Source organism: Lampris incognitus, chromosome 11, assembly GCF_029633865.1.
Source record: "Lampris incognitus isolate fLamInc1 chromosome 11, fLamInc1.hap2, whole genome shotgun sequence".
Lineage (NCBI taxonomy): Eukaryota > Metazoa > Chordata > Actinopteri > Lampriformes > Lampridae > Lampris > Lampris incognitus.
Genome location: NC_079221.1, coordinates 16346924 through 16489297, shown reverse-complemented (window position 1 = coordinate 16489297; position 142374 = coordinate 16346924). Strand labels below are relative to the sequence as shown.

Genomic DNA, 142374 nt, shown 5'->3' with positions numbered 1-142374 from the left:
ATGTCTTTAATCCATCTGGAAAAATTAGGCGATGCTTGTTGCTTCCAGGAGAGAACAATAAGATGTCTAGCAAGCAAGGAGGTAAATGCTATAATTACACGTGCTTACCTTTAAGGGTTCGAGTTTCAGAGCAACACCAAATAGGGCACTTACGGGGTTAAGGAGGAATGTCTTTTTGAAACATCTTGCTATAGGCATTAAAAATACTGGTCCAAACTGTGTTAAGGTTAGGGCATGGCCAGAACATATGTGTGTGATCTGCTGGTTGACTCTCACAGCAAGGACAGGAAGGGTCTGCATTAGGAACAATTTTGGCCAGTCTAGCATTGGTCAAATGTGCTCTCAAAACAACCTTTAGTTGCATTAAGCTGTGTCTTGCACATAGCGAGGAGGTACACTACCGTTCAAAAGTTTGGGATCACCCAAACAATTTCGTGTTTTCCATGAAAAGTCACACTTATTCACCACCATATGTTGTGAAATGAATAGAAAATAGAGTCAAGACATTGACAAGGTTAGAAATAATGATTTGTATTTGAAATAAGATTTTTTTTACATCAAACTTTGCTTTCGTCAAAGAATCCTCCATTTGCAGCAATTACAGCATTGCAGACCTTTGGCATTCTAGCTGTTAATTTGTTGAGGTAATCTGGAGAAATTGCACCCCACACTTCCAGAAGCAGCTCCCACAAGTTGGATTGGTTGGATGGGCACTTCTTTGAGCAGATTGAGTTTCTGGAGCATCACATTTGTGGGGTCAATTAAACGCTCAAAATGGCCAGAAAAAGAGAACTTTCATCTGAAACTCGACAGTCTATTCTTGTTCTTAGAAATGAAGGCTATTCCATGCGAGAAATTGCTAAGAAATTGAAGATTTCCTACACCGGTGTGTACTACTCCCTTCAGAGGACAGCACAAACAGGCTCTAACAGGTACTATTTAATGAAGATGCCAGTTGGGGACCTGTGAGGCGTCTGTTTCTCAAACTAGAGACTCTAATGTACTTATCTTCTTGCTCAGTTGTGCAACGCGGCCTCCCACTTCTTTTTCTACTCTGGTTAGAGCCTGTTTGTGCTGTCCTCTGAAGGGAGTAGTACACACCGGTGTAGGAAATCTTCAATTTCTTAGCAATTTCTCGCATGGAATAGCCTTCATTTCTAAGAACAAGAATAGACTGTCGAGTTTCAGATGAAAGTTCTCTTTTTCTGGCCATTTTGAGCGTTTAATTGACCCCACAAATGTGATGCTCCAGAAACTCAATCTGCTCAAAGAAGTGCCCATCCAACCAATCCAACTTGTGGGAGCTGCTTCTGGAAGCGTGGGGTGCAATTTCTCCAGATTACCTCAACAAATTAACAGCTAGAATGCCAAAGGTCTGCAATGCTGTAATTGCTGCAAATGGAGGATTCTTTGACGAAAGCAAAGTTTGATGTAAAAAAAATCTTATTTCAAATACAAATCATTATTTCTAACCTTGTCAATGTCTTGACTCTATTTTCTATTCATTTCACAACATATGGTGGTGAATAAGTGTGACTTTTCATGGAAAACACAAAATTGTTTGGGTGATCCCAAACTTTTGAACGGTAGTGTATGTATTAGGCCAAGTGCAGCCTCCCAGTCATCATCCATCATTTCCCCTCCAAAGTCCTCTTCCCAAAGTCTCCTAACAACTTGCAATGAATGAGGGGAGATATTACTTATTGTCATAAAGAATTGATATTAAGCCTTTGCAGTGTGGGGATAAAGAAAGAATGTGATCGATTGTATTGTTTGTTGGCAAATTTGGAAAAGAAGTAATGCTTTTCTGGGCAAAGTGTCAGATTTGGAGATATCTGTGAAAGTGAGATTTTGTCAGATCGTACATTTGGGAAAGTTCTGTAAATGAACCGAATTTTCCATCGACGTATAAATTAGAAAGTGACTTGATTCCCTTTGAGAACCAAACTCCAAAGGTAGAATCAGAGAGACAAGGTGGGAAGTTGTAATTATTTTGTATAGGGGTAAGTACTGATGTCGTATGTGTAAAGAGGTGAATGAATAATGGAGATGGAGACAGTATCGTCGGCGAACACTCGAATAACGAGCCCTATTCCTAAAACACCTTGTAACATGTAACTAGTGCACCCTACCGGGACTTCCAAAGATAATGCTAGCCAGCTATCACCACAGTATGCAACTTAAAATGTCTCTTAAAATGTGACCAAATTCTAACTGAATGGCACACTATTGAGTTGGAAGAAAATTGGCTTTGAGAAGAGGGGGAGGAGGCACAAATTAAGGAGCGTAAATTAAATGGGCTGGAAGCGTATTCCGTTTGTACCCAGGCCTCACAGCTGTCGTCCACACACTATCCCATCCAGGATATTTTCTTGATATTACAAGCCCAATAATAATAAATTATTGTAGAGCAAGGCCAACAAGCTTTTTAGGTCTCTGCAGCGCACTTCTTTTAATTCTATGTGGTTTACCGTTCCAAATAAATCAAGTTATACTCTTCTCTAATGAATTTTAAAAAATAATTCTTGACCAGAAAGGGGATATTTTGGAATAGGTAAGTGAATTTTGGTAATATAATAATTTAATAAGACTGACTTGTCCAACTATGGACAGGGGGAACTTCATCCATCCAACCATAATTTGTTTACATTTTTCAAATAAAATACCAAAAGTCTTCGTGAAAAGAGCTGAGAAAGTGGGTATGATTTCAACCCCAAGGTAGTTAAAGCCATTTTTGACTATCTTCAATGGGAAATGTGAGATAGAAATTAGGGTATCTGCCTGATTAAGGGGGAACATTTCACTTTTCTGAAAATTAAATTTTATCCTGAAACTTTTCCAAACTTAGTCAAAATATCAATAATGGGAGGGATGGAAGTTAAGGGGTTCGAAATATACAACAGAAGATCATCTGCATACAAAGACAGTTTATAAATTATGCCCGCATGTTCCACACCCAAAAACTTCCTAGACTGTCTAAGAATGATGGCTGAGGGCTCAATGGTAATAGCGAAAAGAAGGGGCGACAAGGGGCAGCTTTTATGAATACCCCTGCTGAGTGAGAAATATCTAGATTGTTGTCCATTGTTGTCCAAACACTCCATCATGCTCAATGGAGACCGACAAATAAAATGAGCTGGTATGATTTTTTTCTGTGATACAGCCACAGGAGACTTACACAAAGCTGAGACAATAGTTCCCGCTATTTTTGAAATGGTTCCTGCTATGGTTCCCACTATTTTTGGACAATGGTTCCTGCTATTTTTGAAATGGACAATGGTTCCCGCTATTTTTGAAACCAGCATACTCAAAACCCCCATGTACCCATTTTCATGCTTTTATCCAGATGTGCATGCTTTGAGTAAAAAATGCTACATATCCGCTCTGCTAATAAGGAAATCAGACAGTATGAGGCACACTGAATTGGGTCTTTATCCTTTTTGGTAGAAGTGCTTTCAATGCTAGTCATAGGGTTTGTGGAAGGCACCCCACTGGCAGAGATTCATTAAACATGGCTTGAAGCAGAGGGGACACGTTGGAAAGAATTTTTTTGTAAAATTCAGAGGTGACGCCATCTGGTCCAGGTGTCTTATTATTTTGTAAGGATTTTATAGCTTCTAGAATTTCTGTCTCAGAAATCTCACCACCCAGTGAGCAGTTTTGTAGGACCGAGACTGAGGGGAAGGTTAGGTTCTCCAGGAAGGAGTCAAGTTGTGGATGATTTCCATCACATTCAGAACCATATAACGTACTGTAATATTGCTTAAATATTTTGTTAATTTCTATCTGGTCCATTACCATTTCCCCTGTTTGACTGCAAATCTTAGTGATTAAGCGAGAAGAAGCAGCTTGACGTGTTTGCTGGGCTAGCAGATTGCCGGCCTTGTCACCCGATTCATAACTGTTGTACCGAGCTTTTGTGAGTAGATATACCGCCTGTCTGTAGAAAGTAAGTCATATTCTGTCTGCAGATGCAGTCTTTCTTTGAAAAGGGTTGGCGTAGGGGAGGAGAAGTAATTTCTATCAATGTCAGCGATGGATCTAGAGATATTATCGAGTCTCGAAGCTCTTGCTTTATTTACCTTAGAAGAGTATTCAATCATCTGCCCATGAAGATAGGCCTTGAGGGCCTCACATAAGGTTGAATGGGATGTTTCTGAGGAAACATTAGTTGCAAGAAAAAAACTAATTTGAGAAGAGACAAAGTGTATGCATTGTTCATCAGCTAATAAGAGAGGGTTGAGTCTCCAGCAAGAGAGGGCGTGAGGCAGTTAGGTAGAGCTAAACAAAATTAAATGGTGCCATGATCTGAAATAATACTGTGATATGAGTATCTTTTACGAGGGTATTAACTATTCATCCCACAAAGCATCGCAAATGTCATTGAATCCCTTTTCTCTCTCCTTCAAGTTTGCAATTGCAAACACTGTCTTGTATTATACTTCAGTGTTTTGTGACTTCTCCTCCCTAAAAAAAGGACATTATGCCTGACAGAGAAAACATGGCAGAGCAGGTTGTTAGCCGATGTAAACCATGTTACTTCACTACATTCTAGCTTTGAACCACGCCACTTTGGAGCAGTTGACATTTCCATGGTGTGGCAGAGTGGGGTGTGTCACTCAGCTGTCCTGAGTTAATCTAATTAACCCAGAAAGATAAATTGGACAGATAAGTTGGTTCCACGCCTCAAATGAAGAGACACCAGAGCCAGGGAGAGAGCTGAGGCTGTGGGGGATGCAGACCCACAGTGCTTTCTCCCCACCAAAATGAGTGTTTGAATGAGAGTTTGTTTTTAGTCTTTTAAATGGGTTTAACTGTGGTATTTTTAAAGTCTTGGTTTTAATAAATGGGCTGTTCTGCCCTCATCAACCATCTGTGTTCATTTTTCTGTGCCAGGGAGCCCTGGTTGTGACACAGATTTTCCACACATGATAACAGCAACATCACTGTTTGTAGGAACTTGTTTTAGGATTGTGGGTAGTATAGTACTTGTTAATTTGAGAGTAAAACACAATTTCTTAAAAACAACTCTGAAATCAGACTGACCTATGGCTTCTACTGCAGCATATAATATCGTTTTACAATCTGATGGTAAGTCTACCTTGTACAGTTAATACATTACGGCAATCAAATTCCTTATGGTGACTATGCATGGCATTTTTATTTCCAAAACACAACATTTCAGCTGTGTTTAGACTAGGCTGAGAAACGGTCACCAGCCACCTGACAAAAGCAAAAAATACTTGGTTGTGGCTGGTAAGTTTGTCCTGATTTCCAAAACATCAGGACCATCTCCTGTCTCACTGAAACGGACAGACCAGGTGACATTAGGAGATACCCCCTCCCCCCATATCACTTGTTAAGTCCAGTTGAAAATAAAAGAGGAGACAGCTTAAACAGGGAGTTTTAAACAATGAGACATTTGGGAAAGTTGTGTAAAGGGGGTGGGACTGAGCGAAAGGAGGCTGCTGTTGATGGTTTTGTGCTCCTTTTTTTCTCCTGTCAACCTTCCCGTGTTTTATACACCTCATTGTCTCATTTTGCCTAATCCCCCCTCTTTTCCTCTGTTCTCACCTGCCCTCCTCTCTTCCTCCTCTTCTCTCATCCTCCAGAGACGCTCCAGCTGTCTCCTCTTCTCCTCCTGCCTCCTTCTCTCTCTGTCTCTCTCCACCTGCTCCCGTCTCACCACCTCCATCTCCTCCTCCTCATGCCTCCTCCTCTCCTCCTCCTCTGCCAGCCTCTTCAGTCTGGAGGGAAAATTGAGTGATTCATTAAGTTAATTAAAAAGAAAAAAAATGGTCTTCTGACATAGCGATCAATGGAGTAGGACACGACTTTCAGGGCTCCTGCAATAATCTTCGAAAAAATCCTACCCAAGGCACATGTATTGTACTTTTTTGGTGTAAGTTTTACCCAGTACTTTAACTTAGACCTCTTACTGATCAAATGCTTCAAAAAGTCAAAACTAGGGACACATTGACTGTGCAACCACTGCGGCGAGCTCCACAAACCGCACCCCCGCCTCATAGTAACCCCTCTTCCTGCCCGGGCAGCGCGGCCACATCAACAGATGTTACTGCCCCCTCTGATTTCAAGGCCGAGCTGCTCTCTTCCCTTCGCAATGAGATAGTGGTTCTTTTCAAGACCTAGCTCAAAGTGGCCTTGAGCAAGAACTTATCCATCAAGACAGAGCTACAGGCAGTAAAATCAGAATTATTTGCCAGCATTACGAACATCCAGTCCAATACGAGCGCTCTGAAGGATACCGTAGGTGAAATGGAAACCTCACTTTCCACGCCCACCAACGACATCACCACGCTCCAGGTTAAGGTGAAACAACTCTCAGCCGAACTGGTAAGAATGGAAAATAAACGCAAGGATCTTGAGGTGAGATCACGGCACAACCATAAGGATAGTGAGTATTCCTGAGGACTCAACCAACTCCTCCACTGCAGCGGCTATCTCCACTCTGCTAAAGGAGGCTTTTAAGCTTGAGAAAGAGCTGCTCTTGGACCGCGTTCATTGCACTCTCCAGCCTAAGCCAAAATCTGTTGAGTGCCCTCACCCAATAATCGCTCAACTACATTATAATGGGCTGTGTTGATATTCTGCGGCGAGCCAGAGCCCAACAACGGATCAAGATTCGAGACATGGTCAGCTCTGTTTTTCCTGACTACACTACGAAGACAGCCCGCACCTGAGCCGCCTTCAATGACAAAGCGTCAGCTCCGTGAGATACCGGTGGTTTGCCATACCTGGCGCGCCTCCGTGTTACGTACAACGGTGCCGAGAAGGAGTTTAAATCACCAGAAGACACCAGGGCATTGATTAAAACACTGGGCATTTTGGGCAAGTAAGAGAACTGAGGAAAGTCATATAATGTTCATGATGTACCTCTCAATTAGTATGGACAATTACTAATTCTTTATTCCACACACCAAGTTAGTATATGATGTTGCAGTGAATTTGTTTATTTGTACTTGTTATTTATCATGACGTTTGCAAGAGCCCAAACCAAAGTCTAACTGCTACTATTAGGTCAAAAGCTTCAAGCTTGTCCGTTAAGAATTTGTCTCCTTGTGGAGTTAGCACTGGGTTCTCCATGGTTTGGGGATGGGGTCGATGTACAGTTAAGGTCAAAATTATTAGCCCCCTTCATGAAATCAAACAAAACCCTTAACTTTTCCATGGAAATGACCATAACCAAAAGTGTTTATAATTTGCTTACAAAAGAACAAAGACAAAATCTCCACTAATCTTAAGATATTTTACTGATGCGCTGAATTGAAACAAGAAAAAACAAAAATGACAAGGCCAAAATTATTAGCCCTCTGACAATTAATAGTCAATAGTGTAACCTTTTTGACTCACAACCGATAACAACCTCTTATGGTGGTTCCTAACTAGGTTGGCACAGTCTCTTAAGGGATCTGAGCTCATTCTTCCATGGCAAATTTTTCCAGCTCATCCAAATTGTGTGGTTTTTGAGCATAGACATTAACCATGAGCTCTTGCCACAGATTCTCAATAGGACTGAGATCTGGGCTCTGAGAGGGCCACTCCCGGACCTTGATTTTGGTGTCCTTCAAAAAGTTTTGGACCAACTTGGATGTATGCTTCGGGTCACTGTCTTGCTGGAAGACCCAGCAGTGAGCTAAACTAGACTGGCAGCAGATTTCTTTACATTATCCTTCAAAATGTCAACATAATCTTCTTTCTTCATGATCCCATGCACCCGAACAAGGTTCCGTGCCTGAAGCAGCAAAAACAGCCCCACAGCATTATGCTCCCACCATCATGTTTAACTGTGGCAACTGTGTTTTTAGGGTTGAAGGCCTCTCCCTTCCTTCGCCAAACAAAAGCAACATCCATGTGCCCAAACAGCTCAAGGTTTAGTCTCATCAGACCAAAGGACAGACTTCCAAAACTCATGCCCATGTTTCAGATGTTCACGGGATAACTTCAGTCTGGCTTTGATGTACCGCTGTGTGAACAATGGAGTTTTTCTTGGAGGATGACCTCGAAGCCCACCATGATGAAGAGCCCTCACAACACTCTTTCTTGAAACATCAAGTCCAGAAGAGGTCAGTTCAGCAACAATCATCTTGGCAGAGATCCGGGGACTGTTGTTGACATCTCTATTTTCTTCTCCAAAGTTTTTGAAATTTTGCACTTTCGACCACGCCTAGGTTTGTTTCTAACAGAATTTGTCTCCTTGTGCTTTGCAATGATGCAACATACACCTGTTCTAGACACTGTGAAATGCTTGGAAATGGCAGTATAGCCTTCCCCCTTAAGATGAGCATTCACTACCTCTTTCTGAGTTCCAGACTGATTTCTTTACTTCTTGGCATGATGGAATTACTTCTTACCAAGAATTTAAGAGTAGTCCCTCTCAATCAAGAGTTCAAGTGCCACTAGCTCTGTTCATTGGAGTCCCTTAAGTAAAGTTTAATTGCTGATTGATTGCTCAGGTGTGGTTTGAAAGCTGATTGATTGCTCAGGTGTGTTCTGAAAGCAAAAAAATCACATGGGGGGCTAATAATTTTGACCACCTCAATTTTCACTACATTTGGTATAAAGCAAACCTGAAGATTTATTTTACATTCCAAAATGTACCAAATAGGGGCCTTAACATTGATGGATGTTTTACCATGTAAACTTTTATGAATGATGCAAATGTAAGGGGGCACTTGATAGATATATTATAAACTGCAAGTGTTTGTTTAAGGTACTTTTCAAAGAGGAGTAGAGGAATGAAAACACCAAAACACCTATTATGTTTTACTCAAACAGCCGGCATTTATTTTACTGTAACATCAAACATAATATGATCCTGTTGTCTTTTTTTTGTGTTGCACTGTCCTTTTTAGTTGTAAAATAAATGTTTTCTCTTTTTAGTCTTTAAACAACATGAGTTGAGGAAAAAATAGAAAATGAAAATGCCTTTCAGAGCTCTGATGAAATAACCCCCCCCCCCCAAAAAAGTAAACAACGTTCATCTACCCGGGTAGTATGTTTTTGTATTAAGTGTGGACTGTCTGCAACGTTCAATGACATCAAACTAAACATGACCAGATCTGGCACTAATATCACTCAAAAACCCATATCCATGAACATATAGCAGCTTACAATTGGTATACATTCGATTCCCTCAATCGGCGCACATGTGAAACGTACTTCTAATTATACTTTCGTTAGTTTAACTTGAGATTAATTCCGATTTTTTTGTTGTTGCTTATGTTGGTACATCTCACCTACTTGTGAAACAAATTCAGTGCTATGTTTGTGTAAACTACTAATAACACACGTTAGCCCCTAGCTAACAGGTCTGACCCTTTAGCCGAGCGGTTAGTGATGTCGCCTTGTGGCACAGTACACCTCGTATAGAATCCCGCACCGGGCAAGAAAATAACCGGTTACATTTGCTAGCAACGTACATGGCGAACACTTAGTAGAGATACTCACCGGAGAAAAGAATACAATTGTCGAAAATCCCCGTCAGAATATCTCTGTTTGTTACTTGCTCGGAGGGGGATTCTGTGGAGAAAACCCTTTAAGCATTTCTTTAATTCCGTTTTTCTCCCCTTTACGCTCGCGTTTCAACTTCAAGTTACTACACTTCGCTGTTTTCGACTTCGCTCTTCCTCGCTCTCTGAGAAACGTTGCAGCAGGTTTCCCTATCTGCAGCAACACTACTGCCCTCTGCTGGGCTAAAATAATATGCAGGTGAAACATATATTAAAATATACCTAGAAATGAGAAATTAGACTGTAAATAACCTAACCCTGCTTGTAGGTTATTTTTGAGTGGGTTGCATTCTCCCCCCTTAATCTTCATGCATCCTTGCATGCTGCACCCTACACTACCTCAGATGTTAAAGGTGTTAAATGACATATGTAAGGTACAGAATCAAAGGGAAGGGTTTGGGAGAAAGCTTGGTCTAACCCAGTTAAAACTGAATGCATAACAGTGACTAATGGGTTCCCTACAGTTGGGTCCGTCAGCTTTTTGGGAGCCGTTTTATCCCTGGATGATCTTCTTAATGGCACCTCAACCTCAGTTTTCTCTGACTCTATTCGTTCTTTTACATTTCCCATTTCCTCTGTCATCTCCATGACTCAATTTTTGGGGCTACAATGCTCACTTAGGTCTGTGGCAGGAACATTAGGAAGGCTTTTCTCTGCTCTTAGAATGTCAGGTACCGATGAGTGTTGAACTTGACTTGCCTTGCTGTTTCCATCATGTCCAATATTCTCAGGTTGGAACACTGGAGCTTCAGGGTATAGTGTAGACACGTCAAAGCTCATGTTGGCTCCCTGACTCTCAGGGACAAACTCATTTTCCATCTGAGCATCCTTGCCATCTAAACCTTCAGTGTGAAACTTTTCCTCAAGTCTGGTTCCCTCTTGTAAAATTCCATTGTACTGTTCAGCATCAATTTGGGTGATTTCTGTTTCAGTCAAAGGCTGGTCATAAAGGGAGTATACTCAACGTCATCCTCCAATTCAGATACATCCCCTTTATCTTCAACTCCATCCGCACCAGTAAGTGGTGAGTTATTAGGTTCCCGTCTGGACTTTAACTTTTGAGTATATACTTCTGTGATGGTGGATGGGAGAAATCCACATGGCAAAAGCAGGTCTCTGTGTAAGACTCTTCCAAGTCCACTTGTGTGTTCTGGCACAATGACATAGACAGGGGAGTTTTGGATCTGTTTAACAACTGTGATTATGGTTTCACTCCATCGATCAGCGATTTTCTAAGAATGGTTGCATTGATCCGTTGAGATTCTATAACCCCAACATCAAGGAATATCTCTTTTTTCGCATGCATTAGTCTTCCTCTCGGATTGATTATTATTTCATTGATGCCAAACTAATTGTCCAATGTGTTGACCGTTAAATACCTTCCTATTGTTATCTCTGACCATGCCCCTCTTTCTTTGGATATTCAGTTTTCCACACAACACCAGTACTCAGCATTATGAGGGGGGGTCAATACTTTGCTTTTGTCAGATAATAAATTCAATAAATATGTTGCAGCCCCACTTGATGATTTTATTGCTATAGAGCAGAATGAGATGGAACATGTCTCTTTCTCACTGCTGTGGGAATCACTGAAACCATACCTACTGGGTCAAATTATCTACTACTCTGTGCATTTGAATAAAACCCATGAAGCCAAACTGCAAGCGCTCTCTATTAACATTAGTAAATTGAACAAACAACTTGCTACTTGCCCCTCTCCCAGTTTACTCAAACGTCTTGTTGATTTACAGACTGAATTTGATCTCATCACAACCACTGATGCAGAGCGCCTTCTTTTGCATTCACGCTCCACATAATACAAGCATGGCGAAAAGGCAAGCTGGCTTCTGGTTCACCAACTATGTTGCCAAGCAGCTTGTCGTATGACCCCTCAGATAAAAGATTCATCAAGCATATTGCATATTGACCCTCCCACCACCAACTCTGTCTCTGGCTCATTTATTCTTCTTTATATAAGTCTGAATCTCCATCTGACACCAGCGAAATGAATTCTTTCTTAGATAGTCTTAATTTCCCTGTTATAAAACACGAGGTTGCTAAAGAACTCGATTCACCATAACTGTGTAGAGGAAATAACACTCGCTATGAAGATGGCCCCGATGGATTTCCAGTTGAAATTTTTTAAAAAGATTTCGGGCTAATCTGGCCCCAATTTTACATTCTGTATATAAGGAATCACTGCAACAATGCTATCTCCTTCCTACTTAAAGGCAAGCCTCCATAAGTCTGCTTCTAAAAAAAGACAAAGACCCAAATCTCTGCAGCTCTTATAGACCTCTCTCCTTAATAAATGTGAATACTAACATTCTACCTAGCTAAGGCTCTGGCCCATTGCTTGGAAAATGTCCTCCCAACTATTGTTTCAGATGAACAAACCGGATTTATAAAGGGGTGCCAGCTGTTCTATAATGTCCATACCCTCTTTAATATTATTTACTCTACAACTACCACAATGACCCCTGAAGTAGTGATCTCAGTTGATGCTAAAAAAGCATTCGACAGGGTTGAATGGGATTAATTGTTTAATGTACTAATTAAATTCGGGCTGGGAAATGTATTTATTTTTTGGATACACCTACTCTGTATATCTCCACAAGCTAGTATCTCCACCAATGACATTCAATCCATTTTTTTCACTTTATCTTGTAGCACCTGTCTGGGTTGTCCTTTATCTCCCCTATTGTTTGCGCTAGCAATAGAACTCTTGTCAATTTTTCAAAGGTCCTTTCCCACTGTTACTGGGATATTACGATCGGTCATGGAATTCGGGCTATCACTTTACGCTGATGATTTACTGTTGTATGTCTCAGATCCAAACCATTTTATACCAGCTATTCGAGCCATACTTCAGAGATTTGGCTCATTCTCAGGCTACATCTCCAAGACTGAATGCTTTCCTATCAATGCTCCAGCATTACAACATAAACAGTCTGATATCCCTTTTAAATTAAGCCCCTCTGTCATTAAATACAATGTCACTAGACATTAACCTCTATCTTTTCTGCCAATTTCTCCCCTTTAGTGTCAAAAATGAATTCTTCAAATATGGGGAAGTTAGGGTTAGTGTTAGGGTTTAAATTCTCTTAACAAAATTCACACGAGCTCAACTTGTGTTCGTATCACACTCATACAGTTCAAGGTACTGTTTAGGATTCATTTTTCCAAAGCTAGATTGTCACAAATTTATCCAAATATTGCTGACAGTTGTGACAAATGTCACGCTTCATTCTGGAATCTGACCCATATGTTCTATTCTTGTCCATTATTATCTTATTTTTGGGAGAACTACTTTGATACTATGTCAAAAATACTTTCAATCTCTATAAATGTCTCTCCCCATATTGCCATATTTGGGCTCGCAGAAGACTACAATTGATACACCTCCAAGCAATTAGATATTCTAGCTTTACTCCATTATTGGCAAGATGCCATCTTCTTCTTCACTGGAAGTCAACCAAAGCTCCCTGCAGAAATCAGTGGCTCTGTAATATCATGTCCTTTCTAAAGCTGGAGATTACATATTCTGTGAGAGCTAATTCTGACAAGTTCTATAAGTGGCAATCTTTTTTGACGTTCTTCAATGCTCTTCAATTTCTGTCCTCTGATTGACAGACACCCCCACCACCACCACCTCCTTTCCTTTCTTCTCCCCCTCTGGTTTGTTTCTGTCTCAATTAATTAATTAATTAATTAATTCACTTATTAGTTTACTTACTTATTCAGTTTCTCTAGTTTACTTTGTTTTGTTTTATTCTGTATAACATTAAAACACCTTTAAAAGGCAGAAAATGTGACTTTTTTTATCAACAGAGATGCACAGTACGTTGATTATATTACTACTATTATGTTGCTACTATGCCTTGCAAAAGTATTAAACCCCCTTGACGGTCACCACTAATTTCTGGATAATGAAAGATACTCACACATCTGTTCCTGAACAATATTATTATTATTATTCTTATTATTGTTATACAAGTTTCCTTTAACTTCATGCCATAATACAACATAATAACTGGGCCCATTCCTTGGGCCTAGGGTTAGAATGAGGTAGACGTCTATTTGATGGATAGTGCCTTTCTTAGGATATGAGATGTTCCAAGTAGTGCAATCTTCTGTAGTTCTTGTATTCTGATGTTACCCGGGATCCATTGGGTGTATTTCTCCATTCCTTTTTTTACAAGTCCCAGGGCTCCTATCTGGTATTGTTGTGGTTTTCATTCCCCACATTCGTTCAATCTCAATTTCAAGGTCTTTATAGTTCGACAGTTTTTCAGTTACTTTTACTGAGGTGTTCCTTTCAGTCGGGATGGACATGTCGATGAGTAGGCAGCTTTTTTCTTTTTTGTTCTTGATGATGATGTCTGGTCTGTTGGCCTTTATCTCACGATCTGTCTGTATTGGCATGTCCCATAAGATTGTGATGTCATCTTTTTCTGTTACTGTTTGGGGCTCGTGCTTGTACCATTTTTCTTTTGTGTTGATGTTGAATTCTTTACAGATGTTCCAGTGCAGGTATGTGGTGGCCTTGTTGTGCCTTTGTAGGTATTCAGTTTTGGCCAGCTCAGGGCACTCTGCCATGAATTGGTCAATGGTTTCCTGGAATTGACCACATATCCTGTACGCTAGGTCTGTGCCATCTTTGAGGATTTTGCTCTGGTAGTAATTGGTCTTGATGGCCTGGTCTTGGGCAGCAATAATAAAGCCCTCCGTTTCAGGTTTCAGCCCAGCTGTTTTGAGCCATTGGTTGGTCATATGTTGGTCTACATCTTTCTCACCTACTCTTTTTGGGTATTGCCCGTGCATTTGTTTCGCTTCCCATTTTTGTTTCATTTGTTCTTGGGCGCGACACTTTGCTTTTTTTTTTTTTTTACTTTTCGGGCGTGGATGGTTGAAACTTCATTTTCAGGTTGCGGTGTTTCAGGGAGGTTGAGCTCTCTTCTGAACATTGCGGCTTGGTTAGCTACGGAGTACTTTTTGTTTTGTTTTTCATGCTCTCCAGCAATCATGAGAAGGGGTTCATTTTTGGTGTTAAGGTAAGTATCTAGGCCTATTGTTGTTGTTTTGTAGGCAGTTTCCAGTTGGATTAGACCCCTGCCACCCTCGTTTCTGGGGAGGTACAATCTATCCACATCTGATTTTGGGTGGTGCATCCTCTCTAAGGTGAGTATTTTTCTTGTTTTTCTATCTAGTTTCCTGATCTCTTCTAGTTTCCAGTTGATGATGTTGAAGCTGTAAGTTACGACTAGTGTAGACAGGGTGTTGATGGCTTCCATTCGGTTGGATGCATTGGGTTCGGATTTTGTTACCATTCGTATTCTTTGGTAGTACTCCTTTCTGATCTTTTCTTTCATTTTGGCATGTTGTATCCCGTCCCCTTCACTCACTTCCAGGTATTTGTATGTGTCTTCTTGTTCTAGGTCTTGGATGGTGGTGTCTAGGTCAATTTGGATTATTATTATTATTATTATTATTTTCCCCATTTTTCAGACACGGCCAATTGTGTCTGTAGGGGTGCTCGACCTAGCCGGAGGTAAGACAGGGATTCAAACCGGCAATTCCTGTGTTGGTAGGCAACGGAATAAACCGCTACGCCACCCAGACACCCTGAACAATATTATGTTTGTGAACCCATAAGCTCCAACAGAATGTTCCCAAGCCAAAATAAGTCATGTTTCGCTGACTTTTTGTAAATAAATTAAAAACTAAAATATAGTGCTTGCATAAGTATTCAACCCCCATATATCAATACTTTGTAGAGTACCCTTTTTGCTGCAATAACAGCCTTGATTCTCTTGGGGTGAGTACGTACCAGTTTTGCACATTCTTTTGGAGTAATTTTTGCCCATTCTTCTTAGTAAAATTTGTACAGGTTGGTGGGATGGTGCCTCTGGACTGTGATTTTCAGTCTGTGCCACATATTTTCAATGGGGTTGAGGTCCGGATTTTGACTTGGCCACTCCAAAACGTTCACCTTTTTGCTGAGCCATGTCATTGTTGCTCTAGCCTTGTGCTTAGGATCATTGTCCTGCTGGAAGGTAAACCTTCTCCCAAGCTTCAGTTTTATGGTAGACTGCAACAGGTTTTCTTCCAATATTTCCCTGTATTTAGCTCCATCCATTCTTCCCTCAATTTGAATAAGGTTCCCAGTGCCTGCAGATGAAAAGCAATCCCATAGCATTATGATGCCGCCGCCATACTTTACTGTAGGGGGGTGTTTTTTTTAGGGTATGAGCACTGTTAGGTTTGCACCACAGACTGAGCCGGAAGGCAAAGCTCTCAATTTACCAGTCAATCTTCGTTCCAATCCTCACCTATGGTCATGAGCTTTGGGTAGTGACCGAAAGGGTGAGATCGCGGATACAAGCGGCTGAAATGAGTTTCCTCCGTAGGGTGTCTGTCCTTAGAGATAGGGTGAGGAGCTTGGATATCCAGAGAGAGCTTGGAATAGAGCCGCTGCTCCTTCGCATCAAAAGGAGCCAGTTGAGATGATTCGGGCATCTGATTAGGATGCCTCCTGGGCGCCTTCCTTTGGAGGTTTACTGGGCATGGCCAACTGGGAGGAGACCCCGGGGTACACCCAGAGCTTGCTGGAGGGACTACATGTCCAATCTGGCCTGGGAATGCCTTGGGATCCCCCAGGAGGAGCTGGAGGGCATTGCTGGGGAGAGGGACGTCTGGAGTGCCCTACTTAGCTTGCTGCCACTGCAACCCGACCCCGGAAAAGCGGCTGAAGATGAGATGAGATGATGAGATGATAACACTTGGAGTTTTGGCCAAAAAGTTCAACTTTTGTCTAATCTGACCAAAAAACCTTTACCCACATCCTAACTGGGTCTCTCTCATGCTTGGTATCAAACTCTGAGTGTGCTTTTATATGCATAGTTTTGAGCAACAGCCTCTTTCTTGCCACCCTACCATACAGGACAGATTTATGGAGAGCCAGTGATATGGTTGACTCATGCACATTTACTCCAGTTTCAGCCGCTAACCTCTGGAGCTCCTTCAAAGTGATTACAGGATCATCTGTGGCTTTCCTCACCACGTCTTGCTCGGACACTCAGCTTTGAGGGAATGGCCTGTCCTACAAAGCATCTCGATGTGATACAGCTTCCACTTTCTGACAACAGATTCAACGGTGTTCCGTCGGACATCAAAACACTTGGATATTGTTTTGCATCCTTTCCTGCCTTCTGCATTTTAATCACTTTGTCTCTTTCCTCCTATGTCTTCATTTTCTGATGGAGTTCCCATCCAGCTAATTAACTTTACACAGAGTGCTTCTTATATCCATAAATAAGACCATTACTTTAATATCTTACAGGTGCACACTAATCAGAATCAAAATACTTTATTCAACCCCAAGGCGAAATTGGTCCTATTACAAACACTCACTCTCTAGTAAAGAAAAGCTAACAAGATACAAGAGAAAGAGAAAATAGAAATAAATAAAAATAAGAAAATAGAAATAAGAAAAAAAAATAGAAGATAAAATAAGAAATAGAAATAAGAATAAAATATGTAAACATAGTATGCGCACCATGCTCCAGCATATAATACCCAATCTATACTGTATTACTGCAGCATGAAACAAACAGCACAACCAAACACCTGACAGTTTAAAATAAGTCGAAGGGCCAGACTAATGGCTATTGACTCAGAGTGTCTAACACTCTGAGGGAGGAGTTGCAAGTTTGTTGGCCACAGGCAGGAATGACCTCCTGTGGTGCTCTGTAGTGCCTTTCAGCAGAATGAGTCTATCACTAAAAGTACTCCTGTGCCCGACCAGCACATCATGGAGTGGGGGGGAGACATTGTCCAAGATGGCACGTAACTTCAACAGCATCCTCCTCTCAGGAACCGCCACTAGAGAGTCCAGCTCTACCTCCACAATGTCACCAGCCTTGTGGATCAGTTTATTGACCCTGTTTGCATCCACTACCTCAACCTGCTGCCCCAACACATAACAGCAAACAGGAGAGCACCGGCCACCACAGACTCATACCACATCCTAAGCATTGTCTGGCAGATGCTGAAGGACCTCAGCCTCCTCCAAAAGTAGAGACGGCTCTGTCCCTTCTTGTACAGGGCATCAATGTTCTTAGCCACGTCAAGTTTATTGTCTTTAAACACCTCCGGGTACTTGTAATATTCCACAGTGTCCACACTGACCCCCTTTATTATAATTATGTCCAACTGTGTTTATCTGAGTTTGTTTTAGGAATAATTTGTCATTTGAGTAAACTTGGAGGTTTCAGACCACAAGGGGTTGAATCCTTATGTAAGCACTATATTTTAGTTTTTCATTTATTCATAAAAGTCAGTGAAACGTGGGTTCACAACAATAACATTGTTCAGGAACAGATGTGTGAGGATATTTTATAATCCAGAAGTTAGTGATGACTGTCAAGGGGGTTGAATACTTTTGTGAGGCACTGTATGTTTAACTGTGACTCTTACTGTTAAGCTGATATTGTTTTGTCGTCTCATGTTCTCATGCGCCACATTTTTTAAAATAAAAATATTAAACAAAACAAAACAAAAAAGAAACGAAAGAAATACTCATGGAGAGGCAACAGTGACTGACTGGATGTAACAGCTGGTCATGGAACATGGATTCTGAGGAGTAATAGTGTGAAACTATTATTAGAAATAATACTAATAATAATATAATACTTTTAGGGGGGAAATACTACTTATTCTCTTGCTCCCTGGCTACAGAGAAATGAAAGGGTTGATAAAAGAAAACAGTATCCATGAAGCTGTTCATTGGATTCATTTGTGTTGGACATGGTACTTCTGGCACATGCTTGCAAACATAGGGACTTTCATGTGGGTGCTCACTATATGACCCTGCTGCCCCAATTCATGAACAAAAACATTTATAATATTTATAGACTGTAAAGTACTTGTAAATTACACTTTTTTATGAGCTGGAATGACAAAAATCCGATTAACTCCTGCTCTTTAAACATTAAAAAAAAATCCAACCTTAAGATGTTCAGTCAAATCTGGGTCATATCGAGAAAGCCCCTAACCTCAGCGCCCCAGCTCTCTGTCTCCTCTCCTCCTCCAGTTCCATTCTCATCCTCTCCTCCCTCTCCTCCTTCTCCTGCTTTCTCCTCTCCTCCTCCTCCCGCTCCCTCCTTCTCCTCTCTACTTCCTGTCTGCGTTTCTCAGCACGTTGGGCCAGTGCCTCCCTCTGCTGGTTGTGATGCGCCGCTGCAGCCTCTTCCGCCAGACTCCTCCGGGACTTAGAGGGCTGATAGACACAGAAACATATCCCCACAAAAACATGTAGGCAAATTCCTATGTACACATGTATCTGTAAATACACATGCACAAGCAAACAGAAAAGCAAGCATGCACAAACACACACAGACACATGCGGATACAAGTGTACACACACCTAGACAAATAGGCCCCCATGTGTTCAATAACACACTTGCACATACAGTGCATCCGGAAAGTATTCACACACCTTCACTTTCCCCACATTTTGTTATGTTACAGCCTTATTCCAAAATTGATTAAATTCCTTTTTTTCTCATCAATCTACATACAATACCCCATAATGACAAAGCGAAAAAGGTTTTGTAGAATTTTTTGCAAATTTATTAAAAATAAAAAACTGAAATATTGCATGTACATAAGTATTCACACCCTTTACTCAGTACTTGGTTGAGGCACCCTTGGCAGCGATTACAGCCTCAAGTCTTCTTGGGTATGAAGCTACAAGCTTGGCACACTTATATTTGGGGTATTTCTCCCATTGTTCTCTGCAGATCCTCTCGAGCTCTGTAAGGTTAGATGGGGAGCGTCGCTGCACAGCTATTTTCAGGTCTTTCCAGAGATGTTCAATGGGGTTCAAGTCTAGGCTCTGGCTGGGCCACTCAAGGACATTCACAGACTTGTCCTAAAGCCACTCCTTCGTTGTCTTGGCTGTGTGCTTAGGGTCGTTGTCGTGTTGAAAGGTAAACCTTCGCCCCAGTCTGAGTTCCTGAGCCCTTTGGAGCAGGTTTTCATCAAGGGTCTCTCTGTACTTTGCTCCATTCATCTTTCCCTTGATCCTGACTAGTCTCCCAGTTCCTGCCGCTGAAAAACATCCCCACAGCATGATGCTGCCACCACCATGCTTCACTGTAGGGATGGTATTAGCAAGGTGATGAGAGGTGCCTGGTTTCCTCCAGACGTGACGTTTGGCATTCAGGCCAAAGAGTTCAATCTTGGTTTCATCAGACCAGAGAATCTTGTTTCTCATGGTCTGAGAGTCCTTTAGGTGCTTTCTGGCAAACTCCAAGCAGGCTGTCATGTGCCTTTTACTGAGCAGAGGCTTCCATCTGGCCACTCTACCATAAAGGCCTGATTGGTGGAGTGCTGCAGAGATGGTTGTCCTTCTGGAAGGTTCTCCCATCTCCACAGAGGAACACTGGAACTCTGTCAGAGTGACCATCGGGTTCTTGGTCACCTCCCTGACCAAGGCCCTTCTCCCCCGATTGCTCAGTTTGGCTGGGCGGCCAGCTCTAGGAAGAGTCCTAGTGGATCCAAACTTCTTCCATTTACGAATGATGGAGACCACTGTGCTCTTCGGGACCTTCAAAGCTGTAGAAATTTTTTTGTACCCTTCCCCAGATCTGTGCCTCGATACAATCCTGTCTTGGAGGTCCACAGACAATTCCTTTGACTTCATGGCTTGGTTTCGCTCTGACATGCACTGTCAACAGTGGGACCTTATATAGACAGGTGTGTGCCTTTCCAAATCATGTCCAATCAATTGAATTTACTACAGGGGGACTCCAATCAAAATGCAGAAAAATTTCAAAGATGATCAGTGGAAACAGGATGAACCTGAGCTCAATTTTGAGTGTCATAGCAAAGGGTGTGAATACTTATGTACATGCAATATTTCAGTTTTTTATTTTTGATAAATTTGCAAAATATTCTACAAAACCTTTTTCACTTTGTCATTATGGGGTATTGTGTGTAGATTGATGAGAAAAAAAAGGAATTTAATCAATTTTGGAATAAAGCTGTAATATAACAAAATGTGGGGAAAGTGAAGGGGTGTGAATACTTTCCGGATGCACTGTACATGTACACACATAGACTTCGAACTGCTCACACTACAATGCCTATACACATTCACACAGATGTGTAGTATGTACAGATAAAGCACACAATAAGACAGATAATAGTGCAGACATGTATGGGTAGACTTCATTTGTGATATTGGAGTATACAAATAAAATTGATTTGATTTGATTTTTGAGCAGGCATACTCCTGTCTGTGCCAGACTGGCACACTGATGCAAATCTGAGTCAAATACTGCATAAAGCTTTTAATAATTCTCAATTATTGTCTTACTGATTTCATTTTTATTGACTGCATTTGGATTTTAATTCAAGACTCTATTTTATGTGGTTCTATTTTCTCTTGTTTCTTTGATCGATGTGAAGCACTTTGTAACTTATATTTTGAAAAGTGCTATATAAACAATGTCATTATTTTTTTGAGGGGGGGGGGATTTTGCCTTTATTTGACAGGAAAGACAAGGTAGAGAGAAGGAAAAAAACATGGGACAATGGCCCCATGGAGGACCAGGACAGAGTGTTCTGAGATGAGTCTAAATGGTACACATCCCATTGGTTGAGCCACCAGAGAGCTTCGGGAAATAATACTTTCCTCTTTTTTTTTTACACCGTGGTCAAACAGATAGATGGTTAGGGTTTAGCAAATCAGAATAACTTAAAAGGTGCCACGAACATAGCCAAGAATAGAAATGTGGAGTAAATAGCCTTACAGTAAACACACAAAAGTATAAACAAAAAAAATGTTTTTCAGGATAAATGTACTCTGTGTGTAAGGGAAATTCCTACTGACGTCTGGATTTACTAGGCTTATCATCAGTTGTTCTTCAGTTACCATGACAGCTGAGCAGGATGAAGACAGGTGGTCCTTTGTTGATGAGGGTCCTGTGCTATGGGCTGATCCCACCCCCTCGCAGGAGGCAATGGACCTGTGTGAGATCCTCTGATTGGAGGATGGGGTGTCACTGGACCTGTGTGAGCCTGGTGATTGGACACTGACATATTTGTCTTCAGCAGTGGAAAGGAGATCACTGGTGCAGTGCTGTTGTCTGTTTCTGTCGATCTCTGTGTCTCTCTGTCGGTTTGTCTTTGTCTCTGTGTCTCGGTCTGCTTCTCCTTGATCTTCTTCAAAGCTTGGTGGGAGAAGAGGAGAATCACCTTTTTGCATTTTCTCATTTATTCCTACTCTCTCCACTGGCAGAGGCCTCCTGGGTTTATCTGGGGGGGGAGCAGAGAGATGAAATAAGAGAAGAGCAAATAAGAGGAGAGCAAATGATAGAGAAGGACAGAAGAAGGAGGTAAATAGAGAAGTGAAAAAAGGAGGAGAGGAGAATAATCAACGGTTATGAAAAAGAGGTGTTCTAAAGACGATCCAAAAAATACCCTAAGATTGTATAAGTCTCAATGGTGTAAGTTTATAAGAATACTTATCCAGCTATTCATACTGCAGCCACCTCATTTATGAAAAAGAAGGGCAATCAAGTAATAAATTATGTGCATCTTTTTATGTGCATGGTGTTTTTTTCCACCATGTTGTGTGCCTTTATTAAGATTGTATTATCTAACCCAGTTGTTCACCCATTTCTTAGCGGTTTATAAGTTTATCGGCTTACTTTTTTCCTGTCTTTTGACTGTTTTGAGCTGTGATGTATTTAGTTCCTATGCTGATGTCAATATTTATGACTTGTACAATTTAATCTCACTGTTTACCACGTGTTCTTTTCCCCAAACCCGCAGAGTCCTCTTCCTCTGTAACAGATCTTGTATGCTTCTCCTCCACTCGCTCTCCCTTGAATTTCATGCTCTTCTTTTTCTGAAAGACAGTGATAACAACAGTTAACTGACAGAGGACCATTTGTGAGCTGGGATCAGTCTCACTGCAGGTGAAAATACTTTTGCATGTGGACTCCATACATTCTTTACTTAGAGGTTTCCCAAAGCATGTTAAATATTTGTCATAACAGGGTACTACTCTGACTCCTTTAATGTGATTTTGGGCATTCTATTTAATTCTGGAGTAATGTACAATTTTCGCTTTTGGAGGTAAGGTCTCAAAGACTGTCACATTGTTCATGGACTCTGTCTGAGGGCTTTTATCTGGACCCTCCGATTAAAAGTCCCTTTCTCTACTTACTGTGCCACATTGCTGTTCTCATTGCTGAATAAATATAGCATATCTGTTGGGCGAAAGCCTTGTATCTACAAGTTTGGTGATTGTAATACACAAAACAAAGTAGGTACCTATTTAAGGCTTGTCAATGTCTCAATGTTCCTAGAAAATAAAATGTGTTTTACAAATCCTGTGAAAATGTATCGTTTGATTACAAAATATGAAATAATGACGATTTCACTTACTGTAATGATAGCACTTTTGTAGATATGTGGTTTATGCTAGACAGCGACAACATTTGAAACATTTGTAAACTCTGGAGTAAAACAAAAATACAAAAAGCTAATTTTCAATTCATATCAACTTATTGAACAGTTTCAGTGGTCAGTAGTTTGTATTTTCAACCATTACCCACATAAATCAAACAGCAAGTAACAATCAATTAATCAATCAAGTAATGAACCGATCAATGCTCACTATAGCTGGGCCAGCAGGAGCATCCTGAGACTTTGCTTGCCCACTGGTCGCTTCATGCTTCTGGCTCTTGATTGGTTGATAATCACTTCCTGCTTCTTGTCCGTTCCCTTTTGCACCCATTTTCCTCTTCTTCTGTTCATCTGTGCTTGTTCTCTTCATTACATCTTTCCTAATAAATACAGGCAAAAGAGAGCCAATGATTGTTTTAAGACTAGCCATGTCTGCATATACATAAATGCCCACATTTGTTTGTGCATGTGCCCAGCCGCCTGTATGTAGACTTATATCAACATGCTGCCTTAATGGAATACACTTTCTGATCTTTCATCAGTTAACTACTGTGTGATGAGGAGTTTAGCAAGAATTTGACCAGCGAGCTTAACGTCCTCTCACACGCATTGTAGCACAATAAATAGAGTGAACGGAGATAAAAGTCATAGTAGTTCGCTTGTTACAAAATGGATGAAAAGAGCTAAAAGTAATTTGACTTAGTGTTTGTCAAAATGTGAGTATACCATGTGTATATTTAAGTGCCTGTTCTGTCATATGTGTTCATGTGCATCCTAAAATCACCCTCTCCTTCGAGGAATTCCCTGTTTCTTTCCTTGCCCTCCTCTCATTCACAACGCCCTCAGCTGGTACCATGGTGTTGTTGTTCTGCTGGCTGGATGACAGACCAACTTCACTCTGGATCTCCTCTCTAGACTGCCAGCATAGAAGTACTTAGAATCCATATGTTGGGGTTCAGTTTCACGTTTTAAGAGACAAATTCATCACTAACCCAACTTCAATCAGTCACTGTTTCAAAAGGCACAAGAAATTCAGTCCTGAAAGTCATAGTTGTTTTGTCAAAGCTCTTGAGATTACTTATCACAGGTAATTTGGACCCATGGAATCGTAGGTGCGTCTCACAAATCTTCGACGTGTCCGTGACAGGGTCCCCCATGGGTTCAGTTCACCGAGTCATTTCATGACATCGTCCCTTTTCATGTGACGTGCATGTTTGCGTTTGCGGTTCTGGTTGCCAGTTGCGGTTTGTTTGTTTGTAGCGCTACCTACTTTTTCACTCTTCACAATTTTTCAAGACTCCGTGGATTATTTTAACTGACTTTATGGTTCGCCTATTGTATGGATTTTTACCCGATCCTCGATTACTGTACTGACTCCAGGCACACCTGGTGAGAACTGTGAGGACTCAACCTTCAGTCGATGGTGCTCATGAATAATTGGAGCAAATTTTCTTTTCTGTGATCATCTATCAACCAGTTTAATATTACTATGCCTTGCAAGGACTGTCTAAAAACAACAAATGACATTACTAACCTAAAGGCTGATACCGACAGCTCTCAGATGAACTGCGACAAAAAGGACTCTCTTTTGTCCGACTTTATTGACATCGCAGCCTCACATTCCAAAACGATCTCAGTCTCCGACACCATCCTCTGTGACCCATCATCTCGTTGCCAGCCCTCTTATTGCTTCACTCCCAGCTCACATGCTTCAGAGCTGGTAGTCAGACGTGGCAAGACTGAAAGTCCCTGAGCTGCCTCGCCTCCACCCATATACCTCTCACGTCGTTTCACCATGCTACTGGTTGATGCCATGTTGCATCAACCAGATGATTACTCGCAGTCATTTTGACCGCTCATGGTCATTTTAGGTAGATCTTATCATCACTGGGTTTTTGTGTGCATTTGATCTAAAACTAATTTTAATGCAAATATATGGAGTTTTAGGAGCATTTAGGACGTGGCAGGTCTGTATCCTTTTTTTTTTTGTTGCACAAAGTTATTAAACTTCGAAAATCCAAAATGGTCAACATGACCGCCATGGTCGTTCTAGTAGTTTTTAGAGTTCCGGTCGTTGTTTGGGACTGTTTAAATGGTTATTTTCAGTTTTTTTTTTTACATTTCATATTTTATAGGCCTTGTTACGTTTGCTTTATTAGCAACGTGGGTTTTCTGTTTTGTTTTTGAGGTAATATTTTCACTTTTTCAGTTTTGCTATGCAAGTTTGACCATATCTCTGAAGTTTAAATTGTTTAAAAATAGTATTATAGTTGTTAAAATGTAAATTTTTGTGTCAGTCGTTTCCTAACAGACATACTAACATACTATGCAATGCATATGTTATTTACCTTGACAGAATATAGAGTTTAAAAACCGGTCATCAATTTGACTGCCCATGGTCGTTTTAGGTAGGAGTGAAATCACTATTCATAGCTTTCTCTAGAATAGTTGGAGTAAGAGTTAACTGACACCAACCTTGGGTGAAGTGTGTTATCTCTCTGTGCAGTCAGCCAACTGGCCAGTCTTCTGTTGGATGGCAGACCTGAGATCTCTACATCTCCAACCCCTGCTGCCTCCTTCCCTCCTATCTCCCTCTGGTGATGCCTCCTAGCACTTTTTCTACCATTATTCTTTAGTTCTTTCCTGGTTCCACTCACTGGCTTTGGACTTGGTTCCACCTTTCCTGCACCTGCTGGACATACAAATGAAAAGATGTGTTTCAAAGTCAACAAATCTATCATTTCATAAAAAAAAATTATTTGAAGTAGCCAATTGAAATAAACAACAGTATTTGTAGGACAAGAAACAGCCTTAGTCTTTGTTCACACAAATACAGACACTTTAATTGACTAAAGGTAAATTTTAGTTCATCAATCCATTTGTTACAATGGAAATTTGTTGTTTTGCTGCCAGCATTGCCCAGACTTGGAGCGATGCTCTCCAATTCACCCAACATGCATGTCTTTGCACTGTGGGAGGAAACTCATGTGAACACCTAAACTCCTTACAGAAAGGTTGGAATCAAACCCAGGATCTTCTTGCTGTGAGGTAACAGTGCCAAATAGCTCCTCTATATTTTCACTATAGTTAAAGACATTAAACTATAGGTGCTTTTTTCTCATTAAGAATTTTGGAACACAGGTCTTCAAACGAGGAGGTAAATTTGGAGCTCAATCTTGTCTAAACCTCACTGATATCTGATCAAATATTTAAAATAATAGGAGGTTTATAGGATGATGTTTTTGGCAATTTTTGTTTTGTTGGATAGGACGATAAAAGAGTGAAAGGTAGGACAGGGTGGGGCTGACAAGCAACACAGGTCACATGGAGGTTGTATGTGAACCAGGATGTCATGTCTTAACCTACATGATATACATCCCAGATGGCTGAGCAACCAGCATGCACCCTGGAGGGATGAAATATGATAAGAAAGAAATAACGTACAGAGGAAACCAGACCCTTCTGGGACCCTTTGTTTTCATTTCTGGATCAGAATAGGAGAACCATGAAGCTGTAATAAAGTGTGAATAAAAGCATACAAAAATATATAAACAGTTTAAATTTGGTCAGTTAATTGTAGGGAAATGCAGTGGCTAAAACCTAGGTTTGACAGGTTTTGTCATAGGCATAGATTTAGGTAGGACTGGTAGGGATGTGTCCCTACAAACTTTCAGGAAAGCTGAAATGTCTCTTGCAACATTTAGACCTGTAATCACAGCTAAAACAGGGAGACATTTTTTTTTTATTCATTCCATTGGGCGTTGTCACACGCTTCATACTCAGCCAGAGATGGTTAATGATCCTTACAATCTGGCTCAGCACACTCTGTAGGAAAGGCTTACTGTGCATGAACAGAGTCGCTCAACACCATCTCACTTAATTCTTGTTTTAATGCACTTTTTGTTTTTAATATTTATTGTGTGTTACTGTGTGTTTTTATGTGTTATGTGTTTTAGACTAAGAGGACAAAAGAAGCAATATAAAGATAACACCAAGGCCCACGTGAAAATGTTTGGTATCGACCTTAACACCTGGGAACAAGCAGCAAAAAAACAGGGAGGCCTGGGGACTGGCTGTCTGTGAGGGTGCTGGGCGCTACAACCACGACCTGCACTGTGCTGCTGAAAATGAGCACACACTCAGAAAGGAGCGAGTTACAAGAAAGGCCTAAACTACATCCTCAATCACTTCTTCACACCCTTGCCCACATTGCCCTAAAATACGTGGCCTCAGGATCGGCCTCTATGCCCACCTTAAGACCCACAAGGAACTAGATGGAGGACAGTCATATTCGACCCCGAGTGACAGCCGATGATGATGATTCACCAATCAGGGTGGATCAGCCTGCCTAACCATGCTGCTACCCTGTTTAAAATGTTTCAGTTACAATGTGTTTCAGTCAGAGTTTTTATGTCTTGCGGTCTAAATGCTGATTTAGAGAATTTGATTACAACTGCTCTGAATAGAGAGGTATAGCCTCCACAAGGTCTAAATGCTCTTTACAAATGTTAATGTTTTGAAGGTCTTTAATGTTTTCTTACCTTTGGGTGGGTACTGTATCTACTCTCCAACATAGACATTCTCTGCTACACACACGCACACAGACACAGACACACACACACACAGATCTACACCTATCCTAAACGACCTCGCATGTCATTGAAAAGAGAGCAGAGCCATTGTTTGACATTTACATTTGTGGCAGTCAGTACAAAACAAGAACCTATACTCAACTTTGTTTACACTGCGGACATCTAGACTGGTAGAAAGCATTGCATTGCTTTCCTCTTTGTTGTCCTGTTTTTGTACAGCTCGACAAAAAATAGGCTACAGAGTAGCGATCATGTGGGGTTGTAACAAGAACTTCACTGATTAAATTTTCCTAGGTGAGATAAATGAATGAAAACTGTTCACCCTTCCCTCCTTGATTACTATTTGAGGTGTACAACATCAAACTGGTGACACAGTGGTGCCTCACAGCAAGAAGTTCCTGAGTTCAAGCCCTAGGGTAGACCAACCTTGGGGGTCATCCTCTGTGTGGAGTTTGCATGCTTTGTGTGTCTGCGTGGGTTTCCTCTGGGTGCTCCGGTTTCCTCGCACAGTCCAAAGACATGTAGGTCAGGTGACTCGGCCATACTAAATTGTCCCTAGGTGTGAATGTGTGTGAATGTGTCGGCCCTGTGATGGTCTGGCGGCCTGTCCAAGGTGTCGCATCGCCTGCCGCCCAATGACTGCTGGGTTAAGCTCCAGTATCCCCGCGACCCTGAGAGCAGGATAAGTGGTTTGGATAATGGATGAATGGAATAGATGGAACATCAAACTGTCCAAGTGGAAATGCTCAGTATCTAAAACAGTTGACAGTGATTGTCTGGGCAGTTACCAATTGCCAACAATAGAGGACAGTAGTGGTACTGGGTAGCTCCTGATGGTCAACAGTAGATTGCATTTGCTGGACTGTGCTGTGCAATTCCTGGGTGGGAATGTGTGGATGTATGACCTGTTGATTATCATGTATGGATGTGTACGTTTCTGTTTTATTTTTACATAATCTTTTTATTCTTTATTGTTTTTATAGTGTAGCTTGTTTGTTAAGGCGGCACATCACGGGTGTCCTGGGTGCTCAAACTGTTGAGCATGTACCATGTGAGCTTAAATTTGGCTGGAAATTTGTTCATTTATTTTCAAAGCTGGTTAAAGCTGCACACCAATTGCCCTTTGTGATTAGGATGTAGTTTGAGTCTAGCTAAATTTAAGATGTTTAACAGTATTACAGTGATTATAATCAATGTAACTTTCTCGTACATGTATAATCTATATAGCTATCATTCAGATAATTTTTGCAGCACTTAAATGCAGCTATATCTATAGAATCTTGTAATAAAGATATAGAATCCTATTATGTGAGAGTTAGAGAAGTATAAAATATCTTGAGTAGATGAAGGCACAGACAGGATGGAAACATCCTCATTATATGTTGTACGAAGGGAACTACTCTGTCTTACTGTATAATTCCAGCATTGCTACAGAACTGAACAGGATGTTGTTGAAAGGGTTAAATCTTTAATCCTGTATTCAGGATGTATGTCAGGTAAGGTGACACCATAGCTTCCTGGCTAGCATCTATTAGTTCCAAGGCTTGTTTTTATTTAGAGAGAGAGCATGAAAACAAAGGAAAGGTCATGTTTTGGACCCCTAGGCGCAGAAAAAAGGTTCCCACCATCAGAGAGATCGAAAACAGACAGAGAAAAGGAGAGACGGTGAAAGATGATAGGGGCACACTATATGATGAGACAGGAGGTATCATATGGAGGTGAGAAAATGCCTGCAGGGGCCAGCCAGTCTAACAAAGAAACCATTACAGCAAACACTCCTCTCAATTCTCTCTCTCTCTCTCCTCCCCTCCTCTCTCTCTCTGTCTCTCTCTCTCCCCCCTCACATTAATTTTGAAGAAAAATTACTAATGTGATATTATGAGAAACACAATATCCCTTATTTCTCTCCCCTCCAAAACATGCTTCCACCATAAAGGACAGCAGTGACCCAAGGGTTAAGGAAGAATGTCTGTCATTGGGAGGTTTACTAATTTCAATCCCCTTACTGTCAAAGAAAAGATGGTGAAAGAATGTAAATGAAAAAAAAAACGATCAATCTTTTCTTAGCAATTCCTGTCTGGGTGCCTTTGAGCATGGCCCCTAGTCTGTAAACGGTTTCATTAGAGCTGCTCAACAGCCAATAGCAGTGCTGGCCATATCTCAGTGGTCAACAGCAGCATACTATGCTTTGGTTGTATTGGCTTCTCCCTCCTGTGTTACTGCGTGAATGTAAAGACATGTAACACTTTTCTCTTACATGACCATTCTGGGGTCATTGGAGCAAGTGGAGCATGATTAGGGTACATGACTCTTGACAACAGATTTAATAGTGGTTGCTTGGCTGCCTCTACCAAATAAAAATCTGGATGTCATCAAATCTACTCAAACTAAATACCAATAAGACTGAGCTCATGGTTGTGCCTTCCAAGGTGCTGCTCCGGAAGGTTGGAGATCTCCTCGAAATGGATGGCTGCGCCATCTGCCTTTACCCAGAAGTCCACAACCTTGGTGTCATTCTGGACTCCACCCTCTCATTCCAGTCACACATAAAATCTGTCACCAAATCTGCTTTCCTTCACCTCAAAAACATCTCCAGACTCTGGCCATTACTCTCAGACTCCGTGGCAGAGACCCTTATCCATGCCTTCATCACCTCCCATCTGGATTATTGTGATGGAGTCCTGTCTGGGGTACAAAGCCCTATACAGGCTTCAGTATGTGCAAAATTTAGCTGCCAGGGTGCTCACCCGCACCAAGCCTGGCAACACATCACTCCCACCCTTGTCCAACTTCACTGGCTCCTGGTCAAATCCAACATTTCTTATAAAATCCTCCTCCTCACCTATAAATCCCTCTATGCCCATACCCCTCAGTACCTATCAGACCTCCTCAAACCCTATATTCCATCCCATAATCTGTGGTCCGCAGACACGGGCCTGCTTTCCATCCCCCACACCAACCTGCAGACTTTGGGGATAGAGCCTTTAGTGTGTCAGCCCCCACCCTTTGGAACTCGATTTCAGCAGAGATCCGTAACGTTGCTTCTTTGGATAATTTTAAAAGACTACTGAAAACCTACCTTTTTACTAAGCCCTATGGTCTGTAGTCTTTTGATCTTTGTTTTAATCTTCTTCTTTTTTTCTTATCTAGTGTAAAGCATCCTTGGGTTCCTTGAAAGGCACTATACAAAACTAAGTTGTTGTTGTTATTGTTGTTGCTTGTAATGGCGATCTGATAACCGAAGCCCATTCTACTTTTGTACTGAATGTAATTTTCCCTGCATAAGAGTATTAGCTACTTTTTCTTTTAACATTTATTTTTCCCAGGGAGGTTGATATCACTGTCTTGTTTTTCAGCACTGCCTAAGCTCACATTCATACAGTCCACACATTCACACCTGTGAGGCCCAGCACAACAACAATCTTCTTCTTTCTAGGCACTGGGAATTGCCCTGTATAACTACAGTCTTCTACTGTTGTTTGCTGGGAGCAACCCAATATTACCACAGTTCACTACTGTTCAGTACTGAGCAGCTCCAGTGAAACAGGTGGAGGTTAAGTGCTATACTCAAGAGCATCTCAACATTTGTAGTTGTGGAAGCGAAAGCCGTTCAGTTTCCGCAACGAATGCTCCCTTGTGGAATTAAGAATTCTAAATACAGCCTCAAGGCAGTGCCCAACCCCCATATTTATAAAATGTCTAAAATGTTTAAGCACTTATGGCTTGCCAACAGAGGCATACTGGTGCTGTTTAACAAACAAAGACCAATAGGCATGGATATCCAATCCACTCATCCTCTCATGTTCTCACATTCATTCAACTTGAATAGAAACAAGCTCTCATGGTTTCACATTCAGTGTAACTATGATGACTGTAATGAAAAACAAGGCTACACCCTCTGACACTCAATGACATTGTATTGAGGCAAGCCCTATCCATCTCACACCCTTTCAATTCACAAACTCCCATGGCCTCCCAATGCATTCATTTTGTAGTGAAACACGCTCCTAGACTTTCATATTCAGCTTGCATTTTAACAGGTGTCCACCCTCTGGCATCCACTATATACTCCTGTGCCGTGGCATTCAGTCACATTTTATAGAAAACAATCTGCTCTTATTCGACGTCAATGACTCTCTATCCTCAAGCCCTCAGGTTCAATGAGTTTTTATGAAAACAATAGGAGGTGAAATGCACCTCCAAACAAACAAAGATTTCCAGTGCACTGAGAGATGTCAGCATATATGGGTTAATAAACTAATTGGGCTGGGACAGAGCTTAAACTGAGATTGGAACTTGATCGGAGTCAAACAATAACAAGTAGCAGGTTTGTAAGTGAGCCCACATGTGTAAGCAGCCTCAAAGCTTTGGTATAAATGTAGACAAGTAGCATTTACTTTTGGCATTCAGGGCAATGGCGTAAGATGTATAGTACAGGGCAAAGAAGCTGGCAAGAAGTGACAACAAATAAAGACAAACAATGGTAATTTGAAAAGAAGTATTGCGAAGGCTTTATGACATGAAAGATAAAACACTGCACCTGCTCAAGTACATTAATATTGTGAGGGAGTAATAATAATAATAATAATAATAACTATTTATTTATACAGCACTTTTCAAAACAGTTACAAAGCTTTACAAGACAAAGGAAAAAAAAAGGTAGACTACTGAAACTGCAGGAAAGTAGAGATGGACAATCTCTCTCGTTGACTATACAAACGTGTGTGTCATTTATTTTTCCATACAAAACAACAGCGAGAGCAACATGGCACTGCTCCAACAATCACAGCCGTAGCTCCACCCCGTAAACCTAGAAACACTTTCTTAAAGCGACCGTGTCTACAGAATATCAAAACCGATTATGGTGAATTATGTCCGTAGAGTCTGCTACATATGTCCCCCCAGAATTCACCATTATAGAAAAAGTCACTGTGGAGGGGGGTGGATGGCCCAGCTGCAACAGCTTCACCAAATAGTTGCGGAGGCCGGGCCACAGGAAGGGTCTTAGGGACCCTGCGGCAGTGTGGGAGTAGGGTGGGGGGTGGAGGAACCTTAGGGGCCTTGTTGGGGGGTGTGGGCAGGGTAGGAGTGCGTCCCCGCTGTGGGGGCTGGGCAAGTTCAACAGGTCGGTCCAAGTCCAGGTGCACCGGTTTGAGGCGATCCACTGAAATGTTTTCTGGCTTGTTGCCGAATTCTATGACAAAGTGCTTGTTTCCGGTCTCCTGGACGTGTAATGGCCCATCGTAAGGAGACTGCAGGGGTCCACGGTGGGCGTCGTCGCAGATGACAACGTAATCTGTCGACTAAAGACTTGCGGGGATGTGAGACTGTGGGAGGCCGTGTTGCGAAGTGGGGACTGATGCGAAAGCTCTGGCATTACCCAGGACCATTGATGGGCTGCAGACCAGGGAGCCGCGGTGGCTGTCCATAAACCATTTCAGCGGATGAGGACTGTAGGTCCTCCTTAGGGGTGGTCCTGAGGCCCAGTATGACCCATGGGAGCCTGTCGACCCAGCTGCTATCCTTGAGGCTGGCTCGAAGAGCGACCTGCATAGAGCTATGAAACCGCTCACACAACCCATTGGCCTGCGGGTGGTACGCGGTGGAGCTTCACCCCTATGCTCTCTGCGACTGCGTTCCAGAGCTCAGATGCAAACTGTGAACCTGGTCCGAGGAGAGGTCAGATGGGGTGCTGAATCGGGTGACCCAGGTCCCGATGAACGCCTGGGCTACATCGGTGGATGTCATCGATGACAGCGGGACGGCCTCTGGCTATTGAGTGGTTCTGTCCACCATGGTGAGCAGCTAAGTAAAACCATGAGAGGGGGGCAGGGGGCCCACTAGGTCCATGTTTACGTGGTCGAACCTCCTTTCGGGCACCGTGAACTGTGCCAGGGGGGCTCTGGTGTGGCAGCGCACTTTAGAACGCTGACACTCCACACAGGTGTCAGCCCAGTCTCTCACGTCTTTTTGAGCTCGTGCCAGACGAACTTGGCTGATGCCTTTTTGCCAGGGTGGGAGAGGCCATGGACAGCGTTGAAAACACACCACCTCTAGCCAGTGGGAATGATGGGCTGGGGCTGATCTGTGGAGACGTCACACAGGAGCATGGTGCCAACGTTGCCAAAAGCCACGTCCTGTAACTGCAGCCCTGTGACAGCCATCCTGAAAGCCTGCATGTCTGGGTCGGTGGCCTGGTCAGCTGCCATGCAGACATAGTCAAGACCCACGTGGATGGCCCCTGCAATGGCCTGGGAGAGGCAGCCAGTGGCGAGGTTGGTTTTGCCAGCAACATGCTGTACGTTCGTTGTGAACTCTGAGATGTAGGACAGCTGTCATTGCTGGCGGGTGGAACACGGCTCAGCCACCTTGGCCATGGCAAACGTCAGTGGTTTGGTGTCCAGAAACACCGTGAACTGACGGGTCTCCAGCAGGGAACGGAAGTGTCGAATGGCAAGGTAGAGAGTGAGGAGCTCCCGATCGAAGGTGCTATACTTCCGTTTGCTGGGGCGAGTGGCTGCCAAGCGCTGTTCATCCACTGCTCGTGCAGTGCCCCGACTGCGTAGTCCGAAGCGTCTGCGGTAATGGCGATCGGAGCCTTGGGTGATGGGTGCAACAGCATTGCTGCATCAGCCAGAGCAGTCTTAGCGTCCACAAATGCCTTGTCCCTTTCCGTGGACCAGTCCACAGTGTTCGGTGGCCTTACCTTTCAGGGCCTCATACAGGGGTCGCATGAGTTGAGCTGCTCAGGGATAAAGCGGTGGTAAAAGTTCACTATGCCGAGGAACTCCTGTAGGGACTTAACTGTGAGCAGTCGCGAGAAGTTCAATATGGCGTCCACCTTTGACAGGAGGGGTAGTGCCCTGTCTTTGGTGACTTGGTGTCCAAGGAAGTTGATGATTGTCAGCCTGAACTGGCACTTGGCTGAATTGGCTATCAGCCCGTGCTGGCTGAGCTGCTTGAAGAGTCCGGAGGTGGGACAAATGTTCCACTTTGGAGGTGCTGGCGACATCTCTTAGCACCGAATCCATGAGGTGCTGGAACATCTGTGCAGTGTTCTTGAGGCCAAATGGCATGTGCAGGAACTTGAACAGTGCAAATGGGGAGATCACCACTGTTCTGGGGACATCCAGTGGGTGGACGGGCACTTGATGGTATCCACAGACGAGGTCCACTTTGGAAAAGATGACTTTTCTATCCAGGTGGGCAGAAAAATCCTGGATGTGTGAGACTGGGTAGCAGTCTGGTATCGTTGTATCACCGCACGGGCGCCACCCGCCATCAGGCTTCAGGACGATGTGGATGGGTGAAGCCCATGGGCTGTTGGAGCAGCAAATGATGCTGAGATGCTCCATATTCTCGAACTCCTCCCTGGTGGCGGTGAGCTTGGCCGGGTCAAGGCGCCGAGCCCGAGCATAGACTGGTGGGCCAGTGGTGGCGATGTGGTAGTCCACTCCATGCTTGGCGGTGGAAGACGAGAAGGTGGGCTGCGTGACCACCAGGAACTCAGCGAGAAGCCGGAGAAAATCGTCTGTGGTGGAGAACATGCTAGACAGTCTGATGGACTCCACTCCGCTGAGAGTACACACATACAAGCAGAAAGTGAAAGCGTCGACCAAGCGGCGGTTTTTGACATCCACCAACAGCCCATAGGCACATAGGAAATCTGCTCCAAGGAGGGGGATGGCCACTTCTGCCATGACAAAGTCCCAACTGAACCGCTGTCCTCCGAAACACAGCTCCATACCTAGTGCCATAAGTGTGGATGGAGCTGCCGTTAGCGGCTTCCATCCCAGATAGCAAAATTGCTGTGGCCCAGACCTGTCCCACACCGACACTTTCATCTGGCCCACATACTGCGTGGAATGATGGCACTTGGGCAGTCCGTTCCTGTTTGCTAGATCCAGGTCAGTGCTGCATCATTGCCTGAAGTGGCCCACACCCGTATGCTATCTGGGATGGAGGGGGGGGCATATCCACAAGACAGGATGTCTACTCTCGATGCGGGCAGGATGCTCCTCTGCGTGCTCTTGTCGCACAGGGACTGCCGTCCAGAAATGGTGTCTTGGATGAAGTACAGCCTGCCAGTTCAGCCGACGCAAATGGCTACTACTGAGCGTTGGCCCCGGTGTTTCCCACCGCACTGAAACTGCATGGAGATTGGCACCGCTTGGCCTTGGGTCAAAACTTTGTGCTAAAATCTTGAGCGGTGGTTCTGCCGTCGTTGAGGAGCTGCTGCGGCGGTGGTGACTGTTTTGTATCCAGGCAGTGGAGAAAATGTTTGGACAGGAAAAAAACGCAGCCACGCAGTGCTGTTGACCATCCAGGAAAAAATTATCAGTCTCCTCGGCCAGCACACGACAGTCAGTGATGGCGGTGTTGGCTAAAGCAGCCCGTACCTGAGAAGGCAGCTGTCGCAGAAACAATTGGATGAAGAGGAAGTCGGGCTTGTGCTCCCCCAGGAGATCCAGCATCCTGTCCATAAGTTCAGACGTCTTACTGTCACTGAGGCTTTGTAGAGAGAAAAGCCGGCTGGCCCGCTCGGCATCAGAAAGTTCAAAAGTTTTCAACAGGTGAGCCTTGAGTGTCTCGTATTTATCCTGCTGTAGAGGATTTTTGAGGAGGCTCTCACCACTCTGGTTGCTGTTGAACTGCTAAGAGCCGCCACCACATAACAGTATTTTGTGGCGTCCACAGTGATTTCCTGCAATGTGAACTGCACTTCTGTCTGGGCGAACCAAGCCGAGGCTGATGATTCCCAGAACTCCGGCAGCTTGAGAGAAACTGCGTTAGTCGTCATGTTCATAAAGAGTTGTCTCTGGAAACGTCCAGCAGACAAATGCTGGGGTCACCAATATAAAAATAGCAGGAAAATAGAGATGGCCAATTTCTCTCAGTGACTACCCGAACGCGAGTGTCATTTATTTTTCGTACAAAACAACTGCGAGAGCAACATGGCGCTGCTCCAACAATCATAGTCGTAGCTCCACCCTGTCAACCCGGAAACACTTTCTTAAAGCGACCGTGTCTACCTAACACAGAACATCAAAACTGATTATGGTGAATTATGTCCATAGAGTCCTCTACAAACCAAACAATGATAGCCAGAAAACCAGCAGGTGAGTGTCATCACTATAAACTGCAATGGCTTCTTAATGGCAAGGTGAATGGAGTATAGAATTTCAACAGAAACTGAATATGGCATGTGGACAAAAAAAAAAAAATTCAATGTAACTAACCTGTGTGCTCAGGTATCACGGGTTTCAGCAAAATATCCCAGGGTAGCTTCTCCTTTCCCTCTGTGGACAATACCTGTAGGGCTGACACACACACACACAAACACACACACACACAGAATGAGTATATGAGTGTATATATATATATATATATATATATAAGCAAGAGAGAGAGAGAGAGAAAGAGAGAGAGAGAATGTTATTCAATATAAAATCTACAACAAAAATTTTAATAGTAGCCCTAACAGATAATTGCAAGTGTTACTTACAGGGAATCAGAGTACCTTGCTCCTGTGTGACATCAAGACAAGTCATAACTTGGTTTTCCTCTGCCGAGTCATCAAAAAGAGACAACTGAATAATCTCCCCATCAGGGCCCATGATTATGCTCCCCAATGATCTGCCTTTCTGAAATTCTGAAAACATTCACGTCTGACTATTGAAAATTGAGGAATCAAAGAATTGCAATGATAATGATTTAGAAAAAAATTGCAATTTCACATAAAAATAAATGAAATGAAATGAACAAAAATGTAATTACATTTTTTTTAATAATGCCATAAGACAAGCTGTAGAGAAACTACTGTAAAGGAATTACACTTGCATACCCTGGCCTGCTGTGGATGTTGTTGTCCCTACAATTTCAGCCTAACACATGTTGTGCTATTGTCATTACAGAAGGTGACAATATCTTTAACACTTAACTGAGCCCCAGTCATGTCCTCTTTATAATATTTTTTGCAAGACATTATTGACATTTCTTCATGAGCTACTCCTGTACTGTGATATGTTGAGACGCAGCAAGCCTGCAACAGATCTCAACAGTTGAGAGGAGGAAAGAGGCAGAGCTTCTGTGCAATCTTGGTTGATTAACTAGTGACTACTTTCCTAGGTCTGGTGTGAGAGGAAGTCAGGATGATATCATGGACATGATCAGAGTAAATTCGAGATGTTTACTTTGACATTCCCAAGTCATGCAAGTGAGCGTGTTACTATATGTGCGAATAACCCTTACCTCTGATTGCCAGTGGCAGAGCTCCTCGGATCACGCCTCTATTGGTGTTAATGGAGCCCAAGAGGTCCTGGAGATCATGTGATCTGTGTTGTAAGAAGGCAAGAGAACTCTGTCCCCTGGTTCCTCTTTTCCTCCCAACACATGGCAGCGCTCCTACTGGAGAGGCCTCTGGCAGAGAGGAAAGGTGTTCAGAGGGGAGATTAAAGAGGAACATAAATAAATGATGCAGAAACCTGATGGTATCCTCCTTTAGTGCCTCCACAGTACCACCCACCTTACTGGCTCATCCCAGAATTGGTTTCAGGCCTAGCTGTCTGGCAGAGCTGACTATGTCTCATTGGGATGTAAGAAGTCCTGGAACTATGCTGTCATGTGCAGTGTCACTCAGGGTCAGTTCTTAGCCCTGACCTGTTCATGCTTTATTTGCTCAACTTGGCCATATCATCTGCTGGTATGGACTTTCATTCCACTGCTATGCTGATAACACAAAACTACATACAAAAACCAATCTCTCTACAGCTTTATTATGACCATCAACCTGTCTTAAAGAAAAAAGGGTTTGCTTGAAACATAATATCCTACAGCACAACAGCATCAAAACTATTAGTTGGCAGCCAACACCAGGTCCAGCCTTCCCCCATAACTCACCTCACTATTTCTGGGTGATCATTACTGTCTCCTCATCAGTTTCCAACCTGGGTGATAGGGTGATTGGTTCGACTGGCACTAAGTCTGCCACGCCCATATAGAAACCCATTGGAGTTCAGCTCTGCAGAACCTCCTGCATTATTAAAAGAATATCTCCCAACACCATCCCACTCTAAACCTGTTGGAGTCATCTTTGCATTTATCTCCTAAAGGTTGGTATAACATGGCTACCGTCTAGAATAAAATGAAACAGGCCTTGCAAGAAATACAAAAGTTTGTTAGAAATGTGGGGCTTTTGATAACAAAAAGGGTCTTTTATATGGTTCTCTACTTTGTTTGAACATGCATGAGAGAACGAGAGGAGACAAAAGCAAACGGGAAACACAGCTATGGTTGAGTGGTTAAGGTGAATGACTTGAAATCCACTCGAGTTTCATTCAAATGACACTACATGTGTAGTTTCATTTAAAATCAATCAATCAGACTTTATTTGTAGAGCACTTTTCATACAAACAAATGTAACACAAAGTGCTTCACACAATAAACAATAAAATCCCCCTCCCCTCACAAAAAAATCCAAACAAACAAAAAAAAACACCGGTCAGTTTCGGTCAAGTCGGGAGTTGCAGAGAAGTATGTAGGAGTGGTGCAGGATACGTATGCGGGAAGTGTCACAGTAGTGAGGTGTGCGGTATGGGATTATATCAAGGATCGGCTCAGCCCTTTCTTGTTTGCAATGGTGATTGACAGGTTGACGGACGAGATCAGGCAGGAGTCTCCGTGGACTATGATGTTTGCAGCTGACATTGTGATCTGTAGTGAGAGTAGAGTGCAGGTTGAGGAGAGCCTGGAGAAGTGGAGGTATGCACTGGAGAGAAGAGGAATGAAAGTCAGTACGAGCAAGATGGAATACCTATGCATGAATGAGAGGGAGGACAGTGGAATGGTGAGGATGCAAGGAGTAGAGGTGACGAAGGCGTATGAGTTTAAATACTTGGGCTCAACTGTTCAAAGTAACGGGGAGTGAAGGAGAGAGTGCAGGCAGGATGGAGTGGGTGGAGAAGAGTGTCAGGAGTGATTTATGACAGAAGGGTACCAGCAAGAGTTAAAGGGAAGGTTTACAAGATGGTAGTGAGACCAGCTATGTTATATGGTTTGGAGACAGTGGCACTGTAAAGTTTTTAATGTGCTTCACTGCTTTGTTTAAACATATTTGAGAGAGAGAAAACATACCAGTAACCTGCTGTGGCCAAAAAAATCTATGGAAATTGCGTTTTCCTACAAATTACACCAGTTTAAAAACAACAGTTGGGGATGTAGCTCAGTGGTAGAGCCCATGTTGAGGTCCTGGGATCAATATCCACTTCCTTATGGCTTTGCCCCAAATGTACTTTCAATTCATACAAGGCCAAAAAGGTCCCTCAGCTAGAACTAAATTCTGAACATTTCAAGGATAATTGGGAGGGCTGTCCTTTAACAGAAATCCCTGGCCTACTTTCCCATCCCAATTAATATCCAAGAAATATGTCCAAGAAAGTCCAAAGAAAGGTATATGTCTCTTAATAAAACTCCGGCTTTCATTCATGTAAAGGCTTCATCTGTAAAGGTGTTCATTCATGAAGACATGGTTTGCCAAGTTTTGAGTGGAAGAACTTGACTGGCCTGTACACAGCCCTGACCCCAACTCCATCAAACAACTTCAGGATCAATTGGAATGCCAACTGCGAGCCAAACATTCTCAGCCAACATCCATGCCCACCCTCACTAATGCGCTTGTGGCTGAATGGGAGCAAATCCCCGCAGCAACATTCCAAAATCTATGGAAAGCTTTCCCAGAACAGTGGAGGCTGTTATAGCAGCAAAGAGGGGATCAACTATACATCTTAATACCCATGGTTTTGGAATGAGCTGTTCAACAAGCACATATGGGCGTGATGTTCAGGTGTCCACATACTTTTGGCCATGTAGTGTATATTCACCCTTTACAAGGCCAAATGGGTCCCTCTTTGGTAAATAAATGAGATGGGTTGTCTCAAAGATGATTGGGTTGGTCTACCCTCTAACAGAAATCTTTTGGCTATCATCCCATGAAGAAATCTACATATGTCTTGGTAAAGGTAGGGCATTCATTCGTGTAAAGACTCATTTGAATCTTTTGCTCGTTTGTTTGTAGATAGTTGAGAAAGAAAGAGAAAATCTGAAAAAAAAATACACCATGCATACAGTTGTCGTGGCCGAGTGGTTAAGGCGATGGACTCGAAATCCGTTGGGGTTTCCCCGCGCAGGTTCGAATCCTGCCGACAACGGCAGCTTGTGAGTTTCATCTAACAATAGATCGCTGGAAACTTGGGGATATTATTTGCTCCGCAGATGGGGATTTTCATGATATTAAGAGTCTTTTATGTGCTTTGCTGATTTGGTTGAATATATCCATCCATTATCTGAACTGCTTATCCTGCTTTCAGGGTCACGGGATGCTGCAGCCTATCCCAGTAGCCACTGCGCGGCAGGCGGGGAGACACCCTGGACAGGCCGCCAGGCCACCACACAGGGCCGACATACACAAACACATTCATACCTAGGGGCAATTTAGTACGGCTGATTCACCTGACGTACATGTCTTTGGACTGTGGGAGGAAACTGGAGCAATGGAGAAAACCCATGCAGACACAAGGAGAACATGCAAACTCCACAAAGAGGATGACCCAACCCAAATTTGGACTACTCCAGGGATCAAACCCAGGACCTTCTTGCTGTGAGGCAACCACGCTAACCACTGTGTCACCGTGCCACCTGTTTGAATATATGTGATAGAGGTGGAAAAAAAACCCCAAACATATTAGACACTTCTTGTGGCTGAAAAATGTGTTGTACATAAATTGTGTTTTCTGACACATTAAATCACTTTAAAAGCAGCAGTTTGGGATGTAGCTCAGTGGTGGAATGCATGCTTTATGTGTATGAGGTCCTCAGATGCAGCTCCTCTTCATTATGGTTTTAGCCCGAATGTACCTTCAATTCTTACAAACCAAACATCAGTGCCTGATGTCAGTGACACTGTTGTGGCTGGATCTCGAAATCCATTAGGGGCTACTCGCACAGGTTCGAATCCTGCCGACAACGAAACTTTGAGTTTAGTCTGAAAGCTATGACATGTTATCAACCCCTCACATGGAGATGCTACCTCTCAAACAAGGTGCCCGACCTCCCTCTTCTTAGCCAAGCGTAATTCAGGCTTTCGATAGATTAGAACAACTGTAGGTTGCTGGCAGATCACCAGAGTTTGAAGACTAGTGTGTTCATATATCCCCTCTCCTTAATCTTACACAGAGAAGTTTTACAAAACTTAATTCTGTCCTTCAATAAGCAATTCAAATTGTGACTTGGCTAGGGCTGCAAGAAAATGAAAAAGGCTCATAAAAACAACTCGAAGGTGTTTTGGAGAAAGTGGGACTTTTCACAGTGTGAATGCTCTTTTATGTGCTTCGCTGCTGCTTTTTCACATACTTAAGTGAGATAAAAAACATACGAGAGACTTGTACCCGAAAAACATCAAACGTAACATGACTATGGACTACAAAACAATGAAAAAGGTACAAATAAAAAACCCAAAGGTGGTTTGGAGAAAGTGGGGATTTTGCTAATGTGCATGTTCCTGTCTGCTTTGTTTCAAAGAGTTTGACATAGAGAGAAAAAAATTACCAGAATACAGTTATGGACAAAAATGTATTGTATGGAAATTGGGTTTTCTGACAAATTACATCAGGTTTGAAACAGCTGTTTGGGATGCAGCTCAGTGGTGGAGTGCATGCTTTGCATGTACGGGGTCCATGATTCAATCCCCAAAATTTCCAATTCCTAATGGCCTTTCTCAGGATGTACCTTCAGTTCTTACAAAGCTGAACAGCTCCCACAGGTTGGAAAATTTTTTAAACATTTCAAGGGTAATTGATAGAGCTGTCCTGTAACAGAAATGTCTGGACTACCGTTCCATCAAGACATGTTTGGATCTCTTGATAAACCTCCGGTGACCATTCAAAGAAAGACTTCATTCGTAAAGGAATTCAGTGTGTAAAAACTTGACTGGCCTGCACCTAGACCTGACGTCAACAGCATTGAACATCTTCAGGTTCAACTGTAATGTTGACTGCGAGACAAGCCATCCCGGCCAACATCAGTGTCCAACCTCACAAGTGCACTTGTGGCTGAATGGGAGCAAATCCCCACAGCCTTGTTTCAAAATCTAGTAGACAGCCTTCACAAAAAAGCGGGAGCAGTTATAGCAGCAATGGTTGGACCAAATCCATATTAACATCCATGGTTTTGGAAGGAGCTGTTCAACTACCTAATATAGGTGTAATGTTCAAGTGTTCACATACTTTTAGCCATAGAGTGTATCTTCAATACTTACAAGGCCAAATGGGTCCCTGAATTGGAAAATAAATGGGATGGGTAGTCTCTAGGATGAATGAGTTTGTCTATCTTCTAACAGAAATCCTTTGGCTTTCTTCCCACAAAGGAATCTCCAAAGAAATATCTTGGTAAAGGTAGGGCGTTCATTCAACTAAAGGCTCTTTCAAACCTTTCTCTCCTTTTTGGGTAGATAATTGAGAACTAAATAGAGAAAGCCAAACCAAAGCAGTTGTCGTGGCCGAGTGGTTAAGGCGATGGAGTAGAAATCCATTGGGGTTTCCCCGCGCAGGTTCGAATCCTGCCGACAACGAAACTTTGAGTTTAGTCTGAAAGCTATGACATGTTATCAACCCCCCACATGGATATGCTACCTCTCACACAAGGTGCCCAACCTCCCTCTACTTAGCCAAGTGAAATTCAGGCTTTCGATAGATTAGAACAACTGTAGGATGCTGGCAGATCACCAGAGTTTGAAGACTAGTGTGTTCATATATCCCCTCTCCTTAATGTTACACTGAGATGTTTTACAAAACTTAATTCTGTCCTTCACTAAGCAATTCAAATTGTGACTTGGCTAGGGCTGCAAGAAAATGAAAAAGGCTCATAAAAACAACTCGAAGGTGTTTTGGCGAAAGTTGGACTTTTCACAGTGTGAAGGCTCTTTTATGTGCTTCGCTGCTGCTTTTTCACATACTTAAGTGAGAAAAAAAAACATACGAGAGACTTGTACCCGAAAAACATCTTGCATGGAAATTGGGTTTGTCGACAAATTACACTAAATTAAGGCCAGTAGTTAGGGGATGTACCACAGTGATAGAGCGTGTGCTTCGCATGTATGAGGTCCAGGGATCAATCCCCAGCATCTCCATTTATTTACTGTTTTGTCTAGAATGTATCTTCTATCCTTAAAATTCAAACTCTCCCTCAGCTTAAAATAAACGCTGAAAACAATGGTTTTTCAGTTTCTTCTGACAATAGATAGCTGAAAGTAGGAGATGTTATCAATCCGCACATGGTGACAACAACCCTTACAAAGGAAGCCACACAATCATTTCCTCAGCAGAACATAAAATTCAAGCTGTTGCTTGATAAGAACGAGTGTAGGTTCCTGACAGATCACTAAGTTTGGAAGGTAAGCAGTGGAGAAATAGTTTGGTAATAAATCCCCCCTGTCCTATGTTATTCTAAAATGATTTATAAAGCAAAACAGTGTCCGTCACTTAAAAATTCGAAACGTAACATGACTATGGACTACAAAACAATGAAAAAGGTACAAATAAAAAACCCAAAGGTGGTTTGGAGAAAGTGGGGATTTTGCTAATGTGTATGTGCTTCTCTGCTTTCTTTCAAAGAGTTTGACATAGAGAGAAAAAAATTACCAGAATACAGTTATGGACAAAAAAGTATTGTATGGAAATTGCGTTTTCTGACAAATTACATCAGGTTTGAAACAGCTGTTTGGGATGCAGCTCAGTGGTGGAGTGCATGCTTTGCATGTACGGGGTCCATGATTCAATCCCAAACATGTCCAATTCCTAATGGCCTTTCTCAGGATGTACCTTCAGTTCTTACAAAGCTGAACAGCTCCCACAGGTTGAAATATTTTTTAAACATGTCAAGGGTACTTGATAGAGCTGTCCTGTATCAGAAATCCCTGGACTACCGTCCCATCAAGACATGTTTTGATCTCTTGATAAACCTCCGGTGACCATTCAAAGAAAGCCTTAATTCGTAAAGGAATTCAGTGTGTAAAAACTTGACTGGCCTGCACCTAGACCTGACGTCAACAGCATTGAACATCTTCAGGTTGAACTGTAATGTTGACTGCGAGACAAGCCATCCTGGCCAACATCAGTGTCCAACCTCACAAGTGCACTTGTGGCTGAATGGGAGCAAATCCCCACAGCCGTGTTTCAAAATCTAGTGGACAGCCTTCAAAAAAAACCGGGGCAGTTATAGCAGCAATGGTTGGACCAAATCCATATTAACATCCATGGTTTTGGAAGGAGCTGTTCAACTACCTAATATAGGTGTAATATTCAGGTGTTCACATACTTTTAGCCATAGAGTGTATCTTCAATACTTACGAGGCCAAATGGGTCCCTGAATTGGAAAATAAATGGGATGGGTAGTCTCTAGGATGAATGGGTTTGTCTATCTTCTAACAGAAATCCTTTGGCTTTCTTCCCACAAAGGAGTCTCCAAAGAAATATCTTGGTAAAGGTAGGGCGTTCATTCAAGTAAAGGCTCTTTCAAACCTTTCTCTCCTTTTTGGGTAGATAACTGAGAACTAAATAGAGAAAGCCAAACTGAAGCAGTTGTCGTGGCCGAGTGGTTAAGGCGATGGAGTAGAAATCCCTTGGGGTTTCCCCGCGCAGGTTTGAATCCTGCCGACAACGAAACTTTGAGTTTAGTCTGACAGCTGAAAGCTATGACATGTTATCAACCCCCACATGGAGATGCTAGCTCCCACATGGAGATGCTACCTCTCACACAAGGTGCCCAACCTCCCTCTACTTAGCCAACCGAAATTCAGGCTTTCAATAGATTAGAACAACTGTAGGATGCTGGCAGATCACCAGAGTTTGAAGACTAGTGTGATCATATATCCCCTCTCCTTAATGTTACACTGAGATGTTTTGCAAAACTTAATTCTGTCCTTCACTAAGCAATTCAAATTGTGACTTGGCTAGGGCTGCAAGAAAATGAAAAAGGCTCATAAATACAACTCGAAAGTGTTTTGGAGAAAGTGGGACTTTTCACAGTGTGAAGGCTCTTTTATGTGCTTCGCTGCTGCTTTTTCACATACTTAAGTGAGAAAAAAAACATACGAGAGACTTGTACCCGAAAAACATCTTGCATGGAAATTGGCTTTGTCGACAAATTACACTGAATTAAGGCCAGTAGTTAGGGATGTTCCACAGTGATAGAGCGCGTGCTTCGCATGTGTGAGGTCCGGGGATCAATCCCCAGCATCTCCATTTATTTACTGTTTCGTCTGGAATGTATCTTCTATCCTTAAAATTCAAACTCTCCCTCAGCTTAAAATAAACGCTGAAAACAATGGTTTTTCAGTTTCTTCTGACAATAGATAGCTGAAAGTAGGAGATGTTATCAATTCGCACATGGCGACAACAACCCTCACAAAGGAGGCCACACAATCATTTCCTCAGCCAACCTACAAACATAAAATTCAAGCTGTTGCTTGATAAGAACGAGTGTAGGTTCCTGACAGCTCCCTCAGGTTGAAATATTTTTTAAACATGTCAAGGGTACTTGATAGAGCTGTCCTGTATCAGAAATCCCTGGACCGCCGTCCCATCAAGACATGTTTTGATCTCTTGATAAACCTCCGGTGACCATTCAAAGAAAGACTTCATTCGTAAAGGAATTCAGTGTGTAAAAACTTGACTGGCCTGCACCTAGACCTGACGTCAACAGCATTGAACATCTGCAGGTTCAACTGTAATGTTGACTGCGAGACAAGCCATCCTGTCCAACATCAGTGTCCACCCTCACAAGTGCACTTGTGGCTGAATGGGAGCAAATCGCCGCAGCCATGTTTCAAAATCTAGTGGACAGCCTTCACAAAAAAGCGGGGCAGTTATAGCAGCAATGGTTGGACCATATCCGTATTAACATCCATGGTTTTGGAAGGAGCTGTTAAACTACCAAATATAGGTGTAATGTTCAGGCATTCACATACTTTTAGCCATAGAGTGTATCTTCAATACTTACAAGGCCAAATGGGTCCCTGAATTGGAAAATAAATGGGATGGGTAGTCTCTAGGATGAATGGGTTTGTCTATCTTCTAACAGAAATCCTTTGGCTTTCTTCCCACAAAGGAATCTCCAAAGAAATATCTTGGTAAAGGTAGGGCGTTCATTCAAGTAAAGGCTCTTTCAAACCTTTCTCTCCTTTTTGGGTAGATAATTGAGAACTAAATAGAGAAAGCCGATCCAAAGCAGTTGTCGTGGCCGAGTGGTTAAGGCGATGGAGTAGAAATCCATTGGGGTTTCCCCGCGCAGGTTCGAATCCTGCCGACAACGAAACTTTGACTTTAGTCTGACAACAGACAGCTGAAAGCTATGACATGTTATCAACCCCCCACATGGAGATGCTACCTCTCACACAAGGTGCCCAACCTCCCTCTACTTAGCCAACCGAAATTCAGGCTTTAGATAGATTAGAACAACTTCAGGTTGCTGGCAGATCATCAGAGTTTGAAGACTAGTGTTTTCATATATCCCCTCTCCTTAATGTTACACTGAGATGTTTTACAAAACTTAATTCTGTCCTTCATTAAGCAATTTGAATTGTGACTTGGCTAGGCCTGCAAGAAAATGATAAAGGCTCATAAAAACAACTCGAAGGTGTTTTGGAGAAAGTGGCACTTTTCAGAGTGTGAAGGCTCTTTTATGTGCTTTGCTGCTGCTTTTTCACATACTTAAGTGAGAAAAAAAACATACGAGAGACTTGTACCCGAAAAACATCTTGCATGGAAATTGGGTTTGTCGACAAATTACACTAAATTAAGGCCAGTAGTTAGGGGATGTACCACAGTGATAGAGCGCGTGCTTCGCATGTGTGAGGTCCGGGGATCAATCCCCAGCATCTCCATTTATTTACTGTTTCGTCTGGAATGTATCTTCTATCCTTAAAATTCAAACTCTCCCTCAGCTTAAAATAAACACTGAAAACAATGGTTTTTCAGTTTCTTCTGACAATAGATAGCTGAAAGTAGGAGATGTTATCAATTCGCACATGGCGACAACAACCCTCACAAAGGATGCCACACAATCATTTCCTCAGCCAACCTACAAACATAAAATTCGAGCTGTTGCTTGATAAGAACGAGTGTAGGTTCCTGACAGCTCCCTCAGGTTGAAATATTTTTTAAACATGTCAATGGTACTTGATAGAGCTGTCCTGTATCAGAAATCCCTGGACTACCGCCCCTTCAAGACATGCTTTGATCTCTTGACAAACCTCCGGTGACCATTCAAAGAAAGACTTCATTCGTAAAGGAATTCAGTGTGTAAAAACTTGACTGGCCTGCACCTAGACCTGATGTCAACAGCATTGAACATCTTCAGGTTCAACTGTAATGTTGACTGCGAGACAAGCCATCCCGGCCAACATCAGTGTCGAACCTCACAAGTGCACTTGTGGCTGAATGGGAGCAAATCCCCACAGCCGTGTTTCAAAATCTAGTGGACAGCCTTCACAAAAAAGCGGGGGCAGTTATAGCAGCAATGGTTGGACCAAATCCATATTGACATCCATGGTTTTGGAAGGAGCTGTTCAACTACCTAATATAGGTGTAATATTCAGGTGTTCACATACTTTTAGCCATAGAGTGTATCTTCAATACTTACAAGGCCAAATGGGTCCCTGAATTGGAAAATAAATGGGATGGGTAGTCTCTAGGGATGAATGGGTTTGTCTATCTTCTAACAGAAATCCTTTGGCTTTCTTCCCACAAAGGAATCTCCAAAGAAATATCTTGGTAAAGGTAGGGCGTTCATTCAAGTAAAGGCTCTTTCAAACCTTTCTCTCCTTTTTGGGTAGATAATTGAGAACTAAATAGAGAAAGCCAAACCAAAGCAGTTGTCGTGGCTGAGTGGTTAAGGCGATGGAGTAGAAATCCATTGGGGTTTCCCCGCGCAGGTTCGAATCCTGCCGACAACGAAACTTTGAGTTTAGTCTGACAACAGACAGCTGAAAGCTATGACATGTTATCAACCCCCACATGGAGATGCTAGCTCCCACATGGAGATGCTACCTCTCACACAAGGTGCCCGACCTCCCTCTACTTAGCCAACCGAAATTCAGGCTTTCAATAGATTAGAACAACTGTAGGATGCTGGCAGATCACCAGAGTTTGAAGACTAGTGTGATCATATATCCCCTCTCCTTAATGTTACACTGAGATGTTTTGCAAAACTTAATTCTGTCCTTCACTAAGCAATTCAAATTGTGACTTGGCTAGGGCTGCAAGAAAATGAAAAAGGCTCATAAATACAACTCGAAAGTGTTTTGGAGAAAGTGGGACTTTTCACAGTGTGAAGGCTCTTTTATGTGCTTCGCTGCTGCTTTTTCACATACTTAAGTGAGAAAAAAAAACATACGAGAGACTTGTACCCGAAAAACATCTTGCATGGAAATTGGGTTTGTCGACAAATTACACTAAATTAAGGCCAGTAGTTAGGGGATGTACCACAGTGATAGAGCGCGTGCTTCGCATGTGTGAGGTCCGGGGATCAATCCCCAGCATCTCCATTTATTTACTGTTTCGTCTGGAATGTATCTTCTATCCTTAAAATTCAAACTCTCCCTCAGCTTAAAATAAACACTGAAAACAATGGTTTTTCAGTTTCTTCTGACAATAGATAGCTGAAAGTAGGAGATGTTATCAATTCGCACATGGCGACAACAACCCTCACAAAGGATGCCACACAATCATTTCCTCAGCCAACCTACAAACATAAAATTCGAGCTGTTGCTTGATAAGAACGAGTGTAGGTTCCTGACAGCTCCCTCAGGTTGAAATATTTTTTAAACATGTCAATGGTACTTGATAGAGCTGTCCTGTATCAGAAATCCCTGGACTACCGCCCCTTCAAGACATGCTTTGATCTCTTGACAAACCTCCGGTGACCATTCAAAGAAAGACTTCATTCGTAAAGGAATTCAGTGTGTAAAAACTTGACTGGCCTGCACCTAGACCTGATGTCAACAGCATTGAACATCTTCAGGTTCAACTGTAATGTTGACTGCGAGACAAGCCATACCGGCCAACATCAGTGTCCAACCTCACAAGTGCACTTGTGGCTGAATGGGAGCAAATCCCCACAGCCGTGTTTCAAAATCTAGTGGACAGCCTTCACAAAAAAGCGGGGGCAGTTATAGCAGCAATGGTTGGACCAAATCCATATTGACATCCATGGTTTTGGAAGGAGCTGTTCAACTACCTAATATAGGTGTAATATTCAGGTGTTCACATACTTTTAGCCATAGAGTGTATCTTCAATACTTACAAGGCCAAATGGGTCCCTGAATTGGAAAATAAATGGGATGGGTAGTCTCTAGGGATGAATGGGTTTGTCTATCTTCTAACAGAAATCCTTTGGCTTTCTTCCCACAAAGGAATCTCCAAAGAAATATCTTGGTAAAGGTAGGGCGTTCATTCAAGTAAAGGCTCTTTCAAACCTTTCTCTCCTTTTTGGGTAGATAATTGAGAACTAAATAGAGAAAGCCAAACCAAAGCAGTTGTCGTGGCTGAGTGGTTAAGGCGATGGAGTAGAAATCCATTGGGGTTTCCCCGCGCAGGTTCGAATCCTGCCGACAACGAAACTTTGAGTTTAGTCTGACAACAGACAGCTGAAAGCTATGACATGTTATCAACCCCCCACATGGAGATGCTACCTCTCACACAAGGTGCCCAACCTCCCTCTACTTAGCCAACCGAAATTCAGGCTTTCAATAGATTAGAACAACTGTAGGATGCTGGCAGATCACCAGAGTTTGAAGACTAGTGTGATCATATATCCCCTCTCCTTAATGTTACACTGAGATGTTTTGCAAAACTTAATTCTGTCCTTCACTAAGCAATTCAAATTGTGACTTGGCTAGGGCTGCAAGAAAATGAAAAAGGCTCATAAATACAACTCGAAAGTGTTTTGGAGAAAGTGGGACTTTTCACAGTGTGAAGGCTCTTTTATGTGCTTCGCTGCTGCTTTTTCACATACTTAAGTGAGAAAAAAAACATACGAGAGACTTGTACCCGAAAAACATCTTGCATGGAAATTGGCTTTGTCGACAAATTACACTGAATTAAGGCCAGTAGTTAGGGATGTTCCACAGTGATAGAGCGCGTGCTTCGCATGTGTGAGGTCCGGGGATCAATCCCCAGCATCTCCATTTATTTACTGTTTCGTCTGGAATGTATCTTCTATCCTTAAAATTCAAACTCTCCCTCAGCTTAAAATAAACGCTGAAAACAATGGTTTTTCAGTTTCTTCTGACAATAGATAGCTGAAAGTAGGAGATGTTATCAATTCGCACATGGCGACAACAACCCTCACAAAGGAGGCCACACAATCATTTCCTCAGCCAACCTACAAACATAAAATTCGAGCTGTTGCTTGATAAGAACGAGTGTAGGTTCCTGACAGCTCCCTCAGGTTGAAATATTTTTTAAACATGTCAATGGTACTTGATAGAGCTGTCCTGTATCAGAAATCCCTGGACTACCGCCCCTTCAAGACATGCTTTGATCTCTTGACAAACCTCCGGTGACCATTCAAAGAAAGACTTCATTCGTAAAGGAATTCAGTGTGTAAAAACTTGACTGGCCTGCACCTAGACCTGATGTCAACAGCATTGAACATCTTCAGGTTCAACTGTAATGTTGACTGCGAGACAAGCCATCCCGGCCAACATCAGTGTCGAACCTCACAAGTGCACTTGTGGCTGAATGGGAGCAAATCCCCACAGCCGTGTTTCAAAATCTAGTGGACAGCCTTCACAAAAAAGCGGGGGCAGTTATAGCAGCAATGGTTGGACCAAATCCATATTGACATCCATGGTTTTGGAAGGAGCTGTTCAACTACCTAATATAGGTGTAATATTCAGGTGTTCACATACTTTTAGCCATAGAGTGTATCTTCAATACTTACAAGGCCAAATGGGTCCCTGAATTGGAAAATAAATGGGATGGGTAGTCTCTAGGGATGAATGGGTTTGTCTATCTTCTAACAGAAATCCTTTGGCTTTCTTCCCACAAAGGAATCTCCAAAGAAATATCTTGGTAAAGGTAGGGCGTTCATTCAAGTAAAGGCTCTTTCAAACCTTTCTCTCCTTTTTGGGTAGATAATTGAGAACTAAATAGAGAAAGCCAAACCAAAGCAGTTGTCGTGGCTGAGTGGTTAAGGCGATGGAGTAGAAATCCATTGGGGTTTCCCCGCGCAGGTTCGAATCCTGCCGACAACGAAACTTTGAGTTTAGTCTGACAACAGACAGCTGAAAGCTATGACATGTTATCAACCCCCACATGGAGATGCTAGCTCCCACATGGAGATGCTACCTCTCACACAAGGTGCCCGACCTCCCTCTACTTAGCCAACCGAAATTCAGGCTTTCAATAGATTAGAACAACTGTAGGATGCTGGCAGATCACCAGAGTTTGAAGACTAGTGTGATCATATATCCCCTCTCCTTAATGTTACACTGAGATGTTTTGCAAAACTTAATTCTGTCCTTCACTAAGCAATTCAAATTGTGACTTGGCTAGGGCTGCAAGAAAATGAAAAAGGCTCATAAATACAACTCGAAAGTGTTTTGGAGAAAGTGGGACTTTTCACAGTGTGAAGGCTCTTTTATGTGCTTCGCTGCTGCTTTTTCACATACTTAAGTGAGAAAAAAAAACATACGAGAGACTTGTACCCGAAAAACATCTTGCATGGAAATTGGGTTTGTCGACAAATTACACTAAATTAAGGCCAGTAGTTAGGGGATGTACCACAGTGATAGAGCGCGTGCTTCGCATGTGTGAGGTCCGGGGATCAATCCCCAGCATCTCCATTTATTTACTGTTTCGTCTGGAATGTATCTTCTATCCTTAAAATTCAAACTCTCCCTCAGCTTAAAATAAACACTGAAAACAATGGTTTTTCAGTTTCTTCTGACAATAGATAGCTGAAAGTAGGAGATGTTATCAATTCGCACATGGCGACAACAACCCTCACAAAGGATGCCACACAATCATTTCCTCAGCCAACCTACAAACATAAAATTCGAGCTGTTGCTTGATAAGAACGAGTGTAGGTTCCTGACAGCTCCCTCAGGTTGAAATATTTTTTAAACATGTCAATGGTACTTGATAGAGCTGTCCTGTATCAGAAATCCCTGGACTACCGCCCCTTCAAGACATGCTTTGATCTCTTGACAAACCTCCGGTGACCATTCAAAGAAAGACTTCATTCGTAAAGGAATTCAGTGTGTAAAAACTTGACTGGCCTGCACCTAGACCTGATGTCAACAGCATTGAACATCTTCAGGTTCAACTGTAATGTTGACTGCGAGACAAGCCATACCGGCCAACATCAGTGTCCAACCTCACAAGTGCACTTGTGGCTGAATGGGAGCAAATCCCCACAGCCGTGTTTCAAAATCTAGTGGACAGCCTTCACAAAAAAGCGGGGGCAGTTATAGCAGCAATGGTTGGACCAAATCCATATTGACATCCATGGTTTTGGAAGGAGCTGTTCAACTACCTAATATAGGTGTAATGTTCAGGTGTTCACATACTTTTAGCCATAGAGTGTATCTTCAATACTTACAAGGCCAAATGGGTCCCTGAATTGGAAAATAAATGGGATGGGTAGTCTCTAGGGATGAATGGGTTTGTCTATCTTCTAACAGAAATCCTTTGGCTTTCTTCCCACAAAGGAATCTCCAAAGAAATATCTTGGTAAAGGTAGGGCGTTCATTCAAGTAAAGGCTCTTTCAAACCTTTCTCTCCTTTTTGGGTAGATAATTGAGAACTAAATAGAGAAAGCCAAACCAAAGCAGTTGTCGTGGCTGAGTGGTTAAGGCGATGGAGTAGAAATCCATTGGGGTTTCCCCGCGCAGGTTCGAATCCTGCCGACAACGAAACTTTGAGTTTAGTCTGACAACAGACAGCTGAAAGCTATGACATGTTATCAACCCCCCACATGGAGATGCTACCTCTCACACAAGGTGCCCAACCTCCCTCTACTTAGCCAACCGAAATTCAGGCTTTCAATAGATTAGAACAACTGTAGGATGCTGGCAGATCACCAGAGTTTGAAGACTAGTGTGATCATATATCCCCTCTCCTTAATGTTACACTGAGATGTTTTGCAAAACTTAATTCTGTCCTTCACTAAGCAATTCAAATTGTGACTTGGCTAGGGCTGCAAGAAAATGAAAAAGGCTCATAAATACAACTCGAAAGTGTTTTGGAGAAAGTGGGACTTTTCACAGTGTGAAGGCTCTTTTATGTGCTTCGCTGCTGCTTTTTCACATACTTAAGTGAGAAAAAAAACATACGAGAGACTTGTACCCGAAAAACATCTTGCATGGAAATTGGCTTTGTCGACAAATTACACTGAATTAAGGCCAGTAGTTAGGGATGTTCCACAGTGATAGAGCGCGTGCTTCGCATGTGTGAAGTCCGGGGATCAATCCCCAGCATCTCCATTTATTTACTGTTTCGTCTGGAATGTATCTTCTATCCTTAAAATTCAAACTCTCCCTCAGCTTAAAATAAACGCTGAAAACAATGGTTTTTCAGTTTCTTCTGACAATAGATAGCTGAAAGTAGGAGATGTTATCAATTCGCACATGGCGACAACAACCCTCACAAAGGAGGCCACACAATCATTTCCTCAGCCAACCTACAAACATAAAATTCAAGCTGTTGCTTGATAAGAACGAGTGTAGGTTCCTGACAGCTCCCTCAGGTTGAAATATTTTTTAAACATGTCAAGGGTACTTGATAGAGCTGTCCTGTATCAGAAATCCCTGGACCGCCGTCCCATCAAGACATGTTTTGATCTCTTGATAAACCTCCGGTGACCATTCAAAGAAAGACTTCATTCGTAAAGGAATTCAGTGTGTAAAAACTTGACTGGCCTGCACCTAGACCTGACGTCAACAGCATTGAACATCTGCAGGTTCAACTGTAATGTTGACTGCGAGACAAGCCATCCTGGCCAACATCAGTGTCCACCCTCACAAGTGCACTTGTGGCTGAATGGGAGCAAATCGCCGCAGCCATGTTTCAAAATCTAGTGGACAGCCTTCACAAAAAAGCGGGGGCAGTTATAGCAGCAATGGTTGGACCATATCCGTATTAACATCCATGGTTTTGGAAGGAGCTGTTAAACTACCTAATATAGGTGTAATGTTCAGGCATTCACATACTTTTAGCCATAGAGTGTATCTTCAATACTTACAAGGCCAAATGGGTCCCTGAATTGGAAAATAAATGGGATGGGTAGTCTCTAGGATGAATGGGTTTGTCTATCTTCTAACAGAAATCCTTTGGCTTTCTTCCCACAAAGGAATCTCCAAAGAAATATCTTGGTAAAGGTAGGGCGTTCATTCAAGTAAAGGCTCTTTCAAACCTTTCTCTCCTTTTTGGGTAGATAATTGAGAACTAAATAGAGAAAGCCAAACCAAAGCAGTTGTCGTGGCCGAGTGGTTAAGGCGATGGAGTAGAAATCCATTGGGGTTTCCCCGCGCAGGTTCGAATCCTGCCGACAACGAAACTTTGACTTTAGTCTGACAACAGACAGCTGAAAGCTATGACATGTTATCAACCCCCCACATGGAGATGCTACCTCTCACACAAGGTGCCCAACCTCCCTCTACTTAGCCAACCGAAATTCAGGCTTTAGATAGATTAGAACAACTTCAGGTTGCTGGCAGATCATCAGAGTTTGAAGACTAGTGTTTTCATATATCCCCTCTCCTTAATGTTACACTGAGATGTTTTACAAAACTTAATTCTGTCCTTCATTAAGCAATTCGAATTGTGACTTGGCTAGGCCTGCAAGAAAATGATAAAGGCTCATAAAAACAACTCGAAGGTGTTTTGGAGAAAGTGGCACTTTTCAGAGTGTGAAGGCTCTTTTATGTGCTTCGCTGCTGCTTTTTCACATACTTAAGTGAGAAAAAAAAACATACGAGAGACTTGTACCCGAAAAACATCTTGCATGGAAATTGGGTTTGTCGACAAATTACACTAAATTAAGGCCAGTAGTTAGGGGATGTACCACAGTGATAGAGCGCGTGCTTCGCATGTGTGAGGTCCGGGGATCAATCCCCAGCATCTCCATTTATTTACTGTTTCGTCTGGAATGTATCTTCTATCCTTAAAATTCAAACTCTCCCTCAGCTTAAAATAAACACTGAAAACAATGGTTTTTCAGTTTCTTCTGACAATAGATAGCTGAAAGTAGGAGATGTTATCAATTCGCACATGGCGACAACAACCCTCACAAAGGATGCCACACAATCATTTCCTCAGCCAACCTACAAACATAAAATTCGAGCTGTTGCTTGATAAGAACGAGTGTAGGTTCCTGACAGCTCCCTCAGGTTGAAATATTTTTTAAACATGTCAATGGTACTTGATAGAGCTGTCCTGTATCAGAAATCCCTGGACTACCGCCCCTTCAAGACATGCTTTGATCTCTTGACAAACCTCCGGTGACCATTCAAAGAAAGACTTCATTCGTAAAGGAATTCAGTGTGTAAAAACTTGACTGGCCTGCACCTAGACCTGATGTCAACAGCATTGAACATCTTCAGGTTCAACTGTAATGTTGACTGCGAGACAAGCCATCCCGGCCAACATCAGTGTCGAACCTCACAAGTGCACTTGTGGCTGAATGGGAGCAAATCCCCACAGCCGTGTTTCAAAATCTAGTGGACAGCCTTCACAAAAAAGCGGGGGCAGTTATAGCAGCAATGGTTGGACCAAATCCATATTGACATCCATGGTTTTGGAAGGAGCTGTTCAACTACCTAATATAGGTGTAATATTCAGGTGTTCACATACTTTTAGCCATAGAGTGTATCTTCAATACTTACAAGGCCAAATGGGTCCCTGAATTGGAAAATAAATGGGATGGGTAGTCTCTAGGGATGAATGGGTTTGTCTATCTTCTAACAGAAATCCTTTGGCTTTCTTCCCACAAAGGAATCTCCAAAGAAATATCTTGGTAAAGGTAGGGCGTTCATTCAAGTAAAGGCTCTTTCAAACCTTTCTCTCCTTTTTGGGTAGATAATTGAGAACTAAATAGAGAAAGCCAAACCAAAGCAGTTGTCGTGGCTGAGTGGTTAAGGCGATGGAGTAGAAATCCATTGGGGTTTCCCCGCGCAGATTCGAATCCTGCCGACAACGAAACTTTGAGTTTAGTCTGACAACAGACAGCTGAAAGCTATGACATGTTATCAACCCCCCACATGGAGATGCTACCTCTCACACAAGGTGCCCAACCTCCCTCTACTTAGCCAACCGAAATTCAGGCTTTAGATAGATTAGAACAACTGCAGGTTGCTGGCAGATCATCAGAGTTTGAAGACTAGTGTGTTCATATATCCCCTCTCCTTAATGTTACACTGAGATGTTTTACAAAACTTAATTCTGTCCTTCACTAAGCAATTCAAATTGTGACTTGGCTAGGCCTGCAAGAAAATGAAAAAGGCTCATAAAAACAACTCGAAGGTGTTTTGGAGAAAGTGGCACTTTTCACAGTGTGAAGGCTCTTTTATGTGCTTCGCTGCTGCTTTTTCACATACTTAAGTGAGAAAAAAAAACATACGAGAGACTTGTACCCGAAAAACATCTTGCATGGATATTGGGTTTGTCGACAAATTACACTAAATTAAGGCCAGTAGTTAGGGGATGTACGACAGTGATAGAGCGCGTGCTTCGCATGTGTGAGGTCCGGGGATCAATCCCCAGCATCTCCATTTATTTACTGTTTCGTCTGGAATGTATCTTCTATCCTTAAAATTCAAACTCTCCCTCAGCTTAAAATAAACGCTGAAAACAATGGTTTTTCAGTTTCTTCTGACAATAGATAGCTGAAAGTAGGAGATGTTATCAATTCGCACATGGCGACAACAACCCTCACAAAGGAGGCCACACAATCATTTCCTCAGCCAACCTACAAACATAAAATTCAAGCTGTTGCTTGATAAGAACGAGTGTAGGTTCCTGACAGCTCACTCAGGTTGAAATATTTTTTAAACATGTCAAGGGTACTTGATAGAGCTGTCCTGTATCAGAAATCCCTGGACTACCGCCCCTTCAAGACATGCTTTGATCTCTTGATGAACCTCCGGTGACCATTCAAAGAAAGACTTCATTCGTAAAGGAATTCAGTGTGTAAAACTTGACTGGCCTGCACCTAGACCTGACGTCAACAGCATTGAACATCTTCAGGTTGAACTGTAATGTTGACTGCGAGACAAGCCATCCCGGCCAACATCAGTGTCCAACCTCACAAGTGCACTTGTGGCTGAATGGGAGCAAATCCCCACAGCCGTGTTTCAAAATCTAGTGGACAGCCTTCACAAAAAAGCGGGGGCAGTTATAGCAGCAATGGTTGGACCAAATCCATATTGACATCCATGGTTTTGGAAGGAGCTGTTCAACTACCTAATATAGGTGTAATATTCAGGTGTTCACATACTTTTAGCCATAGAGTGTATCTTCAATACTTACAAGGCCAAATGGGTCCCTGAATTGGAAAATAAATGGGATGGGTAGTCTCTAGGGATGAATGGGTTTGTCTATCTTCTAACAGAAATCCTTTGGCTTTCTTCCCACAAAGGAATCTCCAAAGAAATATCTTGGTAAAGGTAGGGCGTTCATTCAAGTAAAGGCTCTTTCAAACCTTTCTCTCCTTTTTGGGTAGATAATTGAGAACTAAATAGAGAAAGCCAAACCAAAGCAGTTGTCGTGGCTGAGTGGTTAAGGCGATGGAGTAGAAATCCATTGGGGTTTCCCCGCGCAGGTTCGAATCCTGCCGACAACGAAACCTTGAGTTTAGTCTGACAACAGACAGCTGAAAGCTATGACATGTTATCAACCCCCCACATGGAGATGCTACCTCTCACACAAGGTGCCCAACCTCCCTCTACTTAGCCAACCAAAATTCAGGCTTTAGATAGATTAGAACAACTGCAGGTTGCTGGCAGATCATCAGAGTTTGAAGACTAGTGTGTTCATATATCCCCTCTCCTTAATGTTACACTGAGATGTTTTACAAAACTTAATTCTGTCCTTCACTAAGCAATTCAAATTGTGACTTGGCTAGGCCTGCAAGAAAATGAAAAAGGCTCATAAAAACAACTCGAAGGTGTTTTGGAGAAAGTGGCACTTTTCACAGTGTGAAGGCTCTTTTATGTGCTTCGCTGCTGCTTTTTCACATACTTAAGTGAGAAAAAAAAACATACGAGAGACTTGTACCCGAAAAACATCTTGCATGGATATTGGGTTTGTCGACAAATTACACTAAATTAAGGCCAGTAGTTAGGGGATGTACCACAGTGATAGAGCGCGTGCTTCGCATGTGTGAGGTCCGGGGATCAATCCCCAGCATCTCCATTTATTTACTGTTTCGTCTGGAATGTATCTTCTATCCTTAAAATTCAAACTCTCCCTCAGCTTAAAATAAACGCTGAAAACAATGGTTTTTCAGTTTCTTCTGACAATAGATAGCTGAAAGTAGGAGATGTTATCAATTCGCACATGGCGACAACAACCCTCACAAAGGAGGCCACACAATCATTTCCTCAGCCAACCTACAAACATAAAATTCAAGCTGTTGCTTGATAAGAACGAGTGTAGGTTCCTGACAGCTCACTCAGGTTGAAATATTTTTTAAACATGTCAAGGGTACTTGATAGAGCTGTCCTGTATCAGAAATCCCTGGACTACCGCCCCTTCAAGACATGCTTGGATCTCTTGATGAACCTCCGGTGACCATTCAAAGAAAGACTTCATTCGTAAAGGAATTCAGTGTGTAAAACTTGACTGGCCTGCACCTAGACCTGACGTCAACAGCATTGAACATCTTCAGGTTGAACTGTAATGTTGACTGCGAGACAAGCCATCCCGGCCAACATCAGTGTCCAACCTCACAAGTGCACTTGTGGCTGAATGGGAGCAAATCCCCACAGCCATGTTTCAAAATCTATTGGACAGCCTTCACAAAAAAGCGGGGCAGTTATAGCAGCAATGGTTGGACCAAATCCGTATTAACATCCATGGTTTTGGAAGGAGCTGTTCAACTACCCAATATAGGTGTAATGTTCAGGCGTTCACATACTTTTAGCCATAGAGTGTATCTTCAATACTTACAAGGCCAAATGGGTCCCTGAATTGGAAAATAAATGGGATGGGTAGTCTCTAGGATGAATGGGTTTGTCTATCTTCTAACAGAAATCCTTTGGCTTTCTTCCCACAAAGGAATCTTCAAAGAAATATCTTGGTAAAGGTAGGGCGTTCATTCGAGTAAAGGCTCTTTCAAACCTTTCTCTCCTTTTTGGGTAGATAATTGAGAACTAAATAGAGAAAGCCAAACCAAAGCAGTTGTCGTGGCCGAGTGGTTAAGGCGATGGAGTAGAAATCCATTGGGGTTTCCCCGCGCAGGTTCGAATCCTGCCGACAACGAACCTTTGAGTTTAGTCTGACAGCACACAGCTGAAAGCAATGACATGTTATCAACCCCCACATGGAGATGCTACCTCTCACACAAGGTGCCCAACCTCCCTCTACTTAGCCAAGTGAAATTCAGGCTTTCGATAGATTAGAACAACTGTAGGATGCTGGCAGATCACCAGAGTTTGAAGACTAGTGTGTTCATATATCCCCTCTCCTTAATGTTACACTGAGATGTTTTACAAAACTTAATTCTGTCCTTCACTAAGCAATTCAAATTGTGACTTGGCTAGGCCTGCAAGAAAATGAAAAAGGCTCATAAAAACAACTCGAAGGTGTTTTGGAGAAAGTGGGACTTTTCACAGTGTGAAGGCTCTTTTATGTGCTTCGCTGCTGCTTTTTCACATACTTAAGTGAGAAAAAAAAACATACGAGAGACTTGTACCCGAAAAACATCTTGCATGGAAATTGGGTTTGTCGACAAATTACACTAAATTAAGGCCAGTAGTTAGGGATGTACCACAGTGATAGAGCACGTGCTTCGCATGTGTGAGGTCCGGGGATCAATCCCCAGCATCTCCATTTATTTACTGTTTCGTCTGGAATGTATCTTCTATCTTTAAAATTCAAACTCTCCCTCAGCTTAAAATAAACGCTGAAAACAATGGTTTTTCAGTTTCTTCTGACAATAGATAGCTGAAAGTAGGAGATGTTATCAATTCGCACATGGCGACAACAACCCTCACAAAGGAGGCCACACAATCATTTCCTCAGCCAACCTACAAACATAAAATTCAAGCTGTTGCTTGATAAGAACGAGTGTAGGTTCCTAACAGCTCCCTCAGGTTGAAATATTTTTTAAACATTTCAAGGGTACTTGATAGAGCTGTCCTGTATCAGAAATCCCTGGACTACCGCCCCTTCAAGACATGCTTTGATCTCTTGATAAACCTCCGGTGACCATTCAAAGAAAGACTTCATTCGTAAAGGAATTCAGTGTGTAAAAACTTGACTGGCCTGCACCTAGACCTGACGTCAACAGCATTGAACATCTTCAGGTTGAACTGTAATGTTGACTGCGAGACAAGCCATCCCGGCCAACATCAGTGTCGAACCTCACAAGTGCACTTGTGGCTGAATGGGAGCAAATCCCCACAGCCGTGTTTCAAAATCTAGTGGACAGCCTTCACAAAAAAGCGGGGGCAGTTATAGCAGCAATGGTTGGACCAAATCCATATTAACATCCATGGTTTTGGAAGGAGCTGTTCAACTACCTAATATAGGTGTAATATTCAGGTGTTCACATACTTTTAGCCATAGAGTGTATCTTCAATACTTACAAGGCCAAATGGGACCCTGAATTGGAAAATAAATGGGATGGGTAGTCTCTAGGATGAATGGGTTTGTCTATCTTCTAACAGAAATCCTTTGGCTTTCTTCCCACAAAGGAATCTCCAAAGAAATATCTTGGTAAAGGTAGGGCGTTCATTCAAGTAAAGGCTCTTTCAAACCTCTCTCCTTTTTGGGTAGATAATTGAGAACTAAATAGAGAAAGCCAAACTGAAGCAGTTGTCGTGGCCGAGTAGTTAAGGCGATGGAGTAGAAATCCATTGGGGTTTCCCCGCGCAGGTTCGAAGCCTGCCGACAACGAAACTTTGAGTTTAGTCTGACAACAGACAGCTGAAAGCTATGACATGTTATCAACCCCCCACATGGAGATGCTACCTCTCACACATGGTGCCCAACCTCCCTCTACTTAGCCAACCGAAATTCAGGCTTTAGATAGATTAGAACAACTGCAGGTTGCTGGCAGATCATCAGAGTTTGAAGACTAGTGTGTTCATATATCCCCTCTCCTTAATGTTACACTGAGATGTTTTACAAAACTTAATTCTGTCCTTCATTAAGCAATTCGAATTGTGACTTGGCTAGGCCTGCAAGAAAATGAAAAAGGCTCATAAAAACAACTCGAAGGTGTTTTGGAGAAAGTGGCACTTTTCAGAGTGTGAAGGCTCTTTTATGTGCTTCGCTGCTGCTTTTTCACATACTTAAGTGAGAAAAAAAAACATACGAGAGACTTGTACCTGAAAAACATCTTGCATGGAAATTGGGTTTGTCGACAAATTACACTAAATTAAGGCCAGTAGTTAGGGGATGTACCACAGTGATAGAGCGCGTGCTTCGCATGTGTGAGGTCCGGGGATCAATCCCCAGCATCTCCATTTATTTACTGTTTCGTCTGGAATGTATCTTCTATCCTTAAAATTCAAACTCTCCCTCAGCTTAAAATAAACGCTGAAAACAATGGTTTTTCAGTTTCTTCTGACAATAGATAGCTGAAAGTAGGAGATGTTATCAATTCGCACATGGCGACAACAACCCTCACAAAGGAGGCCACACAATCATTTCCTCAGCCAACCTACAAACATAAAATTCAAGCTGTTGCTTGATAAGAACGAGTGTAGGTTCCTGACAGCTCACTCAGGTTGAAATATTTTTTAAACATGTCAAGGGTACTTGATAGAGCTGTCCTGTATCAGAAATCCCTGGACTACCGTCCCATCAAGACATGCTTTGATCTCTTGATGAACCTCCGGTGACCATTCAAAGAAAGACTTCATTCGTAAAGGAATTCAGTGTGTAAAACTTGACTGGCCTGCACCTAGACCTGACGTCAACAGCATTGAACATCTTCAGGTTGAACTGTAATGTTGACTGCGAGACAAGCCATCCCGGCCAACATCAGTGTCCAACCTCACAAGTGCACTTGTGGCTGAATGGGAGCAAATCCCCACAGCCATGTTTCAAAATCTATTGGACAGCCTTCACAAAAAAGCGGGGCAGTTATAGTAGCAATGGTTGGACCAAATCCGTATTAACATCCATGGTTTTGGAAGGAGCTGTTCAACTACCCAATATAGGTGTAATGTTCAGGCGTTCACATACTTTTAGCCATAGAGTGTATCTTCAATACTTACAAGGCCAAATGGGTCCCTGAATTGGAAAATAAATGGGATGGGTAGTCTCTAGGATGAATGGGTTTGTCTATCTTCTAACAGAAATCCTTTGGCTTTCTTCCCACAAAGGAATCTCCAAAGAAATATCTTGGTAAAGGTAGGGCGTTCATTCAAGTAAAGGCTCTTTCAAACCGTTCTCTCCTTTTTGGGTAGATAATTGAGAACTAAATAGAGAAAGCCAAACCAAAGCAGTTGTCGTGGCCGAGTGGTTAAGGCGATGGAGTAGAAATCCATTGGGGTTTCCCCGCGCAGGTTCGAATCCTGCCGACAACGAACCTTTGAGTTTAGTCTGACAGCACACAGCTGAAAGCAATGACATGTTATCAACCCCCACATGGAGATGCTACCTCTCACACAAGGTGCCCAACCTCCCTCTACTTAGCCAAGTGAAATTCAGGCTTTCGATAGATTAGAACAACTGTAGGATGCTGGCAGATCACCAGAGTTTGAAGACTAGTGTGCTCATATATCCCCTCTCCTTAATGTTACACTGAGATGTTTTACAAAACTTAATTCTGTCCTTCACTAAGCAATTCAAATTGTGACTTGGCTAGGCCTGCAAGAAAATGAAAAAGGCTCATAAAAACAACTCGAAGGTGTTTTGGAGAAAGTGGGACTTTTCACAGTGTGAAGGCTCTTTTATGTGCTTCGCTGCTGCTTTTTCACATTCTTAAGTGAGAAAAAAAAAACATACGAGAGACTTGTACCCGAAAAGCATCTTGCATGGAAATTGGGTTTGTTGACAAATTACACTAAATTAAGGCCAGTAGTTAGGGATGTACCACAGTGATAGAGCACGTGCTTCGCATGTGTGAGGTCCGGGGATCAATCCCCAGCATCTCCATTTATTTACTGTTTCGTCTGGAATGTATCTTCTATCCTTAAAATTCAAACTCTCCCTCAGCTTAAAATAAACGCTGAAAACAATGGTTTTTCAGTTTCTTCTGACAATATATAGCTGAAGTAGGAGATGTTATCAATTCGCACATGGCGACAACAACCCTCACAAAGGAGGCCACACAATCATTTCCCCAGCCAACCTACAAACATAAAATTCAAGCTGTTGCTTGATAAGAACGAGTGTAGGTTCCTGACAGCTCACTCAGGTTGAAATATTTTTTAAACATGTCAAGGGTACTTGATAGAGCTGTCCTGTATCAGAAATCCCTGGACTACCGTCCCATCAAGACATGCTTTGATCTCTTGATAAACCTCCGGTGACCATTCAAAGAAAGACTTCATTCGTAAAGGAATTCAGTGTGTAAAACTTGACTGGCCTGCACCTAGACCTGACGTCAACAGCATTGAACATCTTCAGGTTGAACTGTAATGTTGACTGCGAGACAAGCCATCCTGGCCAACATCAGTGTCCAACCTCACAAGTGCACTTGTGTCTGAATGGGAGCAAATCCCCACAGCCGTGTTTCAAAATCTAGTGGACAGACTTCACAAAAAAGTGGGGGCAGTTATAGCAGCAATGGTTGGAACAAATCCGTATTAACATCCATGGTTTTGGAAGGAGCTGTTCAACTACCTAATATAGGTTTAATATTCAGGTGTTCACATACTTTTAGCCATAGTGTGTATCTTCAATACTTACAAGGCCAAATGGGACCCTGAATTGGAAAATAAATGGGATGGGTAGTCTCTAGGATGAATGGGTTTGTCTGTCTTCTAACAGAAATCCTTTGGCTTTCTTCGCACAAAGGAATCTCCAAAGAAATATCTTGGTAAAGGTAGGGCGTTCATTCAAGTAAAGGCTCTTTCAAACCTTTCTCTCCTTTTTGGGTAGATAATTGAGAACTAAATAGAGAAAGCCAAACCAAAGCAGTTGTCGTGGCCGAGTGGTTAAGGCGATGGAGTAGAAATCCATTGGGGTTTCCCCGCGCAGGTTTGAATCCTGCCGACAACGAACCTTTGAGTTTAGTCTGACAGCACACAGCTGAAAGCAATGACATGTCATCAACCCCCACATGGAGATGCTACCTCTCACACAAGGTGCCCAACCTCCCTCTACTTAGCCAAGCGAAATTCAGGCTTTCGATAGATTAGAACAACTGTAGGATGCTGGCAGATCACCAGAGTTTGAAGACTAGTGTGTTCATATATCCCCTCTCCTTAATGTTACACTGAGATGTTTTACAAAACTTAATTCTGTCCTTCACTAAGCAATTCAAATTGAGACTTGGCTAGGCCTGCAAGAAAATGAAAAAGGCTCATAAAAACAACTCGAAGGTGTTTTGGAGAAAGTGGGACTTTTCACAGTGTGAAGGCTCTTTTATATGCTTCGCTGCTGCTTTTTCAAGTACTTAAGTGAGAAAAAAAAAACATACGAGAGACTTGTACCCGAAAAACATCTTACATGGAAATTGGGTTTGTCGACAAATTACACTAAATTAAGGCCAGTAGTTAGGGATGTACCACAGTGATAGAGCACGTGCTTCGCATGTGTGAGGTCCGGGGATCAATCCCCAGCATCTCCATTTATTTACTGTTTCGTCTGGAATGTATCTTCTATCCTTAAAATTCAAACTCTCCCTCAGCTTAAAATAAACGCTGAAAACAATGGTTTTTCAGTTTCTTCTGACAATAGATAGCTGAAGTAGGAGATGTTATCAATTCGCACATGGCGACAACAACCCTCACAAAGGAGGCCACACAATCATTTCCCCAGCCAACCTACAAACATAAAATTCAAGCTGTTGCTTGATAAGAACGAGTGTAGGTTCCTGACAGCTCACTCAGGTTGAAATATGTTTTAAACATGTCAAGGGTACTTGATAGAGCTGTCCTGTATCAGAAATCCCTGGACCACCGTCCCATCAAGACATGCTTTGATCTCTTGATAAACCTCCGGTGACCATTCAAAGAAAGACTTCATTCGTAAAAGAATTCAGTGTGTAAAACTTGACTGGCCTGCACCTAGACCTGACGTCAACAGCATTGAACATCTTCAGGTTGAACTGTAATGTTGACTGCGAGACAAGCCATCCTGGCCAACATCAGTGTCCAACCTCACAAGTGCACTTGTGTCTGAATGGGAGCAAATCCCCACAGCCGTGTTTCAAAATCTAGTGGACAGACTTCACAAAAAAGTGGGGGCAGTTATAGCAGCAATGGTTGGAACAAATCCGTATTAACATCCATGGTTTTGGAAGGAGCTGTTCAACTACCTAATATAGGTTTAATATTCAGGTGTTCACATACTTTTAGCCATAGTGTGTATCTTCAATACTTACAAGGCCAAATGGGACCCTGAATTGGAAAATAAATGGGATGGGTAGTCTCTAGGATGAATGGGTTTGTCTGTCTTCTAACAGAAATCCTTTGGCTTTCTTCGCACAAAGGAATCTCCAAAGAAATATCTTGGTAAAGGTAGGGCGTTCATTCAAGTAAAGGCTCTTTCAAACCTTTCTCTCCTTTTTGGGTAGATAATTGAGAACTAAATAGAGAAAGCCAAACCAAAGCAGTTGTCGTGGCCGAGTGGTTAAGGCGATGGAGTAGAAATCCATTGGGGTTTCCCCGCGCAGGTTTGAATCCTGCCGACAACGAACCTTTGAGTTTAGTCTGACAGCACACAGCTGAAAGCAATGACATGTCATCAACCCCCACATGGAGATGCTACCTCTCACACAAGGTGCCCAACCTCCCTCTACTTAGCCAAGCGAAATTCAGGCTTTCGATAGATTAGAACAACTGTAGGATGCTGGCAGATCACCAGAGTTTGAAGACTAGTGTGTTCATATATCCCCTCTCCTTAATGTTACACTGAGATGTTTTACAAAACTTAATTCTGTCCTTCACTAAGCAATTCAAATTGAGACTTGGCTAGGCCTGCAAGAAAATGAAAAAGGCTCATAAAAACAACTCGAAGGTGTTTTGGAGAAAGTGGGACTTTTCACAGTGTGAAGGCTCTTTTATATGCTTCGCTGCTGCTTTTTCAAGTACTTAAGTGAGAAAAAAAAAACATACGAGAGACTTGTACCCGAAAAACATCTTACATGGAAATTGGGTTTGTCGACAAATTACACTAAATTAAGGCCAGTAGTTAGGGATGTACCACAGTGATAGAGCACGTGCTTCGCATGTGTGAGGTCCGGGGATCAATCCCCAGCATCTCCATTTATTTACTGTTTCGTCTGGAATGTATCTTCTATCCTTAAAATTCAAACTCTCCCTCAGCTTAAAATAAACGCTGAAAACAATGGTTTTTCAGTTTCTTCTGACAATAGATAGCTGAAGTAGGAGATGTTATCAATTCGCACATGGCGACAACAACCCTCACAAAGGAGGCCACACAATCATTTCCCCAGCCAACCTACAAACATAAAATTCAAGCTGTTGCTTGATAAGAACGAGTGTAGGTTCCTGACAGCTCACTCAGGTTGAAATATGTTTTAAACATGTCAAGGGTACTTGATAGAGCTGTCCTGTATCAGAAATCCCTGGACCACCGTCCCTTCAAGACATGCTTTGATCTCTTGATAAACCTCCGGTGACCATTCAAAGAAAGACTTCATTCGTAAAAGAATTCAGTGTGTAAAACTTGACTGGCCTGCACCTAGACCTGACGTCAACAGCATTGAACATCTTCAGGTTGAACTGTAATGTTGACTGCGAGACAAGCCATCCTGGCCAACATCAGTGTCCAACCTCACAAGTGCACTTGTGTCTGAATGGGAGCAAATCCCCACAGCCGTGTTTCAAAATCTAGTGGACAGACTTCACAAAAAAGTGGGGGCAGTTATAGCAGCAATGGTTGGAACAAATCCGTATTAACATCCATGGTTTTGGAAGGAGCTGTTCAACTACCTAATATAGGTTTAATATTCAGGTGTTCACATACTTTTTGCCATAGAGTGTATCTTCAATACTTACAAGGCCAAATGGGACCCTGAATTGGAAAATAAATGGGATGGGTAGTCTCTAGGATGAATGGGTTTGTCTGTCTTCTAACAGAAATCCTTTGGCTTTCTTCGCACAAAGGAATCTCCAAAGAAATATCTTGGTAAAGGTAGGGCGTTCATTCAAGTAAAGGCTCTTTCAAACTTTTCTCTCCTTTTTGGGTAGATAATTGAGAACTAAATAGAGAAAGCCAATCCAAAGCAGTTGTCGTGGCCGAGTGGTTAAGGCGATGGAGTAGAAATCCATTGGGGTTTCCCCGCGCAGGTTCGAATCCTGCCGACAACGAACCTTTGAGTTTAGTCTGACAGCACACAGCTGAAAGCAATGACATGTTATCAACCCCCACATGGAGATGCTACCTCTCACAAAAGGTGCCCAACCTCCCTCTACTTAGCCAAGCGAAATTCAGGCTTTCGATAGATTAGAACAACTGTAGGATGCTGGCAGATCACCAGAGTTTGAAGACTAGTGTGTTCATATATCCCCTCTCCTTAATGTTACACTGAGATGTTTTACAAAACTTAATTCTGTCCTTCACTAAGCAATTCAAATTGTGACTTGGCTAGGCCTGCAAGAAAATGAAAAAGGCTCATAAAAACAACTCGAAGGTGTTTTGGAGAAAGTGGGACTTTTCACAGTGTGAAGGCTCTTTTATGTGCTTCGCTGCTGCTTTTTCACATACTTAAGTGAGAAAAAAAAAACATACGAGAGACTTGTACCCGAAAAACATCTTGCATGGAAATTGGGTTTGTCGACAAATTACACTAAATTAAGGCCAGTAGTTAGGGATGTACCACAGTGATAGAGCACGTGCTTCGCATGTGTGGGGTCCGGGGATCAATCCCCAGCATCTCCATTTATTTACTGTTTCGTCTGGAGTGTATCTTCTATCCTTAAAATTCAAACTCTCCTTCAGCTTAAAATAAACGCTGAAAACAATGGTTTTTCAGTTTCTTCTGACAATAGATAGCTGAAGTAGGAGATGTTATCAATTCGCACATGGCGACAACAACCCTCACAAAGGAGGCCACACAATCATTTCCCCAGCCAACCTACAAACATAAAATTCAAGCTGTTGCTTGATAAGAACGAGTGTAGGTTCCTGACAGCTCACTCAGGTTGAAATATTTTTTAAACATGTCAAGGGTACTTGATAGAGCTGTCCTGTATCAGAAATCCCTGGACTACCGTCCCATCAAGACATGCTTTGATCTCTTGATAAACCTCCGGTGACCATTCAAAGAAAGACTTCATTCGTAAAGGAATTCAGTGTGTAAAACTTGACTGGCCTGCACCTAGACCTGACGTCAACAGCATTGAACATCTTCAGGTTGAACTGTAATGTTGACTGCGAGACAAGCCATCCTGGCCAACATCAGTGTCCAACCTCACAAGTGCACTTGTGTCTGAATGGGAGCAAATCCCCACAGCCGTGTTTCAAAATCTAGTGGACAGACTTCACAAAAAAGTGGGGGCAGTTATAGCAGCAATGGTTGGAACAAATCCGTATTAACATCCATGGTTTTGGAAGGAGCTGTTCAACTACCTAATATAGGTTTAATATTCAGGTGTTCACATACTTTTAGCCATAGTGTGTATCTTCAATACTTACAAGGCCAAATGGGACCCTGAATTGGAAAATAAATGGGATGGGTAGTCTCTAGGATGAATGGGTTTGTCTGTCTTCTAACAGAAATCCTTTGGCTTTCTTCGCACAAAGGAATCTCCAAAGAAATATCTTGGTAAAGGTAGGGCGTTCATTCAAGTAAAGGCTCTTTCAAACCTTTCTCTCCTTTTTGGGTAGATAATTGAGAACTAAATAGAGAAAGCCAAACCAAAGCAGTTGTCGTGGCCGAGTGGTTAAGGCGATGGAGTAGAAATCCATTGGGGTTTCCCCGCGCAGGTTTGAATCCTGCCGACAACGAACCTTTGAGTTTAGTCTGACAGCACACAGCTGAAAGCAATGACATGTCATCAACCCCCACATGGAGATGCTACCTCTCACACAAGGTGCCCAACCTCCCTCTACTTAGCCAAGCGAAATTCAGGCTTTCGATAGATTAGAACAACTGTAGGATGCTGGCAGATCACCAGAGTTTGAAGACTAGTGTGTTCATATATCCCCTCTCCTTAATGTTACACTGAGATGTTTTACAAAACTTAATTCTGTCCTTCACTAAGCAATTCAAATTGAGACTTGGCTAGGCCTGCAAGAAAATGAAAAAGGCTCATAAAAACAACTCGAAGGTGTTTTGGAGAAAGTTGGACTTTTCACAGTGTGAAGGCTCTTTTATGTGCTTCGCTGCTGCTTTTTCACATACTTAAGTGAGAAAAAAAAAACATACGAGAGACTTGTACCCGAAAAACATCTTACATGGAAATTGGGTTTGTCGACAAATTACACTAAATTAAGGCCAGTAGTTAGGGATGTACCACAGTGATAGAGCACGTGCTTCGCATGTGTGAGGTCCGGGGATCAATCCCCAGCATCTCCATTTATTTACTGTTTCGTCTGGAATGTATCTTCTATCCTTAAAATTCAAACTCTCCCTCAGCTTAAAATAAACGCTGAAAACAATGGTTTTTCAGTTTCTTCTGACAATAGATAGCTGAAGTAGGAGATGTTATCAATTCGCACATGGCGACAACAACCCTCACAAAGGAGGCCACACAATCATTTCCCCAGCCAACCTACAAACATAAAATTCAAGCTGTTGCTTGATAAGAACGAGTGTAGGTTCCTGACAGCTCACTCAGGTTGAAATATGTTTTAAACATGTCAAGGGTACTTGATAGAGCTGTCCTGTATCAGAAATCCCTGGACCACCGTCCCATCAAGACATGCTTTGATCTCTTGATAAACCTCCGGTGACCATTCAAAGAAAGACTTCATTCGTAAAAGAATTCAGTGTGTAAAACTTGACTGGCCTGCACCTAGACCTGACGTCAACAGCATTGAACATCTTCAGGTTGAACTGTAATGTTGACTGCGAGACAAGCCATCCTGGCCAACATCAGTGTCCAACCTCACAAGTGCACTTGTGTCTGAATGGGAGCAAATCCCCACAGCCGTGTTTCAAAATCTAGTGGACAGACTTCACAAAAAAGTGGGGGCAGTTATAGCAGCAATGGTTGGAACAAATCCGTATTAACATCCATGGTTTTGGAAGGAGCTGTTCAACTACCTAATATAGGTTTAATATTCAGGTGTTCACATACTTTTTGCCATAGAGTGTATCTTCAATACTTACAAGGCCAAATGGGACCCTGAATTGGAAAATAAATGGGATGGGTAGTCTCTAGGATGAATGGGTTTGTCTGTCTTCTAACAGAAATCCTTTGGCTTTCTTCGCACAAAGGAATCTCCAAAGAAATATCTTGGTAAAGGTAGGGCGTTCATTCAAGTAAAGGCTCTTTCAAACTTTTCTCTCCTTTTTGGGTAGATAATTGAGAACTAAATAGAGAAAGCCAATCCAAAGCAGTTGTCGTGGCCGAGTGGTTAAGGCGATGGAGTAGAAATCCATTGGGGTTTCCCCGCGCAGGTTCGAATCCTGCCGACAACGAACCTTTGAGTTTAGTCTGACAGCACACAGCTGAAAGCAATGACATGTTATCAACCCCCACATGGAGATGCTACCTCTCACAAAAGGTGCCCAACCTCCCTCTACTTAGCCAAGCGAAATTCAGGCTTTCGATAGATTAGAACAACTGTAGGATGCTGGCAGATCACCAGAGTTTGAAGACTAGTGTGTTCATATATCCCCTCTCCTTAATGTTACACTGAGATGTTTTACAAAACTTAATTCTGTCCTTCACTAAGCAATTCAAATTGTGACTTGGCTAGGCCTGCAAGAAAATGAAAAAGGCTCATAAAAACAACTCGAAGGTGTTTTGGAGAAAGTGGGACTTTTCACAGTGTGAAGGCTCTTTTATGTGCTTCGCTGCTGCTTTTTCACATACTTAAGTGAGAAAAAAAAAACATACGAGAGACTTGTACCCGAAAAACATCTTGCATGGAAATTGGGTTTGTCGACAAATTACACTAAATTAAGGCCAGTAGTTAGGGATGTACCACAGTGATAGAGCACGTGCTTCGCATGTGTGAGGTCCGGGGATCAATCCCCAGCATCTCCATTTATTTACTGTTTCGTCTGGAGTGTATCTTCTATCCTTAAAATTCAAACTCTCCTTCAGCTTAAAATAAACGCTGAAAACAATGGTTTTTCAGTTTCTTCTGACAATAGATAGCTGAAGTAGGAGATGTTATCAATTCGCACATGGCGACAACAACCCTCACAAAGGAGGCCACACAATCATTTCCCCAGCCAACCTACAAACATAAAATTCAAGCTGTTGCTTGATAAGAACGAGTGTAGGTTCCTGACAGCTCACTCAGGTTGAAATATTTTTTAAACATGTCAAGGGTACTTGATAGAGCTGTCCTGTATCAGAAATCCCTGGACTACCGTCCCATCAAGACATGCTTTGATCTCTTGATAAACCTCCGGTGACCATTCAAAGAAAGACTTCATTCGTAAAGGAATTCAGTGTGTAAAACTTGACTGGCCTGCACCTAGACCTGACGTCAACAGCATTGAACATCTTCAGGTTGAACTGTAATGTTGACTGCGAGACAAGCCATCCTGGCCAACATCAGTGTCCAACCTCACAAGTGCACTTGTGTCTGAATGGGAGCAAATCCCCACAGCCGTGTTTCAAAATCTAGTGGACAGACTTCACAAAAAAGTGGGGGCAGTTATAGCAGCAATGGTTGGAACAAATCCGTATTAACATCCATGGTTTTGGAAGGAGCTGTTCAACTACCTAATATAGGTTTAATATTCAGGTGTTCACATACTTTTAGCCATAGTGTGTATCTTCAATACTTACAAGGCCAAATGGGACCCTGAATTGGAAAATAAATGGGATGGGTAGTCTCTAGGATGAATGGGTTTGTCTGTCTTCTAACAGAAATCCTTTGGCTTTCTTCGCACAAAGGAATCTCCAAAGAAATATCTTGGTAAAGGTAGGGCGTTCATTCAAGTAAAGGCTCTTTCAAACCTTTCTCTCCTTTTTGGGTAGATAATTGAGAACTAAATAGAGAAAGCCAAACCAAAGCAGTTGTCGTGGCCGAGTGGTTAAGGCGATGGAGTAGAAATCCATTGGGGTTTCCCCGCGCAGGTTTGAATCCTGCCGACAACGAACCTTTGAGTTTAGTCTGACAGCACACAGCTGAAAGCAATGACATGTCATCAACCCCCACATGGAGATGCTACCTCTCACACAAGGTGCCCAACCTCCCTCTACTTAGCCAAGCGAAATTCAGGCTTTCGATAGATTAGAACAACTGTAGGATGCTGGCAGATCACCAGAGTTTGAAGACTAGTGTGTTCATATATCCCCTCTCCTTAATGTTACACTGAGATGTTTTACAAAACTTAATTCTGTCCTTCACTAAGCAATTCAAATTGAGACTTGGCTAGGCCTGCAAGAAAATGAAAAAGGCTCATAAAAACAACTCGAAGGTGTTTTGGAGAAAGTTGGACTTTTCACAGTGTGAAGGCTCTTTTATGTGCTTCGCTGCTGCTTTTTCACATACTTAAGTGAGAAAAAAAAAACATACGAGAGACTTGTACCCGAAAAACATCTTACATGGAAATTGGGTTTGTCGACAAATTACACTAAATTAAGGCCAGTAGTTAGGGATGTACCACAGTGATAGAGCACGTGCTTCGCATGTGTGAGGTCCGGGGATCAATCCCCAGCATCTCCATTTATTTACTGTTTCGTCTGGAATGTATCTTCTATCCTTAAAATTCAAACTCTCCCTCAGCTTAAAATAAACGCTGAAAACAATGGTTTTTCAGTTTCTTCTGACAATAGATAGCTGAAGTAGGAGATGTTATCAATTCGCACATGGCGACAACAACCCTCACAAAGGAGGCCACACAATCATTTCCCCAGCCAACCTACAAACATAAAATTCAAGCTGTTGCTTGATAAGAACGAGTGTAGGTTCCTGACAGCTCACTCAGGTTGAAATATGTTTTAAACATGTCAAGGGTACTTGATAGAGCTGTCCTGTATCAGAAATCCCTGGACCACCGTCCCATCAAGACATGCTTTGATCTCTTGATAAACCTCCGGTGACCATTCAAAGAAAGACTTCATTCGTAAAAGAATTCAGTGTGTAAAACTTGACTGGCCTGCACCTAGACCTGACGTCAACAGCATTGAACATCTTCAGGTTGAACTGTAATGTTGACTGCGAGACAAGCCATCCTGGCCAACATCAGTGTCCAACCTCACAAGTGCACTTGTGTCTGAATGGGAGCAAATCCCCACAGCCGTGTTTCAAAATCTAGTGGACAGACTTCACAAAAAAGTGGGGGCAGTTATAGCAGCAATGGTTGGAACAAATCCGTATTAACATCCATGGTTTTGGAAGGAGCTGTTCAACTACCTAATATAGGTTTAATATTCAGGTGTTCACATACTTTTTGCCATAGAGTGTATCTTCAATACTTACAAGGCCAAATGGGACCCTGAATTGGAAAATAAATGGGATGGGTAGTCTCTAGGATGAATGGGTTTGTCTGTCTTCTAACAGAAATCCTTTGGCTTTCTTCGCACAAAGGAATCTCCAAAGAAATATCTTGGTAAAGGTAGGGCGTTCATTCAAGTAAAGGCTCTTTCAAACTTTTCTCTCCTTTTTGGGTAGATAATTGAGAACTAAATAGAGAAAGCCAATCCAAAGCAGTTGTCGTGGCCGAGTGGTTAAGGCGATGGAGTAGAAATCCATTGGGGTTTCCCCGCGCAGGTTCGAATCCTGCCGACAACGAACCTTTGAGTTTAGTCTGACAGCACACAGCTGAAAGCAATGACATGTTATCAACCCCCACATGGAGATGCTACCTCTCACAAAAGGTGCCCAACCTCCCTCTACTTAGCCAAGCGAAATTCAGGCTTTCGATAGATTAGAACAACTGTAGGATGCTGGCAGATCACCAGAGTTTGAAGACTAGTGTGTTCATATATCCCCTCTCCTTAATGTTACACTGAGATGTTTTACAAAACTTAATTCTGTCCTTCACTAAGCAATTCAAATTGTGACTTGGCTAGGCCTGCAAGAAAATGAAAAAGGCTCATAAAAACAACTCGAAGGTGTTTTGGAGAAAGTGGGACTTTTCACAGTGTGAAGGCTCTTTTATGTGCTTCGCTGCTGCTTTTTCACATACTTAAGTGAGAAAAAAAAACATACGAGAGACTTGTACCCGAAAAACATCTTGCATGGAAATTGGGTTTGTCGACAAATTACACTAAATTAAGGCCAGTAGTTAGGGATGTACCACAGTGATAGAGCACGTGCTTCGCATGTGTGAGGTCCGGGGATCAATCCCCAGCATCTCCATTTATTTACTGTTTCGTCTGGAGTGTATCTTCTATCCTTAAAATTCAAACTCTCCTTCAGCTTAAAATAAACGCTGAAAACAATGGTTTTTCAGTTTCTTCTGACAATAGATAGCTGAAGTAGGAGATGTTATCAATTCGCACATGGCGACAACAACCCTCACAAAGGAGGCCACACAATCATTTCCCCAGCCAACCTACAAACATAAAATTCAAGCTGTTGCTTGATAAGAACGAGTGTAGGTTCCTGACAGCTCACTCAGGTTGAAATATTTTTTAAACATGTCAAGGGTACTTGATAGAGCTGTCCTGTATCAGAAATCCCTGGACTACCGTCCCATCAAGACATGCTTTGATCTCTTGATAAACCTCCGGTGACCATTCAAAGAAAGACTTCATTCGTAAAGGAATTCAGTGTGTAAAAACTTGACTGGCCTGCACCTAGACCTGACGTCAACAGCATTGAACATCTTCAGGTTGAACTGTAATGTTGACTGCGAGACAAGCCATCCTGGCCAACATCAGTGTTCACCTCACAAGTGCACTTGTGTCTGAATGGGAGCAAATCCCCACAGCCGTGTTTCAAAATCTAGTGGACAGACTTAACAAAAAAGTGGGGGCAGTTATAGCAGCAATGGTTGGAACAAATCCGTATTAACATCCATGGTTTTGGAAGGAGCTGTTCAACTACCTAATATAGGTTTAATATTCAGGTGTTCACATACCTTTAGCCATAGAGTGTATCTTCAATACTTACAAGGCCAAATGGGACCCTGAATTGGAAAATAAATGGGATGGGTAGTCTCTAGGATGAATGGGTTTGTCTGTCTTCTAACAGAAATCCTTTGGCTTTCTTCGCACAAAGGAATCTCCAAAGAAATATCTTGGTAAAGGTAGGGCGTTCATTCAAGTAAAGGCTCTTTCAAACCTTTCTCTCCTTTTTGGGTAGATAATTGAGAACTAAATAGAGAAAGCCAAACCAAAGCAGTTGTCGTGGCGGAGTGGTTAAGGCGATGGAGTAGAAATCCATTGGGGTTTCCCCGCGCAGGTTCGAATCCTGCCGACAACGAAACTGTGAGTTTAGTCTGACAACAGACAGCTGAAAGCTATGACATGTTATCAACCCCCCACATGGAGATGCTACCTCTCACACAAGGTGCCCAACCTCCCTCTACTTAGGCAACCGAAATTCAGGCTTTAGATAGATTAGAACAACTGCAGGTTGCTGGCAGATCATCAGAGTTTGAAGACTAGTGTGTTCATAAATCCCCTCTCCTTTATGTTACACTGAGATGTTTTACAAAACTTAATTCTGTCCTTCACTAAGCAATTCAAATTGTGACTTGGCTAGGCCTGCAAGAAAATGAAAAAGGCTCATAAAAACAACTCGAAGGTGTTTTGGAGAAAGTGGGACTTTTCACAGTGTGAAGGCTCTTTTATGTGCTTCGCTGCTGCTTTTTCACATACTTAAGTGAGAAAATCAAAAACATACGAGAGACTTGTACCCGAAAAACATCTTGCATGGAAATTGGGTTTGTCGACAAATTACACTAAATTAAGGCCAGTAGTTAGGGATGTACCACAGTGATAGAGCACGTGCTTCGCATGTGTGAGGTCCGGGGATCAATCCCCAGCATCTCCATTTATTTACTGTTTCGTCTGGAATGTATCTTCTATCCTTAAAATTCAAACTCTCCTTCAGCTTAAAATAAACGCTGAAAACAATGGTTTTTCAGTTTCTTCTGACAATACATAGCTGAAAGTAGGAGATGTTATCAATTCGCACATGGCAACAACAACCCTCACAAGGGATGCCACACAATCATTTCCTCAGCCAACCTACAAACATAAAATTCAAGCTGTTGCTTGATAAGAACGAGTGTAGGTTCCTGACAGCTCCCTCAGGTTGAAATATTTTTTAAACATGTCAAGGGTACTTGATAGAGCTGTCCTGTATCAGAAATCCCTGGACTACCGCCCCTTCAAGACATGCTTTGATCTCTTGATAAACCTCCGGTGACCATTCAAAGAAAGACTTCATTCGTAAAGGAATTCAGTGTGTAAAAACTTGACTGGCCTGCACCTAGACCTGACGTCAACAGCATTGAACATCTTCAGGTTCAACTGTAATGTTGACTGCGAGACAAGCCATCCCGGCCAACATCAGTGTCCAACCTCACAAGTGCACTTGTGGCTGAATGGGAGCAAATCCCCACAGCCATGTTTCAAAATCTATTGGACAGCCTTCACAAAAAAGCGGGGCAGTTATAGCAGCAATGGTTGGACCAAATCCGTATTAACATCCATGGTTTTGGAAGGAGCTGTTCAACTACCCAATATAGGTATAATGTTCAGGCGTTCACATACTTTTAGCCATAGAGTGTATCTTCAATACTTACAAGGCCAAATGGGTCCCTGAATTGGAAAATAAATGGGATGGGTAGTCTCTAGGAAGAATGGGTTTGTCTATCTTCTAACAGAAATCCTTTGGCTTTCTTCCCACAAAGGAATCTCCAAAGAAATATCTTGGTAAAGGTAGGGCGTTCATTCGAGTAAAGGCTCTTTCAAACTTTTCTCTCCTTTTTGGGTAGATAATTGAGAACTAAATAGAGAAAACCTAACCAAAGCAGTTGTCGTGGCCGAGTGGTTAAGGCGATGGAGTAGAAATCCATTGGGGTTTCCCCGCGCAGGTTCGAATCCTGCCGACAACGAACCTTTGAGTTTAGTCTGACAGCACACAGCTGAAAGCTATGACATGTTATCAACCCCCACATGGAGATGCTACCTCTCACACAAGGTGCCCAACCTCCCTCTACTTAGCCAAGCGAAATTCAGGCTTTCGATAGATTAGAACAACTGTAGGATGCTGGAAGATCACCAGAGTTTGAAGACTAGTGTGTTCATATATCCCCTCTCCTTAATGTTACACTGAGATGTTTTACAAAACTTAATTCTGTCCTTCACTAAGCAATTCAAATTGTGACTTGGCTAGGCCTGCAAGAAAATGAAAAAGGCTCATAAAAACAACTCGAAGGTGTTTTGGAGAAAGTGGGACTTTTCACAGTGTGAAGGCTCTTTTATGTGCTTCGCTGCTGCTTTTTCACATACTTAAGTGAGAAAATCAAAAACATACGAGAGACTTGTACCCGAAAAACATCTTGCATGGAAATTGGGTTTGTCGACAAATTACACTAAATTAAGGCCAGTAGTTAGGGATGTACCACAGTGATAGAGCACGTGCTTCGCATGTGTGAGGTCCGGGGATCAATCCCCAGCATCTCCATTTATTTACTGTTTCGTCTGGAATGTATCTTCTATCCTTAAAATTCAAACTCTCCCTCAGCTTAAAATAAACGCTGAAAACAATGGTTTTTCAGTTTCTTCTGACAATACATAGCTGAAAGTAGGAGATGTTATCAATTCGCACATGGCGACAACAACCCTCACAAAGGAGGCCACACAATCATTTCCTCAGCCAACCTACAAACATAAAATTCAAGCTGTTGCTTGATAAGAACGAGTGTAGGTTCCTGACAACTCCCTCAGGTTGAAATATTTTTTAAACATGTCAAGGGTACTTGATAGAGCTGTCCTGTATCAGAAATCCCGGGACTACCGTCCCATCAAGACATGCTTTGATCTCTTGATAAACCTCCGGTGACCATTCAAAGACTTCATTCGTAAAGGAATTCAGTGTGTAAAACTTGACTGGCCTGCACCTAGACCTGACGTCAACAGCATTGAACATCTTCAGGTTCAACTGTAATGTTGACTGCGAGACAAGCCATCCCGGCCAACATCAGTGTCCAACCTCACAAGTGCACTTGTGGCTGAATGGGAGCAAGCAAATCCCCACAGCCGTGTTTCAAAATCTAGTGGACAGCCTTCACAAAAAAGCGGGGGCAGTTATAGCAGCAATGGTTGGACCAAATCCATATTAACATCCATGGTTTTGGAAGGAGCTGTTCAACTACCTAATATAGGTGTAATATTCAGGCGTTCACATACTTTTAGCCATAGAGTGTATCTTCAATACTTACAAGGCCAAATGGGTCCCTGAATTGGAAAATAAATGGGATGGGTAGTCTCTAGGATGAATGGGTTTGTCTATCTTCTAACAGAAATCCTTTGGCTTTCTTCCCACAAAGGAATCTCCAAAGAAATATCTTGGTAAAGGTAGGGCGTTCATTCAAGTAAAGGCTCTTTCAAACCTTTCTCTCCTTTTTGGGTAGATAATTGAGAACTAAATAGAGAAAGCCAAACCAAAGCAGTTGTCGTGGCGGAGTGGTTAAGGCGATGGAGTAGAAATCCATTGGGGTTTCCCCGCGCAGGTTCGAATCCTGCCGACAACGAAACTTTGACTTTAGTCTGACAACAGACAGCTGAAAGCTATGACATGTTATCAACCCCCCACATGGAGATGCTATCTCTCACACAAGGTGCCCAACCTCCCTCTACTTAGCCAACCGAAATTCAGGCTTTAGATAGATTAGAACAACTGCAGGTTGCTGGCAGATCATCAGAGTTTGAAGACTAGTGTGTTCATATATCCCCTCTCCTTAATGTTACACTGAGATGTTTTACAAAACTTAATTCTGTCCTTCACTAAGCAATTCAAATTGTGACTTGGCTAGGCCTGCAAGAAAATGAAAAAGGCTCATAAAAACAACTCGAAGGTGTTTTGGAGAAAGTGGGACTTTTCACAGTGTGAAGGCTCTTTTATGTGCTTCGCTGCTGCTTTTTCACATACTTAAGTGAGAAAAAAAAACATACGAGAGACTTGTACCCGAAAAACATCTTGCATGGAAATTGGGTTTGTCGACAAATTACACTAAATTAAGGCCAGTAGTTAGGGATGTACCACAGTGATAGAGCACGTGCTTCGCATGTGTGAGGTCCGGGATTCAATCCCCAGCATCTCCATTTATTTACTGTTTCGTCTGGAATGTATCTTCTATCCTTAAAATTCAAACTCTCCCTCAGCTTAAAATAAACGCTGAAAACAATGGTTTTTCAGTTTCTTCTGACAATAGATAGCTGAAAGTAGGAGATGTTATCAATTCGCACATGGCGACAACAACCCTCACAAAGGAGGCCACACAATCATTTCCTCAGCCAACCTACAAACATAAAATTCAAGCTGTTGCTTGATAAGAACGAGTGTAGGTTCCTGACAACTCCCTCAGGTTGAAATATTTTTTAAACATGTCAAGGGTACTTGATAGAGCTGTCCTGTATCAGAAATCCCGGGACTACCGTCCCATCAAGACATGCTTTGATCTCTTGATAAACCTCCGGTGACCATTCAAAGACTTCATTCGTAAAGGAATTCAGTGTGTAAAACTTGACTGGCCTGCACCTAGACCTGACGTCAACAGCATTGAACATCTTCAGGTTCAACTGTAATGTTGACTGCGAGACAAGCCATCCCGGCCAACATCAGTGTCCAACCTCACAAGTGCACTTGTGGCTGAATGGGAGCAAGCAAATCCCCACAGCCGTGTTTCAAAATCTAGTGGACAGCCTTCACAAAAAAGCGGGGGCAGTTATAGCAGCAATGGTTGGACCAAATCCATATTAACATCCATGGTTTTGGAAGGAGCTGTTCAACTACCTAATATAGGTGTAATATTCAGGTGTTCACATACTTTTAGCCATAGAGTGTATCTTCAATACTTACGAGGCCAAATGGGTCCCTGAATTGGAAAATAAATGGGATGGGTAGTCTCTAGGATGAATGGGTTTGTCTATCTTCTAACAGAAATCCTTTGGCTTTCTTCCCACGAAGGAATCTCCAAAGAAATATCTTGGTAAAGGTAGGGCGTTCATTCAAGTAAAGGCTCTTTCAAACCTTTCTCTCCTTTTTGGGTAGATAATTGAGAACTAAATAGAGAAAGCCAAACCAAAGCAGTTGTCGTGGCGGAGTGGTTAAGGTGATGGAGTAGAAATCCATTGGGGTTTCCCCGCGCGGGTTGGAATCCTGCCGACAACGCAACTTTGAGTTTAGTCTGACAACAGACAGCTGAAAGCTATGACATGTTATCAACCCCCCACATGGAGATGCTATCTCTTACACAAGGTGCCCAACCTCCCTCTACTTAGCCAAGCGAAATTCAGGCTTTAGATAGATTAGAACAACTGCAGGTTGCTGGCAGATCATAAGAGTTTGAAGACTAGTGTGTTCATATATCCCCTCTCCTTAATGTTACACTGAGATGTTTTACAAAACTTAATTCTGTCCTTCACTAAGCAATTCAAATTGTGACTTGGCTAGGCCTGCAAGAAAATGAAAAAGGCTCATAAAAACAACTCGAAGGTGTTTTGGAGAAAGTGGGACTTTTCACAGTGTGAAGGCTCTTTTATGTGCTTCGCTGCTGCTTTTTCACATACTTAAGTGAGAAAAAAAAACATACGAGAGACTTGTACCCGAAAAACATCTTGCATGGAAATTGGGTTTGTCGACAAATTACACTAAATTAAGGCCAGTAGTTAGGGATGTACCACAGTGATAGAGCACGTGCTTCGCATGTGTGAGGTCCGGGGATCAATCCCCAGCATCTCCATTTATTTACTGTTTCGTCTGGAATGTATCTTCTATCCTTAAAATTCAAACTCTCCCTCAGCTTAAAATAAACGCTGAAAACAATGGTTTTTCAGTTTCTTCTGACAATACATAGCTGAAAGTAGGAGATGTTATCAATTCGCACATGGCGACAACAACCCTCACAAAGGAGGCCACACAATCATTTCCTCAGCCAACCTACAAACATAAAATTCAAGCTGTTGCTTGATAAGAACGAGTGTAGGTTCCTGACAGCTCCCTCAGGTTGAAATATTTTTTAAACATGTCAAGGGTACTTGATAGAGCTGTCCTGTATCAGAAATCCCGGGACTACCGTCCCATCAAGACATGCTTTGATCTCTTGATAAACCTCCGGTGACCATTCAAAGACTTCATTCGTAAAGGAATTCAGTGTGTAAAACTTGACTGGCCTGCACCTAGACCTGACGTCAACAGCATTGAACATCTTCAGGTTCAACTGTAATGTTGACTGTGAGACAAGCCATCCCGGCCAACATCAGTGTCCAACCTAACAAGTGCACTTGTGGCTGAATGGGAGCAAGCAAATCCCCACAGCCGTGTTTCAAAATCTAGTGGACAGCCTTCACAAAAAAGCGGGGGCAGTTATAGCAGCAATGGTTGGACCAAATCCGTATTAACATCCATGGTTTTGGAAGGAGCTGTTCAACTACCTAATATAGGTGTAATATTCAGGTGTTCACATACTTTTAGCCATAGAGTGTATCTTCAATACTTACGAGGCCAAATGGGTTCCTGAATTGGAAAATAAATGGGATGGGTAGTCTCTAGGATGAATGGGTTTGTCTATCTTCTAACAGAAATCCTTTGGCTTTCTTCCCACGAAGGAATCTCCAAAGAAATATCTTGGTAAAGGTAGGGCGTTCATTCAAGTAAAGGCTCTTTCAAACCTTTCTCTCCTTTTTGGGTAGATAATTGAGAACTAAATAGAGAAAGCCAAACCAAAGCAGTTGTCGTGGCGGAGCGGTTAAGGCGATGGAGTAGAAATCCATTGGGGTTTCCCCGCGCAGGTTCGAATCCTGCCGACAATGAAACTTCGAGTTTAGTCTGACAACAGACAGCTGAAAGCTATGACATGTTATCAACCCCCCACATGGAGATGCTATCTCTCACACAAGGTGCCCAACCTCCCTCTACTTAGCCAAGCGAAATTCAGGCTTTAGATAGATTAGAACAACTGCAGGTTGCTGGCAGATCATCAGAGTTTGAAGACTAGTGTGTTCATATATCCCCTCTCCTTAATGTTACACTGAGATGTTTTACAAAACTTAATTCTGTCCTTCACTAAGCAATTCAAATTGTGACTTGGCTAGGCCTGCAAGAAAATGAAAAAGGCTCATAAAAACAACTCGAAGGTGTTTTGGAGAAAGTGGGACTTTTCACAGTGTGAAGGCTCTTTTATGTGCTTCGCTGCTGCTTTTTCACATACTTAAGTGAGAAAAAAAAACATACGAGAGACTTGTACCCGAAAAACATCTTGCATGGAAATTGGGTTTGTCGACAAATTACACTAAATTAAGGCCAGTAGTTAGGGGTGTACCACAGTGATAGAGCACGTGCTTCGCATGTGTGAGGTCCGGGGATCAATCCCCAGCATCTCCATTTATTTACTGTTTCGTCTGGAATGTATCTTCTATCCTTAAAATTCAAACTCTCCCTCAGCTTAAAATAAACACTGAAAACAATGGTTTTTCAGTTTCTTCTGACAATAGATAGCTGAAAGTAGGAGATGTTATCAATTCGCACATGGCGACAACAACCCTCACAAGGGATGCCACACAATCATTTCCTCAGCCAACCTACAAACATAAAATTCAAGCTGTTGCTTGATAAGAACGAGTGTAGGTTCCTGACAGCTCCCTCAGGTTGAAATATTTTTTAGACATGTCAAGGGTACTTGATAGAGCTGTCCTGTATCAGAAATCCCTGGACTACCGTCCCATCAAGACATGTTTTGATCTCTTGATAAACCTCCGGTGACCATTCAAAGAAAGACTTCATTCGTAAAGGAATTCAGTGTGTAAAAACTTAACTGGCCTGCACCTAGACCTGACGTCAACAGCATTGAACATCTGCAGGTTCAACTGTAATGTTGACTGCGAGACAAGCCATCCCGGCCAACATCAGTGTCCAACCTCACAAGTGCACTTGTGGCTGAATGGGAGCAAATCCCCACAGCCATGTTTCAAAATCTATTGGACAGCCTTCACAAAAAAGCGGGGCAGTTATAGCAGCAATGGTTGGACCAAATCCGTATTAACATCCATGGTTTTGGAAGGAGCTGTTCAGCTACCCAATATAGGTGTAATGTTCAGGCGTTCACATACTTTTAGCCATAGAGTGTATCTTCAATACTTACAAGGCCAAATGGGTCCCTGAATTGGAAAATAAATGGGATGGGTAGTCTCTAGGAAGAATGGGTTTGTCTATCTTCTAACAGAAATCCTTTGGCTTTCTTCCCACAAAGGAATCTTCAAAGAAATATCTTGGTAAAGGTAGGGCGTTCATTCGAGTAAAGGCTCTTTCAAACCTTTCTGGGTAGATAATTGAGAACTAAATAGAGAAAACCAAACCAAAGCAGTTGTAGTGGCCGAGTGGTTAAGGCGATGGAGTAGAAATGCATTGGGGTTTCCCCGCGCAGGTTCGAATCCTGCCGACAACGAACCTTTGAGTTTAGTCTGACAGCACACAGCTGAAAGCTATGACATATCATCAACCCCCACATGGAGATGCTACCTCTCAGACAAGGTGCCCAACCTCCCTCTACTTAGCCAAGCGAAATTCAGGCTTTCGATAGATTAGAACAACTGTAGGATGCTGGCAGATCACCAGAGTTTGAAGACTAGTGTGTTCAGATATCCCCTCTCCTTAATGTTACACTGAGATCTTTTACAAAACTTAATTCTGTCCTTCACTAAGCAATTCAAATCGTGACTTGGCTAGGCCTGCAAGATAATGAAAAAGGCTCATAAAAACAACTCGAAGGTGTTTTGGAGAAAGTGGGACTTTTCACAGTGTGAAGGCTCTTTTATGTGCTTCGCTGCTGCTTTTTCACATACTTAAGTGAAAAAAAAAAACATACGAGAGACTTGTACCCGAAAAACATCTTGCATGGAAATTGGGTTTGTCGACAAATTAAACTAAATTAAGGCCAGTAGTTAGGGGTGTACCACAGTGATAGAGCACGTGCTTCGCATGTGTGAGGTCCGGGGATCAATCCCCAGCATCTCCATTTATTTACTGTTTCGTCTGGAATGTATCTTCTATCCTTAAAATTCAAACTCTCCCTCAGCTTAAAATAAACGCTGAAAACAATGGTTTTTCAGTTTCTTCTGACAATAGATAGCTGAAAGTAGGAGATGTTATCAATTCGCACATGGCGACAACAACCCTCACAAAGGAGGCCACACAATCATTTCCTCAGCCAACCTACAAACATAAAATTCAAGCTGTTGCTTGATAAGAACGAGTGTAGGTTCCTGACAGCTCACTCAGGTTGAAATATTTTTTAAACATGTCAAGGGTACTTGATAGAGCTGTCCTGTATCAGAAATCCCTGGACTACCGTCCCATCAAGACATGCTTTGATCTCTTGATAAACCTCCGGTGACCAATCAAAGACTTCATTCGTAAAGGAATTCAGTGTGTAAAACTTGACTGGCCTGCACCTAGACCTGACGTCAACAGCATTGAACATCTTCAGGTTGAACTGTAATGTTGACTGCGAGACAAGCCATCCTGGCCAACATCAGTGTCCAACCTCACAAGTGCACTTGTGGCTGAATGGGAGCAAATCCCCACAGCCGTGTTTCAAAATCTAGTGGACAGCCTTCACAAAAAAGTGGGGGCAGTTATAGCAGCAATGGTTGGAACAAATCCATATTAACATCCATGGTTTTGGAAGGAGCTGTTCAACTACCTAATATAGGTGTAATATTCAGGTGTTCACATACTTTTAGCCATAGAGTGTATCTTCAATACTTACAAGGCCAAATGGGTCCCTGAATTGGAAAATAAATGGGATGGGTAGTCTCTAGGATGAATGGGTTTGTCTATCTTCTAACAGAAATCCTTTGGCTTTCTTCCCACAAAGGAATCTCCAAAGAAATATCTTGGTAAAGGTAGGGCGTTCATTCAAGTAAAGGCTCTTTCAAACCTTTCTCTCCTTTTTGGGTAGATAATTGAGAACTAAATAGAGAAAGCCAAACCAAAGCAGTTGTCGTGGCGGAGTGGTTAAGGCGATGGAGTAGAAATCCATTGGGGTTTCCCCGCGCAGGTTCGAATCCTGCCGACAACGAAACTTTGAGTTTAGCCTGTTAACAGACAGCTGAAATCTATGACATGTTCTCAACCTCTCACACAAGGTGCCCGACCTCCCTCTACTTAGCCAACCGAAATTCAGGCTTTAGATAGATTAGAACAACTGAAGGTTGCTGGCAGATCACCAGAGTTTGAAGACTAGTGTGTTCATATATCCCCTCTCCTTAATGTTACACTGAGATGTTTTACAAAACTTAATTCTGTCCTTCACTAAGAAATTCAAATTGTGACTTGGCTAGGCCTGCAAGAAAATGAAAAAGGCTCATAAAAACAACTCGAAGGTGTTTTGGAGAAAGTGGGACTTTTCACAGTGTGAAGGCTCTTTTATGTGCTTCGCTGCTGCTTTTTCACATACTTAAGTGAGAAAAAAAAAACATACGAGAGACTTGTACCCGAAAAACATCTTGCATGGAAATTGGGTTTGTCGACAAATTAAACTAAATTAAGGCCAGTAGTTAGGGATGTACCACAGTGATAGAGCACGTGCTTCGCATGTGTGAGGTCCGGGGATCAATCCCCAGCATCTCCATTTATTTACTGTTTCGTCTGGAATGTATCTTCTATCCTTAAAATTCAAACTCTCCCTCAGCTTAAAATAAACGCTGAAAACAATGGTTTTTCAGTTTCTTCTGACAATAGATAGCTGAAAGTAGGAGATGTTATCAATTCGCACATGGCGACAACAACCCTCACAAAGGAGGCCACACAATCATTTCCTCAGCCAACCTACAAACATAAAATTCAAGCTGTTGCTTGATAAGAACGAGTGTAGGTTCCTGACAGCTCACTCAGGTTGAAATATTTTTTAAACATGTCAAGGGTACTTGATAGAGCTGTCCTGTATCAGAAATCCCTGGACTACCGTCCCATCAAGACATGCTTTGATCTCTTGATAAACCTCCGGTGACCATTCAAAGACTTCATTCGTAAAGGAATTCAGTGTGTAAAACTTGACTGGCCTGCACCTAGACCTGACGTCAACAGCATTGAACATCTTCAGGTTGAACTGTAATGTTGACTGCGAGACAAGCCATCCTGGCCAACATCAGTGTCCAACCTCACAAGTGCACTTGTGGCTGAATGGGAGCAAATCCCCACAGCCGTGTTTCAAAATCTAGTGGACAGCCTTCACAAAAAAGTGGGGGCAGTTATAGCAGCAATGGTTGGAACAAATCCATATTAACATCCATGGTTTTGGAAGGAGCTGTTCAACTACCTAATATAGGTGTAATATTCAGGTGTTCACATACTTTTAGCCATAGAGTGTATCTTCAATACTTACAAGGCCAAATGGGTCCCTGAATTGGAAAATAAATGGGATGGGTAGTCTCTAGGATGAATGGGTTTGTCTATCTTCTAACAGAAATCCTTTGGCTTTCTTCCCACAAAGGAATCTCCAAAGAAATATCTTGGTAAAGGTAGGGCGTTCATTCAAGTAAAGGCTCTTTCAAACCTTTCTCTCCTTTTTGGGTAGATAATTGAGAACTAAATAGAGAAAGCCAAACCAAAGCAGTTGTCGTGGCGGAGTGGTTAAGGCGATGGAGTAGAAATCCATTGGGGTTTCCCCGCGCAGGTTCGAATCCTGCCGACAACGAAACTTTGAGTTTAGCCTGTTAACAGACAGCTGAAATCTATGACATGTTCTCAACCTCTCACACAAGGTGCCCGACCTCCCTCTACTTAGCCAACCGAAATTCAGGCTTTAGATAGATTAGAACAACTGAAGGTTGCTGGCAGATCACCAGAGTTTGAAGACTAGTGTGTTCATATATCCCCTCTCCTTAATGTTACACTGAGATGTTTTACAAAACTTAATTCTGTCCTTCACTAAGAAATTCAAATTGTGACTTGGCTAGGCCTGCAAGAAAATGAAAAAGGCTCATAAAAACAACTCGAAGGTGTTTTGGAGAAAGTGGGACTTTTCACAGTGTGAAGGCTCTTTTATGTGCTTCGCTGCTGCTTTTTCACATACTTAAGTGAGAAAAAAAAACATACGAGAGACTTGTACCCGAAAAACATCTTGCATGGAAATTGGGTTTGTCGACAAATTACACTAAATTAAGGCCAGTAGTTAGGGGATGTACCACAGTGATAGAGCGCGTGCTTCGCATGTGTGAGGTCCGGGGATCAATCCCGAGCATCTCCATTTATTTACTGTTTCGTCTGGAATGTATCTTCTATCCTTAAAATTCAAACTCTCCTTCAGCTTAAAATAAACGCTGAAAACAATGGTTTTTCAGTTTCTTCTGACAATAGATAGCTGAAAGTAGGAGATGTTATCAATTCGCACATGGCGACAACAACCCTCACAAGGGATGCCACACAATCATTTCCTCAGCCAACCTACAAACATAAAATTCAAGCTGTTGCTTGATAAGAACGAGTGTAGGTTCCTGACAGCTCCCTCAGGTTGAAATATTTTTTAGACATGTCAAGGGTATTTGATAGAGCTGTCCTGTATCAGAAATCCCTGGACTACCGTCCCATCAAGACATGTTTTGATCTCTTGATAAACCTCCGGTGACCATTCAAAGAAAGACTTCATTCGTAAAGGAATTCAGTGTGTAAAAACTTGACTGGCCTTCACCTAGATCTGATGTCAACAGCATTGAACATCTGCAGGTTCAACTGTAATGTTGACTGCGAGACAAGCCATCCCGGCCAACATCAGTGTCCAACCTCACAAGTGCACTTGTGGCTGAATGGGAGCAAATCCCCACAGCCATGTTTCAAAATCTATTGGACAGCCTTCACAAAAAAGCGGGGCAGTTATAGCAGCAATGGTTGGACCAAATCCGTATTAACATCCATGGTTTTGGAAGGAGCTGTTCAACTACCCAATATAGGTGTAATGTTCAGGCGTTCACATACTTTTAGCCATAGAGTGTATCTTCAATACTTACAAGGCCAAATGGGTCCCTGAATTGGAAAATAAATGGGATGGGTAGTCTCTAGGATGAATGGGTTTGTCTATCTTCTAACAGAAATCCTTTGGCTTTCTTCCCACAAAGGAATCTCCAAAGAAATATCTTGGTAAAGGTAGGGCGTTCATTCAAGTAAAGGCTCTTTCAAACCGTTCTCTCCTTTTTGGGTAGATAATTGAGAACTAAATAGAGAAAGCCAAACCAGAGCAGTTGTCGTGGCCGAGTGGTTAAGGCGATGGAGTAGAAATCCATTGGGGTTTCCCCGCGCAGGTTCGAATCCTGCCGACAACGAAACTTTGAGTTTAGTCTGACAACAGACAGCTGAAAGCTATGACATGTTATCAACCCCCCACATGGAGATGCTATCTCTCACACAAGGTGCCCAACCTCCCTCTACTTAGCCAAGCGAAATTCAGGCTTTAGATAGATTAGAACAACTGCAGGTTGCTGGCAGATCATCAGAGTTTGAAGACTAGTGTGTTCGTATATCCCCTCTCCTTAATGTTACACTGAGATGATTTACAAAACTTAATTCTGTCCTTCACTAAGCAATTCAAATTGTGACTTGGCTAGGCCTGCAAGAAAATGAAAAAGGCTCATAAAAACAACTCGAAGGTGTTTTGGAGAAAGTGGGACTTTTCACAGTGTGAAGGCTCTTTTATGTGCTTCGCTGCTGCTTTTTCACATACTTAAGTGAGAAAAAAAACATACGAGAGACTTGTACCCGAAAAACATCTTGCATGCAAATTGGGTTTGTCGACAAATTACACTAAATTAAGGCCAGTAGTTAGGGATGTACCACAGTGATAGAGCACGTGCTTCGCATGTGTGAGGTCCGGGGATCAATCCCCAGCATCTCCATTTATTTACTGTTTCGTCTGGAATGTATCTTCTATCCTTAAAATTCAAACTCTCCCTCAGCTTAAAATAAACGCTGAAAACAATGGTTTTTCAGTTTCTTCTGACAATACATAGCTGAAAGTAGGAGATGTTATCAATTCGCACATGGCGACAACAACCCTCACAAAGGAGGCCACACAATCATTTCCTCAGCCAACCTACAAACATAAAATTCAAGCTGTTGCTTGATAAGAACGAGTGTAGGTTCCTGACAGCTCCCTCAGGTTGAAATATTTTTTAAACATGTCAAGGGTACTTGATAGAGCTGTCCTGTATCAGAAATCCCGGGACTACCGTCCCATCAAGACATGCTTTGATCTCTTGATAAACCTCCGGTGACCATTCAAAGACTTCATTCGTAAAGGAATTCAGTGTGTAAAACTTGACTGGCCTGCACCTAGACCTGACGTCAACAGCATTGAACATCTTCAGGTTCAACTGTAATGTTGACTGCGAGACAAGCCATCCCGGCCAACATCAGTGTCCAACCTCACAAGTGCACTTGTGGCTGAATGGGAGCAAGCAAATCCCCACAGCCGTGTTTCAAAATCTAGTGGACAGCCTTCACAAAAAAGCGGGGGCAGTTATAGCAGCAATGGTTGGACCAAATCCATATTAACATCCATGGTTTTGGAAGGAGCTGTTCAACTACCTAATATAGGTGTAATATTCAGGTGTTCACATACTTTTAGCCATAGAGTGTATCTTCAATACTTACGAGGCCAAATGGGTCCCTGAATTGGAAAATAAATGGGATGGGTAGTCTCTAGGATGAATGGGTTTGTCTATCTTCTAACAGAAATCCTTTGGCTTTCTTCCCACGAAGGAATCTCCAAAGAAATATCTTGGTAAAGGTAGGGCGTTCATTCAAGTAAAGGCTCTTTCAAACCTTTCTCTCCTTTTTGGGTAGATAATTGAGAACTAAATAGAGAAAGCCAAACCAAAGCAGTTGTCGTGGCGGAGTGGTTAAGGCGATGAAGTAGAAATCCATTGGGGTTTCCCCGCGCAGGTTCGAATCCTGCCGACAACGAAACTTTGAGTTTAGCCTGTTAACAGACAGCTGAAATCTATGACATGTTATCAACCTCTCACACAAGGTGCCCGACCTCCCTCTACTTAGCCAACCGAAATTCAGGCTTTAGATAGATTAGAACAACTGAAGGTTGCTGGCAGATCACCAGAGTTTGAAGACTAGTGTGTTCATATATCCCCTCTCCTTAATGTTACACTGAGATGTTTTACAAAACTTAATTCTGTCCTTCACTAAGAAATTCAAATTGTGACTTGGCTAGGCCTGCAAGAAAATGAAAAAGGCTCATAAAAACAACTCGAAGGTGTTTTGGAGAAAGTGGGACTTTTCACAGTGTGAAGGCTCTTTTATGTGCTTCGCTGCTGCTTTTTCACATACTTAAGTGAGAAAAAAAAACATACGAGAGACTTGTACCCGAAAAACATCTTGCATGGAAATTGGGTTTGTCGACAAATTACACTAAATTAAGGCCAGTAGTTAGGGGATGTACCACAGTGATAGAGCGCGTGCTTCGCATGTGTGAGGTCCGGGGATCAATCCCCAGCATCTCCATTTATTTACTGTTTCGTCTGGAATGTATCTTCTATCCTTAAAATTCAAACTCTCCTTCAGCTTAAAATAAACGCTGAAAATAATGGTTTTTCAGTTTCTTCTGACAATAGATAGCTGAAAGTAGGAGATGTTATCAATTCGCACATGGCGACAACAACCCTCACAAGGGATGCCACACAATCATTTCCTCAGCCAACCTACAAACATAAAATTCAAGCTGTTGCTTGATAAGAACGAGTGTAGGTTCCTGACAGCTCCCTCAGGTTGAAATATTTTTTAGACATGTCAAGGGTATTTGATAGAGCTGTCCTGTATCAGAAATCCCTGGACTACCGTCCCATCAAGACATGTTTTGATCTCTTGATAAACCTCCGGTGACCATTCAAAGAAAGACTTCATTCGTAAAGGAATTCAGTGTGTAAAAACTTGACTGGCCTTCACCCAGACCTGACGTCAACAGCATTGAACATCTGCAGGTTCAACTGTAATGTTGACTGCGAGACAAGCCATCCCGGCCAACATCAGTGTCCAACCTCACAAGTGCACTTGTGGCTGAATGGGAGCAAATCCCCGCAGCCATGTTTCAAAATCTATTGGACAGCCTTCACAAAAAAGCGGGGCAGTTATAGCAGCAATGGTTGGACCAAATCCGTATTAACATCCATGGTTTTGGAAGGAGCTGTTCAACTACCCAATATAGGTGTAATGTTCAGGCGTTCACATACTTTTAGCCATAGAGTGTATCTTCAATACTTACAAGGCCAAATGGGTCCCTGAATTGGAAAATAAATGGGATGGGTAGTCTCTAGGATGAATGGGTTTGTCTATCTTCTAACAGAAATCCTTTGGCTTTCTTCCCACAAAGGAATCTCCGAAGAAATATCTTGGTAAAGGTAGGGCGTTCATTCAAGTAAAGGCTCTTTCAAACCTTTCTCTCCTTTTTGGGTAGATAATTGAGAACTAAATAGAGAAAGCCATACCAAAGCAGTTGTCGTGGCCGAGTGGTTAAGGCGATGGAGTAGAAATCCATTGGGGTTTCCCCGCGCAGGTTCGAATCCTGCCGACAACGAAACTTTGAGTTTAGTCTGACAACAGACAGCTGAAAGCTATGACATGTTATCAACCCCCCACATGGAGATGCTATCTCTCACTCAAGGTGCCCAACCTCCCTCTACTTAGCCAACCGAAATTCAGGCTTTAGATAGATTAGAACAACTGCAGGTTGCTGGCAGATCATCAGAGTTTGAAGACTAGTGTGTTCATATATCCCCTCTCCTTAATGTTACACTGAGATGTTTTACAAAACTTAATTCTGTCCTTCAATAAGCAATTCAAATTGTGACTTGGCTAGGCCTGCAAGAAAATGAAAAAGGCTCATAAAAACAACTCGAAGGTGTTTTGGAGAAAGTGGGACTTTTCACAGTGTGAAGGCTCTTTTATGTGCTTCGCTGCTGCTTTTTCACATACTTAAGTGAGAAAAAAAAACATACGAGAGACTTGTACCCGAAAAACATCTTGCATGGAAATTGGGTTTGTCGACAAATTACACTAAATTAAGGCCAGTAGTTAGGGGATGTACCACAGTGATAGAGCGCGTGCTTCGCATGTGTGAGGTCCGGGGATCAATCCCCAGCATCTCCATTTATTTACTGTTTCGTCTGGAATGTATCTTCTATCCTTAAAATTCAAACTCTCCCTCAGCTTAAAATAAACGCTGAAAACAATGGTTTTTCAGTTTCTTCTGACAATAGATAGCTGAAAGTAGGAGATGTTATCAATTCGCACATGGCGACAACAACCCTCACAAGGGATGCCACACAATCATTTCCTCAGCCAACCTACAAACATAAAATTCAAGCTGTTGCTTGATAAGAACGAGTGTAGGTTCCTGACAGCTCCCTCAGGTTGAAATATTTTTTAGACATGTCAAGGGTATTTGATAGAGCTGTCCTGTATCAGAAATCCCTGGACTACCGTCCCATCAAGACATGTTTTGATCTCTTGATAAACCTCCGGTGACCATTCAAAGAAAGACTTCATTCGTAAAGGAATTCAGTGTGTAAAAACTTGACTGGCCTTCACCTAGACCTGACGTCAACAGCATTGAACATCTGCAGGTTCAACTGTAATGTTGACTGCGAGACAAGCCATCCCGGCCAACATCAGTGTCCAACCTCACAAGTGCACTTGTGGCTGAATGGGAGCAAATCCCCACAGCCATGTTTCAAAATCTATTGGACAGCCTTCACAAAAAAGCGGGGCAGTTATAGCAGCAATGGTTGGACCAAATCCGTATTAACATCCATGGTTTTGGAAGGAGCTGTTCAACTACCCAATATAGGTGTAATGTTCAGGCGTTCACATACTTTTAGCCATAGAGTGTATCTTCAATACTTACAAGGCCAAATGGGTCCCTGAATTGGAAAATAAATGGGATGGGTAGTCTTTAGGATGAATGGGTTTGTCTATCTTCTAACAGAAATCCTTTGGCTTTCTTCCCACAAAGGAATCTCCAAAGAAATATCTTGGTAAAGGTAGGGCGTTCATTCAAGTAAAGGCTCTTTCAAACCTTTCTCTCCTTTTTGGGTAGATAATTGAGAACTAAATAGAGAAAGCCAAACCAAAGCAGTTGTCGTGGCCGAGTGGTTAAGGCGATGGAGTAGAAATCCATTGGGGTTTCCCCGCGCAGGTTCGAATCCTGCCGACAACGAAACTTTGAGTTTAGTCTGACAACAGACAGTTGAAAGCTATGACATGTTATCAACCCCCCACATGGAGATGCTATCTCTCACACAAGGTGCCCAACCTCCCTCTACTTAGCCAACCGAAATTCAGGCTTTAGATAGATTAGAACAACTGCAGGTTGCTGGCAGATCATCAGAGTTTGAAGACTAGTGTGTTCATATATCCCCTCTCCTTAATGTTACACTGAGATGATTTACAAAACTTAATTCTGTCCTTCACTAAGCAATTCAAATTGTGACTTGGCTAGGCCTGCAAGAAAATGAAAAAGGCTCATAAAAACAACTCGAAGGTGTTTTGGAGAAAGTGGGACTTTTCACAGTGTGAAGGCTCTTTTATGTGCTTCGCTGCTGCTTTTTCACATACTTAAGTGAGAAAAAAAAACATACGAGAGACTTGTACCCGAAAAACATCTTGCATGGAAATTGGGTTTGTCGACAAATTACACTAAATTAAGGCCAGTAGTTAGGGATGTACCACAGTGATAGAGCGCGTGCTTCGCATGTGTGAGGTCCGGGGATCAATCCCCAGCATCTCCATTTATTTACTGTTTCGTCTGGAATGTATCTTCTATCCTTAAAATTCAAACTCTCCCTCAGCTTAAAATAAACGCTGAAAACAATGGTTTTTCAGTTTCTTCTGACAATACATAGCTGAAAGTAGGAGATGTTATCAATTCGCACATGGCGACAACAACCCTCACAAGGGATGCCACACAATCATTTCCTCAGCCAACCTACAAACATAAAATTCAAGCTGTTGCTTGATAAGAACGAGTGTAGGTTCCTGACAGCTCCCTCAGGTTGAAATATTTTTTAGACATGTCAAGGGTACTTGATAGAGCTGTCCTGTATCAGAAATCCCTGGACTACCGTCCCATCAAGACATGTTTTGATCTCTTGATAAACCTCCGGTGACCATTCAAAGAAAGACTTCATTCGTAAAGGAATTCAGTGTGTAAAAACTTGACTGGCCTTCACCTAGACCTGACGTCAACAGCATTGAACATCTGCAGGTTCAACTGTAATGTTGACTGCGAGACAAGCCATCCCGGCCAACATCAGTGTCCAACCTCACAAGTGCACTTGTGGCTGAATGGGAGCAAATCCCCACAGCCATGTTTCAAAATCTATTGGACAGCCTTCACAAAAAAGCGGGGCAGTTATAGCAGCAATGGTTGGACCAAATCCGTATTAACATCCATGGTTTTGGAAGGAGCTGTTCAACTACCCAATATAGGTGTAATGTTCAGGCGTTCACATACTTTTAGCCATAGAGTGTATCTTCAATACTTACAAGGCCAAATGGGTCCCTGAATTGGAAAATAAATGGGATGGGTAGTCTCTAGGATGAATGGGTTTGTCTATCTTCTAACAGAAATCATTTGGCTTTCTTCCCACAAAGGAATCTCCAAAGAAATATCTTGGTAAAGGTAGGGCGTTCATTCAAGTAAAGGCTCTTTCAAACCTTTCTCTCCTTTTTGGGTAGATAATTGAGAACTAAATAGAGAAAGCCAAACCAAAGCAGTTGTCGTGGCCGAGTGGTTAAGGCGATGGAGTAGAAATCCATTGGGGTTTCCCCGCGCAGGTTCGAATCCTGCCGACAACGAAACTTTGAGTTTAGTCTGACAACAGACAGCTGAAAGCTATGACATGTTATCAACCCCCCACATGGAGATGCTACCTCTCACACAAGGTGCCCAACCTCCCTCTACTTAGCCAACCGAAATTCAGGCTTTAGATAGATTAGAACAACTGCAGGTTGCTGGCAGATCATCAGAGTTTGAAGACTAGTGTGTTCATATATCCCCTCTCCTTAATGTTACACTGAGATGATTTACAAAACTTAATTCTGTCCTTCACTAAGCAATTCAAATTGTGACTTGGCTAGGCCTGCAAGAAAATGAAAAAGGCTCATAAAAACAACTCGAAGGTGTTTTGGAGAAAGTGGGACTTTTCACAGTGTGAAGGCTCTTTTATGTGCTTCGCTGCTGCTTTTTCACATACTTAAGTGAGAAAAAAAAACATACGAGAGACTTGTACCCGAAAAACATCTTGCATGGAAATTGGGTTTGTCGACAAATTACACTAAATTAAGGCCAGTAGCTAGGGGATTTACCACAGTGATAGAGCGCGTGCTTCGCATGTGTGAGGTCCGGGGATCAATCCCCAGCATCTCCATTTATTTACTGTTTCGTCTGGAATGTATCTTCTATCCTTAAAATTCAAACTCTCCCTCAGCTTAAAATAAACGCTGAAAACAATGGTTTTTCAGTTTCTTCTGACAATACATAGCTGAAAGTAGGAGATGTTATCAATTCGCACATGGCGACAACAACCCTCACAAAGGAGGCCACACAATCATTTCCTCAGCCAACCTACAAACATAAAATTCAAGCTGTTGCTTGATAAGAACGAGTGTAGGTTCCTGACAGCTCACTCAGGTTGAAATATTTTTTAAACATGTCAAGGGTACTTGATAGAGCTGTCCTGTATCAGAAATCCCTGGACTACCGTCCCATCAAGACATGCTTTGATCTCTTGATAAACCTCCGGTGACCATTCAAAGACTTCATTCGTAAAGGAATTCAGTGTGTAAAACTTGACTGGCCTGCACCTAGACCTGACGTCAACAGCATTGAACATCTTCAGGTTGAACTGTAATGTTGACTGCGAGACAAGCCATCCTGGCCAACATCAGTGTCCAACCTCACAAGTGCACTTGTGGCTGAATGGGAGCAAATCCCCACAGCCGTGTTTCAAAATCTAGTGGACAGCCTTCACAAAAAAGTGGGGGCAGTTATAGCAGCAATGGTTGGAACAAATCCATATTAACATCCATGGTTTTGGAAGGAGCTGTTCAACTACCTAATATAGGTGTAATATTCAGGTGTTCACATACTTTTAGCCATAGAGTGTATCTTCAATACTTACAATGCCAAATGGGTCCCTGAATTGGAAAATAAGTGGGATGGGTAGTCTCTAGGATGAATGGGTTTGTCTATCTTCTAACAGAAATCCTTTGGCTTTCTTCCCACAAAGGAATATCCAAAGAAATATCTTGGTAAAGGTAGGGCGTTCATTCAAGTAAAGGCTCTTTCAAACCTTTCTCTCCTTTTTGGGTAGATAATTGAGAACTAAATAGAGAAAGCCAAACCAAAGCAGTTGTCGTGGCGGAGTGGTTAAGGCGATGGAGTAGAAATCCATTGGGGTTTCCCCGCGCAGGTTCGAATCCTGCCGACAACGAAACTTTGAGTTTAGCCTGTTAACAGACAGCTGAAATCTATGACATGTTCTCAACCTCTCACACAAGGTGCCCGACCTCCCTCTACTTAGCCAACCGAAATTCAGGCTTTAGATAGATTAGAACAACTGAAGGTTGCTGGCAGATCACCAGAGTTTGAAGACTAGTGTGTTCATATATCCCCTCTCCTTAATGTTACACTGAGATGTTTTACAAAACTTAATTCTGTCCTTCACTAAGAAATTCAAATTGTGACTTGGCTAGGCCTGCAAGAAAATGAAAAAGGCTCATAAAAACAACTCGAAGGTGTTTTGGAGAAAGTGGGACTTTTCACAGTGTGAAGGCTCTTTTATGTGCTTCGCTGCTGCTTTTTCACATACTTAAGTGAGAAAAAAAAACATACGAGAGACTTGTACCCGAAAAACATCTTGCATGGAAATTGGGTTTATTGACAAATTACACTAAATTAAGGCCAGCAGTTAGGGGATGTACCACAGTGATAGAGCGCGTGCTTCGCATGTATGAGGTCCGGGGATCAATCCCCAGCATCTCCATTTATTTACCGTTTCATCTGGAATGCATCTTCTAGCCTTAAAATTCAAACTCTCCCTCAGCTTAAAATAAACGCTGAAAACAATGGTTTTTCAGTTTCTTCTGACAATAGATAGCTGAAAGTAGGAGATGTTATCAATTCGCACATGGCGACAACAACCCTCACAAAGGAGGCCACACAATCATTTCCTCAGCCAACCTACAAACATAAAATTCAAGCTGTTGCTTGATAAGAACGAGTGTAGGTTCCTGACAGCTCCCTCAGGTTGAAATATTTTTTAGACATGTCAATGGTACTTGATAGAGCTGTCCTGTATCAGAAATCCCTGGACTACCGCCCCTTCAAGACATGCTTTGATCTCTTGATAAACCTCCGGTGACCATTCAAAGAAAGACTTCATTCGTAAAGGAATTCAGTGTGTAAAAACTTGACTGGCCTGCACCTAGACCTGACCTCAACAGCATTGAACATCTTCAGGTTGAACTGTAATGTTGACTGTGAGACAAGCCATCCCGGCCAACATCAGTGTCCAACCTCACAAGTGCACTTGTGGCTGAATGGGAGCAAATCCCCACAGCCGTGTTTCAAAATATAGTGGACAGCCTCCACAAAAAAAGCGGGGGCAGTTATAGCAGCAATGGTTGGACCAAATCCATATTAACATCCATGGTTTTGGAAGGAGCTGTTCAACTACCTAATATAGGTGTAATATTCAGGTGTTCACATACTTTTAGCCATAGAGTGTATCTTCAATACTTACAAGGCCAAATGGGTCCCTGAATTGGAAAATAATTGGGATGGGTAGTCTCTAGGATGAATGGGTTTGTCTATCTTCTAACAGAAATCCTGTCAGATCACTAGAGTTTGAAGAGTAGTGTGTTCATATATCCATAGGCCGCGGAACGCATTTCGAATGGTTAGGGCCAAGAATGACGTGCGTCCCAAGCCACACTCGTAACGCTAACTTTATTTATTATTATTTATTATTGCAGTTTTTATTTTTCCTGATTATAGGCTACACTTGAGTCACAATCAAATAGTATAATCAGTATGATTAGAAAGCATAAATCATTTGACACGTCAAGTCCAGTTGCATAGGATTAAAAAATGTCAACGCTCACCACCCCGTCTTAAACGTTGCCAGAGAAGTTCCTCCGTCTCTCGTTGTGCTGGATGACGTCACTGGCAATGACGAGACCATCCACACTGGCCAAAGCTCCCGGGTAGCGTAGCGGTCTATTCCGTTGCCTACCAACGCGGGATCGCCGGGTCGAATCCCCGTATGACCTCCGGCTTGGTCGGGCGTCCCTACAGACACAATTGGCCGTGTCTGCGGGGTGGGAAGTTGGATGTGGGTATGTGTCCTGGTCGCTGCACTGGCGCCTCCTCTGGTCGGTCGGGGCGCCCCCGGATCGGCGGAGAGGAGGTGGATCAGCGAACGGGATGGCTCAAGAGGAGCTGGGTAATTGGCCGGATACAAATTGGGGAGAAAATTGGAAAGGGGAAAAAAAAACTGGCCAAAGCATCCCTGTGTGTGTGGCTGCACCTCAAGTTACTGAGTCTCCTTTGAGTCATTGTTGACCTTAGATAAGTCTTCATACGACGAAGGGTTGAGAAAGACCTCTCGGAGCTGGCAGCTGACACGGGAATTGTATAAAACAATTTCAACAGCCTGTGTACATCTGGCAATAGGCTCATAACGTTGAGGGTAGCGGCGGCAGAGGGGCTAGTTGGAGCAGCGACAGTTAGAAATTCTACTTCTGGTTCCTCAGAGGGCTCATTGTGGGCTGGAGTGACGGTGGTTGTCTCAGCTACCTTGGTTAACTTGACCCAAAGAAATCAGTTATTTTTCGATGCTTCATCATTCATTTGAACGTTACTATTGCTTAAAGTTTAGCGAACACACTAGCAGTTAGTCTACTTACATAGAGCGCTGGTATTTTGTTCTGTGAAATTAACGTCCGTGTGATGTTAGCTCACATGACACAAATAACCAATCAATCATTAGGAAACAGAGTTTGTTGCTTGTGATAGGCTACGTACTGTACGTAGGCTTACAGCTAGTGGAAATTAGCCCGGGAAGCGCGCAAAAGTGCAATACATTAAGAATGTAACACATTTGCGATTTGAATTTTTACACATGTTTATGTTTGATGCACGCCAAAGTAGGTATGGCCACGGCCCTACTGGCCATACCAGTTCCGCGGCCTATGCGATATATCCCCTCTCCTTAATGTTACACTGAGATGTTTTACAAAACTTAGTTCTGTCTTTCACTAAGAAATTCAAATTGTGACTTGGCTAAGGTTGCAAGAAAACGAAAAAGGCTCATAAAAACAACTCGAAGGTGTTTTTATGTTTATTTTGTTTTTTATGTTTTTTACTTTTCAGGGATAGAAGATACATTCTAGACAAAATGGTAAGTAAATGGAGATGCTGGGGATTGGTCCCCGTACCTCATACATGCAAAGCATGCACTCTACCACTGAGCTACATCCCCAAGTACTGGTTTTAAGTTAGTGTAATTTGTCGACAAAGCCAATCTCCATGCAAGACGTTTTTCGGGCACAAGTTTCTGGTATGTGTCTTTCTCTCGTATGTATGTTAAAAAACAGCAGCAAAGCACATAAAAGAGCCTTCACACTGTGAAAAGTCCTACTTTCTCCAAAACATCTTCGAGTTGTTTTTATGAGCCTTTTTCATTTTCTTGCAGCCCTAGCCAAGTCACAATTTGAATTTCTTAGTGAAGGACAGAATTAAGTTTTGTAAGGGCCCTTTCACACTTATGTTGTTTAGTCCGGACTTTCAGACTTTCCAGAAAAGTCCGAACCAGATTGCCAGGTGTGAAACCTCTTGGACCAGGGTACAGGGATCAAAGACTCGGTCTTTGGTCCAAGCTCATGAGGTAGTCTCGGTTCAGACCAAGGTTCATGAATGTCTAATGTGAAATCAAAGGTTCGGACTTTCGGATCAATCATAGGAAGTGATAAAACACAAACAGTAACACCTAGCAACAGCGAGCGCGCCTGGCAACAGCGAGCGCACCTGGCGGCAACAACGAGCCAAAAGTTCAAGTCAAGGTCCGCTGGTATGAAAGCAAAAGTCCTGAACCTAATGACTATAAAATAACAGATGTGAAAGCACCAGAACCAGACTCTGGTTCAGACCTTGGTTTGGACTTTCAAGTGTGAAAGGGACCTAAAACATCTCAGTGTAACATTAAGGAGAGGGAATATATGAACACACTAGTCTTCAAACTCTGGTGATCTGCCAGCAACCTACAGCTGTTCTAATCAATCGAAAGCCTGAATTTCGCTTGGCTGAGAAGAGGGAGGTCGGGCACCTTGTGTGAGAGCTAGCATCTCCATGTGGGGGGTTGATAACATGTCATAGCTTTCAGCTGTCTGTTGTCAAGGTCCGAACAAGTCCATATTGCTGGAGCAGTCACAGTAAATGTGTTCCGGCCGGAAAATGGGGCCGGGGAAAAAGTTCAGGATGAGGCAACAATGGCGTTCTAATCAGCTGTTCGGTAGCGTTCGGTATGGGTTAGAATTTTCAGTGGCAGCGTTGCTAGGGCGGTTACTATGAAAGGTGGCTGGTGAGCGCTCGTGCATTAACGTGAGGTTTTTTGCTTGTCACGAGACGTCATTTCACCTCAGACTGACATGAGCGCTGGCCAGAGGGTCGGCAACCAACGGGTGTGGCATCTCCCTGTCGGCCAGTATGAGTGGCACCTGCCCTTGATTGGCCTGTGATTAGGTGCACCTGTGCTGCGGGACTATTTGACCGGGTGCTTTGTAGACAGACGCTGTCGAGTCGTGGAAAAGCTTAACGTCGGTTTGCGGACACCCATGTCTCCTGAACTCTCGTGAGCGAGTGTTTTGTGTGTTTAGTATTTTGAGTTAATTCGTGTTTGCATTTTTGCCTGCCCTGTTTGGCAGTGGTTTTTGGTTGTTGTATGTTTTCCGGGGTCCAGTAAAGCGACTTATTACTTGACAACTGCCTCTTCTCTGCGATTGGATCCAAAACACGGCGTTACAGCAAGACTCGACCATACATGGACCGATCTGCTGTGCTTTGGAAGAGATCCGCCCCATGCTTCAGAGGTAGGCAGCGGATCACTGACTGCGGCAGCAGGTCCAGGCTCAACAGCAGCAGAATTCACCGAACTCGCCACCACCGCTCTCCAGCGGCCGCTGCCTACCGAGACAGCGCCACCTGTGATTAGGTGCACCTGTGCTGGGGACTAGTTGACCGGGTGCTTTGCAGACAGACGCTGTCGAGGCTTGGAAAAGCTTAACGTCGGTTTGCGGATGCCCGTGTCTCCTGAACCCTTGTCTGCCTCCTCTGCGTGAGCGAGTGTTTTGTGTGTTTAGTATTTTGTGATAATTCGTGTTTGCATTTTTGCCTGCCCTGTTTGGCAGTGGTTTCTGGTTGTTGCATGTTTTCCGGGGTCCAGTAAAAGGAACTTATTACTTGACAACTGCCTCTTTGCGATTGGGTCTAAAACACGGCGTTACACAGACTACAAGAGCGCGAGTTGGACAGACGCATAGCTCCCACATCTGGCTATATTTGCTGTTTTCAAAGACCATTGCATTTCTTTTGTGGACCTAATCCTCATCAGTTCTACTGTTTTATATATATATATATATATATATATATTTTTTTTTTAGTTCTAGTTTTTCCCCTTATCCCACCCGATTAACCCAATGGCATATGGCCGGAACTCTTGTCGAACAACTCCCCTGGCTCACGTTTCCACAGGAAGGAGATAGTCGTAACACTAGCTTCCTTCAAACTCGTGTCGGCTGCTTTCGCCATTTTACATGCTGAAGCCTCGCATGGATTGCATTACCCTCAGGTCGCGAAGGAGACGTAGGGAGAATGCTTTCGGTTGCTTGGCTGCAGGCGCCCGCGTGGGCCAGAGGGGTCGCAACCCTGGACTCTCCCGAGTCCTCCAAAAGAGCCATCAGGAAGGCTGCAAAAAACTATTCACTTCAAGGTAGTGCTAAGTAACTTATATATCAGAGACACCACTTTGTTATTGCAGGCTTATGTAAACTCGTTTAGTTTGCACGTTTCCGTAGGTTACCATTGCTGACGTTAAAGTTCACCAAACACTTCGCAACCTTGGCTAATGGTTAACTCACTAGCTAGCTAGTGCTAGTTGTTCAACATAGCAGTCAGACTAGAGAAGTGTCAGTCGACCGAAGTGTTTCCTATTGCCAATCAAATGTAAGTAATATACCATGTTATGAGGGGTGTGTGTCGGAACTATCTTTACTATGATCGTATAGTTTTACCTGGTACTCTGGTAATCAAACCGTAATGACTTTGCTAACTGGTGACAACTAGTGCTAGGGACTGGTTTTCTAACTGGCAAGGAGTTGTTTCATATACTGGCACCAAGTTTGTAAGGAAGATTTTCCTTCTATGCCAAAAAAAACCCTCTCAGGCCTGTACCTTGACGTTAGTGAGGGGGCTTTTCACTAAACCAGGCCTTGTAAGCTTTAACCTATTGTGACTGTCTGAATGTGCTCGTATACACAACAAACAACGATTCCATGCAGAGGTTCATAAACGGATGAAGTCCAGATTACCCAGACAAAACGTGCAGCTAAGAAGATGACTGAAAAGGATGCTTGCTCTTGGCTGTTCCACCCAACCAATTTCATTAGACATATTCTATTTTTGTGTTGGCTACTGACAAATATTTCAATTGTACTTGACATGTAAGTAAATACAATACTACGTAACGACAATAGGCGATGGGTGGCCTATTCTAAATTAATGGCGGAATTATGTGTACCCATTGGTTTTGCAAGAGCGCTATGACCCTTATTAAAGGCTATAACATGGAGTAGATCATCCAAAATATTTAGAAAGTACCGTATTTCTAATGACTTTACTCATTCCAGTGTCCTGTGATAGGGCTGGAATGGTTATTAGCGCGAGCGCAGGAGTGCAAATTATTGAAGTTCCAATAGCTGATTAGAACGCCATTTTCGCGTCATCCGGAACTTTTCCCCCGGCCGTAACAAATTCCTGCCGGAGCAAATTTACTGTGGCAGGGGAAAATTTCCGGTTGCGTCATCCTGAACTTTCCCTCGGCCTGAACGAATTTACCGTAAAAAAAAAAAAAAAAAAACGAATTTACCGTGACATAGCCAAACGTATTCAACTTATCTATTGGAATTGTATCGTTTTATTTTGGGTAGGTACTCTAGGTAATTTGTGTTTTTGCCTTTTTCGCTTTAAATTTATTTCTGATTTTTCCCTTTTTTCCCAATTTAGTGGCCAAAAGATCCCCCTATTTTAATTCAAACACGCACCCTCGTACTGCATGCGTTCGCCAACTGCATCTCTCCGGCCGGTAGTCTCGAAGGAGACGCGTCGCCACTTCCGTGACAAGGCGAATCCAGGCCGAACCACTGCTTTTTCCCACACACAGAGACGCATTCATGGGACGAACACAAGCCGAATCCGCCCCGCTCCCGATGATAGCGTTACCAGTTATTGCTGCTTCATCGAGTCTGGCCATAGTCGGATCTGACGAGACCAGGGCGCGAACCCTGGTCTCCAGTGGGCAACTGCATCGACACAAAGCCGATGCTTAGACCGCTGTGGACACCGCGGACCCGTGTTTTGCCTTTTTGTATAGGTTCCTATCCCTGCTGTTTTGCCTTATAGTTATATTTGAGGCCTTGTTGACTTCATTATTTTCTCTATACCTGAGTTCACTTTGTACCGTTTCCTGTTCAGGTGAGCCCAACTATTGTGGAACTTGGAGGTAGCAGCTGTGCACCGGGGATAGGCTGTGGGTGTGCTCTCCTTTCCCCTTCCCTCCTCTCTAGAGTAAAGCTCTAATCTGAAAGGGCCGGGAAAGGGGAAGGCATGCTCCATCTCCCATCTTGCTAGATGTGCAGAGGCTGTAAGTGTGTGTGTGTGTGTTGCAGCATCTCCTGAGGGAAGGTCTTTTCACAGGTGTTCCAGAAGTGTCCAGGAGTACTCTTATCATCCAGTTGTACCCGGGCATCCGTATCGAGGGAGAGAACTATCCTGAGATTTATAAATCTGTGTGTATTGTGGAAAGGGTTGAGGAGTCTAGCTAGTTCTCCACACAGCAAGCAAACTACAATCTCTCAAATATATTTATGTAATTGCTTATATAACACAGTTAGCACTAACGTTAGTGTCTACTACTTGAAATGACTAGTGATGTAGTGAGCGACCATTTTCAGAGAAGTATTGTTTTGGAATATAAACGTTCTATGAAACAAATATTAAACTGGACTTTATTGTGAGCTTCACAAACACAGCCTAGCTTGACATTGGCTTGTTTTATATTTAATGTTTGCAGATATGACTAAGACAGGAAAACCAGAGTTATTGGAGGGACATCTGTAAAAGTTATGCCCAGGGCAAGTTTCACTTCTCCACTGGCAAACGACCAGGGTGCAAGAAGTGGAAAACAGCCCTGGAGTAAATGGATGCTTGCCCCCTGCAGAGCAAAAGCAAGGTGGATCTGTTCGGGAGATGCCTTGCATGCTCTTGTGGGTTCCATAAGGTAGGTGAAATGATATCAAGTCACTGTAGCATGTGGATGTATTTTATGGACATCCTTATTTTATGGACTGTAGTATGTGGATTTATTTTATGGACAATTTGTGATGTTACACTGTATATATCAGCATGGGTGCTGTTTCTCTTCGGCTATGACCGAACAGCACCTGTGCTGATATACAGTATAACATCACAAACTTGAGTGTGATATTGCTTAAGCATATATGCACAATTCTGGAGAAAAATAGTGTGTATGATACTTGCAAGTAGCATGGCCCTTTTTATATTTTCCCCCCAGCCAGCAGATCTGTCACCAGGATCAGGGGCTGGCTCCAGTGAGACAGGGCAAGTGCCGCTACACATGGAGGCAGCAGGAGGAGACACGGAGGCAGCGGGAGTTGAGACGGAGGCAGGGACGTCAGTGGCAGGACAGGGAGTGTTGACGTGTTATAAATGCATTGAGGGTGTGGAGGGAGCAGAATTCACCTCACACCTTTCTGACCGCCACACGGATGAGACCTGTGACACCTGTGGGGCCAAGGTGCAGGGTGCTTTTGGTCTGTTGAGCCACATTCAGCAACATCATTATTCAGGCTACATCGTGCCCTCACTGCAGAAGCCGACACCCTCGACGCCGACGCCAGCACAAATACCGCGGAAGCCATCGCCACAGCTTACGCCAACTGCAAGAAGCTCCGCAACGCCATGCCACACGCAGACTGCACTTGGACCGACTGCCATTGATTGGAAAGGTTTTCTTCCCAATCAATTCCGTAAGGTCATCCAGGAAGCAGATCAGGTGTGGATCGCCAAGTGCCTGTATGAGCGGACTAGCCAGCTGAAGAAGAACATGGAGGCATGCTGGTTCCATGCACCCCAAACCATCTCCTCCTGAGCCCGGGTGGTACTATCGGCAAAAGATGTTCCTCTGGGCACCAATGAGGACGTGGGGGATTCCTCTGAAATGCCCACAGTGTTCGAGGAAAATGCATCACTCCGGGATCTACCTGAAGGTCAGGGAGGTGATTGATGTGGATAGCCGCTATTACCTAGTAGGAGGGGACTATCCACGTTGCAGCGAGTGTATGCAGCCAGTCTGCCCATGGAGCCAGGGTATGCTTGCCCAACTGGATGTGGCACATAGGAGCCTGTTCCCTGCTGTCCTCACTACACAGCTGGCCTTAGACAGGAAATGCATGCCTTTCCTGAAGCCAAGGACCTATGGGAACAATTCCTCCTACCTCCAGTCGGCAATAGAGTAAGCGAGGAGTGGGTACGCCAGACCATCCGCTACATCTCTGACTGTGAGCGCCACACGAAGATGGCTACTTTCGTCCCCTCTGCAGCTGTCCATATTCCTCCTCCACCCTTCAGGCCCCTTCCACTTGCCCAGTGGTTTGAGACGGTCCACTCCAACGACATCCTCAGCCATCGAGATGAGATGAAGGGGGTGATCACTTCCACCTATGGTAGAATCCTTAAGATGGATTCTACAAAGACGGTTAGGATTTCAGCAGTAACAAAATAGAACATGTATAATTACAACAAAACAAGAAGTAGGTTTACTATGTGGTGGGGGAATGTCTTCAGTTTGCTTTAGAAAGTAGTGTTTGTTTTACAGATTACCAAGAAGCTAGCTGGCGGTATAGGGGACACTGCTGCATGGATGACCAACATCGGCAATGGGTTTGGCCAGGTTCTGAACTCTGTTCTCACGGTGGGTGAAGGTGCAGGGCTTGAAGAGTTGTGCCAAGGCATCGTCACTCGCTATGAGAATGCTGGCCAAGCTGAACCTGAGGTCATCTATGTTGACCGGGACTGCTGCAGCCAGTCCGGTGGGTGAAAATTGCCTCTTTATCAAATATATTGAAGTGCTTTGGGCCCAAGTTAATTGTGTTGTAAAAAATCTTTTGGTGATGGTAATCTATAGTAAAACTAACTGTCACGGAGCAACCTGAGCCTGTGCCCTACACACACTACACAGCTGAAACCTTAACATCAATGTTATATGTATATCTATGTAATTATCAATGGTGGTTTTTCACATGTGTCTTCAGTGGTCAAACTTTCGCCCATGGAGGTCTGCGGTGCGCTTGGACAGCTTCCACTTTATGCAGTGATTCAACTGTGGCCTCTCTACAGAGCAACACCCTCTGTATGGCACCTTTTGCACCAAGCTTTCCTCCTGCATCTTTGAATGGGATCAGGGGGATGTGCAACGCCTGGTGGAGGCCAAGAGAGTGGAGTGGAAGAGCAGCCACGGCGGACACACTCCCACTGAGGCTCAGCTCATGGCCACCATCAGCCCAGGGGAGATGAGGACACATTGCAGGAGGAGGATGCGTGGAGTGGAGGAGATCCGTAACATGATTTCAAGGCTGCTGGAATCAGTGTGGGAACTGACCGACACCACAGGGCTGTGTCTGGTGAACCCTGACGGCATGCGCCATGTGTGGGAGGTGCAGCAGAAGCACCTGGAGTGCCTCCAAGACCCTGAAGGTGTTGTACTATACACAAAGGTGGGGACACTCCAGAAGGGTGGCAAAGAGCTGAATGTCCTTAGATGTGCTAGGAGGTCCTCCTCCCCGGAGAGTTTTCACTGCCACCAGTGTGCTTTTATCCCAGGTACATTCAAGTCTCAATGTTTTATGTCATTCTTTTAAAAAAATTTCTTTTCTATGTTATGACAGAGAATGTGCTTTAATTATTCAAAATAACACAGTAATTACCACTGTCTTCAATATATATTCACTTTATTATAATGGTTGACTGAACCAAGCATTTTGTTTCTTAGGCTGGCGGTGCAATGCACACACAAATGTACATGCTGGAGGGGGCATCAAGGTGGAACATGGGCTGGGCCAAGGAGGCAGTAGCTGTGGTGGGGGCCTCAACCCTCAGGACCTTCGATGTCCGCTTGATATCTCACCTCAACAGCATCAGCCAGCGGGTCCTTGGTTGTGCTCTGGTTCCAGAGTTCACTCCACCCGGGAAACCTACTGGTAAGAGAGCTCTCAGAGCAGCAAAGTGGACCAGAGTATTACATCCCCTCCTACTTGATTTTTTTCTTCTTAGACACGTCCTTACTCGGAGGACATGCATTTCTTGGGTGTGAAGATTGTGCTGTACATGTAGGAAATGTGTGCATGTATGTCCTTTCCTCATTGTGTTTATACTGGTTACAGGGGAGCGCATTGCTGTGGAGTATCTATTGGCCCAGTCCAACAGAGGCGACCTTGCTCCACAGCAGACGCCTGAAATCCCCATGGAGTTTCTTGACGGGACCAAGATGAACCAGACACCACTGTGTGCCAGCCAGGTGATATTTGGGCTCGTGATCGCTGGAACAAGGGTGACTCTGACGCCACTTTGTGCCAGGCAGCTGAGCTTGAGGAGCCTGAGAACCACGAGGGGGAAGCTTTTGCCCGCCAGCGCTCTCTGGCAGCAAACAGGCCTGTGTGGTACCCACCATTTCCACCTTCCGTGTTCCATCCACCTCCCCCGTTCCCCCCACAATTCTGGCCAGCTCCTCCGTTCCAGCCAGTTCCTCCGTACCAGCAAGCTCCTCCACTCCAGCCTGCTCCTCAGTTCCAACCAGCTGCAGAGTGCCCTCAGCCAAGGCAACGTGCCTGGAGACTGCAGAAAGCTGCCCAGGAAGATGCGGAGCTAGTGGCTAGGGGCGAACCACCACGGAAGCAGCTGGTAAAGGAACCGTATCGCTATACCTGCAAGCAGTGTGGCCAGCAAAAAAATAAAATGACTGGACACACCCAGCTGAGGGGGCGGTGGTACTGTCCAGCCTCATGACTGTCCCTGGCTCAGTGGAAGAGCAGTTTGTAAGTTTTAAGTTTGCAGATGACACCACAGTCATTGGCCGTATCAACAACAATGACAAGATGGCCTACAGAGACGAGATTGAGCACCTCACATCATGGAGTATGTTACGGCCCTAGTGCTGCGTGTCTAATTTTCCCTCTCCAGGTAATGCCCCACCTCCTGTGGAACTGCTGATTGAGCCCAGATGACTCCAATTCCTCATCAGCTGTGTATATACCTTGGAGAGAGACACAACAGTGCCATTGTTGGCAGCCAGAGAGTGAGAGAGAGATGGCCAGTGGGCCATTGTCGTCAACCAGAGAGCAAGCTCTTGTGTCAGTACTCTATACTCCTTGAGAAGGAGGGTGAAACCTATGTTAGTGTTCTTGTTTCTTTCGTTTTGGTTTGATCTGAGTTTTTGTTATCTAAGCCTGGATAGTTAAGATCCAGCATCTTCGGTTGCCCTTTCTTATTGTGTGTATATAGGGTTAGTTTTGTCAAATCTGTTTTTACACCTGGTTCCGCCTCCCACTTTTCTTATTCCCCCGGGACATTTATTTTCTTCGTTACTTCCCCTGGACCTTTAACGGGGAACGTAACATTGTACTACCAACAATCTTGTCCTTAATGTGCAGAAGACAAAGGAGCTGATTGTGGACTTCAGGAGGTCTAGAAGCTGCAGCCACTCCCCCATTCACATCAATGGGGTGGAAGGGGAGCGTGTTTCCAGCTTTACATTCCTTGGAGTCCACATCAGTGAGGACCTTTCGCGGACATTAAACACACAGGCCCTTGTGAAAAAGGCCCAACAACGCCTGCATTTCCTGAGGAGCGCCTGTCTACCCCCCGAAATTTTCACCAATTTCTACCACTGCACCATAGAGAGCATCCTGACCATCTGCATCTCAGTGTGGTACGGCAACTGCACCTCAGTAGACCAGAAAGCTCTGCAGTGGGTCGTCAAGGCGGCCCAGCATATCACCGGTACCCAGCTCCCAGCCATAAAAGAAAATTATCACGAACGCTGCCTTTGAAGGGGTCTGAGCATCAGCAGAGATCCCACCCACCCCAACCATGGACTGTTCTCCCCCCTGCGCTACAGGAGCCTCAGAGCCCGCACTACCAGGCTCAAAAACGGCTTCTTTCCACAAGCTGTTGCCCACCTGAACCTGGCTACCCACTGAATTTACCAACCACTGTTCTGTCGACGAGATTATCAAGTATAGATTATAACTAATTGATGACTTAATTGATTATGACTAATTACTATTGCAAACTGTTCTCTTCTCTAACATGTCTTTTCTCTCTGAATGATGTCTTCTCCTTTCTCTTTTTCTGTTTGAATTGTGTCATGTGAGTCTCTCTTGCGTGCATGGGCAGTCGTTTCTCCTACCAGGTCTCCGTGGTGATGGTGCCGCCATTTGGATGCTGCCTGTCGTCCCTCTCCTCACATAAGTTTTTCTTTTTTTTTTTACATGATGCTTGTCGCGTGGCTTGGGTCCTGGACTGTTCCGTTGGCATGTGGACACTGCTTGGCATCCTGTGCATCATGTTCTTCATAAAGTTTATGTCCGCTATAATTCTGTTATCCTCTTCCAGTGTTGTATTATGTAAATTGCGTGAACACATCCATTGCACGCTGTCCATCTTGGGAGAGAGGTCTCTCCTCTGTTGCTCTCCCAGAGGTTTCTTCCTATTTTCTCCGTTAAAGGTTTTTTTTAGGGAGTTGTTCCTTATCTGATGAGGGTCTAAGGACAGGATGTTGTGTTGCTATTAAGCCCACTGAGGCAAATTTGTGATATTGGGCTATACAAATAAAATTGATTTGATTTTGAATGTCTGTAGATATTTTTAGCTTTTGCTCTTCATGTGTGTATATCTTATATTGTGTTTGCTGTTTACAGAAGTCTAATATTGAAACTTTTAAAATTTTCATAAGTTAAGTTGCTCTTTTTTATTTATGTTTAATAAACTAATCAAATGCATTTCATTTCATCGTTCATGATTTCATTAGACAGTTAAAGCATTGCCTAATAGGTTCGAAAGCCGCAAGAGATGTGAAAATAAAAGTGATGATATCCCTTGCAATAAGTGCGGAAGTGTGTGAAAACAATGTTGAAATGAGTTTCACCTCGGACTACAAGAGCACGAGTTGGACAGACGCATATCTCCCACCTCTGGCTATATTTGCTGGTTTCAAAGACCACTGCATTGCTTTTGTGGATATGATCCTCATCAGTTCTACTGTTATTTATATATATGTTTATTTTTAAATTTATTTCTAGTTTTTCCCCTTATCCCACCCAATTAACCCAATGGCATATGGCCGGAACTCTTGTCGAATAACTCCCCTGGCTCACGTTTCCACAGGAAGGAGATAGTCGTAACACCAGCTTCCTTCAAACTCGTGTCGGCTGCTGCTCTTGCCACAGAATAGGTTCGAATCCCGCAAGATATGTGAAAATAAAAGTGACGATATCCCTTGCAATAAGTGCAGAAGTGTGTGAAAACAGTTAAAAAGATGAGTAGAGAAGAAATGAATATATTGTATGTTTTTTCCTTTTTCCCTCTTTCCCCCCCTTTTCCTTTCTTTTTTCTTCTTTCCCCCACCCTAGCAGTCCCTTTTGTCCCATTTTTTTCTGATATGGGAAACCCTCAAAGCCTTTATTAGGGGCAAAATTATTTCACATACGTCTCATGCCAATAAACTTTGTAGAGCACGCCAAAAGGAACTAGAAGTCTGTTGCCAACATAGACAACCAGCTCACAACTAACCAATCACCCAAACTATATAAAGAAAGGATAGGACTCAAAACGGTGCTCGATCTTCTAACAAGACAGGCAGAAAGTCTCTTACTGCGCTCTCGGGGGAACATGTATGAACATGGAGACAAATCTGGTGGCTTATTGGCCCACCAACTCAAGGCCAAGATAGCATCAAATCAAATCACCCAGATTAGAGATGATTCAGTCTCCCTTAGTTCTGACCCAAATGAGAATAATAATATCTCTAAAACATTCTACACCCAACTTTACACATCAGAATGCCAGAATTGCCAAATGCTTGATGCCCCCTTAACGCTTTCTGAAATCAAAGAAGCAATTAAGTCAATGCATAGTCCCCAGGCCCTGATGGGTACCTGGTGGAATTTTATAAAAAGTTATCAGATCAGTTAGCCCCATTATTACTTGAAATGTTTAGTCAATCTCACCACCAGGGCTCGCTGCCGCCTACCCATACAAAGGCCTCTATCTCTCTGATTTTTAAGAAAGGCAAGGATCCATTGAACTGTGCGTCGTATCGTTCAATCTCACTTTTATCTGTGGATGTGAAAATACAGGCTAAAATCTTTGCTCGGCGATTAGAATGTTATGCCTTCAATCATTTCAGAGGATCAGATGGTATTCATACGAAGACTTCTCAGCATCATTCACACTCCACCCTCTACTGAACCAGAGGTGATCATATCTCTTGATGCTGAGAAAGCCTTCGACAGGGTGGAGTGGGCCTATTTGTTTGCAACGCTACAACAATTCGGCTGTAGTGAAGGCCTTGTTTCGCAATTGCTATCAAGCCACTGTCGATTGCTCTAAAGGCAGAGAGCGGGCTTAAGGGTATTCACAGGTGGGGTACAGATCAGAGTCTCGCTCTATGCTAATGACCTGCTTTTATATGTAATTGACCCTTGTCTAGTATCCCTCATCTTCTTTCAGTCTTGGAATCTTTTGGTGTGCTCTCGGGTTATAAATTAAATATCCAAAAAAGCGTATGTTTCCCTATTAATCAATTGGCTGCCGATTTACCAATGTCGTCAATACCTTTCAAACTATCTAATGACACGATCACTGGCCAGAGGATCAGCCGCCAACAGGTGACATTTCCCTATCGGCCTGCAATCAATCAGTATGAGTGGCACCTGCATACTGGTTGGCCTGGGATTAGGTGCACCTATCATGGTCTGTGATCTGGATTCTCCCACCTCCTGATTAGTGCTTTGGCTCACCTGCGCCCAGTCTCCTAGATTGGCCTGAGAAAATGTTGTGCACCTGTGCTGGGGACTATTTGATTGGGTGTTTTGCAGACATTCCCGGTTGAGTCTTAGAAAGGCTTCACGTAGGTCTGCGGAAGCGCTCTGATCCTGAACCCCCATCTGCCTCCTCTGTGAGAGAGTGTTTTTGCGTAGTTTAGTATGTTTATTCTAGTTTGCATTTTTGCCTGCCCTGTGTGACAGTAGTCTTTTGTTGTGGTGAAGGCCAGTCAAGCGACTTAGTACTTACCAACTGCCTCAGCCTCTTCTCTTCAATTGGGTCCAAATACACAGCGTTACATCTAACTCGGGACTTAAATATTTGGGCATCGTTATTACTAGAGCCATTCATTCACTACGGGAACGATACCTTACAGCACTAATGCCAACAGTCAAATCTGACCTACAGAGATGGAGTCATCTACCACTTTCGGGAAGGGTACAGATAATAAAAATGAACATTTTACCTAGGTACTTAGATGTTTTCCAATGTCTCCTTATCTTTTTGGCTAGATCGTTTTTCAACTCTCTTGATGGCATTATATCCTCGTTTATCTGGGCTGGTAAAAATGCAAGAATTGGTAGAACCTTGCTACAGAGAGACAGGTCATTGGGTGGACTTGGCTTACCCAACTTCCTTGGCTACTACTGGGCCACAAATGCACACTAGGTTATGCTCTGGTTTGTTTCACCTCAGAGTAGCTGGTATCAGACTGAGGCTGACTTGTGCTCCTCATCTTCACCCCAGGCCTTGGCAAGCAGCACCCTGCCCCTCTCCCCCTCACAGTACACATCTAACTCCATTGTTATCGGCACTGAGAATCTGGGCACAGATTAGGCGTCACTTTGGGTGGCTCACTCTCCCCCAGGTGACCCTTATTTGCAATAATCATTTATTTTTGCTAGCTGGAAATGACCCTAGATTTACCTCTCTAAGGAGGAAAGGCATCCACTGCTTGGAAAACGTGTATATAAACAGCCTGTTTGCCAGCTTTGATCAATTACGTGTAGCTTTCGATTTAGGCAGCTCTGATTTTTTATTTTTTTATTTTTTAGCTATTTTCAGCTACGGGATTTTGCTAGAACCCACTCCCCCTAATGGTGTAGATGTTATACTTAGAGCCAGATCCTTACCCAAGGGCCATGTCTCCTACTTGTATGGCCTCTTATGCCCAGTGGATGAGTCTATCAATAACAAGGTCAGAACCGATTGGGAGAATGAATTGCAGATTACCTTCTCTGATAATTTCTGGGAGGAAGCCCGAAGAGCTGTCAACTCATTCTCCAGCTGTGCTAGGCTTAGTCTTATACAGTTCAAGGTACTTAATAGACTCCATTATCTGGAAAGTTTTATAAGGCTAAACCTTCCAGATTTTACCCAGATACACTAGATGATAGATGCACACAAGTCCCCTGTGATCTGACCCACGTTCTGGTCGTGCCCAAAATTGAGTCGATTCTGGCAATCATTTTTTGATGCGCTCTCAGAAATTTTAAGAATCAAAATCCCTCCCTCCCCTCATTTAGCTATTTTTGGTAGACCTCCAGACGAAATCACTAAAACAACCATCCAAACCAACGTTATCATGTTTACCTCCTTGATCGCCCGTAGGAAAATTCTCCTTTTACGGAAGTCCACCCTGCCACCTTCATTTAAATCCTGGCTGCTTGATATTCTGTCTCTCCTAAAGAGGTTCCTCTGTTAGATTTTACTCTCACTAGAGACCATCGATCAACTATGGTGACCAGCTTCCCCCTGGCAGGGTGTCGCAGTAATGGTATGCCTTGCATCTGTCTGCATCGGGCGCGGGTTTCGCTGTCTGTTTGCCACATGGCCCCCCATATAAGATCCCTGCATACGAAGGCTCTGCATGTGCAGTAGAGCACATGTTGTGTCTTCCTGAGCTTCGGATCTTCAATAGTCCAGCATAACGGCCTGAATGTCAACAACTACCAACTCTTCTTTTCTAGTGTTTGTTTATGTCTGTATCATTATGGTTTTTACTTTTTGTTTCCTCGTGTCACTGTGTATGTGAGTGTTTGATCGATTTGACTTCATGCTTTACGTACTGTTTCAATCCCATCAAGGAGGACTGTAGGGTGGGAATCATAGTTGGCTCACAGGGGCCCTGGTTTGAGGGAAAGTGGGTCTGAAATTGTAAAAAAAGAAAATACCTGTTCTTTTGTGGTTGTGCTGTTGTGCCTTGTCCTAATAAAATATTGTCATAAAAAAGTTGTGTCCAGATGAACTGATTCAACTTTTTTTTTTTTACCTGCATTATTGAGCATGCATAAAGACATCTCGCTTCCACAATATCACTTACCCTGAAGCAGTCCGCATCCTTCATGCTTAACTGATTGTACAAGTATAGACTGCTTAAGCACATGTACTTTAATTTGTCACTTGGCATTGGCCAAATGGTTGCATTAACTGAGTTATTGTAATATAATTGCAACAGTATGTTTCTGTGGACACTCCTTGTATGTATTGTGTGGTTATATGTTAACTGTCGTTATATTTGAACATAGCGAAACAAATTCCAAATCCGCTGTAAAGTTGACATGGCAATAAATTCATGAATCTTGAATCCGGTTGTGGCAGAAAAATTAATTGTACGGAAACTGGGTTTTCCGACAAATTGAATCAATTTAATGACAGCAGTTGGGGATGTAGAGGGACAGCTCAGGTTGGATGGTTTGGAGACAAAGCAAGAGAGGCAAGATTGAGATGGCTTAGACATGTGTGGAGGAGAGATACTGGGTATATTGGGAGAAGGATGCTGAATATGGAGCTACCAGGGAAGCGGAAAAGACAAAGGCCAAAGAGGAGGTTTATGGATGTGGTGAGAGAGGACATGCAGGTGGCTGGTGTGACAGAGGAATATGCAGAGGACAGGAAGAGATGGAAACAGATGATCGGCTGTGGCGACCCCTAACAGGAGCAGCTGAAAGTAGTAGTAGTAGTTGGAGATGTAGCTCAGTGGTAGAGCGCATGCCTTAATTCTTTCTGTTACATAGCAATTCAAAAGGTAACATGCTAACCTTTGACAAGGTAACAAAATATGTCTATCACGAAGTTCAAAGGGGGGCTTTTTATAATGGAATTGGCCTTTTATATGGTTATCTGCCTAGTCTGAACATAACAGAGGTAAGGAGATAAAGAGAGAAAAAAACAAAAAAATTTTAAAGGCTCCTTTACATCTTTCTTTCTGGGATTTCCTTACTTGGATTATTGTGTATGCATCAAGACTTATTCTCCTATATCTGTAGATAATTGAGGAATAGCGACGTGGTTAAGGCAATGGACTTGTAACCTATTGTGGTTTCCCATGCAAGTTCAAATCCAGTTGATAATTTAGCAACTTTTTTTTCTTTTTATTTTTTTTGAGTGCAGAGCTTCTCTCACAAAAGTAGTCAAAATGTTTTACATGAAAATGCTGCCTTTGAAGAACATCATCCTAGGCTCGGTTTTATTTAATAAACCAAAAAGCCAACCTAACCAAAGACCAAACCAATGCTTTATGTAAATGAATAGGGTTTTCTGAGAAATTACATCACTCTAAACACAGCAGTTGGGGATGTAAGTTGGGGATGTAGCTCCATAGAGCCCATGCTTACAAAGACACCGGTTGATCATAAAAGATGAGGACTGTAACCAATTATATTTAGGGATACAATCGTGACGGGGTCTGCCCACTTACTGCCAAAAAGAAAAACCACTCGAGGCCGAGCAGGTGAAAGTTTAGCGAGCAAGAGAGCAATGATAGTAGTTGTGCGGTCATTCGTGTGCTCCTTCGAATTCTGCATGCGCTCAAAGCATGGTTTTCTCCTCGCAGGCTACAATATTGCTCGTGAAAGCAGATTTTCTGTGCATGAGTGCTGTGAAAGCGCTTGCAAAAATAATATGCATGTGTGGCTATTTGAGTTGTGTGAAGATAGAAACAAGTGGTCTGCAGAGATGAATACTATCTACCATTTAACAACTGGATGGCAGTGGGGACAAAGGAAGACTTGTATCTCTTAGTGCTAATACAGGGCATCCTCTACCGACGACCTGAAGGTAACAGCTCAAACTCTGGCTGAAGGGGGTGACCTTGGCACTCCAGAAGGAAAGTAGCCTTTCTGAACACCTTCCTATAATAAAGGTCAGTAAGCTAGGCTCAACTCCCTGAAATCTTACGTGACCATTTGATGAGTCTATCAAGCCATTTTTTATTGGCCAGAGTCAAGTTACCAAACCAAGCAACAATGCAGTACACTAAAACTGTTTCAATAAAACTTCTATGAAAGGACTTCCGGTAAGATGGCGACTTGAATAGCAGCACAACTTTCTGCCTCTCGCAAGTTGGCTAAAATAAATCCTCTAAAACACTAAACTCGATGCAAAAAAAGGTGAGAAATGAGAAGAGGAGGTAATTCGAGCAAAGGCAGCCGTACAATCCAAAAGGGTAACGCACCAGATACACAGGGAGCGAAGGAAACAGTCGGAGCAAGGTAATAGCAAACACGAGGTAGAAGAAGCTACAATGGCGGCGGATACAGCTGAGACATTGCGTGCTGGATTAGCAGCTATCGCTAAAGAGATAAAAGAATTCAAACAAGAGCTACGAGGTGACTTTGCCAGCCTCAAAGATGAGGTGAAAAGGGAAGTGAAGGAAGAGATTGCTTGCTTCCGAGAAGAAATGACACAGAAGTTTGCAGAGAGCAACGTCGAAATACAGGCGCAGAAAACGCACATGAGTGAGGCCCAGAAGCGCATAGCCGAGCTAGAGGAATGGCAGGCAGACTCGACAGAACTGCTGATGGACATGTCGACCCAAACGCGCCAGATGCAAGAAAAAATAATGGACCTGGAAGGGAGGTCAAGGAGGAACAATATTCGAATCTTTGGTGTGCCAGAGGAAACGGAGGGAGGCTCCATTACCCAGTACGTGGAACAATTCTTGAATACCCAACTTGACTTAGAAGAAGGGACCAATCTCCAGACACAAAGAGCTCACAGAGCCCTCGCTCAAAAACCCCCTCCGACAGCTCCCCCCAGGTCAATAGTGGTGAACTTTCAACAGTTTGATATAAAAGAAATGATTCTCAAGAAAGCATGGAAAAAGAATAAGATCGAGATAGGGGACAAACGTATTTACTTTGATCACGATTACGCAGCTGAAGTGGTCTGGAAAAGAAAATCATATTTGGACAATAAGAAAGTGCTCAAGGGTAAAGGAATTCGTTTCCAGACACCCCTCGCCAAAATAAGGATCCACTGGAACAACGGAACGAAGACATACGACAATGCCAGGGAAGCTGCGATGGACATGAAGACGAGGCTGCGACATCGAGATACCAGATGATGACACGGCAACCACGGCCACAGAGCAGGTGGAGGCGACTGGGATGCGAGCAGGGTGGCAACGAGTCCAAGGCGCGAAAGGAGGACGTGAAGCTGCACAGCGAGCGAAAGAGAAGCTCCAGGCCTATCGGAGAAAGTAGGATTGGTATCGTTCTGACTGAGTTGAGCTCCATTACAAAAGGCTTTTTCATCACATGCCATGGAGAGAGGTAGGCTATACGGTTGCCAAATGTTGGACATACCTAGACAATGCTGTAGGCCTATCGCATGTGATGGGCAAAATGTCAAGTCTAGAGTGGGGCCCTTTCTGAAAAGGATTTCCTCTTCACCTACCAACGGGGACTCGGGGTGGTTAGGCCCCTTTAGTTGGAAGTTATTTTTGTTGTTGATTAATGTGTTTTATATTTGTAGTTTTTTTGTTTGGAGCTCTGTGGGAATATATGGAAAAAGAGTATCAATATGTCTAGATGGTTCACACTACTAAAATAATGTCGCTGAATGTTAATGGTCTAAATATGTTAAAGAAGAGGGAAAAGGTTATGATTAAGCTAAAAAAAGAGGATGTACAAATCATATTCCTCCAAGAGACCAATTTAACACAGATAGAGCATGGGAAACTTAAGAAATATGGGTACAGACATTCATATTATAGCTCCTACAAGGAAGGGCGCAGGAGAGGTGTTGCAATTTTAATATCAAACAAAACTCAATTCGATTATGATAGGGAGATTGGAGACAAGGAGGGGAGATATATTATAGTGAAGGGTAGGTTAGAGAACAAACCAGTGACATTGGTAAATATATACGCCCCTCCTGAAAGTGATAAAAGATTTTTTAAATCTTTGTTTGATGAGATAGCAAACGAGTCAGAGGGGGTCTTAATTTGTGGGGGAGATTTGAATGTCGTTTTGAATCACAAAATGGATACAACCAGTATCAAAAGGACTAAAACACAGGTCACTCGATTTGTAAATATATCACTGGAAGAGATGGGGATGGATGATATGTGGGGACAATTACACCCTCAGGAAAAAGACTATACACATTACTCAGCTGTACATAAAGTTCATTCAAGGATAGACTATTTCCTTATGAGCAAAGACGATATTTACAGAGTAAAGGGGTGTAGGATTGGAGGGGCGGACATCTCAGATCACAATCCAGTATATTTAGAAATTAATTTGAATTGTAGAAAGCGAAATACGGTTTGGAGGTTTAATGTGGGTCTACTGAATAGTGAGCAGAGTAAGATTATGTTAAAGACGGATATTCGGACATATCTAGAAGAAAACAGCAATGGGGAAGTAGACCCAACAATATTTTGGGATGCCATGAAGGCGGTCATCAGGGGAAAGTTAATAGTGCATTCAGCGTTGATCAAAAAGGCAAGATCAATTATATCCAGAAAGAATACGGACAGGTTAAGAGAAATGGAGAGGGAATACCAGACTGCGGGAAATCCCATGGTGTTGGAGCAAATCAAATCGGCTAAGTCAGACATTAATAAAGAACTGTTAGATGAAGTTGAGAAAAAAAGCTTGTTTCTCAAACAAAGATATTATGAAACAGGCCCGTGCGCAACTAAACTGTTGGCAAAACGTATTCGCAAACAGCAAGCAGTTGGCCATATACATAAGATCAGAGACCCCCATTCAAATGAGTTAACCAATATACCAGAAAGCATAGAGGACATATTTTTGGGATATTATAAAGAGCTATATTCACAACCCACACCTGCACCCGAAGCGGAAATTAATACCTTTTTGAATTCATTAGATTTACCCTCAATTGGACGGCTCCAAAATGACAAATTAACAGCTGACATCAAAATGGAAGAGGTGATAGATGCAATAAATTCTTTGAAAAACAATAGAAGCCCGGGCAGCGATGGATACCCTGCAGAATGGTACAAAGTGTTTAGGGAAGAGCTGGCACCGTTACTTCTGAGATCCTTCAATTGGACACTTCACAATAAGATACCACCATCATGGTCAGAGGCAATAATCACAGTCATTCCAAAACCGGGAAAGGATAAAGAATATTGTGGGAACTACAGACCTATTTCATTATTAAATGTAGATTATAAAATATATACAATTATCTCCAAACGGTTAAACTCATTCACAGGTGATTTGATAGATGAAGATCAAACAGGATTCATGAGAGAAAGACAAACGCATGATAATATCAGAAGGACATTGTATATTGTTGATCAAGCGAGTAAGAGAAAACAAGCTACACTATTAGTAAGTTTAGATGCAGAAAAAGCATTCGATCGGGTGTCTTGGAATTTTTTGTATGCAGTATTGGAACGACTAGGGTTCAGCAATAAGTCAATACAGTGCATTAAAACATTATATCAACAACCTAATGCTCGGATTAAAATAAACGGGAGTTTAACGGACAAGTTCAGTTTGCAGAGGTCGACAAGACAAGGATGCTGTTTGTCTCTGACACTGTTCACGTTATTCATTGAGCCTTTAGCGGAGGCCATTCGCCAAAATGAAGGAATTAATGGAGTGACAGTGAATGGCACTATCCACAAGGTGGGGCTATTTGCTGATGATGTCATAGCCTATCTTGAGCAACCACATACATCACTCCCTCAACTAATGAAGCTACTAGAACTATATGGTCATTTATCTGGATATAAAATTAACATCTCAAAAACACAGGTGCTAGTTCTCAATTATACTCCAACCACAGAATTCAAGGGAAAATTTGACTTTAATTGGAATCTAAACAAAATCAAATATTTGGGAATTTACATTACCAAGGAATTGTCTAAATTACATAAAGCAAATTACGGCAAGATCAACGATGTGATGCAAAAGGATAATGACAGATGGTCCACTCTGCCACTTGACTTCAGCTCAAGAATTGAGACAGTTAGAATGAATATTCTACCAAGGCTTCTTTATCTATTCCAATCGTTGCCTGTAGAGGTGACTCAAGCTCAATTTGATAGGTGGGATAGGACAATATCTAGATTTATTTGGGGAGGGAAGAAGCCCAGAGTAAGGTATGAAACTCTCCAACTCTCAAAGGAAAAGGGAGGTATGGGTTTACCAAATCTAAAAGAATATTTAAGAGCTGCCCAGCTGAGATATGCTGTTGACTGGTGTAGGCAAGATTACAAGGCCAAGTGGAAAGTCATGGAAAGGGAATATGGTGGGTACCCTATTCAGAATATTTTAGGGGATAAAGAAGTATACAAGAAAACAAAAACCCACATGGATTCAGTCACATTATTTACACTGGAGTTATGGTTTAAATTGATTAAAATCAACAAATTACAAGATGAGATACAGTTATTGAGATGGGTAGCATATGATAGAGACTTTACTCCAACGAGGCATGATACAGTTTTTAAACTGTGGGTTAACTGGGGAATCACAGCATGGTGCACTCTAGAGGAAAAAGGGGAGATGGAGAGTTTTCAGGGTATGAAAGACAAGTTTGATTTGGAGAATCATGACTTCTTTAGATATTTACAATTAAGGGATTATTACAACAAACGTATCAGGAGAGGACCCTCCATGGAGGTGAACAGTGTGATTCAAATTATAATTAACGCATATAAAGGGAGAAAATCTAGGACTATATCTGTACTATATCAAGCTCTCACAACTAATAAACACTCAACTACATATATAAAAGAAAAATGGGAATTAGAATTTGGCACAGAAATTACAGAGGAGGACTGGCAGAATATGTGGAAAGTCCATCAATCCTCCACTAGTTCGCGGATATGGAGGGAATTCTCCTGGAAAAATCTGATACGTTTTTTTATGAAACCAAAAATCAAAAATAGATACTCCAGCACCAAACTGTCATGCTGGAGGAAATGTGGAACAGAGGATGTAGACCACTCGCATATATTTTGGAAATGTAATAAGCTAGCGATGTTTTGGGAGATGGTTCATGATGTAATACAAAAGGTACTTGGATATGACTTCCCTAAGTGCTATATGACCCTCTATTTCTGTAATTTTAAAAACGACGATATAGGGCCAAGTGATAGATGTTTGGCTAAGATACTGCTGATTGCTGCTAAGAAGGCAATCACAAGAAAATGGTACCAGGTGGATGCCCCCACACAAGGACAATGGATGGAAATAGTGGAGGACATTCATACAATGGAAAAACTGACTCATCGATTGAGACTTACAGTACCTCGGATGGAAGACCAGTGGAAGAAATGGACATGGTTTAAGGAGTAAGCACGTGACAACATAATTCATGACCACACTTAAGACTGGAAAGTTAGACCCACAGGAAGCTCTTGTAGTTCATTTTTTTGTGTGTTTTTTTTGTTTGTTTGTTTTGAGTTGCCCTGTTGGGCTTGTGTGCAAGTAAACGTAGATAATTGAAAGTTTACTTCTGAATACGGATGCCATGTTTGTATTGACCTAAAAACTTCAATAAAAACTAAAGTGATAAAAAAAAAACTTCTATGAAAGACAGTCATCATCTAGGAGGAGATATTAAATGTACGCATTTTCCTCAGAGAGCAAGTCTTTGTTGGACCTTCTTTGATGTGGAAGCAACATGAGTTTCAAAGCACAGTTTGTTGTCAAGAACAACCCCCAGATATTTGTAGTTGTCCCCAAGCTCAATGTCAGCACCTTTAATGCTGGTTGGTACAGGACTAGGAGTCTTTCAAAAACTGATCATGTCTTTAGTTTTAGACACAGTTAAGTAGAGAAAGGACTCATCACACCAAGATAGAAAATTGTCAACCACAGGTCCATGTTGTTCCTCCTCCCATTCGAGAAGACTTACAATCACTGACTCATCTGACAATTTGAATATGTGTCTATTGGTATGGTTGCTGCGACAGTCATTAGTGTACAAGATGTAGAGTAACGGGGAGAGGCAACAGACCTAAGGGGAACCGGTTGAAGAGTACAGCTGATTGGAAAAAGAGTCATTAACCCTCACACACAGGGACCTATCAGTCAAGAAGTCCAGTATTCAGCCAACTAGATTAAGACCCAGTTTGAAGAGATGTGGCTGGATCGTGTTAAAGGCTGAGGAGAAATCTATAAACAACAGCCTGGTATGAGCAGTTGTCCCCTCAAGATGGCGGTACAGAAAATTTAAAAGTGTTATCATTGCATCTTTTACACCCCTATCGGGCCTGCATGCAAATTGCAGTAGATCAAGGGATTTCTCTATCTGCGATAAAAACCTCATTTTTAATGAGCTTCTCAAACATCTTCATGATTAGAGAAGTCAACGCTACTGACCTATAGTAATTTAATGTCACAGGGGTTTTAGTCTTGGCAACTGGCACAATTGTGGAACCTTTCCATAATTTAGGGAACCTCTGTTGCTGAAGGGATAGTGTGAAAATAGTGTGAAATATTCCACACAACTGTTCAGCACAAGTTTTAAGAACCTGGCCACAGATATTATCAGATCCAGGGCTTTTGCGAGACTTGGTGACTTTGAAGTGTTTTTCCACACTTTTGATATCAACAGTCAAAACTGGGGGAGCTCTAGTGCTGTTCTTTAATGCATCAATTCATCTGTGAAGTCATGATTATCAAATCTTAAGTAAAATTTGTTTAACTCATCAGTCAATGGCGGCATGGTGGCACAGTGGTTAGCACGGTCGCCTCACAGCAAGAAGGTCCTGGGTTAGAGCCCCGGGGTAGTCCAACCTTGGTGGGTCATCCCGGGTCGCCCTCTGTGTGGAGTTTGCATGTTCTCCCCGTGTCTTTATGGGTTTCCTCCGGGGGCTCCGGTTTCCTCCCACGGTCCAAAGACATGTAAGTCAGGTGAATTGGCCGTACTAAATTGTCCCTAGGAATGAATGGGTGTGTGTGTGAGTGTGTTGGCCCTGTGATGGCCCGGCAGCCTGTCCAGGGTGTCTCTCCACCTGCCGCCCAATGATTGCTGGATAGGCTCCAGCAGCCCTGTGACCCTGAGAGCAGGATAAGCGGTTAAGATAATTGATGGATGGGATGGATGGATCATCAGTCAACTGTTTATCTGAATTAAAACCAGCCAGAGCAATGTTCCTGTTGCATTTGTCTTTACACCCAGTCAGATTTCATACCGTTCCAGGCTACCCATAAATTGTTACTGCTCACCTCAGCTTCTAGTTTATCTCTGTACATGAGTTTAGCCTTTTTGATTTCTGACCTGATCTCTTTGTTTCCTTAACTACAGTATTTTTCCTTTTATGAATCAGACCCTTAAGGGCTTCGGCATTCTCCCAGGAGGCCAGACCAGCCAGAGTCAGCATCTTGATAATGTCACTCGCGCAAGAAAAACTTGGCCCATAGGAATGCATTGGATACAACTTCATGGTGCCGGACAAGAAAATTTCAGTGACATCATGTCCCCAGCACAATTTCATAGATTAAATTTTGTGACTATGACACGAAATCTCGTGATACCCGGTTGGTGTACATGATATTACATTACAGTCATTTAGCTGACACTTTTATCCGAAGCAACTTACAATAAGTGCATGTAACGCAGGAAATCAGGAGAACTTACAAGTCATCAGAGGTCATAAGTGCATCTAAACAAGCATCTAAGAGCAAAACCAGTGCTAAAGTAAAAGTGCAAGAAACAGATTTTTTTTTTTTAAATGAGTGAATAAAACAAGTGCTAAGAACAAGTAACCGGATAGTAGTTCTTAAAGAGGTGAGTTTTCAACCTGTGCCGAAAGATGAGCAGCGACTCCGCTGTCCTGACATCAGTGGGGAGTTCATTCCACCACTGTGGGGCCAGGACAGAAAAGAGCCGTTACCGGGTCAGGATATGTTTGAGGTGATATATTTGGAGTTCCAGTGGTTAAGTCATGAGAGCACTGCTGTTAGGTGAGCGAGTAACGTAATGCAGGAAATGCAAAGGCATAATGACAGCGGAAAAAGATGAGGCCGTTGGGAATATCAACATTTTCCTCAGATATTATAAAATTACTAAGAAAAACTCTATGTGACTAAAATTACAATATATTAACTTACCATCTACTGAAAATGAACTTCCATGGCCTCTGCCATTTCTGAAAACATCTGAAAAGTTTCTGCAGTTGTCTGTTTAGTGAATGTCCATAGATGTATGAGTGTCTGTATGTATGTGTTTGCTAAACATACCTTCCTCTTGTTCGTACAGAATCTCAATTCCTTTCAAAGGAGGGGTCCCTCTTCTTCCTTCATTGTCCATTCTTCCTCCTCCTTCTCGATTTCCTCTCCCTTTTCCTGTATTTTGTCCACCTTGTCCTCTAACTTTATCTCTTCTCTGTCTTTGCTCCCCATTCTCCTCCTCTAATGAGAACACAGAATAAAACCAGGCTTTACTCGTAGACTTGACAGCCAAAAATGAATACCAGCAGACTGACAGGGAGCTAGACAGACAGACAGACAGGAAGGCAGGTAGTTGACAGGCCAATTGTTAGAAAAAATGCACCCTGGTGGCTCACCTGGCAGCGCATGTACCACTTAAGGCTCAGCCCTACCGCAACAGGCTGAGTTTGAATCCGGCCCAGGCCCTTTGCTGCATGTCATCCCCTGCCTCCCCCCACCTCTCTCTGAACTATCGCTATCAAATAAATGCGAAAAATACCAAAAAATAATAATGAATAAATAAATCTTGAAAAAAAAAAGGGGAAGCATTGGAAAAACCTGCGCTACTAATAACAGGCTTCATGTATGGCGCCAGGAAGGACATTGTTTTATGTGATTATTATCAAGATTAAGAGTCGTCAATTCAATCCTGCCCCTATAAGACATGCACATAAGGCATCAGACAACTCTTAATTTTCTGCAAGTATCAATGCGAGGCACCTGGGTAGCGTAGCAGTCTATTCCATTGCCTACCAACATGCGGATCGCCGGTTCAAATCCCCGTGTTACCTCCGGCTTGGTCGGGTGTCCCCACAGACACAATTGGCCGTGTCTGCGGGTGGGAAGCTGGATGTGGGTATGTGTCCTGGTCGCTGCACTAGTGCCTCCTCTGGTCGGTCGGGGCGCCTGTTCAGGGGGGAGGGGGAACTGGGGGGAATAACGTGATCCTCCCACGCACTACGTCCCCCTGGCGAAACTCCTCAGTCAGGTGAAAAGAAGCAGCTGGCGACTCCACATGTATCGGAGGAGGCATGTGGTAGTCTGCAGCCCTCCTCGGATGGCAGAGGGGGTGGAGCAGCGACCCGGACTGCTTGGAAGAGTGGGGTAATTGGCCAAGTACAATTGGGGAGAAAAATCCAAGAAAAAAAAAAAGTATCAATGCGAGGTTGAATGAAGGCTCCAGCCCTCCATAAAGGCACAACAGGTAAAGAGACTAGATGGATAAAAATTGTATACCATCTTCATTCCATAGAGAAATTCTCTTTATTCTTTTCCCTTATAGGTTAGTCACAGATAACACCCCTGAAATTGGTAAGGATTCGATTTCTTGCCCACAAACACTTCAGCCGGCTAGAGGTTTGCCAACACTGATACTTAAAACTAGATTTGTCACCCTTCTCACTACCTGATGCATGATCACCCACTGAGCCTTAGCCCACTGACATACTAAGACTTCCATAGCAGATACATTCGACAAATAGAGAACCAGCGTGCTGCATTGAGATAAGTTTATTTGTATAGCCAAAAATCACAAATTAGTCCCAAAGACCTTTACAGTCAGTGCAATATACAACAGAAATTTAGATTTAATTTATTCAATTCAATTTAGACAGAAAAACGTGCCAAAAATTTGCCATAAACTCAGCTATTTCACTCGCCATACCTGTGCATGTTACCACCACTGATGACTCAGGCTCCACAAGACGTAAGGACAGCAGTTTCTCTTGTCCACACTTCATTGGTAGTGGCTGTGTCTGGTAATCAGGTATAATTGTATTTGGATTTCCTTGGGATTGAAATCCATGTGCAGCTTGGTAAGACTGAGTTTGAAATCTGGTTAGATTCAGGGAGGTTTGGTTTAGAGCTCCAGAGTCTTCAACATTAATATCCAGCACTGGGGATAAATGCAAACTCTGCTCTTCATTACTAAGACCACCTCCTCTCTGTCAACACAATTAAACATCACAGTTTTTCACTGAAAAATGTTCATATTATAACCTGTAATGCTAAATGTTGTTCCATGAAGTTGAATGGTGATGAATAGCACTGTGGTCAGAGCTTTCCTACCCTGACACTGTTTCTCCACTCTGGTCCCTGATTCACCAATGGTCTCACAGACAGAGGAGGGAGGGACACACCTGCAAGAAAACAATAATAGCTGAACTTGTGATCCAATGAATGATAATATACAGTGCATCCGGAAAGTTTTCACACCCCTTCACTTTCCCCACATTTTGTTATGTTACAGCCTTATTCCAAAATGGATTAAATTCCTTTTTTTCTCATCAGTCTACATACAATACCCCATAACGACAAAGCGAAAAAGGTTTTGTAGAATTTTTTGCAAATTTATTAAAAATAAAAAACTGAAATATTGCATGTACATAAGTATTCACACCCTTTACTCAGTACTTGGCTGAGGCACCCTTGGCAGCGATTACAGCCTCAAGTCTTCTTGGGTATGAAGCTACAAGCTTGGCACCCCTATATTTGGGGTATTTCTTCCATTCTTCTCTGCAGATCCTCTCGAGCTCTGTAACGTTAGATGGGGAGCGTCGCTGCACAGCTATTTTCAGATCTTTCCAGAGATGTTCGATGGGGTTCAAGTCTGGGCTCTGGCTGGGCCACTCAAGGACATTCACAGACTTGTCCCGAAGCCACTCGTTCGTTGTCTTGGCTGTGTGCTTAGGGTCGTTGTCGTGTTGAAAGGTAAACCTTTGCCTCAGTCTGAGGTCCTGAGCGCTCTGGAGCAGGTTTTCATCAAGGGTCTCTCTGTACTTTGCTCCATTCATCTTTCCCTCGATCCTGACTAGTCTCCCAGTTGCTGCCACTGAAAAACATCCCCACAGCATGATGCTGCCACCACCATGCTTCACTGTAGGGATGGTATTAGCAAGGTGATGAGAGGTGCCTGGTTTCCTCCAGACGTGACGTTTGGCATTCAGGCCGAAGAGTTCAATCTTGGTTTCATCAGACCAGAGAATCTTGTTTCTTATGGTCTGAGGGTCCTTTAGGTGCTTTCTGGCAAACTCCAAGCAGGCTGTCATGTGCCTTTTACTGAGCAGAGGCTTCCGTCTGGCCACTCTACCATAAAGGCCTGCTTGGTGGAGTGCTGCAGAGATGGTTGTCCTTCTGGAAGGTTCTCCCATCTCCAGAGGAACGCTGGAGCTCTGTCAGAGTGACCATCGGGTTCTTGGTCACCTCCCTGACCAAGGCCCGCCTCCCCCAATTGCTCAGTTTGGCTGGGCGGCCAGCTCTAGGAAGAGTCCTGGTGGATCCAAACTTCTTCCATTTACAAATGATGGAGACCACTGTGCTCTTTGGGACCTTCAAAGCTGTAGAAAATTTTTTGTACCCTTCCCCAGATCTGTGCCTCGATGAAATCCTGTCTCGGAGATCCACAGACAATTCCTTTGACTTCATGGTTTGGTTTCTGCTCAGACATGCACTGTCAACAGTGGGACCTTATATAGACAGGTGTGTGCCTTTCCAAATCATGTCCAGTCAGTTGAATTTACTACAGGTGGACTCCAGTCAAGATGTAGAAACATCTCAAGGATGATCAGTGGAAACAGGATGAACCTTACCTCAATTTTGAGTGTCATCGAAAGGGGTGTGAATACGTATGTCCATGCAATATTTCAGTTTTTTATTTTAAATACATTTGCAAAAATTTCTACAAAACCCTTTTCACTTTGTCATTATGGGGTATTGTGTGTAGATTGATAAAAAAAAAGGAATTTAATCCATTTTGGAATAAGACTGTAACATAACAAAATGTGGGGAAGGTAAAGGGGTGTGAATACTTTCCGGATGCACTGTACCAGCTAAACAGGTACACAACATGGACAATGAAGATGTTACATCTTTTTCAACTTTCTGCTCTGTCAAATATTACAAATAGACTTGGTAAGTTGGTAAGGAGTTGTCTCTTTGAACCTAATTTTACACTGCTTTTGTAGGGCAGCAGTGATTAATTCATATTTCAAACATATTTTGAAGAGGTCTGTGTCACCCCTCTTCACCCACAGCCAATGGGAAGCCTTTTCAATGGCTTCCAAGATGTTCCTAGTGGCTCTTCATCCTTGCAGCCGCATATCCCAAATAGTCCCAGGATTCGGTGTAGAGACTGGCTTGCAAAGCCCCTGCAGCCAACTTCAACCAGCTCACAGTGGGCCGTCCACCCACTCCTCCGACACTCAGCTACCCCTTCTACATACCTGGCTCTCTTCCTTTCTTGCACCTCCTCCATCTGATTTTCCCAGGGGACAGTTAGCTCTAGCAAAATCACTTGCTTGGTTGCCACAGACATCAGGACCATGTCTGGCCTGAATGTGGTACCTGCAATGGTGTCTGGGAACCTCAGTCATCTTCCTAGGCCAACCAGGAACTGCCAGTCCCTTGCTGTTGTGAGCAGCCCACCCTGGGCCTTTGACTGGGGCTAGGGCTTCTCCCCTGCTCGAACAAAGGTGATGGTACATTTTGTTGGGTGTACTGCTTGCTGTAGCTGATCCCAGTGCAGATGGTGTCTGCTACTGCCAGCAGAACTTGGTCATGGTGCCAACGATACCACCCCTCTCTCAAAGCCTTTGAACAGCAGCTCAGGATGTGCTCCAAGGATCCCCTTTTCTGGCAGAGTTGGCAAGCGGGTGAGTTCGCCAGGACCCAGCTGAACTGATTGGAAGGGCTCGGGAGGACATCATACACTTACAAGACCAAAAACTTGAATTGATTTGATTACACCTTCCAGAGTTCTGCCCAGGTCATCTTTCAGTCGGTTGTATGTTCCCACTTGGTCCAGGCCCCCTGCTTGCACATACCCACCAGCGAGCTTACGCTATCTCTGCACGTACCTCCTCCTGGATTAGCTTTCACCTCTCCTTTCCTCAGGCTTTACCGTAGCAAGGTCTTGAGCTGCTCCTGAGCCCTGCCCGACCAGTTTCCACAGTGCCCATTCAGGATGCTGAGCCACAACCTTGCCTCAGCCCGCTCAACTGCCTCCTGTGTATGCCAATCCTTTCCTGTTCTGACCTTGATACCCACAGAGGAGACATTGGTGTCAGCAGAATCTCCGTAGGGCAAGACTTCTCTGACTTGGGTGACCTTGAACTCCTCTGCCAGACTGCTGAGAGAAAGCTGAGTCTTGGTGTTATGCCCGTAAAGGGCAATGCTGCTTAGGCTCCACTGTGGGCCCAGCCACCTGCACAAGAATTGGCTGATCTTCTTTTTGAAGCCCTCCATGATGGTGATTGGGACTTCATAGATTAGCAGTGGCCAGAGGTGTCAAGGCAGGATTCCATGTTGATATATCCAGACCTTGAATTTTTACAGGAAGCCCTGATTTGTCCACTGTGGATAGGCAAGTGTTGAGGTCATCACTGGTTGCCTGGCGCACCACTGCGTCTTTCAGATTGCTGGTTAAGATCTTGCCTAGGCTCTTGACTGGCTTTTCAGTCACAGACGGAATTTAGGTGCCTCCCAAATAGTAGCTGAACTGGTTGGTTACTCTTCCTTTCCTGATGACCAGAGACCTGGATTTTCTGGGCTTGAAGCTCATTCTTGCCCATGTAATGAGCCATTCAATTCTTTGAAGGAGCCACCTATATTCAGGCACTGATGTAATTGTTACAGTTAGGTCATCCATGAACACTCTGATCGGGGTTTGTCAGGTACCAGATTTGGACCGGGGACCTCTGCACTCCACTTCCACAGACTTCACAAGTATTTTATATTCAAGTATATTCAAGTATTTATATCAAGCATTTATAAATAATTTATATTCAAGTATTAATGGCCAGCACAAACAGGGACTCAGAAATTGTGCAGCTAGTAATGATACCCATTTCTAGCCAATGCCACACTGATGTCGAGGTCCCAGAGGACACCCTCAGGCTAAAGTTGTTGTGTAATAGTTGAGGATGAGGTTTTGGATTTTCTCTGGGACGTGGTGTCTGATGAGGGCCAATTCTACCAGCTTGTGTGGAATTGATCTGGAGGCATTAACAAGGCATTAACAAGGTCCAGCCACAGCACTGCCAGATGTCCCCTGCTTTCTCGCGCCTCTCTGATCAGTTGGGTTACCACACCTGTGTGCTCTACGCGTCCTGGAACAACAGGGACTTCTCTCTTCTGCACCGAGGTGTCTATGTAGGAGTTCTTCTGGGGAAATCCAATGAGACAATTGGCAACAATCTTGGAGACCTTACATTCCACACTCAGAAGCGAAATCATCCTAAATTGCTCGATGTTGCTTGCGTTCTCCTCATTAGGAATCTACCCGTCTTCTGCATATCTTCACTGCTGAGAAACCTTTCCCTTCCTTCAGATCACCCTGCAGATCTTCCGAAGGCGTTCCAGAAGCCTGGGGAACTTTTTGAAGACCTTGCATGGCACTCCACTCAGGCCTGGGGCTGAAGATGGCCAACTTGATGATCTCCAAGATCTCTTTCAGTGTGGGTTCATTGATGTTGAATAGGTTGCTGGGTTCAGGTGGGGATATAAGAGCTGTACAATGACCAAGGTCTTGCTCCCTCATGCTGTCATTGTAGGTGTTGCTAGTGTGGCAGTTGATCTCTTCCTCAGGGCATAGCAGGGGACCATTCCATTTCTGCCCCTGCAGCTTCTTTGTAAATCCAAATGGATTTGCAATAAAGACACTGCGCTTGCAGGCCTTCTCCTTGCCCCTCTTCCTGTGCCACTTAGTGCGCGCCAAAGGGTGATTATGCTTTCCCTTACCAAGCCTCGTAGTTCTGACAAGGCTGCCTTCTTTTCCCAACTTCCCTTCCTTTACTGGCTCTTGAGTGTCCCCAGCTCTTGTCTAAGTTGGGCAATCATGACTTCCCGTCGATTTGGATTTGCATTAGTCTGGATGGCCTTTTGTTCCTTGATGCCGAACCTCTCTGAAGCTATGCTCATTATTAAGGTGGTTATTGTCTGGAGCCTCTGGTCTGCACCACCCTTGGCTATTGCTTCAAGGGCTGCATCCACATCTTCGTCATCTGCAAACATCATCGTCCACGGAGACTCCTGCCTGATCTCGTCCGTCAACCTGTCCATCACCACTGCAAACAAGAAAGGGCTCAGAGCTGATCCTTCATTTAATCCCACCCCCACACCATCTGTCATTTCAACGGCACACCTCACATTGTCACACTTCCCTCATACATATCCTGCACTACTCTTACATACTTCTCTGCAACTCCCGACTTCCTCATACAATACCACAACTCCTCTCTTAGCACCCTGTCATATGCTTTCTCTAAATCCACAAAGACACAGAGTAACTCTTTCTGGCTGTCTCTATACTTCTCAATCAACATTCTCAAAGCAAACATCACATCTGCATCAGCTAACTACATTAGTTAGTTAGTTTTACTTTTGTCAAACGTCCCATCGGGAAAACTCCCGTTTCTCGAGATGGCCAGTCGTTGGGGTAGTGAAGAGATTCATGAGAAAAATGTTTTACATATATAGATTAACATCTGTGATACATTTTACTCTCCTCAGCATAAGGAAGTTGGAGAGAGGTCATCACACACTGTGCTGGTGCTTTCAACAAAGTGAAATTCATAAATACTTCATCTATTAGTACAAAGGTGCTTCACAATATCACCTTTGAGGTAACCAAGAGATTTGCTGAAAAAATTTATTTTTACATGCATCGATCAATGAAAATGAGTTTTGACAGCTACAATAGCCAAGGTTAGACATACGTATGCCTCTAAGAAAACTTAGAAACACTTTACTCTGTCAAGTTAGGATAATGCAATCTGAAACGCCAATATAGCAGCACTGACAAAGTAAGACTGTGTGGAGTCATGTCAGCAAAAGTACCAGTCGAAGCACCTGTGTCTGTGAATCATGGAGTCTCTCACTTCATCTCAACATCAGCATCATCAGTCGCTTCTCTAGGGTTGGGTCACGGTGGCAGCAAGCCAAGTAGGGCACTCCAGACACCCCTCTCCCCAGCAATGCCTTCCAGCTCCTCCAGGAGGATCCCAAGGTGTTCCCAGGCCAGATTGGACATGTAGTCCCTCCAGCGAGTTCTGGGTCTACCCGGGGTCTCATCCCAGTTGGATGTACCCGGAAAACCTCCAAAGGAAGGGACCCAGGAGGAATCCTAATCAGATGCCTGAACCACCTCAACTGGCTCCTTTTGATGTGAAGGAGCAGCGGCTCTACTCTGAGCTCCCTCGAAACGTCCGAGCTCCTCACCCTATCTCTAAGGCTGAGCCCAAACACCCTACGGAGGAAACTCATTTCAGCTGCTTGTATCCGCGATCTCACCCTTTCGATCACCACCCAAAGCTCATGGCCATAGGTGAGGGTTGGAATGAAGACTGACTTGTAAATTGAGAGCTTTGCCTTCCGGCTCAGCTCCCTCTTCACCACAACGGTCCAGTGTAACGTCCGCATTACTGCTGATGTTGCACCAATCTGCCTGTCAATCTCCCGCTCCATCCTATGCTCTCTCGAGAACAGGGCCCCAAGATACTTGAACTCCTTCACTTGAGGCAATAAATCATCCCCAACCCGGAGGGAGCAATCCACCATTTTCCAGTAGAGAACCATGGCCTCAGACATGGAGGTGCTGATTCTCATTCCGGCCATTTCACACTCAGATGCAAACCGCCCCAGTGCGTGCTGGAGGTCGCTATCTAATGAAGCCAACTAAACCACACCATCTGTGAAGAGCACAGATGCAATTCTGAGGTTCCCAAAACGGACACACCCCTGACCTTGGCTGCGCCTTGAGATCCTGTCCATGAATATCACAAACAGAATCGGAGACAAGGGGCAACCTTGGCGGAGTCCAACACCCACCGAAAATGTGTTTGACTTTGCGCCAAGAATGCAAACACAGCTCTCACTTTGATTATACAAGGACCGGATGGCTTGTAGCAACTGCCCGCCCCGGTACCCCATACTCTCGCAGTACCCCCCACAGATTGTCCCGGGGTACACGGTCATAAGCCTTCTCCAAGTCCACAAAACACATGTAGACTGGCTGGTCAAACTCCCATGCCTCCCTCAGCACTTCCGCAAGAGTAAAGAGTTTGTCCATTGTTCCACAGCCAGGAGAGAATCCGCATTGTTCCTCCTGGATCTGAGGTTTGACAATCGGTCGGAGTGTCCTTTCCAGCACTTTAGAGTAGACTTTCCCAGGGAAGCTGAGCAATGTGATGCCCCAATAATTGCAGCACACCCTCCAATCCGCTTTTTTTTAAATATGGGAACAACCACCCCAGTCTGCCACTCCACAGGTACTGTCCCCAACCTCCATGCGACACTGAAGAGGTGTGTCATCCAAGACAGCCCAACAATGTCTAGAGCCTTCAGCATCTCAGGGTGAATCTCATCCACACCCAGCGCCTTGCCATCGAGGAGCTTTTGAACTACCTCAGAGACCTCTGCCCGCGATATGTGTGGGGCTTCCCCCCGAGTCTTCAGACTCTACCTCCTCCACTGAGGACGTTTTAGCCGGGTTCAGGAGCTCCTCAAAATGTTCTTTCTACCGCCCAACAATATCCCCATTCCAGGGCAGCAGTTCCCCTCCCCAGCTGAACACAGCCCGAGTCAGGCCCTGCTTCCCCTTCCTGAGTCGCCGGATGGTTTGCCAGAACTTCCTTGAGGCCAACCAAAAGTCCTCCTCCATAGGCTCTCCAAACTCCTCCCACACCCGAGTTTTTGCTTCTGCAACCGCCAAAGCCACAGCCTTTCTGGCCTCCCAGTACATCTCTGCTGCTTCAGGAGACCCCTGGGCCAACCAAGCCCGAAAGGACTCTTTCTTCAGCCTGACGGCTTCCCTCACCACCAGTGTCCACCAGCAGGTTCTTAGATTACCACCTCGACAGGCACCGATGACCTTATGACCACAGCGCCTACCTGCCACATCTGTAATAGAGGCTTTGAACATGGCCCACACAGACTCCATGTCCTCAGCCTCGCTCGGGATACACGACAACTTCTTCCAGAGGTGGGAGTTGGAAGACCTCATGGACAGGGGCCTCCGCCAGACGTTCCCAGTTCACCCTCACTACACGTTTGGGTTTACCAGGTCTGTCCAGCAGCCTTCCCTGCCATCTGATCCAACTCACCACCAGATGGTGATCAGTTAACAGCTCTGCTCCTCTCTTCACCCGAGTGTCCAAAACATACGGCCGCAGATTAGATGATACAACCACAAAGTCTATCATCGATCTTCAGCCTAAGGTGTTCTGGTACCAAGTACACTTATGAACTATCTTATGTTTGAATATGGTGTTTGTTATGGCCAATCAATATTATTAACAAAATTCAATATGATGGTGAATCATGGAATACATTTCCCAATCACATGTTCAGATTCACCATGACCCTGGGAGCAGGATAAGCGGTTTGGATAATGGATGGATGGATGTTCAGATTCACGCAGCCACAGTACTATTATTTCCGACAGATCTCACAGCAGTGGACAGCGCAAGCGTATCAGCATCAGCGAAGATTAAAAAATAACTTCTTATCTGAAAATGAGTCCCTTGGAATAAACTTTAATACTCCATGTTGTCTGTATTGCTAAATTAATTCAAATGATTATGTGTCCCAGAACTTTATAGACAGTTCCCCATTGTAAATTATAGGGGTCTGGCCTAGTTGGTGAAAAACTTGCTGCCTGGCCGCATTTCAAAGATGGCTGCCGACTGAAACAGCTTCTCACAGAGGGGCTTTGATGCGCATGAACCTGCTTTGGAGGGCGAGGTTATGGAAAGGAAAAAGGAGGCAGAGGGAGGAGGGGGTGGGGTTTTTTGGGGAAATGTTATATCAAATTTACTTATATCAGATTAGGAATGATTATATTAGAGAGACTGCTCAAGTTGTACGGTTTGGAGACAAAGCAAGAGAGGCAAGATTGAGATGGCTTGGAAATGTGTGGAGGAGAGACGCTGGGTATATTGGGAGAAGGATGCTGAATATGGAGCTGCCAGGGAAGAGGAAAAGAGGAAGGTCAAAGAGGAGGTTTATGGATGTGGTAAGGGAAGACATGCAGGTGGCTGGTGTGACAGAGGAAGATGCAGAAGATGGGAAGAAATGGAAACAGATGATCCATTGTGGCAACCCCTAACGGGAGCAACCAAAAGTAGTAGTAGTAGTAGTATATCAAATTTGCTAGGTTCTCCAACTTTAAGGGCAGGGTCGCATAATCTGACGGATCACAGATTTTGGTGTAACAACTGCAGTATTCATGAAGTTTTGAGCCTGAGGGACAGAACAATTTTCACCATGATTGTTTCATTTTTCTGCAGAAACGAACATGTGTGATCACAAGATATTCGAGGATAATACAATCACATAAAAATTCTACACATAGCAGCTTTGAAGTGTACATGGTGCAACCGAAATTCAACTCTGTGCTTGTTTTAAACTCACTATTACTTATAATCAAATTTAAGTTCAACTGGTGCAATTGGCTGCAGCACTGTTACTGCTACAACTAGTACTACTGGTTACAAACAGGGGTCATGCAGGTATTATACAAAAAAAATTTAAGGACTTTTTCAATCACCTTTTCCCTATGTTCAAGGACCACGTGAAACACCTAACTTCCACAACACAAGTAAATTAAATTGAGTCATTGTTTATTAACTGTCAATTATCACAACTGGATACTTGTGGAGCTGGAATGGATTTATGTTAGAATTCGTAAGCATGTAATATCATTGAACATCTCAAAAGCCCAAAAGTACTGCTGTGGGGCTTTAAAGAATCATACATATTTTTCCAGTGCCACACATGTATTGTTGTTTCTACTTGTCTGACATGAACCCTGCCACTTCTGTTCTCCAGTGATGGCTGGTGGTAATATTGGGTGGATGGGCTAACAAATGCATGATACCCATCAATAGTTAACTCTGCAGCAACAGCAGCATCACATCTGAGATACCAAGTTACAGCAACAACATACCTTGTTATAGCAAGTGCTCTACAACAAAACTATAGAGAAATACAAGAATGACCTGATACCAAAAACTCTCTCTCCCTCACTCAGTCACACACACACACACATACACACACACACGCACGCACGCATGCACGCACAGAGAGAGAGAGAGGGAGAGGGAGAGAGAGGGAGAGGGAGGCAGGCAGCTGACAGTTGACAGCAACACTAGCCAGCACGGAAATTGTGAAAGCACCAGTAGAACAAGCTTGCAGTAGCTATAAGCTAGTTGTCAATGGTCATCAAAAGTCAGGATGGTAGCATCATGGCTGCATTGCTGGAGATTGGTGGAAGTGATTGAGAATTATTGTACCATACCACTACTTCATAACATCAGCAACTGCATTCAGTTATTATGGATACAGGGTTTGTATTTCTAGACCTTCTTTTTCATATTATCAACACCAACTCCAGTGGAGGCAGTGCTTTTCCTCAACAAATGAGGGGGATAGACTATTCACATTTTTGTAATGACAACAATACAAGCAACCAACAGTTTCAAGGTCAAGATGAGACTCACAGAACCCTGGCAAACGATGAAGCAAATATTCCTGAGATCATTGAGCAATCGCTGAAAAAAACATGTTCTAAGGAGGAAAGCATTTATAACCAGGGAGGTGATGTCTCCACATTACGGAAAAACATGGCTTACACAACGCTGACATCGTACGTAGCACTTAAGCCTACACTAAGAGACCCGAGTTGAACCCAAATGATTTCAAGTCCATTGCGTTAACGAATTGGTCACAATGACTCCTACAGCTGCATCTTTAGAGATTAGATAAATCCAAATATAGGTCGAAGGTAAATCACAGATTTATCATTCATTCATCTATTATTTCATTCATTCATTTATAATTCATCATTAGCCGCCGAGTCGATACTGCTTTCCCAGGTTTCTATTTGTTCTCGTGGAATATATGCTATTCTGTGCTCCAATGTGGCTCAGACCTTACTGAATAACCAAAACTTCAATCTTTGATGTAGTACCAATGTCAAAAATTTGAACCCACACAGACATTCACACAAAGATGTACACACACTGTGTACATCAGAGTCCTTTCAGACAAGATATGAAATCACAACACCTCCCTTCCTTTGATTACATCTGTATGTGCATGTGATATCTGCCTCTGTCTGTGTGTGTGTGTGTGTGTATCACTGGCTCTGTGTATGTCTGTGTTCCCAGCTTGTCTGGCAGAAATGATGCGTTCTTAATTGTTCCCAGAATGCCAAGCAACTTCAAATGGTTTGAAAGTTTGAAATCTCCCAGAAGTCCTTTGGTCCATGTAAGAGTGTAAACACAAGCTGGCCGACCACCGCCCTTGTACGTTTACATTAGAAATGTTTCATAGAGACACACACACACACAAAGTTTCCTAATTTTGTTGGATAAATGTGCCAAATCCACCTTCCCTTCTTGGGTCCAAGTCATGTCTCTACCAAAAAGCACGCATGGGAAACAGAAAAGTAAATTCTTAGCTTAGCTACACTTGCCGTTAGCCAGTCCTTTCATTGAAACCAAGTAACACAAACTTACAATTTTTTCATCTGTCTTCTGTCTTTTTGTATGTGAACATCACTTGGGCGATGTGTCCCCGGTCTCTTCACTTCCAATTTTTCCTCCAAAGACATCGAAGAAAATTATGATAAGGTAATTTATTCACCTCATTCATGCTAACGCCAGCACTCACCTCCCCCTCCCCACTCGCACAAGCAGCTCCTCACTGTACGTACCGTTACTCTGTACGTCCGCTGTCATTGGTCAAAAGTCCGCAGCAGCTGAATGATCAGCAAATCACGGGGGTGTGCCACGACACCTTCATGTGTTATCTGGCTTTATACTTTAATTAATTTTCTTGATTACACACTGTGAGAGACAATGGTGCTTGCAGGATTTCTGTCTCAGAATGCACAAAAGAATGGCTAGACCTGTCACACCTGGACCGCATTCATCAGCCCATACTAGAGGTTGGTTGACATATATTTCTAGATTTGTGAAACTTCTGCAAATTTTTTGAAAGAGTAGAAGAAGAAAATGAATGTTTCTTTTCATGGACCCCTAGTTAAACCATAGTAGCTTAGACTGATCAACAACTTTGAACAGGTATCAGTGTGTAAATAACTTAGTGATGTTGAAGTTTGGCAGAACATTGTGTCGTTTATGAGCTAAAAGTGAATTAAGAGACCTGTTTCGCCCCACAATGGAAACAGAGAGGAAAAAAACAAAACAAACATATTTTGGATTACACACCTGGGGTCCACTAAGCAACTACTGGTGATGTTTTGGGATTATTTGAATTCATATCATGGCCAGGTAACTACACAACTCAAGGTTCTACAAAACTTCGACATTACTTGCACTGATACTTGTCTGTCCTTATTTCATCGATTATATACATACACACACACACACACACACACACACACCTATGTACATGGGCACATCTTCCCTCCCATCTACTCCCTCACCTATCCGCCCTTGCCTCCTGTTCCCACGCAGGTGTCCTCCATAGCAGTTGATGTGGGATGGTTGACTGCAAGTCCAGGATGAATCTAGCGTAGCTTTCTTTAGCAGACAGACTCTCTGTGGAATATCTTCATTGGGAGTCGGCAAACTAAGGACATCTGTATCATAAAAATAATACTCATTAGTCAAAGACCACTTATCCTTCCTGTTACAAAATTTTTCAAAACTGTTTGAAGGTGATAGACCACTAAGGGTGGTATAACAATTCAATTCAATTCAATATATTGTCATTAAAAACAATGTGCAGACACATGTTAAAAATTAAATGAGGGCTGTGGCATCACCAAACAGTGCAAGACAGACAAACACAGCAAACACAATATAAGATATACACACATGAAGACCAAAAGCTAAAAATAAGTTAAAAGAGAGCTGGAGTACAAAATATTCAGTGGGTAGCCAGGTTCAGGTGGGCAACAGCTTGTGGAAAGAAGCTGTTTTTGAGCCTGGTAGTGCGGACTCTGAGGCTCCTGTAGCGCCTCCCAGAGCGCAGGGGGGAGAACAGTCCATGGTTGGGGTGGGTGGGATCTCTGCTGATGCTCAGACCCCTTCGAAGGCAGCATTTGTGATAAAAGTCTTTTATGGCTGGGAGCTGGGTACTGGTGATATGCTGGGCTACCTTGACGATCCACTGCAGAGCTTTCTGGTCTACTGAGGTGCAGTTGCCATACCACACTGAGATGCAGATGGTCAGGATGCTCTCTATGGTGCAGTGGTAGAAGTTGGTGAGAATTTCGGGGGGTAGACAGGCGCTCCTCAGCCTCCTCAGGAAATACAGGCGTTGTTGGGCCTTTTTCACAAGGGCCTGGGTGTTTAATGTCCACGAAAGGTCCTCGCTGATGTGGACTCCATGGAATTTAAAGCTGGAAACACGCTCCACTTCCACCCCATTGATGTGAATCGGGGAGTGGCTGCAGCTTCTAGACCTCCTGAAGTCCACAATCAGCTCCTTTGTCTTCTGCACATTAAGGATAAGATTGTTGGTAGTACACCATGATGTGAGGTGCTCAATCTCGTCTCTGTAGGCCATCTCGTCATTGTTGGTGATATGGCCAATGACTGTGGTGTCATCTGCAAACTTAACTATAACATTTGAAGGGTGAGTTGGCAGGCAGTTGTGGGTAAAGAGGGAGAAAAGGAGGGGGCTCAGAACACAGCCTTGAGGGGCACCTGTGCTGAGGGTCAGGGTGGAGGAGGAATGGTCACCCAACCTAACAGACTGAGGTCTGTTGGTCAGGAAGTCTATAAATCTATAAACAGCATCCAGATGTATGTGTTGTTAAGTTCAAGGTGGGTCAGAGCAACGTGCAGGGCAGTGGCAATGGCATCATCAGTAGACCTTTTGGGACAGTAGGCGAACTGATGTGGGTCGAATGTGGGGGGAGATAATGTTTTTGATGTGAGCCAGAACCAGTCTTTCAAAGCACTTCATGGCAATGGGGGTGAGTGCTATGGGTCGGTAGTCATTCAGACATGTGGATGTTGGTTTCTTGGAGACAGGAATGATAGAGATGGTCTTAAAGCATGCCGGGACTTTAGATTGGGAGAGTGAGAGGTTAAATACAGGTGTGAAGACCTCAGCCAGCTGGTCAGCACATTCCTGGTAGACCCAACCCGGTATGCTGTCTGGTCCGGCAGCCTTCCGTGTGTTCACGCTGCACAGTGATTCTCTGACCTCTGCGACTGATGGAGTGAGCACCTGGTT

General features: G+C 43.1%; 1 protein-coding gene, 35 non-coding genes and 1 pseudogene across 36 annotated transcripts in view; 35 read left to right on the top strand and 2 right to left on the bottom strand.

The window, feature by feature from the left end:
• Positions 1-5695, bottom strand: part of LOC130121070 (uncharacterized protein KIAA2012 homolog) — a 7301-nt gene extending 1606 nt beyond the window's left edge. Inside the window, exon 1 of the mRNA XM_056289904.1 lies at positions 5575-5695. Coding sequence (XP_056145879.1) covers positions 5575-5695 — 121 coding nt within the window. The remainder of the gene's footprint in view (positions 1-5574) is intronic.
• Positions 5696-40727: 35032 nt separating this feature from the next.
• trnas-cga (transfer RNA serine (anticodon CGA)) lies at positions 40728-40809 on the top strand. The gene has a single exon. It is a non-coding gene; the product is annotated as a tRNA-Ser (tRNA).
• Positions 40810-43144: 2335 nt separating this feature from the next.
• On the top strand, positions 43145-43226 carry trnas-aga (transfer RNA serine (anticodon AGA)). The gene has a single exon. It is a non-coding gene; the product is annotated as a tRNA-Ser (tRNA).
• A 2007-nt stretch (positions 43227-45233) lies between these two features.
• Positions 45234-45315, top strand: trnas-aga (transfer RNA serine (anticodon AGA)). Its single transcript has one exon. It is a non-coding gene; the product is annotated as a tRNA-Ser (tRNA).
• A 1569-nt stretch (positions 45316-46884) lies between these two features.
• Positions 46885-46966, top strand: trnas-aga (transfer RNA serine (anticodon AGA)). Its single transcript has one exon. It is a non-coding gene; the product is annotated as a tRNA-Ser (tRNA).
• Positions 46967-48526: 1560 nt separating this feature from the next.
• trnas-aga (transfer RNA serine (anticodon AGA)) lies at positions 48527-48608 on the top strand. The gene has a single exon. It is a non-coding gene; the product is annotated as a tRNA-Ser (tRNA).
• A 1580-nt stretch (positions 48609-50188) lies between these two features.
• trnas-aga (transfer RNA serine (anticodon AGA)) lies at positions 50189-50270 on the top strand. The gene has a single exon. It is a non-coding gene; the product is annotated as a tRNA-Ser (tRNA).
• A 1559-nt stretch (positions 50271-51829) lies between these two features.
• trnas-aga (transfer RNA serine (anticodon AGA)) lies at positions 51830-51911 on the top strand. The gene has a single exon. It is a non-coding gene; the product is annotated as a tRNA-Ser (tRNA).
• Positions 51912-53491: 1580 nt separating this feature from the next.
• trnas-aga (transfer RNA serine (anticodon AGA)) lies at positions 53492-53573 on the top strand. The gene has a single exon. It is a non-coding gene; the product is annotated as a tRNA-Ser (tRNA).
• Positions 53574-55131: 1558 nt separating this feature from the next.
• Positions 55132-55213, top strand: trnas-aga (transfer RNA serine (anticodon AGA)). The gene has a single exon. It is a non-coding gene; the product is annotated as a tRNA-Ser (tRNA).
• Positions 55214-56774: 1561 nt separating this feature from the next.
• trnas-aga (transfer RNA serine (anticodon AGA)) lies at positions 56775-56856 on the top strand. Its single transcript has one exon. It is a non-coding gene; the product is annotated as a tRNA-Ser (tRNA).
• A 1560-nt stretch (positions 56857-58416) lies between these two features.
• trnas-aga (transfer RNA serine (anticodon AGA)) lies at positions 58417-58498 on the top strand. Its single transcript has one exon. It is a non-coding gene; the product is annotated as a tRNA-Ser (tRNA).
• A 1558-nt stretch (positions 58499-60056) lies between these two features.
• trnas-aga (transfer RNA serine (anticodon AGA)) lies at positions 60057-60138 on the top strand. The gene has a single exon. It is a non-coding gene; the product is annotated as a tRNA-Ser (tRNA).
• Positions 60139-61694: 1556 nt separating this feature from the next.
• trnas-aga (transfer RNA serine (anticodon AGA)) lies at positions 61695-61776 on the top strand. Its single transcript has one exon. It is a non-coding gene; the product is annotated as a tRNA-Ser (tRNA).
• Positions 61777-63334: 1558 nt separating this feature from the next.
• Positions 63335-63416, top strand: trnas-aga (transfer RNA serine (anticodon AGA)). Its single transcript has one exon. It is a non-coding gene; the product is annotated as a tRNA-Ser (tRNA).
• A 1557-nt stretch (positions 63417-64973) lies between these two features.
• trnas-aga (transfer RNA serine (anticodon AGA)) lies at positions 64974-65055 on the top strand. Its single transcript has one exon. It is a non-coding gene; the product is annotated as a tRNA-Ser (tRNA).
• Positions 65056-66612: 1557 nt separating this feature from the next.
• Positions 66613-66694, top strand: trnas-aga (transfer RNA serine (anticodon AGA)). Its single transcript has one exon. It is a non-coding gene; the product is annotated as a tRNA-Ser (tRNA).
• Positions 66695-68251: 1557 nt separating this feature from the next.
• trnas-aga (transfer RNA serine (anticodon AGA)) lies at positions 68252-68333 on the top strand. Its single transcript has one exon. It is a non-coding gene; the product is annotated as a tRNA-Ser (tRNA).
• A 1557-nt stretch (positions 68334-69890) lies between these two features.
• On the top strand, positions 69891-69972 carry trnas-aga (transfer RNA serine (anticodon AGA)). Its single transcript has one exon. It is a non-coding gene; the product is annotated as a tRNA-Ser (tRNA).
• Positions 69973-71529: 1557 nt separating this feature from the next.
• Positions 71530-71611, top strand: trnas-aga (transfer RNA serine (anticodon AGA)). The gene has a single exon. It is a non-coding gene; the product is annotated as a tRNA-Ser (tRNA).
• Positions 71612-73168: 1557 nt separating this feature from the next.
• On the top strand, positions 73169-73250 carry trnas-aga (transfer RNA serine (anticodon AGA)). The gene has a single exon. It is a non-coding gene; the product is annotated as a tRNA-Ser (tRNA).
• A 1557-nt stretch (positions 73251-74807) lies between these two features.
• On the top strand, positions 74808-74889 carry trnas-aga (transfer RNA serine (anticodon AGA)). Its single transcript has one exon. It is a non-coding gene; the product is annotated as a tRNA-Ser (tRNA).
• A 1556-nt stretch (positions 74890-76445) lies between these two features.
• Positions 76446-76527, top strand: trnas-aga (transfer RNA serine (anticodon AGA)). The gene has a single exon. It is a non-coding gene; the product is annotated as a tRNA-Ser (tRNA).
• Positions 76528-78087: 1560 nt separating this feature from the next.
• trnas-aga (transfer RNA serine (anticodon AGA)) lies at positions 78088-78169 on the top strand. Its single transcript has one exon. It is a non-coding gene; the product is annotated as a tRNA-Ser (tRNA).
• A 1559-nt stretch (positions 78170-79728) lies between these two features.
• On the top strand, positions 79729-79810 carry trnas-aga (transfer RNA serine (anticodon AGA)). Its single transcript has one exon. It is a non-coding gene; the product is annotated as a tRNA-Ser (tRNA).
• A 1558-nt stretch (positions 79811-81368) lies between these two features.
• On the top strand, positions 81369-81450 carry trnas-aga (transfer RNA serine (anticodon AGA)). The gene has a single exon. It is a non-coding gene; the product is annotated as a tRNA-Ser (tRNA).
• Positions 81451-83008: 1558 nt separating this feature from the next.
• On the top strand, positions 83009-83090 carry trnas-aga (transfer RNA serine (anticodon AGA)). Its single transcript has one exon. It is a non-coding gene; the product is annotated as a tRNA-Ser (tRNA).
• A 1549-nt stretch (positions 83091-84639) lies between these two features.
• On the top strand, positions 84640-84721 carry trnas-aga (transfer RNA serine (anticodon AGA)). The gene has a single exon. It is a non-coding gene; the product is annotated as a tRNA-Ser (tRNA).
• Positions 84722-86274: 1553 nt separating this feature from the next.
• On the top strand, positions 86275-86356 carry trnas-aga (transfer RNA serine (anticodon AGA)). Its single transcript has one exon. It is a non-coding gene; the product is annotated as a tRNA-Ser (tRNA).
• A 1535-nt stretch (positions 86357-87891) lies between these two features.
• Positions 87892-87973, top strand: trnas-aga (transfer RNA serine (anticodon AGA)). The gene has a single exon. It is a non-coding gene; the product is annotated as a tRNA-Ser (tRNA).
• A 1539-nt stretch (positions 87974-89512) lies between these two features.
• On the top strand, positions 89513-89594 carry trnas-aga (transfer RNA serine (anticodon AGA)). Its single transcript has one exon. It is a non-coding gene; the product is annotated as a tRNA-Ser (tRNA).
• Positions 89595-91151: 1557 nt separating this feature from the next.
• On the top strand, positions 91152-91233 carry trnas-aga (transfer RNA serine (anticodon AGA)). Its single transcript has one exon. It is a non-coding gene; the product is annotated as a tRNA-Ser (tRNA).
• Positions 91234-92772: 1539 nt separating this feature from the next.
• On the top strand, positions 92773-92854 carry trnas-aga (transfer RNA serine (anticodon AGA)). The gene has a single exon. It is a non-coding gene; the product is annotated as a tRNA-Ser (tRNA).
• A 1559-nt stretch (positions 92855-94413) lies between these two features.
• Positions 94414-94495, top strand: trnas-aga (transfer RNA serine (anticodon AGA)). The gene has a single exon. It is a non-coding gene; the product is annotated as a tRNA-Ser (tRNA).
• Positions 94496-96053: 1558 nt separating this feature from the next.
• Positions 96054-96135, top strand: trnas-aga (transfer RNA serine (anticodon AGA)). The gene has a single exon. It is a non-coding gene; the product is annotated as a tRNA-Ser (tRNA).
• Positions 96136-97690: 1555 nt separating this feature from the next.
• Positions 97691-97772, top strand: trnas-aga (transfer RNA serine (anticodon AGA)). The gene has a single exon. It is a non-coding gene; the product is annotated as a tRNA-Ser (tRNA).
• A 28456-nt stretch (positions 97773-126228) lies between these two features.
• On the bottom strand, positions 126229-133176 carry LOC130121069 (uncharacterized; annotated as a pseudogene).
• Positions 133177-142374: the final 9198 nt, after the last annotated feature.